The sequence below is a fragment of the Mangifera indica genome, chromosome 6 (assembly GCF_011075055.1).
Source record: "Mangifera indica cultivar Alphonso chromosome 6, CATAS_Mindica_2.1, whole genome shotgun sequence".
Lineage (NCBI taxonomy): Eukaryota > Viridiplantae > Streptophyta > Magnoliopsida > Sapindales > Anacardiaceae > Mangifera > Mangifera indica.
Window position 1 is genome coordinate 15,098,636 of NC_058142.1, and position 144,179 is coordinate 15,242,814.

At 32.8% G+C, this 144,179-nt stretch overlaps 4 protein-coding genes and 3 pseudogenes across 35 annotated transcripts; 4 read left to right on the forward strand and 3 right to left on the reverse strand.

Moving 5' to 3' along the window:
* Positions 1-316: 316 nt before the first annotated feature.
* LOC123217990 lies at positions 317-9,359 on the forward strand (annotated as a pseudogene).
* Positions 9,360-11,372: 2,013 nt separating this feature from the next.
* Positions 11,373-104,904, reverse strand: LOC123217986 (putative disease resistance RPP13-like protein 1). 24 transcript variants are annotated; one of them, XM_044639113.1, is made up of 7 exons: positions 101,556-104,904; positions 101,427-101,466; positions 101,201-101,263; positions 100,852-100,962; positions 100,527-100,616; positions 100,228-100,449; positions 99,885-100,048 (listed from the first exon to the last, which is right to left on the reverse strand). In XM_044639113.1, exon 1 carries the CDS (start codon positions 104,898-104,900, stop codon positions 101,622-101,624), a length of 3,279 nt encoding a protein of 1,092 aa, XP_044495048.1. In that variant the 5' UTR covers positions 104,901-104,904; the 3' UTR covers positions 99,885-100,048; positions 100,228-100,449; positions 100,527-100,616; positions 100,852-100,962; positions 101,201-101,263; positions 101,427-101,466; positions 101,556-101,621. The 24 variants fall into 24 exon arrangements, with proteins under 24 accessions (XP_044495057.1, XP_044495056.1, XP_044495058.1 ...); XM_044639112.1 differs by having other exon boundaries at positions 101,201-101,266; XM_044639110.1 differs by lacking the exon at positions 101,201-101,263.
* LOC123217991 (putative disease resistance RPP13-like protein 1) lies at positions 12,323-33,135 on the reverse strand. Of its 9 annotated transcripts, none has more exons than XR_006502604.1 (3): positions 28,739-28,922; positions 28,610-28,649; positions 12,323-12,442 (listed from the first exon to the last, which is right to left on the reverse strand). XR_006502604.1 is itself a non-coding variant. In XM_044639132.1 (3 exons), exons 1-3 carry the CDS (start codon positions 33,017-33,019, stop codon positions 12,424-12,426), a joined length of 1,467 nt encoding a protein of 488 aa, XP_044495067.1. In that variant the 5' UTR covers positions 33,020-33,135; the 3' UTR covers positions 12,345-12,423. The 9 variants fall into 9 exon arrangements, 4 of the variants coding, with proteins under 4 accessions (XP_044495067.1, XP_044495065.1, XP_044495066.1 ...); XR_006502607.1 differs by having other exon boundaries at positions 12,328-12,445; positions 28,739-28,924; XM_044639132.1 differs by lacking the exon at positions 28,739-28,922 and adding an exon at positions 31,612-33,135 and having other exon boundaries at positions 12,345-12,442.
* On the forward strand, positions 23,702-25,797 carry LOC123217993 (pentatricopeptide repeat-containing protein At1g30610, chloroplastic-like). The gene is made up of 3 exons (XM_044639133.1): positions 23,702-23,849; positions 24,480-24,892; positions 25,206-25,797. The coding sequence occupies exons 2-3, from the start codon at positions 24,617-24,619 to the stop codon at positions 25,278-25,280; spliced, it is 351 nt and encodes a 116-aa protein (XP_044495068.1). The 5' UTR covers positions 23,702-23,849; positions 24,480-24,616; the 3' UTR covers positions 25,281-25,797.
* On the forward strand, positions 57,163-69,470 carry LOC123219702 (annotated as a pseudogene).
* LOC123217989 lies at positions 74,501-82,034 on the reverse strand (annotated as a pseudogene).
* LOC123219703 (pentatricopeptide repeat-containing protein At1g30610, chloroplastic-like) lies at positions 88,651-97,622 on the forward strand. The gene is made up of 10 exons (XM_044641690.1): positions 88,651-89,509; positions 89,657-90,086; positions 92,048-92,239; positions 92,529-92,610; positions 92,714-92,905; positions 94,001-94,114; positions 95,369-95,459; positions 95,565-95,695; positions 96,323-96,754; positions 97,071-97,622. Exons 1-10 carry the CDS (start codon positions 88,651-88,653, stop codon positions 97,449-97,451), a joined length of 2,904 nt encoding a protein of 967 aa, XP_044497625.1. The 3' UTR covers positions 97,452-97,622.
* Positions 104,905-144,179: the final 39,275 nt, after the last annotated feature.

The following is a 144,179-nucleotide window of genomic DNA, read 5'->3' on the forward strand; positions in this document are numbered from 1 at the left end:
GTCATCATCGTTAGTTCATAAATTACGTAGTTTACGAACAGTCCATTAATTTAGAAGGAATTATTACATCAAAATATGGGGGGGAATTGTTGATATTACAACATAATCTAGGCATATTACTGATATTAAAATAAATTTGGGAAAACGAAAAATCTGACGGATGGATTTCACTGAATTGCTCTTTTACACACCAACTTACTTGTCGCTCCATAAACAGTCTAAAGAGTGGATGCTCCAATCTCTTAAACCCGAGTGAAAATTCTGAGGCAAAGCTGGAAGCTGTTGCATTTATTCCCTGTAAGTTTCTTTGGAGACCAAAGTTTGAAATTTTTGTCTGGGTAGTTTGTGTAATTTGAATTTTGTTCAGATATGTGAAAGCTAGTAAGTAGTAGTTGAAATTGACTTTAATTTAAGTGTTTTGTAGTTTAAACCGAAATGGGGTTGTTAATTATGATGAATGGCCAAATGCGTATTTCTAGTTTTGTAAAAAATGAGACTTTTACCTTAGATTATTGGTGTCAAGGGTTTCCATTATTGAAATCTTGCAAACCCCTTTTTGGTGCTCATTTGAAGAGTAAGAATCTGAAAAGGGTTAGATGTGTTGTTGTGAGGAAGAGTTGTTGTGGGAGAATTTATGCTGTGGTGAAAGAACAGTCTGATAAGAGGGTGGTTGGAAGTGAAGGTGGGGCTATTGAGAATGAGTTTGAGTTTAAGCCATCTTTTAGTGAGTATTTGAAGGCTATGGAGTCAGTTAAAAGTAACCAAGGGATGCAACAAGCTAGTAAGTTGGGTAGAGATAGAATGAGGGCTGCTTTAAAGGGAAAGTATATGTCAAAAACACTGTCTTTGGGGAGAGATGATGAAACAGTTAAATTGATGGATAAAAAAGCAATTTCAAAAGATGTTGGGTGGAAATGGTGATGGAGTAGCTCTGGGTGAAGGTGCCGATAGAGGTAAGTTTCATCATGAGGGGAACGTAATTAGAAAGACAAAGGATAAATTTAGTGGCAACAAGAGCTGGGTAGATGCGAAGGTGAAGAGGACATTGAAAGGGGAGATAGATGGTAGAAGAGGGTTGCATTATCAAAATAATACTATGGAGCCAGAGTTAAAAGACTCTTATGCTTTGAAGGGAAAGTATATGTCAAAAATAGCAGCTTTGGGGAGAGATGATGAAAAGTTTAAATTGATGGATCAGAAAGTGATTTCAGAAGATGTTAGGTGTGAAGATTTGGGTAGAAATGGTGATGGAGTAGCTCGGGGTGAAGGTGCGGACAGAGGTAAGTTTCATTGAGAGGGGAGATTAATTAGAAAGTCAAAGGATAAATTTAGTGGCAATGAGAGCTGGGTAGATGTGAAGGTGAAGAGGACATTGAAAGGAGAGACAACAGGTAGAAGATGGTCACGTTATCAAAATAATACTATAGAACCAGAGTTAAAAGACTGTTATTCTGATAAGGGTAAAAAGTTATAGAAAGCACGAGATAATCCTGTGGTATTGCTTGATGATAGTGGGAGTGCTAGTAGTGGTAATATAACAGCAGACCTAGTTCATGGCAAAATTTCCTCAGAAATGTTTGAAACAAAAGGGGAAAACTTTGAAAAGGACAAAGTTGCTGCTAGAAGCCATGTTGTGAGGAATCACATCCAAGTTCAGAAAACTACTGATGGTGAATATCGGCAGAGGAGTGAAAAATTAACTTATAGCAGAAAGTGCTTCCCTGAAAAAGATGATGACAGAAGTTGGGAGATGGAAAAAGCTGCCTTCAAGTTTGTGGAAGAAGGAAATGATTTTATGGACAAGCCAAGAGTTGCACGGGTGCATATGGAGGAGAGAATTCAGAAACTAGCAAGGCAGTATGTAAGCTAAGCACTTTTTCTTCTTTGTTATTTCATTTCTGAGGTTAATATCTCTTCATTCATTATGTGTCACCTTTTCTTGAGATGTGCAACGTATTTGATGGTTCATCAATGTGACTTATGGCATGGTTGTACCCTTTTGTTGGTGTAGATTTGTGTTCTGAATAACAATGGTAAAGTTAGCTTGTTTTTAGGTCCTATAGTAAGTCAGGTATTGGCCTTGTGCATCATGTGAACCTAGTCATCTCTATACATTTAGATTACAAAGCATATGCTTAGGCCTTTAGTGAGAAATAAAATTACTTGGCTGTTTTACCAGGGTATACATTTGGTTAAGAAAGAGGTTTGTGACCTCTTCACATTAGTCTTTTTAATGTTGTTGCCACATGCCAGCTAGAGAAGATCCTTGGGACTATAGGACTTGCATTATGAATCATATATTTATGGCTGAATAAGAAGTAATATAAGTAGATACAGAATAGGATCAAGTAAAACGGAATTGTATCGAGTCAGAAAAGTGGAGGGAGACCTATCCTTCTTGCAATTGAAGACACCGTCTTTTACTTCATAATCGGCTTTAACATCTGTGATTGAAGCCTTCAGTGCCATGAAAAAGTTGATGTTTACTCTTCAGTCTGTGCTTGGATCAATCATCTGGGTGCATAAAAAACTAATTAACTAGGGCAATATCCAACCCTTCTAGGCATCTTGAAGGAAGTACACAAATGGGGCACAGGGCACTAGAAATATGGTCTACTGGCTGGGTTCTAGCCTTGTACGTAATGTACTGGGAATCTCTTAATGTTAGATTAATAGAAAGGAATCTCTTGATGTTAGATTAATAGAAAAACAAAAGCTTCCTTTCATGTAGAGGTCCAATCTAGTGGGAATATGGTTGCATCTCTCTGTGCTATCTGCAATTGTATCATTTATGTCATACTAAATTGGGATCAAAGTTTACGGTCCAAGAAATCTCCACTCTATCCTTGTAACTGGTTTCTGCAGGTTACTTAAAACTGCATCAAAAGGAATCCATGTCACATTTATGTCAATCCTGAGATTGGCATGAAATTATGGGCTAATTAGTAAGAGTATAAATGAATTTGCTACTAATACTGTACTATGTTTTAAGAAGCAAATTACTCTTTGATGAATCAGAATGTCATAGAATTCTTGTTACATTTACTATTCTAAAATGTCAACAAATGTTACATAGAAAGCATTAAAGCCCTAGTAGTAAGGATACAATACCTCACTGAATGAATGTACATGAAACCTCAGTTGAAAATTTTTCTTGTAATTTATCTTTCTTTGCCTTTGTGTGATTTACCTTTGTTGACATTTCTTTTCAATTGCAAATTTAACAAATTACTGTTGCCATTTGATGCGTACCTGGGCAGAGCCTCACTTCAGCCAAGTCACCTCCAAACAATATCTCACAACAACTCAAGCACACGTCAACAAGCAATACACAACAATGGTTTTTCCAGCAAATAAGCAGAAACATGTATCAATGGAAGGAATGGAAAATATGTATTGTATTGACTGATATTCAATAAAGTTACATAATCATTTCTCAATACAATGACTATTTCCCAGCTAATACATATGGCAAATTACAGATTCCAGAACTTGAACTAACTTCTCAAAAACTCACAAAAAACACAAAAGTACAGTAGTGGCTCAACTGTCCATGCTCAGCTTCCAAGAGGCTGGCACTCTCCCTTCAGTCTTCCTGTTTCTTTCCCATACCCCCTTGCTCTCACACCTGCTCCCCTTTTTCTCTTTTTCCTCAGCTAATCCTTTCTTCTTTTCCCGGAATGTTGTGCCACGTATCCCTTTCTCCTGTCGCTTACTTATTAGTAAAGTAATGGTCATTTGATCACCCTGTTTGCTGCCAAGTGTTTTCTTCTTTTTATTTTCTCTTTTCCTGCAAGAGATATAAACATTAGTCCTAACACTATTTAAGCTAAATTATTGTTTGACAGGTTAAATGGTGCAGATATTGATGTGCCTGAGTGGATGTTCTCTAAGATGATGCGGAGTGCGAGGATCAGATTTTCAGATCATTCTATATTGAGGGTTATCCAGATATTGGGTAAATTGGGAAACCGGAGGCGGGTTCTACGAGTAATTGAGTGGCTGCAGATGTGAGAATGCTGCAAATCCCACAGGCTCAAGTAATGATGTTTTCCTATCTTCTTTCTTCTGCTCAATTTTAAAAGTACAGGTTTAGTCTGCATTATAAACTCAGGTTTTTGGGTCTATATGGTCTTGCTGTGCTAAGTTGTCAGAATTTTGAAAGAAGTTAGATCTCACGTTGGAAACTTCTGCCTAAGAACAATTCTTTGATTTTTCACCATCAGTCCTAACTGATATTCATTGTATATTGCCTGACACTCTTTAATTAATTCAGAAATTTATGATCATTTTGTAAAAACATTTTTTCACTATATTTCCTCTTGGTAGATTCATTTAAACGACTGCAATTAATGTACTTGGAAAGGCAAGGAGACCTGTGGAGGCATTCAATGTATTTCATGCAATGCAGGTAATGCCTGTTAATTGTTTGTATGTGGCGCGCACCTTCTCAGGAATCTCTGTAACAAAGAATGAAAGCTTTACCAACCCATTTAGTCTTTTCTTCTTTGCAGCAACAAATGTCCTCATATCTAGACTTGGTGGCTTATCACAGCATTGCTGTCACTCTGGGACAGGCTGGGCATGTTAGGGAACTTTTTGATGTGATAGATACCATGCGATCTCTTCCCAAGAAAAAGTTCAGAACTGGAATACATGAGGGATGGGACCCACAACCGGAACCTGATATTGTTGTCTATAATGCGGTGAGTAATAATTAGACAGCCATTTCTAATCCTGTTGGCGATATAGTGGACTCTAACAATTGTACATGTTATTTTATGACCCATCTTCATGATTGATGATGGTCTCACTCGATCAAATCTCAATTAATTTGGTTTTCTTAAGTTTTTTCCATGTTGATGTCAGCATTGTTCTACACAACTTGTGAATGTATAAGATAAATATCACAGTTATTTAGGAAATTGTTAAACCTGCCAACTGATAATATTATTTTAATGTTTGACAATACCAATTGCATAATATTATCAATCTAATCTGAAGGGTTAGGTTGAGTGGTTTTTAACAAAGGATTCAGACATTCAATTCCTTGTGATATCATATCCCACATGGTCCATAACTACCAAGGTTGTAGCAGTTTATTTGATGAACTCATAAGAATGATAGGAGAATCTCTGGATAATAGGAAAAAGGAAAGACAATAGAATAATATATGTTTCTTGTCAATGATGAAATAATCATTTTGCACTCTTCAGATGTCAAATCTGAATCAATTTGGATTCTGAAAGTTTTTCTACATAGATACTGAGTTGATTTTATGAAAATAGGAAGTGAATGTGATAATATTTCGTAATTGTTAAACCTGCATATTAATAATTCGGACATTATAGTTTATGACATGATAAGCCTCTTCTCAAAAACTGCTGGATGAAAAGGTTCTTTCTTTGCTACACTTTTCTTGACTTGAAGCATCAAAAGTAAAGCTTGTTAACTTTACCATGCATATTAGAGATCAATATCCGAGGAAATTTTTTGCAATGCTAGTTTGGGATTGGTTTTGTGCTCACTTGTCCCTAAAAGAAATCTATGGGGGACCTAAACTAAGCTGATATAATTGACATATTATAGAAATAGTGCTTGCATGTTTATTATATCAGTCATTGCTGCTGTTCCTCCTCATTGACTATTGATTGCATTATCAAGGATGGTTCTTTGCCTTGATAGTTGAAATGCTTATTCAAAGAGATGCAGATTGTAGTATTTCTATTTGGATACTCAGGTATACTATATGTGAAAACTTTTAACATAATTCTGAGATGTATATGTCTTGTGTCTTTCAAGGTCTTAAATGCTTGTGTCAAGCGGAAAAGCTGGAAGGAGCATTTTGGGTTTTGCAGCAAATAAAAGAAAAAGGTCAGAAGCCTTCTGCTTCAACATATGGACTCGTTATGGAGGTAATAGTCTTCAAGTGTCTCTCTAACTGCTGTTGTTTTATTATCTCTTATTTATTCAGGCAGTTATATGCTCCAGTAATAGTTTAATGTATATGTTACATTGCAGTGAATGCAAGCAGGTAATTAAGTGTTTTTTTATTTTTATATTTTCAACATGGAAATACAAATCCTTTTATGATCTTCATTCTTCATTTTTTGTTTAGAAAATTGCAATATAACTTATTTGAGTAATTTTCTTTTTTCAAGATGTAAAATGTAAGAATGTAACAGGAAGGAAAATTTTAGAGCCATTGTTTATTATTTGCTTGCAACCAAAGCTCAAAATTTTTGAATCATGCTTACATTCATTATCCTAGCTAAAAGGTCTTTCACGTCACTTCAGCTGTGTTGCGATATAGTCTTTGTTGAAATATATGCTTGTTTATTATCAGACTTTCACTTTTGTATGTTCACAAATTGATATTTTCTGTTGGAATTTTATTCATGAAGTTTTTCTGATTTACAAATATGTATCCAACCTTGCAGTTAATAAAGAATTAGGAATTTTGAACATTAATGAGAAGAGAAAAAGAGATTTTAGGTTTGAGATGTGATTGTGTTTCAAAACAATGTGGGCAAATAACAAGTAATAATCTTCCTATAATTCTTGGACAATTATTGTTATTTTTTCCTTCAAACCTCTTATTATAATGTTTCTTGGCGCATATTATTTGGTGATATAATCATGGATCATGATATATTTAATTATAAGAGCTGGACCATCTCATATTCAACTAAAACAAAAAATTAAAACACAAAAACATCATAAACTAAACTATTTCATTCATCAAAAGATTACAAAAATAAACCAAATAATTTGAAGAATTCGAGGAGTTTGGGGCTTCCCATTTTTCAGTCATTTGAGGAGCCAAAGACCTCCTTGAATCAGCTAAGATTGGCTGTCAAATAACAAAACCCTAATATTTTTCCTCCCCCTCTTTTGAAACCTAAAGAGCATATTTATAATTGAGACTTACCATTGGATTGAGGACAAGTGTCCTAATCCTTACAGTATTTAATTGTGAATCATGCAATATGTTTCCACTGAACTGCTACACCTGTCAAGTAATCTTTTTGTGAAGTTTTGTTTCATAGTAGTAACATAATTTGAGGAACCGATCATAGGTTAGCTTGGTTTTCTTCAGCTTTAGTCATTTCAATTGTGTCAATCATCAGGAAAATGTGACAATTTATATCCAACAATATTTTTGCATAAGCAGGTGATGTTGGCATGTGGCAAGTACAACTTGGTGCATGAATTTTTCAAGAAAGTGCAGAAGTCTTTTATTCCAAATGCTTTAGTATATAAAGGTATTTCAGCGATCTAACCTGTTTCTGCATGCTGTTATGTGCAATTTCTTTTCACAAATGACTGTCTTTTATATGCAGTTCTTGTGAATATTCTTTGGAGAGAAGGTAAAATAGATGAGGCTGTTTTGGCTGTTCAAGACATGGAAAGACAAGGAATTGTGGGCTCAGCTGCTCTTTATTATGACCTTGCAAGATGTCTTTGTAGTGCCGGAAGGTGCCAAGAAGCACTAATGCAGGTAGATATGTCATATGCTACTCTGTTTGTTGTATGTTTTTCTTTATTGCCTTTTATTGTCTCATTATATAGCTTTTTGACTTTGATAACTTCAATATGAATTCATGGATATAATATTCGATTAGTGGGTAAACGTTGAAAGAACTCACACTCAAGAAATATTGGTAATAAAGGCAGACTGCCTAAGTCATAAGATATGAATTAGTAATCAAGGTAGATCCGGGTCATTCTTTCACTATTCCAGCTATTCTCATGCAAAAGTTTGACATGGATTTACCATTATTCCAATAAGATTTCTTACTTGTCATGGATTTTTTTGCCACTAAGCCAATAATTTGACTTTGCCAGAAAAGTTTTTACTATGAAAAGGACTTCAGAATACCGGATACGAAGTTTATGATTCCTGTATCATCACTAAGCAAAGCCCAAATGTTTTGCTACTTCTAATACATAAAATGCTTAGTAGATGGTTAAGGTTTCTATCTTTCTATCATGTGTAAGACTATATCTCTCTGGTTTATTATATTACAACTAAATAAGATTACAACATGTGGTTGATCTGTTGACCTTTCAACGGAAATGTAGACACTTTTATTTTATTTTTTGACATGGTTCATTCCTTCTATAGATAGAGAAGATATGTAAGGTGGCAAACAAGCCTTTGGTGGTAACTTATACTGGATTAATTCAAGCTTGTTTGGACTCTGGGAACATTGAAAATGCTGCTGAGATATTCAACCAAATGAAGGATTTCTGCTCTCTGAATCTTGTTACTTGCAACATAATGCTGAAAGCTTATCTGGAAAATGGTTTCTTTCAGGAAGCAAAGAAGCTCTTCCAGCAGATGTCTGAAGATAGCAGCCATTATAGCCGGGAAACTGATAACAGGGGTCTAGTGGTACCGGATATCTACACGTTCAACACCATGTTAGATGCATGCATTGTGGAGAAGAGATGGGATGAGCTTGAACATGTATTTAAAAAAATGCTGCAGCATGGATTCCATTTCAATGCAAAACGCCATGTCCGAAAGAAATTGGATGCTTCAAGAGCTGGAAGGGTATAGTCTGAGTTCTTCTCATAAAATTAATTTCATTTCAAGTGCTTATTTATATACCTGCTGCAATGGGTTTCACAGACCGATACGCCATACTTAGACACCATTCGACTAAGTCATGTAGAGCCATTCAGACGAATGTCTCCAAATTTGTGATATAATTGTCTTGATGGCATCTGTTGTTGTTGATTTCTGTAATTATAATACAATTCAGAAAATTTCTTTATTCTGGATTGCGAGTTTTCTTTTTTTTTTTAAAATCATTTTTGCCCTCCATAGAAGCTATGAAATCACTGTTTCTTGTTATTTCTGCTGACAGGTAGAGCTACTGGAAACAACTTGGAAGCACCTTGCACAGGTGAACCGGGTACCCCCATCTCCTCTCATCAAAGAGCGGTTTTGAATCTTTGTCGAGAAAGAAGACTACATTTCTGCTCTTGTATAACCAGTCATCCAGTTAGTGATCTACTAGAGTTTTCCAAGATTGCATGGATGAATTTATTCAAGGAAAATTCTCAAGGTTTGAAGGACAATACTCTTGTTCACTTAATACACAAGGCAAGTATCGGAACCACTGGAATTGATTCAATAAATTCAGTTTTGCATAATCTTATATCATCCTGTAAAGAATTTTTGAGGACTCACACCAGAGCTCCTAAAATTATAGGTAGACAAACTCTTAATGCAGGTGCCTGAAACATGGAAATATATATATATATATATATGTAACAATAAAGCATGAATTGATGTCACCTTATCAAGTGATTTAATAATTCATTAACATGTACATTCATTGAAACGAGACAAGTTTTAGATATTGAAATAATATTGTAATTACTGTACATAACCTTGTTTTGTGTATGATCATTTACTATATTGATTTGACACACTCTCTAATTCGTTCATGAGTGACAAGTCTTAAAAGATAAAACTAATTAACTTCAAGCATTTAGATTATGATATATAATATCAAAGCAAGAAAAGTCCAAACTTTTGGTAGTGAGAAGCTGAACCAGAAGTAAACTTCCATCCAAAATAAGAATCCTCTGTCATTTGCTTCCACATAATTGGACTGCAAGATGCCCGCAATGAGACCATCACCAGATCCTCTTATATGGGGATAAACTTCACTTGCAGGTTAGGAAGCACAAAAATGCACACCATGTGCATTTCTGAGTTTTCAAAGCACCCCAAAATTGGTATGAAATGTTTTGAGAAAAATAAAAAAATTTGAAACACATTTTAGGAAAAGAAATTATTTTCTTTGTTTTTTAATCAATTTCATGTTTACTCTTTTCAATTTCAAGCTTTAACTCTGATTTCATTTCCTCTCCTCTTCGGCATATGAAGCCTCCCTCCTCTCCAATGTATTTAAACTCATCTCCTATCTATTTCCAACTTTTCTAACTATCGGTGAATGCGTGAAAAATCAATTTTATTAAGATATATACTGTTTATTTGGTTGTTGGTTAATACACCAAGTTTGTTGAGTGTACACCTTATTGTAGCTAAAAAGTTATTGTATTTTTTCTATTTTTTAAAGAAATATAGGCAGTTGTATTTTTTTTAAATAAAATTTGGTATTTATTTATAAGAAATATTGGTGTTTGTATTTTTTTTTAATAAGAAAATCTTATATATCTTTTTTATATTATATTTTCCAAAATTTTTTCCTATAATTTGAGAAAATAAGTTTCAGTATTTTCGTTTCCATGTTTCTTTCCCATGCTACGTAGCTTGCAAGACATTTACTTGAATCACATTTGGAGAACTAGTTACAATGCGTGTCATGCCTCAATGCTTTCAACACCATTAAAACGGTAATAACTCAATACCAAACCAATTGGATACTATTTATCTTGTTGATAACATTAATTGTTCACCTTTCCATTGATAGAGTGTTCACCTCGTCAATAACACTCCGGTGTCACTATGCATCAATTCAAATGAGTTCAAATTTGAGCTCGAGTTAGATATTATGGATTTGATCGGAGCTCAAGCCACTCACAGATTTGATTTAGTTTAGAACAAATCCACCCCTTACACTTAAGATGTTCTCACAACCATTTATAATCATTATGAATCCTCATAATTCATGCATGTGGCCAGATGTTTTACACCATCGTGTCATGTGGGTCTATTACAATCTTGGTGTATGATCTTAATTTGCTTAATGTATCTGTAGTATAGGGATGAGAATTTGTTTGACATTGCAATGCAGGTGACACAGTATAGATGCTTTATTAGCTTCATTTACGAAGATTAATTGAGTTAGCTTGCATCAATTTCTTTTCTGTAAATCATGTTGTCTGAGTTGTATGTTCTTGTGAAAAATGAAATCTTTAGTTGTTGATTGGTCAAATTGAGACTATTTTGTAAACTTAAACACTTTCTTCTCCTGTGCCTTCCTAATTTTTGTTTGCAAAGGGAAGGTTCTCAATAGCTGAAGTGTGATCTGAATGCAGAGCATAACCTTTTATGAATACTTCATGTAAACTCATTCTAGTTATTGATACACTAGACCTTGAAGTTTCTGATGGTCATAGTTCTACAAATTTTGTTTAATTCTTGCATCTCTACTAGATTTTTTTTTTTTCAAAAAATTAAGTTAGATTGATTATTTGAAGGGGATGATATGAACAGATCAATTTTCTTTGGATACAGAAACTGCTTCTGTTGTGGTGCCTATGGAAGTCTGTGATATGGTTTTGGTTGCTCGGCTTAGATTGATTAACGGAAATTTGTCTCTCACTTCACTCTCAAACAAAGTCATGAAAACACAAATTAAGTGCAGAAAGTAAAGAAGACAGAAGGATTTTTACATGGTTCAGCTAAGATATATCTTAGCCTACATCCATGGGACCATGTCCGGCTCAAATCAAATCACTAAGCTAAAACTCAATTGTCAGTTACAAAGTTAAAATTAAACACATAATGGAAAACTTTCTTCTGACTAAATTACTTTTTAAACTCACTTACTTTCAGAAGCTAATACCCATGTTTGAAGTACATCGAATATCTTGTTCAAGTTATTCAAGCTCCTCTTGAACTTTAAGCTGAAATCCTTTCATTTGTTGGTTTTGAATTTCCTTCAAGTACCAACCATAAAGTTGTATCCCACGATATGAACAACCTAACAAACCTGCAAGAGAAAGAGTAGAAAATTAGAGAACAAAAACGCAAAACAAGTTACCCAAAATAACAAATGACCTAAGCACAAAAAAAGCTCACTCAAATTTAAGTAGGAGACAAGTTGCATATTTAGGTCAAGAAGAACTCAAATGAATGCTTGTATATAATTTCAACAATACACCTAGACAACAAATAACAATTTTGAATAAAGATAAAGAAGATGAAAGTTGCACGTAAATGGAAAATCAACATCCAGATGATCACACAAAATGCAATCATGTCCACACATGTAGCATAATAATTGTGTTCACATCAAAACAAGATGTGAACAACAAAAGTTCATAGCTTGTCAAATTCTTACAGCCTACATATGCCGCTCTGTTGCCACAATTTTCAGCCTTCAAATTCCTGCTATCATCACAATACGATTATGGTGCAATGGTGTGACAATAAGATTTACATATCCAGGAAGCCCTCTCTGAAATTTTGGAATTTTTGAACCATAATCACTTTCAATCCACCCCAACGACAAAATGGACCTAAAAGAAACCCAAATCTGGTAACCAAAGATTTTGAAAGATTAATAACTGCAAAATATTGGAATTTGAATTGAAAACTTTCTTCAATTACCTTTCTATGCAGAAAAATAAAAAAAGCTGAAAAATCCTTTTAAGGTAAAAACATGAGCGAACATTTAGTATCCTAATAGACTACTCCTCCAACTTTGAATTCAATCAACGCTTCACTTGCTTCCTGCTATAGAAAACATAAAATTTAGGCAGAGCACTTGTTCCAAGAGACTAAACATGATCTTATCTATTTGGATATATATATATATATATATATATATCCATAATTACACATTATATGTATTAAAATCATTATTATTGAAGTTAATTTTTTAATAAATACAAGATGCTCAAACTACCTGCCCACTGTGGTTGTCTCCTTGATGTGACGATGATCATCTGGCAAGTTAAAATAAGAGTAACTTAACTTAAGACACAGGATATAAAATACATTGTCAATATAAAAAGCTATGGATAAAATCACACACTTTAAATTGGTCTTCAATTCTCCCTCCTTTGAATTGAAGACCAATTTTTCATCAATTTCAACTCTAGGGATGTGAGCAATCTTTGAGCAATACTTCCCTTTACCTCTCCTCCAATGTTTTTTTATCAATGGACATCTGCTAATATCTAATTCCAGAAGTGAGGATGGCAGGCTTGTGAGGGATTTGAGCTTTGGGCAATTGAAAATATCCAAGGTTTGAAGAGAAGTAAGATTTCTCAGGCATGGAACTGATTTGAGCTTTGGGCAATCGAGAATCCACAAATCTTCAAGGGTGTAGTGGCTTCCAAAACCTGGAATTGATTTGATCTTTGGGCAATTGCTAATACTGAAGCTTTTAAGTGATACAAGGCTTCCTAGGTCTGAAATTGAGTTGACATTTGAATTTTGAATTTCCAATCTCTTAAGAGAGGTGAGTGTGCCCAAGTCTGAAATTGATCTAAATGGTGCCAAATTAGAAATGGTCAAATCTTGAAGAGAAAGAGGCATTCGTTGTTCCTCTGATAGAATCAACTCCAAATCTTCAAATCCACTTATCCGAAGTGTTTTAAGAGTGGTGAGTTTGTGCAATCCCCATTTAATTAGTGCCTTACTCATTTCGACATCTCCAATGATATGAAGATAGGTTAGGCTAGTTAGAATACCTTCAATCGGCAACGACATCGAACTATTTATTATGTCTAAATCTTGAAGACTAGTAAGATTCTATATGCCGAACAAATCAAGATTTTGATAAAGAAAAAACATACTTTTAAGACATGATGTACTGTGAAATGCCTCTTCTATTGACTTCAGCCTCGGACATTCCCCAATATAGAGGGATTCAAGTTTTTTAAGTTGGCACCTGCTTCTTGACGATAATGTTGTGAGATTTATACAGTTATAAATGTCCAGTTGTTTGAGTGTGTTAGGCAGCAATCCTTGTGATGATAGATGCGTGAGAGATTCACAACTTCTAATCTCTAAGGACTCAAGAAGAGTAGAACTGATACCTTCCAAATGTTGTAATTTCTTACAACTTGATATCTCCAGCTGTTTTAGTGACCAAGGCAGAGTGTTTCTGGCAATGAATAATAAAGAATCACATTGCCAAATTGCCAACCTTTCTATGTTGTTTTGCTTCAATCTTTTCGGTAAAGATTTTAGAGTCTTGCAATTGATAATATCAAGATCACCCAAATTAGGAGGGAAGATGGTGTTTAGAAATGAAATACTACAACTTTTTATACTTAAGCTTTTAACATAGGTGAGGCTATGACTCCATTTTATTGGCTTCTCTACACAATTGAAATTTTGACTCAACCAATTTTCATCCTCTAAATCTGCAATATTTTGAAGAAATTCAGACTTGAAGGATATGATCTCATCAGTAGAACTACTAGTAGGCACCACTTCCTTACACTCATTGATTCTGAAACTAACGAGCTTTGGAAAACTTGAGAATGAAACCATCAACTTTGCACACTTCTCAATCACAAGTTTTTCTAGTGAAGGAAGATGATCATGCAATTCTACGGTAAGTTCAGGACATTTAATAATTGAAACCTCACGAAGTTTAGGAAATCTCTCAACCTTCTCATTTTCCCCTTTTGTGTCCCAATATCGACATTTTTGCAAATCCTGAAAACAAAGAATCTCTAATGAATTGAAAGGACTTTGCATGTCTATTCTTTCCAATTTTGGCATCCCTATGATGTTTAACTCTTTAAGTGAGCTCAATAGGCTTTGAGAAGGCAAGCTTGTGCAATTTTTACAATTTTCTAAGTTGAGGACCATCAATTTAGAGAGTGATGATGAAGTGCTTAACCAAGATGAAAATTCTAAACCACCATAGGATCTAATTGTTAGTTCTTCTAGATGGCTATGAGGTTTCAACATCTCAAGAACATATTTTTCTTCTCCCTCTTCTCGTGGGACACCAAATTGAGACTCCCACTCTAATGACAACACTTTTAAATCATTTTTGTTGTTTAATATAAACCCACCTATTTGCTTTGCATTCTGTAATTTTGAAATGCAAAGCTCACCTTTAAGAAAATTTAAGCTCTTCAAATCTTCTAAATTGGAACTCGATTCTTTGCCCACTATAAAATGAGATAACATTCGGAGATTTTTCAATTCCTTCATTCCGGATGGCATTTCTTTCAATGAATTCCGACCACTTATATCAAGATGATATAAATTGGTCAAATATCTCATGTTAGAAGGTAACTTCTTGAGACAAGAACAGTGTTTTAATAGCAAAGTTTGCAAGTTCAATAAAGAGCATGTTGATTCAGACAAACATTTAATCCCAGTGTGAGAAAAGTTTAGATACCTTAGATGTATCAAATCTCCAATTGAATCAGGTAAGTGAGTGATGTTGTACCAATCAAAAGACAATACTCTCAACTTCTTTAATTTTGGCAACAAATCAAAAATAACCTTAGCACTTATAAATCGTTCACCATAAAAGGAAGACCTCATGAATAATGGCAAGAATGTTCTTAGACTCCTAAGTTTCTCCAAGCCTCTAAATCTCTCTTCTCCCTCTCTTCGACAAGGAATATAAGAAAAATGGCGAATCCTTTCAATACATTCCGGTAGCCTGATAAGGGCTTGCTTGGAATGTAAATTGAATTCTTTAGAAACAGATTCAGCTAGATTATGAACAAGATCATGCATTACATATGTAGAATCATAATTACTTGATTTTTGAAAAAATGACCTTGAACATAAATCACGAAAATATTGACCTGTCTTATCCAGTTGCTCATCAGTTGGTTGAACGATACCTTCTGCCATCCACAAAAGTACAAGTTCCTCCTCCTTAAACTCATAGTCTTCGGGAAAAATCGCACAGTAAGCAAAACAACTTTTTAAATGAGCAGGGAGATAAAGATAACTTAACTTTAATACAGGAAGAACATCATTTTCATATGAATTCCATATTTTGCTGTCCAGTAATTTTTCCCAAGTATCAGTCGACTCAAAGAATAGGAGACCACCGAGGGTCTTTACTGCCAGAGGCAGGCCACTACACCTTTCAACGACCTTTTCATAAATTGTCTCTGTAATTTGATCCGTATCAGCAGCTGTACCAGGTGCTAGTGCATGCTCCTGAAACAAGGATTTACAAGCTTCATTGGATAAAAGCGGTAAATGATAAGTACTATCCGAGCATCTTATTGTTTTCGCAACACTTTCATTGCGTGTTGTGACGATCATCGTGCTTCCGGGTGCACCAGCTTTGAAAGGAGACGTTAGCTCTTCCCAGTCGCTGTATTTCTTCACCTCCCAAACATCGTCTAATACAATCAAGAATTTCTTCCCACTTACTGCCTTTTGCAGTTCAACTTGCACTCTATTTAAATCACTTGGAGTGGAGGACGTGGAGTCTTTTAATGACTGAAGGAGACTCTCTGAGATAGTTAAAATATCGAAATTGGTTGAAACACAGACCCAAGCCTTTTCCTCAAACTTGAAGCCTTCCGGTTCCTTGTGATTGTACACGTCTCGAGCAATTGTAGTCTTGCCAATCCCTCCCATGCCGACTATGGCTATCACTCGAAAGTTGTTACCACAAGGTGGATCACTTTTCACCATCGCAACTAGTTTGGCTTTATCTTCAGCTCTGCCATAAACAAATTTTTCAGGTGCCACGCTTGAAGTTTCCTTTGGTCTTTGCGGTGTGATATTACTTGAAGTTACTACAGGAAGGTCTTTCATCAATAATCTTTGCTGGTGGAGTTGTTCCAACCGATTATTGATCTTTTTGATCTTGGAGCCAATTTTAACATTGAACAAGGGGCCAGGAAAATTAGCGCAGAGGAACCTCGATCCGTTGCTAGAGCTTGCCTGCTATTCTACCTTGAGTCTGAATCTCAAAGCTTCATAGGCAAACTCATCCAGCAGGTCTTCTGCATCATAAGCCCAGTGTTGAAGATTGACAAGCCACTTTTTTAAGGCCGGATCCATCAGTTGTATGTCTTCTGCACGGTCAAGCAGAGCTTTATTAATCATTTCCAACTTTGTATTGAGCTCATCTAGCTCTGAATCTAACCCTCCAACAAGTTGCCTGGCAAATCCCCGCACCTCATCAGACACCAATATATCAAACAACCACTCGAAGAGTTGAGAGACAAGGGGCTCAACCAAAAATTCCATGGAAGAAAGGAATTAGGATTATTAGAACAAGAGAGTTACAGATGAAAATGAACGCAATTAGCCAAGAGAAATTGGTTACTTTTACCTAGTAGAGCTGAAAAACTGAACGTGTGGGAACCAGTCAAATAATTAAATTTATTTTCAACAAGTTTGGTAGGAGAACACATTTCATTGCCGTGTGAAGAGCACACGAGATATTTAATTATTCATCTTTTCTCATAGATAAATGATATCTAATATCTCTCTCAGATTCATAACTCCACCCACCAAATAAAAAAAAGTCTGTTAACTCGATTATAATCCCAATCTCAAATCTTTTGCTTTTTAGAACTTTACTAGACCAATTAGGATTACCTCCCTTATTATTTTATTTTATTTTTACTCTATTCTTCTATAAATATTGAATATCATTTTCATTATTTTGTGATCAATTCTTTCTCCAACGGATATAATTAAGTATTTTTATAAATAAAATAACATATTCATTGCATCATCTTATTTTCAACACTAAAGCACACTACATCAAATATTTAATTTAAAGACAAAATATTTAGAGATGATTTTAATTTTATCTTATAATTTTACTTTTAGAGATAAAATTTTTATTTTATCCCATAATAATTATTTTAGGGTTAAACTTAAATTTTATTTTTAAGAACATTTTTAGTTTCATTCTAAAATGATAATTTTATGGACAATTTTATTTTTGTCTCACAATGTATGATTTATTCTTAGAAACAATTTTAGTTTCATCCCAGAATGATAATTTTAGTAGATAAAATTTTAATTTCATCCCCAAAACTTAGGATTCATTTTTAGGGATATTTTTAGTTTCATCTTGTATTATAATTTTAGGGTTTTGTGCTAAAAAACTTAAAATTTACTTTTGGTGACAATTTTAATTTCATCCCAAAATGATAATTTTAGAGAGATTTTTTTTTTGGCTCAAAATGATAATTTTAGGAAACAAAATTTTAATTTTGTCCCCAAAAACTTAGAATTCATTTTTAAAGACATTTTTAGTTTTGTCTTAAAATGATAATTTTATGGACAATTTCATTTTTGTCTTAGAATGATAATTTTACTTAAATTTTCTTTCTAAAGACATTTTTAGTTTCATCCCAGAATAATATTTTTAGTAGCGACTTTAGTTTTATTCCAAAATGGTAAATAAATGATTTTATTATGATTTAATATTGTCCCAAATTGATCATTTAGGGGATGAAACTTTAATTTCATCCAACAAAATTTAACATTTATATTTAGGGATGATTTAGTTTTGTTTTGGAATGAACATTTTAGCGCTAATTTCATCCACCAAAATTAAGGTTGAAAATAAAAATCCCTTATTAATGGATGAGTAGATATTTGGGTTTTCAAAAGTTAATAAAAGTCACTTTGAATTTTCATTATACCTTGGGTGGAAATAAGTCTTGTGGCCAAAAACAAAAGATTAAGATTAAAAGGAAGATGAAGACCCACTTTTGGAGTCCACACGCCATGTGATTGTGGAGTCCACACGGTTTCCATTGATACATATCATTGCCATGTAGACTCCACAACCACATGGCGTGTGACTCCAAAACTAGATCTTCATCGTCATCTTCATCTTAATCTTAATCTTTTGTTTTTTTATCAAATAGCTTATTCGTGTTCTTTAACTAAAAAATTATAGTGAAATTCCAAAACTCTCAAAAATCTAATTTAAACATTTAGTTTATATATTTATTAATTAGTCTCGTATTTAAAGTTAGAAAATAAAAAATAAGATTTGAAACTTATACTTTATTTACATTTCTAGTGGTAATTAAAGTGTATATATAAAGTGATATGTTAACATATGATTAGATGATTTAAATGTTTATTGTAAAAATTCTCTTTTGAACAGATAATTGTATTACATAATTAGAGAAGGGGTCAAACAATTTATTCCCACCCAAGGTTTGTTAAATTCCCAAATTAGTATTCGTTAAGTATTAAAAACTCAAACTCTCACATGTGGATTGTTAAAATTAATTGAATCAGTTAGCTCTACGGGTAAAATAGTCATTTAACTAATATATTAAAATAATAAAAATATATCTCATTTCCTCTATGGTTTAGAAAACTAATAATTTCCCTTAGGATTAAGTTTTGAAAAATCACATTTTCCCCTTAGGGTTTCATTTTCAACCTACTTTTCTCTAGTGACTGGAATTCGGCTATGGCCTCTCTTTTTCGCTGCCTAACTCCATTCGATCATGTTTCCTATCACCATCTTCGTCTCTAGACAAAAAAGAATCATTTTTAAGAGCTTGAGATTTTGAATGGGGACCATCAATCAATCTAATCAATTAGTGTCGAAGAGAGACCAAAACTCAAACCACCAAGATAGATGTTCACGCCAACAAAGAGGGTCAGACGTTGTACAAGAACCAAGAGAAAAGCATGGCACAAAATTGGAGAGATAAAAGGCACAATAATGACGAGATAGTAGGAAGTCATATCATGAAGGCATTGGAAGGGAGCTCAAGCGCTAGATAGAAAGAGAGGTTAACGTTGGCTGAATCTCAGGTAGAGAATGACACTAGAGATAGAGATCACCAAAAAACGATAAGGAAACTGAACTAGATCGAGGGCAAACTGAAAATTCTAGAAGGTTATGGGGTGACGCAAAAAAGAAAAAAAGAAAAGGGGGTCAGTTGTAAAATTGCAAAACTACAAATAGAAAACCTTAAACTCTTGAGGGGAAAATTGCAGGTTTTCAAACTTGAAAAAAATTAGGTTTTTTTAGGGGGAATTATTAGTTTTTAAAGTTTAAGGGGGAAATGAGATAAAATTTTAAAACTAGCAGATTTTGTTAACTTTATCGATTGACAGATAGGTATTTCAGTTTTTGAAAATTTTTTTTGTTAACCTGGGACTTTGCCCGTCTTTGTTGGATTGGTAAACCTAGGATATAGTAATCGAACCCATAATTATTATACTAAATAAATCAAAATTTCACAAGCATGGTAGAGACTCAAACCCAAACCTTCATCTTGTAAGTTTTAATACTCTACTGGTTTTACTAACTCTTAGAGTCCATTTTTTGAAAGTTAGTAAGTAAGAATTTGGAAAAAGAATAAACCTTGGATGTGAATAAGTCATTTGGCTTTAGAGAAAGAGGAATAAGTTTTCTCTTAGAGCTTAGCCTTCTTTTTCAATAGTGTCCCTTTTTCTTAAGGATCATAATTGTGATTAAGCATAAACTTCATATAATTAATATCAGAACATCACAACTAATGAAAGACTTGTTGTATTGATTATCAACTAAGTTAAGGGATCCAGATCTTTAATTACAATCGTATTATCAAATTATAATATTTTTTATTATTAATATGTATTATGATATTTTAAACTATCCTCCCAAAAGATTCTTCACACTAGAAATGAAAATAAATTAAATTAAATAAAAAAATGTAATGACAGAGAAAAAGTAATAGTAAAATAGACACTTGCATAATTGTGCCCCAAATTCAAAAGTCTTTGTATGAGCATTGACCTAATTACAAGAAAAGAATTACTCTATTACTTAATAACATATTAAATTGTTTTTATGTAAAATATTATTTTTGAGAAATAAAGGTGTATTCGAATCGAGCTAGCTTAAACTTGAAAAAGTCTGAAATAAACTCAACTTAGGTGAGTTTGAGCCTAAAGGTTTTCTATTGTCAAGCTCGAGTTAGTGTAGTGTTCAACAAACTAAGCTCACAAATTTGAAAAAAATTTGATTCAAATACATTAAAACAACATCATTTTGATTTATATCTATCTATTATAACAATATCGTTTTAATTTGTATTTATTACAACAATATCTTTTTGACTAATGTGTATCAAAATAATATTGTTTTAATCGATTTTGGCTTGACTTGATAATGTGAACCAAACTCAAATTCAACTTCTCTCAAGTTGAGCTCAACTTGAATTGGTTCAAAATAAATTTGCTGAGTTTTACGCTAAGTTGAACTCATACTGACTCAACTTTAAGCTTAGATCGGCTTGAACTTGAGCTCCTAACAAGAAGTCAACACCAACATGGGCAAACCATATAAATGAGAGAGATGTCTTTGGCGAATTGATCATGCCTACCTTCAATATACAATGTGACAACTTACCTTATAATTATTTGCAAATCAATTCTTATTATAGAGGCCAAAAGACTTACTCCCACCCAAAGTTTAGTGTATTCTCAAATTCTTATCCGTAAAATTTTAAAAACTTAAATATTAATATTTTTGTTAAAATTCTCAGCTAGGGTTAAGGGTAAAAATATTGAAAAAACTAAAATTTTTCATATCCCCCCCTTAATTTAAAAATCTAGAAATTTTTCCTCAACCAAATTTGAACCCCCTAGGGTTTGTATTTTTTCCAATGCTTCTCCAATGATCGAAGTGTGCCTTCACCCATCTTCCATCAATGGACAATTTGATCGCTTCCATCAATGTCTCACTTTGTCACTCTCGGACGATGACTGGATTATGCTCAGTTCATCACCAACAAGATCTGTGGAAAGATTGGTGGGAAGGCCAACTCCGGTTGCCAGAGAAGACACTAAAAAAAATGCAAGGTCTATGGGGGAAATAAATACTTTTTCAAACTTTGAATAAAGGAAATTGTTAGATTTCTAAACTAAATAGGAAATGTGATAAAAATTTAGTTTTTTAAATATTTTTAACTAAATAACATTTTTACCCTTAACCCTGACTAAAAATTTTAATATAATGATAAGTATTGGGGTTTTTAAAATTTTACGAATAAGAGTCTAAGAATAAACAATACCTTAAGTAGGAATAAATCTTTTGACCTATTATAAAATCATGTTAAAGAGGGCAGGTAACAGTGACATGAAACCCATTGAAAAAATAAAATACAATAAAATTATTTGAATTTTATTTATATATTTTTATAAGGAAATAAAACTATGTTTATGCTTTTTTATGATTTATTAGGTCCTAATCGGACTTAAATACAGATTTTGTACACATAATTATTTTATTTATCAATAAGGCTAAAGGACTTGTTCCCTCCCAAAGTTTGATGTATTAGCAGAATCTGTTAGAAAAAAGGGTATACAAGTAAATTTATGTGCTTAAAAGTTGAGCTGCTGAAAAAGAGCAAAAAAAAAGTCAAAAAGTGTTTGTTTTTTAAGGAAACTGGCATGCAATTAATGTGGGTGCCTGGAAACAGGAAAATATTGTACGTAATCCGTTTTGGTTGCGACACTTGGCAACTAAGAGGTCTTTTTTGACGCATTATTAAGGTAGTTTAAGCCAATAGAATTTTGACACATGAAGGGTTTTTTAGTCATTTCGTGAGAATTAATATAAATCTTTTTTATATATTTTTTTTTGTTTTTTAACTTATTAAGCCAATAGAATTTTGACACATGAAGGGTCTTCAATCATTTAATTGAGCGATCGTTCTTGTGTAAGTGCAAGCGAAAATGGGCGAAGGGACGTTCGTCATATATTTATGAAGAAAAGAAGCACAAAAGATTGGAATGAGAGATTATGCAATAATGATTTTAAAATCGGATCGAATTAGTTGGCTTAATCAGTTAAATCGAAAATTGACTCTAAGTTCAGTTTGATTAATATAAAAAATTGGTTTTACTATTAACTTGATTAAACCCTATTAAAAATTAGATTTGACTGGATGACAGGTCAAAACTAAGTTTGACTTTTGAATTGTTTTAAATTTTAATTATTTTTTATTATTTTTATTATTCTCTGATTGAACTAGTCGAACCATGAATCAGTGAGACAACCAGTTCGATCACTAGTGCAATTTTAAAAACATTGTTATGCAAACTCATGATGGAATGGTGGAAAGGCATTAGTGAGGTCTCGTGGAATGGCTCAACCATATGGTCTGGAGGGAAGCAATAGCCGCAACTAGAGTTAGATTCAAATCGAGCTAGTTTAGGCTCAAAAGCTAACTCGGTTTAATTCGGTCTAATTCAAATTTATTTACTTCGAATATGAACTTTGTATAGTTATCAATATCTTACAATATGATACAATACAGATGAAAAATAATATGTATCATGATATATATTATAACTGATACGATATAATGAATATATCGTACACTACAATAAATGTATCATACGATACGATACATATTATCAATATGAATCGATATACTTTTTAGAGAAAATGATAATGTAGTAGGAGTGTATATGAAATTTTTTAAATTTTCAAAGGTGTTTGTGATGTTTTTCAAAATGATGATATGTTAATTATATTTTTTTACTATTTTATTGATATTTTTATTATTTTATTTCTTAAAAGTTGTATCATACAATATAATACTTGATATATAATATGTAAAATTAAGTTTTTGATATACAATTCAACAACCATAGAACCGAGTTTAAATTAAGAGGTTTAGCTCATTTTAAACGAATTCAAATTAAACTATTTTTTATTCTAATTAAACTCGAATCGGCCATATAATACTATAGAGTTTCCATAATTCTTTTGTGAAAATTTTTTTTGTCGGATCCTCTGTGTGAACATTCTCTTAGGTCCACATGTGTGTGAACTTATGCGAGAACATGCCAGTCGCTAAAGAGTGTGAACTTGAAGATTTCCTAGTCAATAAGTTGGTAGGTCTTCTTATTGCTCTATTGTAACTTTTACATGAGCTTCAAACTAGTGGGGGCATATTGGTCCTTTTCTCTCATTTATGAAAGACTTACATAACATAAGAATCTTCTTTTGAGAAATTTCCATATTTTGAATATGGGAATATTGAGTTTTTGGCTGATTTAGGGAGGTGTCCAACGCCTCAAATGGCAAGAAAATGGGAGGCTCCGAACGCCTCGAACTGGAATTGTGGATTCAGCTGCTCTTTATTATGACCTTGCAAGATGTCTTTGTAGTGCTGGAAGGTGCCAAGAAGCACTAATGCAGGTAGATATGTCATATGCTACTCTGTTTGTTATACATTTTTCTTTATTGCCTTTTATTGTCTCATTATATAGCTTTTTGACTTTGATAACTTCAATATGAATTCATGGATATAATATTCGATTAGTGGGTACAAGTTGAAAGAACTCACACTAAAGAAATGTTGGTAATAAAGGCAGACTGCCTAGGTCATAAGATATGAATTGGTAATCAAGGTAGATCTGGGTCATTCTTTCACTATTCCAGCTATTCTCATGCAATAGTTTGACATGGATTTACAATTATTCCAATAAGATTTCTTACTTGTCATGGATTTTTTTGCCACTACGCCAATAATTTGACTTTGCCAGAAAAGTTTTTACTATGAAAAGGACTTCAGAATATACCAAGTTTATGATTCCTGTATCATCACTAAGAAAAGCCCAAATGTTTTCCTACTTCTAGTACATAAAAAGCTTAGTAGATGTTTAAGGTTTCTATCTTTCTATCATGTGTAAGACTATATCTCTCTGGTTTATTATATTACAACTAAATAAGATTACATGTGGCTGATCTGTTGACCTTACAATGGAAATGTAGACACTTTTATTTATTTATTTATTTATTTATTCACTTGGTTCTTTCCTTCTATAGATAGAGAAGATATGTACGGTGGCAAACAAGCCTTTGGTGGTAACTTATACTGGATTAATTCAAGCTTGTTTGGACTCTGGGAACATTGAAAATGCTGCTGAGATATTCAACCAAATGAAGGATTTCCTTGCAAAATAATGCTGAAAGCTTATCTGGAAAATGGTTTCTTTGAGGAAGCAAAGAAGCTCTTCCAGCAGATGTCTGAAGATAGCAGCCATCATAGCCGGGAAACTGATAACAGGGATCTACTGGTACCAGATGTCTACACATTCAACACCATGTTAGGTGCATGCATTGTGGAGAAGAGATGGGATGACCTTGAGCATGTATATAAAACAATGCTGCAGCATGGATTCCATTTCAATGCAAAACGCCGTGTCCGAATGATATTGGATGCTTCAAGAGCTGGAAGGGTATATTCTGAGTTCTCTTAAAATTAATTTCATTTTGAGTGCTTATTTATACCTGCTGCAATGGGTTTCACATGCCGATATGCCATACTTAAGACACCATTTGACTAAGTCATGTAGAGCCATTGAGATGAATGTCTCCAAATTTGTGATATAATTGTCTTGATGGCATCTGTTGTTGTTGATTTCTGTAATTATAATACAATTCAGAAAATTTCTTTATTCTGGATTGCGAGTTTTCTGTTTTTTTTTAAAAATCATTTTTGCCCTCCATAGAAGCTATTAAATCACTGTTTCTTGCTATTTCTGCTGACAGGTAGAGCTACTGGAAACAACTTGGAAGCACCTTGCACAGGCGAACCAGGTACCCCCACCTCCTCTCATCAAGTAAACTTCCATCTAAAATAAGAATCCTCTGTCATTTGCTTCCACATAATTGGACTGCAAGATGCCCGCAATGAGACCATCACCAAATCCTCTTATATGGGGATAAACTTCACCTGCAGGTTAGGAAGCACAAAAATGCACCCCATGTGCATTTCTAAGTCTTTGAAGCACCCCAAAATTGGTATGAAATGTTTCGAGGAAAATTAAAAAAATTTGAAACACATTTTATAAAAAGAAATTATTTTTTTTATTTTTTAATCTATTTCATGTTTACTCTCAATTTCAAACCTTAACTCTGATTTCATTTCCTCTTCTCTTCGGCATATGAAGCTTCCCTCCTCTCCAGCGCGTTTAAACTCATCTCCTATCTATTTCCAACTTTGCCAACTATCAGTGAATATTTGAAAAATTGGTTTTATCAGGATATATACTGTTTATTTGGTTGTTGGTTAATACGCCAAGTTTGTTGAGTGTATACCTTACTGTAACTAAAAAGTTATTGTATTTTTTCTATTTTTTAAAGAAATATAGGTGGTTGTATTTTTTTTTTTTAAATAAAAGTTGGAATTTATTTATAAGAAATATAGGTGTTTGTATTTTTTTATAAGAAAATCTTATATATATATTTTTTATATTACATTTTCCAACATTTTTTTTCCTATATTTTGAGAAAATATGTTTAAGTATTTTTGTTTCTACGTTTCTTTCCCATCCTATGTTGCTTGTAAGACATTTACCTGAATCACGTTTGGAGAACTGGTTACAAAGCTTGTCATGCCTCAATGCTTTCAACACCATTAAAATGGTAATGACTCACTAACAAACGAACCAAATACTATTTATCTTATTGATAATATTAATTGTTTACCTTTTCATTAATAGAGTGTTTACCTCGCCAATAACACTCAAGTGTTACTGTACATCAATTCAAATGAATTCAACCTTGAGTTCGAGTTAGATATTATGGATTCGATCTAAGCTCAAGCCACCCGTAGGTTTGATTCAGTTTAGATCAAATCCACCCCCTACACATAAGATGTTCTTACAACTATTTGTAATCATTATGAATCCTCATAATTCATGTATATGACCAGATGTTTTACACCATCGTGTCATGTGGGTCTATTACATTCTTGGTGCATGATCTTAATTTGCTTAATGTATGTGTAGTATAGGGATGAGAATTTGTTTGACAATGCAATACAGGTGGCACAGTATAGATGTTTTATTAGCTTCATTTACGAAGATTAATTGAGTTAGCTTGCACCAATTTCTTTTATGTAAATCATGTTGTTTGAGTAGTATGTTCCTGTGAAAAATGAAATCTGTAGCTGTGGATTGGTCAAATTGGGATTATTTTGTAAATATAAGTACTTTTTTCTCCTGTGTGATCTGAATGCAGAGCATAACTTTTTATGAATACCTCTGCTGTATTCTCAATAGCTGAAGTTTCTGGGGGTCATAATTCTACAAATTTTGTTTAATTCTTGCATCTTTACGGTATTCTTATTATTCAACAATGCCTTGAAACTCCAAACAATCATTCTTCACAAGAGTGTATACATTTGAAAAGGAGAATATGAACAGATCCATTTTCTTTGGATAAAAAAACTGCTTTTGTTGTGGTGCCTACGGAAGTCTGATATGGTTTTGGTTGTTCAGCTTAGATAGTAAGGGAAATTCGTCTCTCACTTCACTCAAACAAAGTCATCGAAACACAAATTAAGTGCAGAAAGTAAAGAAGACAGGAGGAATTTTACATGGTTCAGCTAAGATATATCTTAGCCTACATCCATGGGACCATGTCCGGCACAAATCAAATCACTAAACTAAAATTCAATTGTCAATTACAAAGTTGAAATCAAGCGCATAATGCAAAAGACTTACTTTTTACTACATTACTTTTTAAACTCACTTACTTTCAGGTGTTAATACCCATATCTGAAATACATTGAGTATCTTGTTCAGGTTGTTCAAACTCCTCTTGAACTTCAAGTTGAAATCCTTTCATTTGTTGGTCTTGAACTTCCTTCAAGTACCTATCATAGAGTCATATCCTACTATATGAACAATCTAGCAAACCTATAAGAGAAATAGTAGAAATTTAGAGAACAAAAATGCAAAACAAGCTATCCAAAATATTAAATGACCTAAACACAAGAGAAACTTTCTCAAATTTAAGTAGGAGACAAGTTGCATATTCAAATAAGGAAGAACTCAAATAAACGCTTGTATATAATTTCAACAATACACCTAGACAACAAATAACAATTTTGAATAAAGATAAAGAAGATGAAAGTTGCACTTAAATGGAAAATCAACATCCAGATGATCACACAAATGCAATCATGTCCACGCATATAGCATAATAATTGTGTGCACATCAAAACAAGATGTGAACAACAAAAGTTCATAGTTTGTCAAATTCTTACAGCCTACGTATGCCGCTCTGTTGCCACAATTTTTCAGCCTTCAAATTCCTGCTATCATCACAATACGTTCATGGTGCAATGGTGTGACAATAAGATTTACATATCCAGGAAGCCCTCTCTGAAATTTTGGAATTTTTGAACCATAATCACTTTCAATCCACCCCAACGACAAAATGGAACCATCACTCTATGAAGGAATTTAAGCAAATATATGTATTAATAATTGCAAAATATTGGAATTTGAATTGAAAACTTTCTTCAATTACCTTTTTATGCAGAAAAAAAAAAAAAAAAGCTGAAAAGTCCTTTGAGGTAAAAACATGAGCGAACTTCTGCCTCCAATTGTTTCTCCATCTCAATGGAGGATATTTAACAAATCTAAATCATAGAAAAATGAAAATTTCAAAACTCATGCTGAAAAGAACTCCAACATGATCTTATCTATTTGGATATATATATCCATAATTGCACATTATGTGTTAAAATCATTATTATTGAAGTTAATTTTTTAAAACCAAGGTGCTATGGACCTGTATTGTATTATATTATTCACGTAAGAGAAAATAAAGATTGATTCAATAGATATGATGCAAAGATTGATTCAATAATAAAGATTGATCCTTAAGAGAAAATAAATCTTTATTATTGTATTATATTATATTATTTACGTAAGAGAAAATAAAGATTGATCCTAATAGACTACTCCTCCAACTTTGAATTCAATCAACGCTTCACTTGCTTCCTGCTATAGAAAACATAAAATTCAGGCAGAGCACTTGTTCCAAGAGACTAAACATGATCTTATCTATTTGGATATATATATCCATAATTGCACATTATATGTATTAAAATCATTATTGTTGAAGTTAATTTTTTAATAAATACAAGATGCTCAAACTACCTGCCCACTGTGGTTGTCTCCTTGATGTGATGATGATCATCTGACAAGTTAAAATAAGAGTGACTTAACTTAAGACACAGGATATAAAATACGTTGTCAATATAAAAAACTATGGATGAAACCACATACCTTGAATTGAATGAAACAGAGATGATTATCTGACTTCATGCTTCGATTACAATTAATTCAAACCAATTCCTACTCCTTTGAATTGAAGACGATTTTCCTATCGATTACAACTCTAGGGATGTGAGCAATCTTTGAGCAATACTTCCCCTTACCTCTCCTCCATTGTTTTTTTATCAATGGACATTTGTCAATTTCTAATTCCGAAAGTGAGGATGGCGAGCTTGTGAGGGATTTGAGCTTTGGGCACTCGGAAATCAACAAGGTTTGAAGAGAAGTAAGATTTCTCAGGCATGGAACTGATTTGATCTTTGGGCAATCAAAAATCGCCAAGGTTTGAAGAGAAGTAAGATTTCTCAGGCAAGCAACTGATTTGAGCTCTGGGCAATTGGAAATCCACAATTTTTCAAGGGTGTAGTGGCTTCCAAAATCTGGAATTGATTTGATCTTTGGGCATTTCCTAATCGTAAAGCTTTTAAGTGATACAAGGCTTCCTAGGTCTGAAATTGAGTTGAGATTTGAATTTTCAATTTTCAAACTCTTAAGAGAGGTGAGTGTGCCCAAGTCTGAAATAGATCCGAACGGTGCCAAATTAGAGATGATCAAATCTTCGAGAGAAACGGGCATTCGTTGGTCCTCTAATAGAATCAACTCCGGATCTTCAAATCCACTTATCCAAAGTCTTTTAAGAGAGGTGAGTTTATGCAATCCCCATCTAATCAGTGTCTTACTCATTTCGACATCTTCAATGATTTTGAGAAAGGTTAGACTAGTTGGAATACCTTCAATCGGCAACGACATCGAAATATTTCTTATATATAAGTCTTGAAGATTAGTAAGATTTTGTATGCCGAACAAATCAAGATTTTGAAGACCATTTAAATTCATACTTTTAAGACAGGATCTATTTTGAAATACCTCTTCTATTGACTTCAGCCTTGGACAATGCCAAATATTGAGGACTTCAAGTTTTTTATGTACGCACCTGCTTCTTAAAGATAATGTTGTCAGATTTATACAGTCTCCAACGACCAAGCTTTTGAGTGTGTTAGACAACAATCCTTGTGACGATAGATGCGTGAGAGATTCACAACTTTCAATCTCTAAGGACTCAAGAAGAGTAGAATTGATACCTTCCAAATGTTGTAATTTCTTACAGCTTTCTATCTGAAGTTGTTTTAGTGACCAAGGTAGAGTGTTTCTGGCAATGGATAATAAAGAATCACACTCCCAAATTGTCAACCTTTCTATGTGGGTTTGCTTCAATCTTTTTGGTAAAGATTTTAAAGCCTCGCAATTTTCAATCCAAAGATCAATCAAATTAGGAAGAAAGATAGCGTTTAGAAATGAAATACTACAATTTCTTACGCTTAAGCTTTTAACATAGGTGAGGCTATGACTCCATTTTATCGGCTTCTCAACACAATTGACATTTTGACTCAACCAATTTTCATACTCTAAATCTACAATATTTGGAAGAGATTCAGACTTAAAGGACATGATCTCATCAGTAGAACTACTAGTAGGCACCACTTCCTTACACTCATCAATTGTGAAACTAGCGAGCTTTGGAAAACTTGAGAATGAAACCATCCACTTTGTACACTTCTTAATCGCAAGTTCTTCCAATAAAGGAAGATGATCATGCAATTCTACAGTAAGTTCAGGACATTCAATAATCGAGAGCTTACGAAGTTTAGGGAATCTTTCAACATTCTCATTTTCCCTTTTCGTGTCCCAATGTCGACATTTTTGCAAATCCTGAAAACAAAGAATCTCCAATGAATTGAAAGGACTTTGCATGTCTATTCTTTCCAGTTTCGGCATCCCTATGATTTTTAACTCTTTAAGTGAGCTCAACAGGCTTTGAGAAGGCAAACTTGTGCAATTTTTACAATTTTCTAAGCTAAGGACCGTCAATTTAGAGAGTGATGATAAACTGTTTAACCAAGATGGAAATTCTGCACCACCATAGGAGCTAATTGTTAGTTCTTCTAGATGGCTATGAGGTTTCAACATCTCAAGAACATCTTTTTCTTCTCCCCCGTTTCGTGGGACATCAAATTGAGACCCCCACTTTAATGACAACACTTTTAAATCTCTTTTGTTGTTTAATATAAACACACCTGTTTGCTTTGCATTCTCTAATTTTGAAATGCAAAGCTCACCTTTAAGAAATTTTAAGCTCTCCAAATCTTCTAAATTGGAACTCGATCCTTTGCCCACTATAAAATTAGATAACATTTGGAGATTTTTCAATTCCTTTATTTTGGATGGCATTTCTTCCAATGAATTCCAACCACTTATATCAAGATGATATAGATTGGTCAAATATCTCATGTTAGAAGGTAACTTCATGAGATAAAAACATTTTTTTAAAAGCAAAGTTTGCAAGTTCAATAAAGAGCATGTTGATTCAGGCAAACATTTAATCTTAGTGTAAGAAAAGTTTAGATACCTTAGATGCATCAAATCTCCAATTGAATCAGGTAAATGAGTGATATAGTAGTGTTCAAAAGACAATACTCTCAATTTCTTTAATTGTGGCAACAAATCAAAAATAACCTTAGCACTTATAAATTGTTCATCGCAATAGGAAGACCTCATAAATAGTGGCAAGAATGTTCTTAGACTCCTAAGTTTCTCCAAGCCTCTAAATCTCTCTTCTCCATCTTTTAAACAAAGAATATAAGAAAAATGGCGAATCCTTTCAATACATTCCGGTAGCTTGATAAGGGCTTACTCGGAACTTAAATTGAATTCTTTAGAAACAGATTCAGCTAGATTATGAACAAGGTCATGCATTACATATGTAGAATCATAATTACTTGATTTTTGAAAAAGTGACCTTGAACATAAATCACGAAAATACTGACCTGTCTTATCTAGTTGCTCATCAGTTGGTTGAACGATACCTTCTGCCATCCACAAAAGTACAAGTTCCTCCTCCTTAAACTCATAGTCTTCTGGAAAAATCGCACAATAAGCGAAACATCTTTTTAAATGGCGAGGGAGATAAAGATAACTTAACTTTAATACAGGAAGAACATCATTTTCATATGAATTCCATATTTTGCTGTCCAGTAATTTTTCCCAAGTATCAGTCGACTCAAAGAATAGGAGACCACCGAGGGTCTTTGCTGCCAGAGGCAGGCCACTACACCTTTCAGCGACCTTTTCATAAATTGTCTCTGTAATTTGACCTGTATAAGCAGTCCTACCAGTTGCAAGTGCATGCTCCTGAAACAAGGATTTACAAGCTTCATTGGATAAAAGCGGTAAATGATAAGTACTATCCGAGCATCTTATTGTTATTGCAACATTTTCATGGCGTGTTGTGACGATCATCGTGCTTCCGGGTGCACCAGCTTTGAAAGGAGACGTTAGCTTTTCCCAGTAGCTGTATTTCTTCACCTCCCAAACATCGTCTAATACTATCAAGAATTTTTTCCCACTCACTGCCTTTTGCAGTTCAACTTGCACTCCATTTAAATCACTTGGAATGGAGAACGTGGAGCCTTTTAATGACCCAAGGAGACTCTTTGAGATAGTTAAAATATCGAAATTGGTTGAAACACAGACCCAAGCCTTTTCCTCAAACTTGAAGCCTTCCGGTTCCTTGTGATTGTACACGTCTCGAGCAATTGTAGTCTTGCCGATCCCTCCCATGCCGACTATGGCTATCACTCGAAAGTTGTTACCACAAGGTAGATCGCTTTTCACCATCGCAACTAGTTTAGCTTTATCTTCATCTCTGCCATGAACAAATTTTTCAGGTGGCACGCTTGAAGTTTCCTCTGGTCTTTGCGGTGTGACATTACTCGGTGTTACTCCACAAAGCTCTTGCATAACTGATCTTTGCTGGCGGAGTTGTTCCAACCTATTATTGATCTTTTTGATCTTGGAGCCAATTTTAACATTGAACAAGGGGCCAGGAAAATTAGCACAGAGGAACCTCGATCCGTTGCTAGAGCTTGCCCGCTGTTCTACCGTGAGTCTGCGTCTCAAAGCTTCATAGGCAAACTCATCCAGCACGTCTTCTGCGTCATAAGCCCAGTGTTGAAGATCGTCAAGCCACTCTTTTAAGTCCCCATCCGTCAGTTGTACGTCTTCTGCACGGTCTAGCAGATTTTTAATCATTCTCAACTTTTTTTTGAGCTCTTCTAACTCTGAATCTACCCCTCCAACAAGTTGCCTGGCAAATCCCCGCACCTCATCAGACAACAATATATGAAACAACCTCTCGAAGAGTTGAGAGACAAGGGGCTCAACCAAAAATTCCATGGAAGAAAGGAATTAGGATTATCAGAACAAGAGAATTACAGATGAATATGAGCGCAATTAGCCAAGAGAAATTGGTTACTTTTATCTAGTAGAGCTGAAAAACTGAACTCAAGATACGAGAAAGAACATGTGGGAACCAGTCAAATAATTAATTTACTTTCAACAAGTTAGGTAGGAGGATGTGGAATTCAACCATTGATAAATTAATAAAGAAAACCAGCTAGACCTCTCACTTCCTGTGTCTTAGAGTTCAATTTTTCAGCATTTTCAGAGAAAAGTAACCAATGTCTCTTGGCCAATTGCGCTCATATTTATTCCTAATTCTCCTGCTGTAGTAATCCTAATTCCTTTCTTTTCGTTTTCATTTTTCAATTTTATCAGTGAATCAAGTTGAAACATGAATAAATTTTTCTTGTTTATTTTGAAACATAAGTAATTATGATCATGAATAATTTTATATCAATTAAATGATATAGATAATGTCTTGTTCCATTGATAGTACTCATATTAATATGATTAATTATTGTATTATAATTTTATCTTTGAATTATTTTACTTTTTTAAAATTAAAAGGTCATGCAAAGAAGTTTTGATATTTAGGGGCTTACAAGATAATTAATTATTCATCTTTTACTTTGTTAATTTGATCTTAATCCCAATTTCAATCTTTTACTTTCTAGGACTTTATTAGACCAATTAGGATTGTCTCCCTTATTATTTTATTTTTACTCTATTCTTCTATAAATATTGAATATCATTATCATTATTTTGTGATCAATTCTTTCTCCAACGTACATAATTAAGTATTTTTATAAATAAAATAACATATTCATTGCATCATCTTATTTTCAACAAGAAAGTACACTACATCAAATATTTAATGTAAAGGCAAAATTTTCCTATTAAAAAGATCAAATTTTCAAATATGTCTATTAAAGGGATTAAACTTTTATTTTTTATTAAAAAGACAAAACTTTTACTATTTTCTATGGAAGATAAAAAACTAATTACTTTATTTTTAAACAAACAATCCTAACTGTGTTTGTTTGGTAAAATCAATGGAAATTATTGAAAATTTGTCCTTTCTATAAAAAGAATATAAAAGTTTCACTTCTTTAATTAAAGAAAAAAAGTTCAATCCTTTTGACTAAAAAAAAAAATCAAATTTGGTCTCTTCTATAAAAAAATTTTACAATACAATAATAATGGAAGTTGTGTGAACTCTAACACCATATAGTGAACATTAGTTAATATTTCAATTACAATAAAACTATGTGTATAAATTTGAATACAAATAATGATATATCCTCATAAAATTAAGTAATTTTGAATTAAAAATAAAATATCATACAATCATTTGGTAATATATCATTATTTGTACTCAAATTTATATTCATCAGTTCTATTCATAATGCTACTCTCACAATTAAAATTGATTAATTAATTAATGGATGTCATATTTATATGCATAATTTTGCTTTAAAATAAAACGTAAGCGACCTAATATGGTTGAACATTATATTTTATATATATATATATATATATATATATATATATATATATAAATTAATTAAGGCTAAATGACTGTTTTGACCCCATGTTTGATGCATTAATAATTTCATCAGTTAACTTTTAAAAATTTTAAAGTTAATAAAATTTAATAAAAAAATAGTAAAATAAATTTAAATGTAAAACTTCTTTTTAAACGTATAAAAAAGTTGTTTATTTTTACCAAACCTGCCAAATTTGGGCAGCTGAAAATTGTTATAATGCTCGGCGGAAAATGAAATAGTTAAGGTCAAAGGAGTTATTTCCACCCAGAGTTTCATGTTTTCTTACAATTTTACTTGTTAAGTTTCTTAAAATTTTATTTATTAAATTTTGAAAACCTAAAATTTTACCTATTAGCAGTTTAAATTGACGAAAATAGCTAGTGGGAAGGGTAATAAAGGAAAACCGCTTCTTTGCTTCTTCTTTGTAAAACGCTTTTCGTTTATTAAAATGAAGCATTTAATATTCCTTTTAATAAACATTAGTTTATTAAAATGAAGCAAAAAAGGAAGGCTTTTTTACATTATTTCGTTTTTCCATGACACGTGGCATGATGTTTTACATCCTGCGATATTTTGGTGCGTTGAGCAAAATGAATTGGCAAGTCATGGGAGGAACGTTGGCGTGAAAGATGACATCTTCGTACAAATTAATTAATTTTTTATGATATAAATTTTAATTTTTATACTTATAAATTTAATTTATATCAAAGCATAAGTTAAATATCGAGTGTAATATTTAAAATTTTTTTTTTAATATAAATAAAAATATATTCAATCAAAAAATTGATTAAATTAAGGGAAAATGACTATTTCCCATCATTTTCTAAGTCTATCTCAAACTGATATTCACGAGAGATGAAAAACCTTTTCTCCCACCTATGACCAAACTGTTATCTAATTTCTCAGTTAGAGACAGGGGCAAAATCGATATTTTACTGTTTATATTAAAAAATTATAAAATTTATCATTTTTCACCCTCCTTAGTTTTAGAAACTAACATTTCATCTTTAACCAAAGTTTTTAAACTTTGAAAACTAACATTTTCACCCCCAAACCTAGGGTTTCCATATTTTTCAAAACGCAGCCGTCCCCCATAACTTCAAAAATAGCAATTTCACCCCCATTCTTCAACTTCATCTTCCGACATCTTCTCCGGCATCGTCATCAGCCTCCTCCTTCTCTTGATACGACGACGGTGGTGCGATGAAGAGATCTTCATCTCCTTGTCGCACGGTGCAACGAAGAGGTCTCTTCGTCGCATGATGTGACGAAGAGACAATGATCTCTTCGTCACTCCACCCAAACGACGAAGGATGACACTTCGTCGTCTTTCGTCGTGTCGTCCTAACGCCACAATGAAGGACGATGAAGCGTCATCCTTCGTTTGTTCTTCTAGATCTGGACGACGCCTCGTCATCCAGATCTGGATGATGAAGGATCATCCTTCGTCGTCTTTTGTAGTCAGAGATGCAAGATCGGTGGAATGCGTCGGCCGTCGGTGGTAGCCAAAGAAGGAAGCAAACCCTAGGGGTAAAATTAAACTTTTTAAACTTTGAAGATGGGTTGAGTTGTTAATTTTTAAAACCTGAAGAGGGGAAATAATGAAATTTTAAAGTTTTAAAGTTTTAAACAATAAAATATCGATTTTGCCCCTGTCCCTAACTGAGAAATTAGATGACAATTTGGTTATGGGTGGGAGAAAGGGTTTTTCATCTTTTATAGATATAGGTTTGAGATACGCTTACAAAATGGGTGGGAAACAGTCCTTTTCCCAATTTTTTATTCCTAAAGTTGTGAAACGATTGGTGAACTGTTTACAATGACGGCTAAGGCGATAACTGCAAAAACACAAACAACATTATTTAATGGCATTAAATTATTTAATTAGAGCATATCTAGTTAGTTTATATTGAATTATTTAATTAATACATTAAATTAATAATTTAAATTTAAAGGTTTTTTAGTCATTTATCTGAAAATGGTAAAATGGTTAATTAAATTAAAAGATATTTTGATCATTTTACCGGATATAAGATAAAACAGTCATTTAAATCTTATATCAAGAGAAAGTGTTTGAGTTAATGATTGAAGGGAAGGGTGAGATTTCTAATTTTAAAAATTTATATTTATACATAATTTATGTACAAATTCAAATTTATGTTCATACATGAATTACTAATATCATCCTATATTGACAAAGTAATCATTTCAACCATTAACAATTAATGGATGAGATGAGAGGTCTCTATTCTTAATTCCTTTCATGAAGAATAATTTTCATTTAAGAATCAAGTTAATCATTGGAAACAAATACATTAATTATATGATTAATAATTTGTAAACCCTAATTAATGCACACAAAACTCTAATAAAAAGTAATATTTCCTAAATAAAATCTGATTTTAATTATACTGACCTTTTCCTTTGGCTTCACCGTCACCTTCCATAGAGAGAGACGGAGAAGGAGGGAGAATAATTGCACAAAGCATGCAACTTGATACAAATGTGGAAGGGGCCACATTGTCTTTGCAATTTTGGTTTTAAATTGCGTCTGACTCATTCAGTCAGTCAGTCAGTCAGTCAGTAAGTTCTCTCCAATCTCTCCCCATGTGAATCCCACCAACCCTGACAAATAATTTCTCTTTTATATTTCCCATTAATTCATATTTTATTTATTTATTATTTTATGGTAATTATTTCAATCCCAATTAATTATCTAAAATCACATGTTAATAGTAGTTTTCATTATTTGATTATATTTAATTATAAAATTTCTGATTAAATATTATTTTATTTTTAATTTAAAATTATTTAATTATATGATAATATATATTCAAATTATATATAAAAAATATATACATATAGTTTTATTGATTTAAAAAAATTTGTTCAACTTAATCTAATATATTAATATTTCATTTTAATGTCCATAAATTAAACTGATTAAGAGGCGTCATGAGAATTTCCAAACGTAAATTTTCCGTAACTTGTTTAGCACGAGTTTTGACTAATTGGAGCAGCTCCAATTCATCATATATAGATTTCTTGATTCTATAATAAATATGTTAGAATTTACATTAAACGTAAATGGGTAATTAATTAAAAATATTTGAAATTGATTACTATGACAGAGTTTATATATATATATATATATATATATGATCAAAAGATTATAACTGGACGAAATCATCTATTTTTATAAAATTTCTTTGACCATGTCAAAACTCACATACATCTCACAAATAGAGCATTTTATCTCACATGCCAACTTTTTGCTGTCAAATTTGACTTTTTTTTTTAATTTGTCATAAAAAAATATGAAAAAATGTTCATAAATCATTTATGATGTAGAGATTTAGGAGAAACCATAAATGTAACGTTTCAAGCTTTCCAGTTCTAATAATTTTTTTTCTTTTGCAAAAATGAATGAAATGATTTTGCTTTTGCCGAGTTTTGTGAATGATTTTATGATTGAATGCGGTTAAAATCAATTAACAGTGAAGTTGGGAATGAAAACAATTAACAGTGAACTTGTATAATTAATCTCATCTATGTTTAGGATTCACCCTGTATTGACACTAAATTGCTAGAGACTTAGAGCATCCCCCATAATTACTAATATCATAACCATGAATCAAGTTTTTGAGTGACGGATCAAACTATATTAAAAAAATCATGTATATAACTTTATTTTTATGTTTATTTTGTATGTTATTGTGGATATCAGAGTATATTATCAAATCCTCGATAATATCACTCACATGTGAATGTCCTCATAAATAATATATGATTATAAAAATAATTTTTAAATTTTGAAAACACTAAAACTATAATATCTTTTTTTTTAATAGGGCTACCCTACTTTGGCAACAGCCGTCGCAAGCCCTTTGTCTACGGTCTATCAGGCTCATAAAAAGTATACTGAAAGGTAGTATGTTGGAAGCAATTGATTTGAAAATAGTCCCCCATGGTGGCTTAGGTGGTAAAGAGTGTGACTCCGAGCTGGAGAGTTTAGATTTAGGGAAATTTTAAAAAATGGCCAAAATGCCCTCCCATTAAGCAAAAATGCCCAAAATCACTATTTCCAAGCCAAAATGCCCAAAATCACTATTCTCAAACAAAAAATGCCTATGACTTTTTTTAAAATACCAAAATTACCCTTCCCCTTATATTTATATAACTCTCCTCACTCACTATGGGGTTAAATGTAATTTTAGATAAATATAGGGGGTTTTTGGATATTTTACATTGTAAAGGCATTTTGATATTTATTTATTTATTTCAAACTTTTTCTAAAATGTCAAAATTACCCATCCCCTCATTTATATAACTCTCCTTACTCACTATAGGGGTTAAATGTAATTTTAGATAAATATAGGGGGTTTTTGGATATTTTACATTGTAAAGGCATTTTGATATTTATTTATTTATTTCAAACTTTTTCTAAAATGTCAAAATTACCCTTCCCCTCATTTATATAAACCCTCCTCACTCATTTTATTTACACACACTTTTCATATCACTCAAACACTCACTCTCACTTTCATTTTTTTTCAACATCAATTAGTAAGGATTCGTTCGGACGAAAGAAGTTCGTATTTTTGAATTCAATTCGAAAAAATACTATTTATCGAAAAAAGATATTTATGCCAATCTTAGCATAAAATTTAATTTTATTTGTTAAGTCTAGTTTTTATGTCATAATATGGGGGTTAAATACAATGTTTGACAAGTATGGGGGGTTAAAGAATTTAAGGTAAATATGGGGGGTTTTTGGATATTTTACATTGTAAAGGCATTTTCATATTTATTTATTTATTTCATTACTTTTTCTAAAATATCAAAATTACCCTTCCCCTCATCTATATAAACCCTTCTCACTCATTTTATTTACACACACTTCTCATATCACTCAAACACTCACTCTCACTTTCATTTTTTTTTCAACATCAATTAGTAAGGATTCGTTCAGACAAAAGAAGTTCGTATTTCTGAATTCGACTCAAAAAAATACTATTCATCGAAAAAAGGTATTTATGCCAATCATAGCCTAAAACTTAATTTTATTTGTTAAGTCTAGTTTTTATGTCATAATATGGGGGTTAAATGCAATGTTTGACAATATTATTTAAAAAATGAAATCAAATACGATACATATCCATATATAACCACAAAGAAAGTATATCATACACATATGCACATACAATAAATATATACATCTAAACATAAAAATAACGATAAATATACATCCGTGAGCTACTTGATACAATGAAAATACAACTGCGTCACTAATCGTCGACGCATAGTGATAGACGACTCTCGGGGAAAAACGTAGCTCCGTGACAACGCCAAACACTCAAAAAATCGTAACATAAACACGCCACAGTCATCGGAGCCCAATCCTTGCTGAGGGACATCCGACGCTCGATGCAAAGTGAGGGGATCACGTCGTGGAGTCCTTCCAGAAGCTGTCCAAAAACTCATCGCCTCTAATAACGCGGGAATAAAGGTCATGTACGGTCGCATGCGCTGCTCCAAAGTCCCTATATTCCCTGAATATGAAACCTCTGAATTGTATACCGTAATAGATCACTCACGGAAATCTATAACTCCGACGACCCAATGTGCGTTCTCGAAGTTTATAGGGATGAAAACCTTTAAACAATGAGATATTTTAGTTACTTATCATTGTCGTTAATCAATTGAATGTAATAGACATATATATAAACTCTACCTGATCGACCATCCCCCATGGTTTGTACAACAATCCCGGGGTGTACACTACATCAACCATCCTCGTGAAGAGCCCCGAAAACTCAAACTCGTCAATCGGTGTGGTCTGCCAACTCTTCCAGGCCATCTCAATATGGCCTCCAAAGAATGTGTGGGCAGTCGTCCATCGCTGTGAGATAGTCGACTGGTGATCGTCCTGCTGCCGACGTAATAAAGCCAAAAAAGAATCCACATGCTAAAATGATATAAACAAGTTCACGTGTTAGTTATTAATAAATATATCTAGCTATTTACCAAATTATATAGTATAGACAACTCACATCGTCGGTCAACCACTCGCGTAACTCTACAACAAGCCTCCAGAAGCTGTCCTTCGACTTCGATCCTATGAAGTACACATCATGTGTGTCAGAAGCCGCAGCTCTGGTATACCATGTGAGGAAAGATTCCTCACGGTCTGGCGCAGAGGATGGAATTGTCCTGAGTTATCGTTTCGCCCTCCCTCTGAGTGGATTTGTATACGGGGTGCGAACCAGTGGACCCTTCCAGACGATCCGACCACGTGCTGTACGAACCAACTGCATGTTACAAAAAAATATTAATTCCTTATTTCATTCAACAAAAACATACACATTATTCGATTTATGTTACCTTCTCTATGTATGCTGGAGGAGGTTTAACTGGAGAATCCTGAGAAGCGATCAAGTCAACAACGCGTGCTCCATCGACAGACTGCATAATTATATATTAAAACATCTTAGTGACATATATTTATCAATTATATTTATTTAGTAATTATAATTGACAAACCTCAATGTGAACGGTCTCAAAAACATCCTCTTGGAAGTTCTCCTCCTGTGAACTAATATCCACAAGCTTTTTGGTCGAGCTCGGGATATCAACAAGTAACCAGAGTCGCTCGTCCTAAAAAAGAGACAAAACATCATTTTAAAAAATATATAATATTAAAGACAAATTGATCAATGATATTTCTTAAATCCCCATAACCTGAACTTCCGGGGAAGGTGTTCGGAGATAACCCTCGATCGATGATATGTCAATGTCGAGTCCCTATATGCATCAAAAGGAAAAAATGGTTAATGATATTTAATATAAAATATCATATGAACAATAATTTTCATGCCTCCAGTGGACGATCTAAAGCGATAGGAGATCCGATTGGTAAACCCTCCTCATGACGAAGACCCTATACAAATATATACCATGAATTAATCGATAACAAAATAGTATTAAAAATTAAGTTATAATGATAAGTGACATACCTCATATCGGATCGGTGAAGTCACCGAAGGGTCAACCGGTGTCCCATCCTGTCGACTACCCTAAGATAATAGTAACATTAAATCTATTCAGTGACATTTTATATATAACGATATTGTAATATAATAACAACATTGGGGCATTAAATATAAATTTGAAATTATATACGTACCTCATGTGACTGATAGGATGGTATTGCGGTATCAATGGGGGAGGTCGTCCCAATAACGTCGTCCCTCTCCTGTACGAATGTAATAATAGTTGTCAGAATAATTACACTGTAGACATTTTATATAAGTAATAAATTAGAAGTAGTTTTACAACCTCAGCGACGGGGGCTGGATATGTACGCGTGACGATGTCCTCCAAACGAGTCATACGATCCTCTAATCGAGTCATCTAGGAAGAAATATCGTCACGTAATCGAGACATCTGAGAAGAGATATCGTCACGAAAACTCGATATCTCACGTAAAATCGTAGCACCCCAGTGCGCTAATGTAGCATCTGATGTAGAAATACGGGGTGATACGAATGGGGGACACTGCTCGTGGGCATGATAGGTAGTGCGGTCCTCCACTCCAGGGTGCTCCTCCACGCTAGGGTGGTCCTCCACTGTAGGATGGTCTGTTGTCCGTGGGCTATGAACAACAGGGGAACATATAGGCTGCTCCATAACAGGAGGCTAAATAGGCTCCTCATATGTCTCAGAAGTCTCGACGGGTACATCTGAAGGTCCTGAGGATGGATAAGCCCTGTCTCTAGTCACGATCAGAACCGAAGAAGATGAGGAGGAATCAACATCGGGTGAACCAGTGTACTCACGAATCTCAGCGTACCACGGTAAACCCTCCTTGATCAATGATGGACGAAGAGGGAATGTGACATCCTCCTAATGATGAAGATATATAAGTCAAAATAATTGTAACACATAATGAATTAATCGACTTATTAATTAAATAGTACATACCGGATCACCAGTAAAAATACGACCGATATGAGTCCAACCAGGGACGTCTCGCGTACGCCACCTAAACATCCGTGGGGACGAATAGGGATGGACAAGGTCAATCCAATCGTATAACGTCTCTAGAGTCTCATATATCCAGTACTGTAATACATTCATTTACGATGTAAATAAATCAATTTATATTTTTGTCAATTAATAAATATAAATAATAATATAAAACTTACCTGAAATGCGAAAGGAAATCCGTAAAGGTCGTATTTATGGATTTCAGGCATTCATCCGGAACATACTCTCTCACTCGCCTGTGACATAGAATCGTATGTCATCTGCCACACAGCAATGCCCTAGGGGTAGGAATTGAACCCGTCCAAATGATCAACTAACTGAAAGTAATCCGTAGACACCTTCTTTCGTTGATCATTCCCCAACAAAACAATGTGAAGAATATACAACAAGGCCATCTTAACAGCGTCAATATCGTCATCCCCCCATGGCTTTGACAAGAAAACACGCTCTAAGTCGTGATAGTGCACCGTCGAAAAACCTCGAAAGTATGTATCCCTGATCCTACGACCGGATAAGCGAGGTATATAGGAAGAAACATCAGTCCGTCGACTAAACAAAAGACCTGTCACCAGCGCAAACTCAAACGGGCTAAATCTCACATCAATCCCACTAACCCTAAACCAAAACTCGTCTCTGGCAGAAGGTCAATATAGCTATCGGAGTAGAAAAGCATGAACCAACATCCCGGAGAATTTGGTTTCGGGTAAACGAAGGAGATCCCGAAACATGTCCTCTCAAATAGTCGTAGCTGATCTGCGGTCAATGTAGAAGTAACCCGAGATAATGCGGCACGTTGTGCACGACATATCGTATCTGCCCGGAAGTGTCTGGACTCGTCGGGGAATCGCAGCTCACTGTCAACCCGTCTCCTTTTGCGAGAAATATCCTGTAACAATATAAAAAACTTGTTAGACATTCATAAAAACAAATATGTAAACAAATGTATTCGTGGGAAAACATAAAAAGATGAAAAATACCAAATAATCAAAAAGGAAATGACAAAACTTAAAAAACAAGAATTAAGTGTCTGTTAACAATGAAATTCGAATAAATGAAATTAAAATTCGAATTCTACACGTTCAACTACCCTACAATGTTAAGAAACGAAAAATCGATAGAAAATCTATCAAATACGAGTCGATATAGCCAAAAAAGGTGAAATTCAGAAAAATTGTAATGAAATTTGATTTCTATAGAATGTTAACAATCGAAAAATCGACGATAAATAAGAAAATATGAGTTGATATATCCAGAAAAACTGAAAATCGAATTCTAAAAGTTGAAAAACCCTAGAATGGCAACAATAAAAAAATCCTTCAGAAATTTGAAAAATACTAGCCAAAATCTCGCAAAACGATGAAATTCGAAAAAACGGAACTGAAATTCGAATTCTAAAAGTTGAAAAATCCTAAAATGGAAACAATCGAAAAATCTTTCAAAAAGTTATAATATATGAGTCGAAATCTCGTAAAACGGTGAAATTTGAAAAAACGGAAATAGAATTCGAGTTCTAAAAGTTGAAAAACCCTAGAATGGTAGCAATTAAAAATTCCTTCGAAAATCTAAAAAATACGAGTTGAAATCTCGTAAAACGATAAAATTCGAAAAAGAAAACTGAAAATCGAATTCTAAAAGTTGAAATACCCTAGAATGACAACAATTAAAAAATCCTTCAGAAATCTAAAAAATACGAGTTAAAATCTCATAAAACGGGAAAATTTGAAAAAACGAAACTAAAATTCGAATTCTAAAAGTTGAAAAACCCTAAAGTGGCAACAATAAAAAAATCCTTCAAAAATCTAAAAGATATGAGTCAGAATCTCGTAAAACGGTGAAATTCGAAAAAACGGAAATGAAATTCGAATTCTAAAAGTTGAAAAACCCTAGAATGACAACAATTGAAAAATCCTTCGAAAATCTAAAAAATACGAGTTGAAATCTCGTAAAACGGGAAAATTCGAAAAAATGAAACTAAAATTTGAATTCTAAAAGTTGAAAAACCCTAGAGTGGCAACAATCGAAAAATCTTTCAAAAATCTGAAAAATATGAGTCAGAATCTCGTAAAACGGTGAAATTCAAAAAAACGGTAATGGAATTCGAATTCTAAAAGTTGAAAAACCTTAGAATGGCAACAATCAAAAAATCCTTCGAAAATCTGGAAAATACGAGTCGAAATCTCAGAAAACAGTGAAATTCGAAAAAACGAAATTGAAATTCGAATTCTAAAATTTGAAAAACCCTAGAATAGCAACAATCGAAAAATCCTTCGAAAATTTGAAAAATACTAGTCAAAATCTCGCAAAACGGTGAAATTCGAAAAAATGGAACTGAAATTCAAATTCTAAAAGTTGAAAAATCCTAGAACGGCAACAATCGAAAAATCCATCAAAAAGCTAGAATATATGAGTCGAAATTTCGTAAAACGGTGAAATTCAAAAAAATGGAAATGAATTCGAGTTCTAAAAGTTGAAAAACCCTAGAATGACAACAATCGAAAATTCCTTCGAAAATCTAAAAAATACGAGTCGAAATCTCGTAAAACGGTAAAATTCGAAAAAGGAAACTGAAAATCGAATTCTAAAAGTTGAAAAACGCTAGATTGGGAACAATCAAAAAATCCTTCGAAAATTTGAATAATAAGAGTCAAAATCTCGCAAAATGATGAAATTCGAAAAGACGGAACTGAAATTCGAATTCTAAAACTTGAAAAACCCTAAAACAGACAAAACGGATATAAAATTCGAAAACTACATGATTAGAAACCCTAGATAAGAAAATTCTCAATTTACTCCCTCATGAAAACTCCTATTCTAAACAGATCCACTGTTATATGACAAATATCAGAAAACCCGCTTTGTTCTAAGGAATCTACACGGCGTCCCAATATTTTAAAAAAGCTAATTTACACCCCTAAAAAAGCCAATCACTGCTGAACGTGGGATGAACGCACTTGACGTGGGAAATATTGTTCCCACGTCGGACTGCCGCACTCTTCGGCAGCCATTTTCTGCCAAAATTTGGTTGTTTTGGCCTCCAATTTCCACATAAAACAAATCTACACGTTGTATAACATAAAACCCCTCAATCAATTCAACCAAAACAACCAAGAATCGAAATATTTTAAGCATTGTTCAACATCGAAACCCTAAAATTTCAAGGCGCAAAATCTCAATCAAATCTCAATAATATGAGCAATAACTTGATTCAAATAATATTACGGGAGATATATTAACCTTATTTGCCATTTGCGAATGCCGGAAAGCAAGAAAATTGGCGGAAATATGCTCGGCCGTGAGATGAACATGGTGCCGTGAAAAGTTTTGATTTTTCTTTGAAATGCACAGTAAAATCGCGAAATTTACAGTGGGAAATAAGTCATTTGGCTGTGTTTATATAAGGGGCATTTTCGTTATTTCGCCAAACTCACATTGACGTGACAAATTGCAAAAAAACCCGACGTGGGCTAAGGATCTCCCACGACGCCCAATACTTTAAAAAAGCTAATTTACCCCCCAAAAAAACGGTCAAAGTCTTCTGAACGTGGGATGCACCTGCTTGACGTGGGAAACACTATTCCCACGTCGGACTGCCGATCTCTTCGGCAGCCATTTTCGACCACATTTTGGTCGTTTCGGCCTCCGATTTTTACGAAAATCAAATCTACACGTTGTATAACACAAAAGCCCTCAATCAATTCAACGAAAACAACCAAGAATCAAAACATTTTAAGCATTATTCAAACCGTAAACCCTAAAATTTCAAACCCAAAAATCTCAATCAAATCTCAATAATATGAGCAATAACTTGATCCAAACAAGATCACGAGAGATATACTAATCTTCTTTGCCATTTTCGGTTACCGGAAAGCAAGAAAATTGGCCGAAATGACGTTCGCCGTGGGATTGCCGTAGGAGGTGGGGTTTTCTTTGAATTACACAGTGAAAATTTGCTGTGTTTATATATGGAGGCAGTTTCGTCATTTCACAAAACCTGGGCATTTTTGCTTAAACCTGAATTTTTTGGGCAATTTTGCTTAGACCCCTTTAATTTTGCCTATTTTTAATAATTTCCCTTAGATTTAAGTCCTCGGTGGCATGGTTCTGCCCAGATTCTTCATTATAAAGGAAAAAATTCAATTGAAAATGGTACACACATGAAAGTCTATGAATTGAAATGAAAGAGTAATATAAATGGGTTTTAAAAGATAAAATTATGTGTACATATTTTTAATATATATTTTATGTATGTAGATGATGTGTCATCACATAAATGAATGATTTTAGATTAAAAATAAAGTAATATCCAATCATATGGTGATACATTTCTGTGTATTCAAATTGTATAATAAAAGTGTGCACATATAATATTACTAAAAAAAATGAATTGAAAATAGTAGGCACATGAAAGTCTATAAATTGAAATGAAAAAGTAATATAAACAGGTAGAGCTGGATTCAAAGAAGACTTAGTTCAACATCAGTTCATCTGATTTAACTTTAAAATCAAAAAATTCAGATCAAATTTAACGAGTGGATACTGTCTAAATGGGTAGAGTTAGATTTGAATTAGTTTAGTGCGAACAAGACTCAAGTTCAAAATCAGTTTGTTTGATTTAAATTCAGATCAAATTATTTCTTGCATTCAAATGGAGTACTCCAACTATGAATTCAATCAACAGTCCACTTGCTGCGTGCTCTAGAAAACATAATATTGAGGGAGAGCACTTCATTCACTTATAAAATTGAAAAAAGAAAACAAGAAGAAAATACAGAACATGAATAAGTTTACTCTAAATCAGGGTTTTAATCTATCAACTTGTATCTCACTGAAAAAATTGCAAAATTAATCATAAAATTCAGTGACAGTAAATTTTTTAAAGAATAAAAAATTAAAAGGTATTTTATTGAATTTTAAAAAAAAAATACCACAATATATGCTTAAATGACCTGACCAAAGTGGCACTGTGCATGTCTCTACTTGATAATCATCTGACGTGTAAACGTAAGAGTAACATTATCTTCCAAGTATTCGTTCGTTTGGCATGCAGGCCTTCTCTGAGATGCTGCTTTCCTGCAACATTTACCTTCTCGGCAACTGATTCAATTTTGTATAAATTAAATAAGACCAATCTGCCCTAATCCACAATATTTATGCATAAATTATAAAATATTGCCTTAAAACTTTAGAATTATAAGAATACTTGAAACGTTTTGCAATTCAAAAATTTGAGCTTTAAGCTGAAATCCTTTCGTCTGCTGGTCCTGAAGTCTTGAACTCCATTCAAGGACCAACCATAGAATCGTTTGAAAGAGAAAGAGTAGAAAACCAGAGAACAAAAAACGCAGAACAAGCCAAACAAAATAACAAGCACAAAAAAAGCTCACTCAAATTTCAGTCCATGCATAAAAGATTCAAGAACAGCCTACATTTACTGCTCTGTTGCCACAGCCCTCTCTGAAAAAGGTTCAAGAACAGGATAGCTTTTCGTCTCCAGAAGTTCAAGAGATGTGACACTGGAGATTTTTGCACTCTCTGATTCTGCAGAAAAGACGTGAGCTTTCATGTTACAGAGGTCTCATAACTCCTCAAGAACTGCTTCTTACATAAAAGATTAATTCTTAATGGAACTTAAGCGAACATATGTTTCAGTAATTGCAAATTTTGGATTTCCTTAATTACATTTTTATGCTAAAAAATCCTTTGAGATTAAAACTCCGAATCTTTGAATCCACTTATTGAAAGTCTTTGAGAGAGGTGGGTTTGTGCAACCCGATCTAAGTAGTGTCTTACACTACAAAAAAATAGTCTTTAGCAACGGAAATAGCAAGAGGATGGATATCTGGCTGTGATAAATACTATTTTAATGATTTTAACAATTAATTATTTATTCCCTCATTGAAATAAAATAAAATAACTTTTAACAATGGACTTGTAAATTTCTCACTAAAAAACTGGCAAACGTATCGTTATTGGTAGGGTTGGACTCAAATCGAGTTAGTTCAATCTTATAAATTGATTCAATTCGATTTGATTATATTTAAATTTGTTTAACTCAAATTTAAGTTGAGCTCAAACCCCAAGTTTATTTCAAACAATCGAGCTGAACTCAAACTAAAAGGAGTTTAACTTGGTTCAACTCAAGAGTTAGAAGATGGCTTGATTCTGTTCAAATTTTGTTTATGACTCGATTCAAGTTATATCAAGTAATTCTCAAAACAATATTGTTTTATCCATGATTGGAAAAACAATGTCATTTTTTAATGAACTACGGAGTAAAACCACAAATTTAAATCACAGATTCGAGCTATGAACTCAAGTCAAACATGAATCGAACCATTTTTATTTGAATTAAACTCGATCTATTTTAATTTTGGGTCAATGATCTAGAGCCAAACTCAAATCATATTATTTTGCTTTATAAACAAACTTGAACTAGGAGATGTTCAGGTTTAGCTTGGTTCATACCTTATGTTATTGGTTTATGCTTCAAAACGATGTCGTTTGGTACTGCTCTGAACATCATCTATTTTGATTTAAAATTAAAAAAAATAAAAATAAAGTGTGAATACAAAAACAAAATATCATTTTCAAGGTCCATAACATTTCTCCAATCAACTATCCAGTTTCCACTTTCCAGCTCCAATCCAGTCTCTCCCAACCCAAAGCATTATATTGAAAGAATCGGAAATCATGATTATTTCCCGAAATCATTCCCTGCAATCCTCAGATTTCCTTTCAAGATGTTGATTGCGAAGAATATTTGCAATGACTAGTTTACAATCCAAAAGATATTATTTCTCGTTATCTACCTTATTTCCTTATTATTATTATTTTTAAACCTTTGTAATGAGTATAGTCTGTATGTTCATATTCTTGTATATATATTGTACTATTCTCATGGAAACAGATACAAAGAAAAAAATATATATATCATTCTTTTCATTTTTTTTAATAGTATTAGAGCAGTGTTAAACTATTTCGACAAGGAAACTGTTTAATCGTAGCTGCAAAGAATTATGGCATCCACGAGCAAGGTCGGAAAAGCTCCCCATGATCAATTGAGCAATTCAGATAGGCCAAGAGATCAACTAGTCACGCATTTGCTCAAGGGAACCAACTATTCAACATGGAGAAGAGTTGTTACGAATGCACCCATATCTAGGCAGAAGATGGTCTTCGTTGATGGAAGGCTTCCTAAACTAGTGAAAGGAGATCTAGATGAGGAAGACTAGATTATCCTTAATTCCATGGTGATGTCTTGGATACTTAATTCCTTGAATGGAGCACTACATGACAATGTCATATATCATGATACAGCTCAAGCAAAATGGACAGAATTGGAAGAAAGATTTTCTCAAAGTAGTTGTCAAAGGATTCAAGAAATTAAGAGAGAATTGAGCAATACCCGACAAAGAGACATGAGCATCTCTGCATATTATACAAAGATGAAGAATTTATGGGAGCACTTAGGCTCTTTTTCTAAGCCTCACAAGGTTGAATGCAAGGGGTGCACACGCAGTGTAGCTACAAAAGAAAACGAGGAAGAAAGGCTTATTCATTTAGGATTGAACGAGACATATGACATCATTAGATCGAACCTTCTTTGCAAGGACCCTCTACCAAGTCTTCCGAATGCCTATTCGCTTCTACATTTCACAACCAAAAAGGTGAAGATCAAGGAAAAAGGCTTAAATGTGACCACTGTCAAAAGATTGGACACGTAAAAGAAAATTGTTTCAAGTTGGTGGGTTATCCACCTAATTGGCAAGGAAAGAAGAAAGAAAAGCATGTAACTAATGCAGTCGCAATAGAGGAGAAGGAGTTAGTTCACATGACCTTCTCACAAGAACAATAAATTCAACTTTTGGCTTTATTAGCAAAAGAAAATAATGTAAACTTCATTGGTAACTCTAAAACTAAATGGATTCTTGATAGTGGTGAATTCGATCATATAGTTTGTGATGCATCATATCAATCTCATACAAAATTGGTTTTTCCTGTTAAAGTAACTTTGCCAAATGGACATAAATTTAAAGTACATTTAGTTGGGGATGCAGATATAACTAAAGTAATAACTCTAAAAGATGCTTTATGTTTGTTGGGAAGAAAGCAATCAAACTAACAAGACCAAAATCAAACTTTCACCTTCTTCATTAAACTATGTAGCAACAAATTATCAACCAAAATATAATTGCTCAAATAAACCAATCCATTATATCCAAAATAATGGTACACAATTTTTAGTCTACGGATGGGTGCACAATCCTCTAAATCAACAAAACATGCAATAACACAACTGCAAAAAAATTAAAAAAATATCATAGAAAACCTTGTAAGCCTATATCTCACGTTACACGCATAAAGAACAAATCTCCACCATCCAAATTATATCACCATACATGCCTAAAATGTTGTCGAAATTTGAAAGCAATCCAACGATAAACAAAATAGAAAAAGAAGTTTTTCTAAGAATTGTTTAAATAGAACTGCAACACATAATCAACCATGTTTCAACATAGATAATAGGTTACTTGAAAAACAAAATGTGATCTCCACTGTTAGAATAAAGAACAATAAGTCTTCTACCAACAACTAAAAATCAGAGTAATTCAATGGTGAAATTAAAAAACTAGGAAAATCTCTTATAAACGCCCACTGAAGATCCAAAACAGTGTTTTTCTCTTTTTTTTCTCTCATATTTTCAGATTTTTGTCTGTTATGAATATATATATGTCTACTGAACTTTATTTTGCTCTAATTTATGAATATAGTGGGTTAGACTTTTAACACGAAACAAATGGGGTTTTCTCCATATAGAAAGAGATCCAAAAGCCCAACCATGTTTACCAAATTTTAATTGCAATTTAATCTTTGTTGGTAAACTAACAAAGGATTTGAATTGTTCGGTTTTATTTCTACCCAATAAGTGTGTGATACAAGACCTTGCAACCAGTAAAATTGTAGGAGAAGGAATCCTCAAGGAAGGGTTTTATCATTTAAATAAGGAGGCCTAAGTTAGTGTAGCAAAAACTACTCAAAAAGCTGAACTTTTCCATCGAAGATTAGGAGATATTTCTTTTTCAAAAATGCAAGCTTCTTTTGATATTTTTGTTTCAACTAAATAATTAGGGCTTTGTAATGTGTGTCACCAGGCAAAACAATGTCAAACTAAGTTTCTAATTAGTAATAACCAAGTTAAAGAAAATTTTGAACTTATTCATATTGATATATGGGATCCATAACATACGCAAACACATGATGGTTATTCTTTTTTTTTTAATGCTTGTTAATGATTTTTCAAGGGCAACGTGGGTATATCTCATGAAGAATAGGGCTAAAGCACCAACATTGTTTAGACACTTTGTAAAATGATCCAAACTTGGTTTGAAAAACAAGTGAAAGTCATTAGATTAGATAATACCACAAAACTAGTTCTAAGTAATTTTAGAAAATTTGTCCTCAGTGAAGGAATACTACACCAAACATCATGTCTGCACACTCCATAACAATATGAGGTAGTTGAAAGAAAACACAAACACCTCCTTGAGGTCACATGAGCCCTGAAGTTTCAATCCAACGTACCACTTTAGGTAAGTATATTCTAACTGCTACTTTCCTAATAAATTTGATGCCCACACCAAAACTTGAGGGGAAATCACCACATGAAGTGTTATATAATTAATAAAAAACCCTTATATGATTATCTAAGAGTTTTTGGTTGCCTTTGCTACACATATAACAAACCCAAGCCATTAGATAAATTCAAACCTAGAGGGTATTGTTGTTCCTTTTTGAGGTACATCCTAGGAAAGAAAGGATACAAAGTGCTTGAGATACAAACTAAAAGGATCACTAAGTCTCAAGGTGTAGTGTTCTATGAAGACTTGTTTCCATTTACACACAACACACAAGAAGACGATAACAAGAGCACAACTATCCTTCCTCAATTCAAATTTAGTTCTACCTTGGCAATCCTTCAAAAGAGATATTCAATTCTATACACTTGGCAACTGACATATGATTTAGTTCTAGCTTAAGGGCGGCTATTGAAAGAATTGGACATCATGATTCTTTCTTGAAATCATTCCCTACAATCCTCATGTTTCCTTTCAAGATGTTGATTGTGAAGAATATTTGCAATGGGTTGTTTACAATCCAAAAGATATTTATTTCTCTTTATCAATCATATTTCCTTATTTGGTTTTCTTCACTATTGTAATGATTATAGTTTGTATTTTCATATTCTTGTTGCCCAAAAAAAATATATATATAGAGAAAAAGAAGAGAAATTTTCTACATACTTTATTCATCAACTAAAAGCCTTTAAATAGATTGTACAGTAAAATTTGGTAACTAGAAAATAGACACTAAGGGGGTGTTTGGTTCCAATTTTTTAAGATTAACTTAGTAATTTATCTTTTATTCTCTTGTTTGGTTTGTCAATAATAAAATATTACAGTAATCTTATATTACCAATGCTAACGTGACATGTAATATAGGTGCTTCACTTTAGGTATTTAAGGATTATCAAGGTAATCTTGATTTTATTATAATTATATTATTATTTATTAATTTTTTGAGACAAAAATAAACTTACTTTTAATTAATATGATAAATAATATAAAAAATATTTAAAAATAATTATATTCAAGGGCATTTAAGTAAAATAATTTATTAGTAATCTTTTATTACCTTTAACAAAACACAATAATTATTTATAACTACTAAATTTTATCAAACATAGTAATAATTTATACCCAGTAATCTTCTAAGTAATTTCTCTTCAGGGTAAGCTTTCTATTTTGATAATAAAACTTTACCCAAACCAAACGCCCCCTAAAATGAATATGGACAAGAATTTAGGAACAACTAATCAACTACTTTAAACAAACTTAAATAGCCGTTAATCCACTACTGTAAACAAACCCAAATAACCACTAACCTACTATTTTAAACATGGAGAAGTGGTTTGCAAATATTTTAGGATCATTAAAACACATAAAAATAACTTCCTAAAAACTAGGACACACTACCCACTTTATTAGCATACACTACAAACTTTATCGAGATCCACTACACACCTACTAGTTATGAAATTATTATCCAATAATCCCTCCCCTAAACTAATGTTATAAACATTAGTTTAATTCAACATAACAAACCCTCCTTTAAATTGAAATTTCTGTTAGGATAACTTTAAGTAACTTCCTAAGTTTTTGAAATGCATCCAGCTTAAAGGCCTTCGTAAATATGTTAGCAACTTGATCTTCACTTTTGCGATAGACAATATCAATAATTTCTTTACTTTTGAGATCTCATAACAAGTGAAATCTTACATCAATATCTTTGTTTCTCTAATACAAAACAAAATTCTTTAATAGTTTTATAGCTGAGTTGTTCTCACAATGTATGAGAAGAGTAATACTATGTGTAGAACTTTTTTATATAACTTTGTGCACAAATAGCAATAAGTCACCTATGTGATTGGATAGTTAAAAATTAAAGATAAGCCAACACCCATTTACAAGGTAACACATCGTTGTTTGTGCACAAAGTTTTATTGATATGAGAATAGGTCCTTCTTGCTTGAAATGAACCTCCTTAAGGATATTTCATAGCCAAATTACTTGAGAAGCATGTGCTGCTACAACTACAAATTTGACTTTTGTGGTTGACAAATTAGCTATCGGTTGTTTCTTGGAAAACCATAAAACAACTCCTGATCCTAACATAAAAACATAACCTAAAGTGTTTTTTCTGTTAGTTGGATCTCCAGCATAGTCACTATCTGTAAAACCAAATAAATTTGATTTTTCATCTTTCTTGTAAAACAACCCATAATCATCTGTACCATGTAAATATCTAAGAATTCTTTTTGTAGCTACAAGGCGCATTTCCTTTAGACATTCCATGTATCTATTTATGGGACTTACTACATACATGATATTAGGTCGTGTTGCAATAAGATACATCAAGGTTCCCATAATTTGCTTGTAAAAAGTGTTGTCCACCTTTCTTCCTTCTGAATCTTTCAAAAGTTTCAGACCAAACTTAGTTGGTGTAGAGACAAAATTACAATTCTTCATCTAAAACCTGTCTAAAGTCTCCTGAACTTATTTCTTTTGGAAAATAAAAATTTGAGCATAAATGATTATACAACTAGAACAATTTGGAAATGATTTTGTTCTTAGAAAAGTGAAACTAAGAAAAAGAAAAAAATGAAAAATAATATAACAGTAGATAAAAACCTTTAAGGTGTACGAATTTGTGGAGTTTCATGATTTATTTTCTAGTGTGAGTGCAACTAATGACTATGTGATTAGAAGTGATAGATCAAACCTGATGCAGAAATGCATTTGTGTGCAAAAAGCAATCATGGCATGCTAGAACTTCATTAGTCGCAAATGCATGGACATTATTTAATGATTAATGTTCACAATATTTCCTGATTTACACTGTGAACGTGGAGAACATGTGAGGAAATTTTAGGGATTTCTGGGTGTAAAAAAATCTTCATGTTTATGCACTGTAGCGTTTATGTCAAAGTTGTATTTTGTATCTTCTAATGTATTGTATTGTTTTCATTTTTTACGGTGCTTTGATTTATTAGTAAACTTGATTTGTACCTTATAGAAATTTGAGGTGGGATAAACTGCAGGATGTCATTCCTCCAGAGATTGGTGAACTTAATAAACTGACTCATCTGTGAGCACTTTTTCATTTTTGTAGGGTTTAAAAATATACTCTCTCCCTCCCTTTTCGTTTTGTGTTGACTCATCTATCTATTTGCATTTGTGTGAATCTGGAACTAAATTTTGAAATGCCTTCAGGCCTCTGAGCTTCAATAATTTAAGGGTAAAATTCTTAAAGAGCTTCACTGCCCGTTCAATTGGGGTTATTCCACCAGAGATGGGGACCTCACAAAACCTTAATTAGACATTTGTCATCTTCTACTTTTCTTTGTTGTAGTTCTCTATTAGAATGTTTCTAGTGTATGTCATTCTTGCTCCGTGTATATAGTTATTATCTAGTCTACATTTCGGCTACTTTCAATTTATTTGCTAGCTGAAAAATATCTTTACGTTTTTAGGGATGTTTTAGCAATCATTTAGGGACTGATCTGATTTGATGGAAGCTTTCCAGTATTATGCAACTTGTAGGAAAATTGATTGTTTCAAATCATTTACATCACATAGTTACAGGTTGAATCAAACTGCCATAATTATTCCTAATATGTAGCTACTTGAATTATAAATATTTAATTGGAGGAGTTACTATACAACTAGCAAACTTGACTTTTCTGGAAATTCTGCAAGTAGAACTATCTTGTGCATGCTATAGCTTAGGATACTTTTTCCTATAACTTTTATTTATTTATTCCAATGTCATGGAATCTATTTAATTTGTCACTTGTATCTTCACATGTATTTATCGTACAAGAAAATAGTTGGAGTAATACCATCAACACTTGTTAAATAAAACATTTATTTTCCCATTGGTTTGATTTTGATTGGATCCGATTCATATATTTTCTTATTCGGTCTAATGTTGATTTGATTTAATTTTGATTGATTTGATTTTGATTTGATATGATACTGATTTAATGTATATTATTTTCTTTTCATAGGATTAGGATTCCTTTTTCATTTACATTGTAATATTATAAATTATACAATATTTCAACAATAATATTTATTCAATTTATAAGCCAACACATAATTCTTTACGGTATTAGAATGGTTAATATCCTCTTGTACCCTTCAATTTTGATTTTTTTTCTCCCTCCTAACTTCATATTTTTCAAGTTTGAAAAGTGGTTCTCCCCTTTCTCAACATAGGGTTTCATCTTCTCATCTTTTTTTGCTTTGTAGCCACCCTCCTAGGGTTTTGTAAAATTTTAGCTTTACCCCCTTTTAGTTTTCAATTTGCAAACTCCTTTTTGGTGCCTACTTCCTTCATCTCTAGCATCATCTTTTGCCTAAGACCATTTTGTCATTAGTCTTGCTTCCTCTCCAATGCTCAAGCTCCATTCTAATGCCCTCATGAACATAACCCCCCTAAAGACGTCTTCGTTGTGCCCTTTGTTTCACGTGTTTTCGGATTGTGTTCAAGCACAATGTCTATGTTCTTTTCTCTAATGACAATATGTCTCTTTATCATTCACATTTCAGGTCTCTTTGTTGGTTGTTTTTGGTTTGCCAAACCTACATTCTTTGCTCATTTTTGGTTCGTTGGTCTCTTTGTCATCCATGTTTCAACTCTTTTTTGGCAATGCTTCGACCATTCACTAGTTCTCTCAATGGCTAACTCAAAGATGACTTCGATTTTAGTACCTCCTGGTAGTCTTCACCCTGGTTTCTCTCTGTCAACAATGTTTCTCTACACAACAAATTGTGGCCTTCTAATGGTTGCGAACTCCTCTTCTTTTTCGGTCATCTCTTTAGCAAAATTTAGTTAGGTGTCGTTAGGTTTACAAGATCAAACGTCGTGTTGATAAGTTTGTTGAGTGGTAAAAAACTTGTTTGGTTGCCACAAGTTGGTATGGATTTTGCTGAAACATTCAATCCTGTCATCAAGTATACTACTATCCATACAATTCTTGCTCTCCCCACCATGTATGACTGGCCACTATGTCAACTTAATGTCAAGAATGTCTTTCTTCAAGGGTATCTTACTAAAAAAGTATTCATGGAGCAACTTCTCGGTTTCATAGACCTTGGTCAACTATCTCATGTTTGTCATCTTATTATAGCTATATATATGGCCTTAAATAGGTGTCTCGAGCATCGTGCCATTAGATGTACTTTTTTTTACTTCATTATGGGCTTGCCAGCAGTCGGTCTGATCCCTCATTGTTCATTCATCGTACATCCACTCAGTTGTGATTTGACTTGTTTATGTGAATGATTTGATTGTTATTGGTTCTGATGCATCAACTATTACAGATTGTGTTTCTACCTTACGCTCTATCTTTGCTTGTTGAGATTTGGGTGCCCTCGGTTTCTTCCTTGGTATGTAAGTCATTAGAAAGTCTGCCACTGTACATCTATCTCAACATTGCTACATGGTATATATGCTTCAACACTTCCAACTTGACTCATGCGCTTCTTATGCTACTTCTTTTTTTAGTTCCAAGATGATGTTCTATTTCTAGATGTTACATTCTATTGAAGCATGGTTGATGACCTTTAGTGTCTTACTCTTACTCGATCTAATATTACCTTTGCTATGAATCAGGTTACTCAACGACTATCTATTCCTACTTATAGAGACAGACATGTAGTTAAACGCAATATTCGGTATATTAAGTGCACCTTGCTTCATGGTCTCACATTTCATTGTGACTTTAGTCTTCATCTCCTTTCCTATTCAAATGCTAACTAGGTTGTTGATGTTTTAACCCGACACTTTATCATTGGTAGCTGTGTTTTTCTTAACTGCAACCTTGTTTGTTGAACTACTAAGAAACATGCTATTTTATTTTACTATAGTGTAGAGTTGGAGTATTGCGCCCTCACACATGTGATTATTGATGTTCGGTGGCTTAGTTACCTTTTACGGGAGCTCAAGATTCCTTTACACTCATCTCTATTTATGCTTTGTGATAATTAGTTTACTCTGCACATGATTATCAATCATTTGTTTCATGCTCACACTTGGCATATTGACAACAATCTGAATTTCATTTATGAGTTGGATGCTTGTAAGGCTATTCCATTTCGACATTTTCCTATAATCTCTCAACTTGTAGATATATTGACCAAAGGTTTGTCTCGTAAGTTCTTTCCCTCTTTGTGTCTTTTATTGTGGCTCTGTGAGCTTCCGCTGCAATTGCTGGAGAGTGTTATATAAAACATTTATTTTTCCCATTTGGTCTAACTTTGATTGAATCTGATTCATATATTTTCCCATTTGGTATGATTTTGATTTGATTTGATTTTGATTGATCTGATTTGATCCGATTTTGTGTATATTATTTTTTTTTATTTTGTAGGATTAGAATTTTTTTCCAGATGACATTATAAGTACTATAAATTGCATAATATTTCGTCAATAATATTTCATTCACGTTATAACCCAACTCATAATTCTTTGACACTTGCCCACATTCCTAGATTAACATACTTATATTAGTTTCATATTCAAGTTTGGACTTCTTATCTTGTTTTCTTTATAGAATATGGTTCAGAAACTAGATTAAATTATCTTTAGTTCTTCCTTGAAATAAATTCCTGTTAATGTGTGTGTATGATAGATTACATTTTCCAGAATTAAGTGTTGGATATATTTTTCCTCTTTCTATATTTGCTTTTTCATCATTTGAAAGATTGGCACTTTCGTACCATGATTATACGGTAATTGCTCCCTGAATAATGGCAGCCAAACTTAAGTGTTTATGGTGGCTACCCACATTTGTCAAAACTTAATCCTTGTTAGGCATCATGCTTTCTATTGAAATCCCTTGCCGTTCACATCCCTTAAAACTCAATTCTTATTAGGAATCATGCTTACCGGTTGTTTTTCCTTATTTATCATTTCAAATAGTTATATGGAACGCTTTATTGTTTCAGCTGCTTGGGATATGATAAGAGGATTGAAGAACTTAACCGCAAGGTTTATACACCATTTGACATTAATAATCATATAGTGCACGCACATCCATTGCACTAAAGCAAGCAAAAAATATTTGAACAATTTTATGTGAACTGATTAACATTATTATTCAAATTTATGCAGATGACACGACTTCAAAGTGAACTTGAAGAGTTGGAACAGGAACAAAAGTTACAATTGTCTGAAGTAGAAGCACCGGATGCCATAAAAGAGGAAAGAAAGCTGTAAATAGTATGCTCTACAAGTTATTTTAATTCTTTTTTATGTAAAAGATTGTTGTGGCAACAGGTGTATATACTGATTTGTCCCAAAGTTGATTACGATAGTAGCAGAGACAGGTCCTCCTAACAAAGTCAAGGATTTTGAAGGTGGCCATCTTTTTTATTGCAAATAGCTGAGTTAGAATCAATCTTAATTGTAGTTCAATTTTTTGTAGCAACTTCTTGACGTAGAGCATGGTGTGCCTTTGGATGCTTTCTTGAAGAGTGCACTTATTGATTTATACTTGAGTGCAGCGATGTGAAAAGAGCATCCAAGATTTTTAACCTGAGCTCCACAAGTGATGTTGCAATGTGCACAACAATACTTTCTGGCTTTGTACTTAATGGGATGAACAGTGATGCTTTAAAGAAATTTAGGTTTTTAATTCGTGAAAAAAAGAGTCCAAATGCTGTAACCCTAGCAAGTATATTACCAGCAATAGCTGATTTGGGTGCTCTGAAATTGGGAAAGGAATTACATGGTAACATCCTGAAGAACGAGCTTGATAGGAAATGCCAAGTAGGAAGTGCAATTGCAGACATGTATGTAAAGTGTGGAAGACTGGATCTTGATCATAAAATTTTTGGAGGAATGTTAGAAAAGGATGTTATTTGTTGGAATTCAATGATCACAAGTTGTTCCCAGAATGGCAGACCGGAGAAGGCTATTGACCTTTTTCGTCAAATGTGTTTGGAAGGAATGAAATATGACCATGTGAGCATATCAGTTGCTCTTTCTGCTTGTGCAAACTTACCTGCACTGCATTTTGGGAAAGAAATTCATGGTTTCATGATTAAAGGTTCTTGCCGTTCTAATCTCTTCGTTGTTGGTGCATTGATAGACATGTATGCTAAATGTGGAAAGTTGGATTTTTCCTGTGCTGTGTTTGACATGATGCAGGGGAAGAATGAAGTGGCATGGAATAGCATCATTGCTGCTCATGAAAGCCATGGACGCCTTAAGGAATCTCTTGCTCTTTTCCGTGAAATGTTGGAAAATAAAATTCAGCCTGACCATGTCACCTTTCTGGCGATAATCTCTGCTTGTGCTCATGTTGGCCAAGTTGATGATGGAATATGGTATCTATTGCATGACCCAAGAATATGTTATCCCTGCTCATCTGAAGCATTATGCATGCATAGTAGATTTGTTTGGGCGTGCAGGTTGTTTGGATAAAGCATTCGAAACTATAAATAGTATGCCATTTTCACCAGATGCAGGTCTATGTAGCACGGAAACGGAAACGGAGAAACGTGGAAACGCGGAAACGGAAACATGGAAACGCATTTTTTAAAAAATATAGGAAACGAAAATGTAGGAAAACTTATAAATATGAAAAATATAAGAGTTTTTTTATAAATACTAAATTTTTATAATAAAAATACTTAAATTTGTATAATATAAAAATAAATAATAAAAAAATAATGAAGAAAAAAAATACTATAAAATAGAATCATAAAATCTAGTATAAATTGTTCTTAAGTAAACACATGTAGATATTTAAGAAAAAAACAACAATACACACTAATCTATATGATATGTCAGAAAAGAGATGAGTAACACATTAAAAAGTAGAGAGAAGATGAATTCAATATGAGATTTAAAGACTTTTTCGGTTTGAAAATATAAAAAATATGTGTTTAATCGATTTCATGATTTTTCTTCTAAAATAAACGTGTTTCAAAATTTTTCAAAAATTTTGAAATGACCCGAAACGTTTCCTACAAGTTTTGGAGAGTTTCAGAAACGGAAACGTTTCCAAAACGTGGAAACACATCCTATTGTAAGTTTCCGTGCTACTTAGATGCAGGTGAATGGGAATATTGCTTGAAGCATGTCGGGTCCATGGCAATGTTGAGCTAGCTGAATTAGCTTCAAAACATCTTTCTGATTCGAACTCGCAAAACTATGGCTACTATGTGTTGCTTTCAAATATACATGCTGATGTTGGACAGTGGGGAAATGTGCTTAAGATTAGACACATGATGAAAGAAAGAGTTGAAAAGGTTCTAGGTATAGCTAGATTGAGTTTAACAATACAATTCATATGTTCGTCACTGCCGATGAAAGTCACCCTAAGTCTGCTCAGATCTATAAATTGTCGAAGAATCTTCTTACTAAAATGAGAAAAGAGGGTTATGTTCCTCAAGCCTATCTTCCATTGCATCCACAAACCTTGAAGTTGTGATTACTGGGGAATGACCACTTCTTCTCCTCTTCTGGTCACCAAAGTAATGTTTTTCCTTAAAATTGAGGTACTGCACATCCATCTAGGCAAACCATATTTTTTTCATTTATAAACTTGTAAATTCTATGTTCAACTATAATATTATGTTGAAAATATATATAAATTCCGTTCAAATTCTTTTATCTCAGCAAACATGACATCTGGTCCTATTAATAGAAAGTTAACCTTTAGGAACATGACAAGAACTACCAAAAATTGATAACAACTGAGATCACATGTAATGGGATTTTTCAAGCCAAGTTAGATGATGGATTCAACTTAAACAAAATTTCTGAGTATATAAGAATAATTGTGCTGTCAATAATTAGATTAAAAGTGAATTTGAGGTGAGTTGAGCCAAACCCAAACAATGGCCAATTGGAGCTTGGCTCGAATTTAGAATGGCTAATTTGAGCTTGAGCTAAATTTGCTTGATTTGGTGAATAATAATGCTAGAGAAGGTGAACATTAATGCCAAAGAAGGAGAAAATTCATTAGAGGAGAAAAAAAAAATCGTTGGTGAGGTGAGATCCGACACAAGTGTCAATTCCAAGCTAAGCTTAAGCTCAACTAGATAAAAATCTTTCAGCTCAAGTTTGATTCATGTGAGCCAAATTGTAAGCTGAGTCTAAGATAGCTTGGTTCGAATCTACTCCTAAGTTAAATACTCGGGTTGATAATCTTGACTCAAACAAATCTAAGGAAAATAAGAAGTAATTTAGTAAACTAAGTTTTTGGTTCAAAGTTCAACTTAAGTTGACAAAGGTGATTAGATTCCTTCAAGGATTAGATGAAAACTTCTAGTGAATCATACAAACATTCATGCGCCTAAACTCTTTCCTCTTAAACTTAATCTAATACTTTACAGAACAGAGATGTTTGAAGTCAATAGAAAAACATTTAATTTTGCCAACTGAATTATTGAACAACTTACTTGGGGGCCGGATTAAATTAGAAGAACAATAAGCATTTGTAACACATTTTGAATCTGATGCTTGAGCTTATGCACGATAACTTCACTCATTCTTAACTGAGCTTTCTTCAGGAATCTTTGTGCATATTTCTTCTGGCATTTCATTCGCTGTGTGATGAATTTAATTATTGCAGTAAGAAATAAATAATTGTTGGTTTGTTGGCATTACTTCTGCATCTTCCTGTTGTTAACATATCTTGAGCTATAATAATTGTTTGTGATTCGATTTGTATGGACATAAATGCATATTCTGAGACACCATGCTGGATCTTTTTTCATATTTCTCATTTCTATATAGTAAATTCTAAAGATTCATTGAGAACATCAGCTTTAAAATGTGGTGTGTAAGGCAGAGGTGTCAAATGAGTTGAATTGACCTAATACGGTGACACACCACTCATTAGTGTCATTATCTCTACACACTACATGAAACAATACACCATTTAGGCCATGTTGGTTAGGATATAACTCTTAATTTTATCAACATGCTTCCGTCAATCTAGTCATACTGCATGCATCAACCCTAGTTTAGAAAGAAAAACTAAAACCAACAGAAAATCACTCAAAATCCTAGCATGGTTCGCCCACAAATCACATCTTAAACAATAGAAAGCAATACAACACAAACCTAATTTGTAGAGATGAGTAGGTTTGAGTATCTTAATAAAAAAAAAACAAAGAACTAGAACTAGAATCAATCGATTTCTAGAAATAGGAATCAGGTCAGGTAATCGATCAGGTATCTTAAATATATTGTCATATCTAGTTCTCAAGTTGGTTTTGATTCTTTGTGGATGGAATTAGAATTGGCTAATTCTACAAAAATTGGAACTAAAACCTATTTAGTGTTGGTTGATTCCAAGTAGAAATTGAAATTGAAAGTCTAGTACCAAACAATTTTGGTTCCAAGCGGGTCTTTTACTCACCCCTACTAGTTTGCATCTTGGACTAGACCAACACAAAACTCTCTAGATATGAAAAATTATGAAAAACTTTCTTTCACCAATCTATACAAACGAAGCAAGTTGTATGTGAATAATGGAAGAAAAACTTGGTCCCCATGAAAGCTCAAGTCTTTCTCTATCACTTCTTTGTTGAGAAAATTGTTGAAAATAAAACTGGTAATGGCCCCTAAAAAATCTTGGTCTTGGTATAATTAAAGCCAAGTTGTGGCCGCAAAAAGATGTCTCTAAAGCAAGTAACACCTGCTTGGGAAAATCAGGTCTTATCTTGAAATGGGATTTTCATCATGTAATCAACCATAACAGTGGTATTAATGATTGATTAATGAATCAAAATTTGTTCTTTGATTGAGATTTTCTTAATTAGCTAGCTAGCGTGAATGGAAATCATGGTGTTGATGGTGACACGTAAATTATTTGGCACTATTGTTACACCAAAACATACTTGAATGTGGTGTTTTAAACCTTGAAATTGTGTCCATCACTCCAATCCGTCCAATTAAGACTTAGTGGTTAATTTTTTCTAAATTAAGCATATCATAATATATTATATATATATTCAATTGGATAAGTATATATAATATTATTGTTCTCCTAAATTACTTGTGTTATCTGATTACTTGATGCTCATACAAATTGGCCGGGAAATTAACCAAGTAAATTAGAGAACACTTAACCTTTGTGTACGAAGAGTTGATTGGTAAACCTAAGGCTAGATTCAAATCAAATCAAATTGAGTTCAATTCGATTTGTATAGAACTGAGCTTGAGCTCGAGCTTGCTTCAAATAAACTTGAGTTCAGCTTATTTTAAAAGAGCAAAACTTGAGCTCAAATTAAATTTTTAACTAACTCGTTATTAAAATATTTCATCTTTCGATTACATTGTAATATTATAAATTGTACAATATTTCATCAATAATATTTATTCAATTTATTAGCCAACACATAATTCTTTATGGTATTAGAATGGTTAATATCTCCTGTACCCTTCAATTTGGATTTTTTTTCTCCTTCCTAACTTCATATTTTTCAAGTTTGAAAAGTGGTGCTCCCCTTTCTCAACATAGGGTTTCATCTTCTCATCTTTTTCTCCTTTGTAGCCACCCTTCTAGGGTTTTGTAAAATTTTAGCTTTACCCCTTTTTAGTTTTCAATTTGCAAACTCCTTTTCGATGCCTACTTCCTCCATCTCTAGCATCATCTTTTGCCTAAGACCATCTTGTCATTAGTCGTGCTTCCTCTCCAATGCTCAAGCTCCATTTCAATGCCCTCATGAACACAACCCCCCCAAAGATGTTATCGCTGTGCCCTTTGTTTCACGTGTTTTTGCATTGTGTTCAAGCACAATGTCTATGTTCTTTTCTCTAACGACAATATCTCTCTTTGTCATTCACATTTTGGGTCTCTTTGTTGGTTGTTTTTGGTTTGTCAAACCTGCATTCTTTACTCATTTTTGGTTTGTTGGTCTCTTTGTCATCCATGTTTCAACTCATTTTTGGCAAAGCTTCGACCATTCACTAGTTCTCTCAATGGTTGACTCAAAGACGACTTCAATTTTAGTACCTTCTGGTAGTCTTCCCCCTAGTTTCTCTCTATCAACAATCTTTGTCTACACCACAAATCGTGGCCTTCCAATGGTTGCTAACTTCTCTTCTTTTTTTGTCATCTCCTTAGCAAAATTTAGTCAGGTGTAGTTAGGTTTACAAGATCAAACGTCATGTCGATAAGTTTGTTGAGTGGTAAAAGGCTTGTTTGGTTGCCACAAGTTTTCACCAATAAGTTGGTATGGATTTTGTTGAAACATTCAATCCTGTTGTCAAGTGGACTACTATCTATACAATTCTTACTCTCCCCACCATGTATGACTGGCCACTATGTCAACTTAATGTCAAGAATATCTTTCTTCAAAGGTATCTCACTAAAGAAGTATTCATGGAGCAACTTTTCGATTTCATAGACCTTGGTCAACCATCTCATGTTTGTCATCTTATTATAGCTATATATATGGCCTTAAATAGGTGTCTTGAGCATGGTGCCATTAGATGTATTTTTTTTTACTTCACTATAGGTTTATCAATAGACGATCTGATCCCTTATTGTTCATTCACCGTACATCCAGCTCAGTTGTGATTCGACTTGTTTATGTGAGTGATTTGATTGTTATTGGTTCTGATGCATCAACTATTACAGATTGTGTTTCTACCTTATGCCCTATCTTTGCTTGTTGAGATTTGGGTGCCCTCGGTTTCTTCCATGGTATGTAAGTCATTAGAAAGTTTGCCACTTTACATCTGTCTTAACATTGCTACATGGTATATATGCTTCAACACTTCCAACTTGACTCATGCGCTCCTTGTGCTACTTCTTTTGTTAGTTCCAAGATGATTTTCTATTTCTAGATGTTACATTCTATTGAAGCATGGTTGATGGCCTTTAGTGTCTTACTCTCTCCCGAACTAATATCACCTTTGTTGTGAATCAGGTTGCTCAGTAACTATCTGTTCCTACTTATAGAGATAGACATGTAGTTAAACGCAATATTCGGTATATTAAGTGCACCTTGCTTCGTGGTCTCACATTTCATTGTGACTTTAGTCTTCATCTCCTTTCCTATTCAAATGCTAATTGGGTTGTTGATGTTTCATCCCGACACTCTATCACTAGTAGTTGTGTTTTTCTTAACTGCAACCTTGTTTGTTGAACTGCTAAGAAACATACTATTATGTTTTGCTTTACTATAAAGTTGGAGTATCGTGCCCTCACACATGTGATTGTTGATATTCGGTGGTTTAGTTACCTTTTACAAGAGCTCAAGATTCCTCTACACTCATCTCCATTTATGCTTTGTGATAATTAGTCTACTCTGCACATGATTATCAATCATTTGTTTCATGCTCACACTCGGCATATTGACAACATTTTGCATTTCATTTTTGAGTTGGATGCTTGAAAGGCTATTCTACTTCGACATTTTCCTATAATCTCTTAGCTTGTAGATATATTTACCAAAGGTTTGTCTCGTATACTTTGACATTTTCCTATAATCTCTCAGATATATTTATCAAAGGTTTGTCTCGTAAGTGCTTTCCCTCTTTGTGTCTTTTATTGTGGTTCAGTGAGCTTCCGCTATAATTGCGGGAGAGTGTTATATAAAACATTTATTTTTCCTATTTGGTCTGACTCTGATTAAATCTAATTCATATATTTTGTTATTTGGTATGATTCTGATTTGATTTGATTTTGATTGATCTGATTTGATCTGATTTTGTGCATATTATTTTTCCGATTTTGTAGGATTATAATTTTTTTTTTTCAGATTACATTATAAGTACTATAAATTATATAATATTTCGTCAATAATATTTCATTCACGTTATAACCCAACTCATAATTCTTTGACACTTGCACGCATTCCTAGATTAACATACTTATATTAGTTTCATATTCAAGTTTGGACTTCTTGTCTTTTTTTCTTTATAGAATATGGTTCAGAAACTAGATTAAATTATCTTTAGTTCTTCCTTGAAATAAATTCCTGTTGATGTGTGTGTATGATAGATTACATTTTCCAGAATTAAGTGTTGGATATATTTTTCCTCTTTCTATATTTGCTTTTTCATCATTTGGAAGATTGGTACTTTCGTACCATGATTATACGGTAACTGCTCCCTGAATAATGGCAGCCAACCTTAGTGTTTATGGTGGCTACCCACATTTGTCAAAACTTAATCCTTGTTAGGCATCATGCTTTCTATTGAAATCCCTTGCCGTTCACATCCCTCAAAACTCAATTCTTATTAGGAGTCATGCTTACCGGTTGTTTTTCCTTATTTATCATTTCAAATATTTATATGGAACACTTTATTGTTTCAGCTGCTTGGGATATGATAAGAGGATTGAAGAACTTAACCACAAGGTTTATACACCACTTGACATTAATAATCATATAGTGCACGCACATCCATTGCACTAAAGCAAGCAAAAAATATTTGAACAATTTTATGTGAAATAATTAACATTATTATTCAAATTTATGCAGATGACACGACTTCAAAGTGAACTTGAAGAGTTGGAACAGGAACATAAGCGACAATTGTCTGAAGTAGAAGCACCGGATGCCATAAAAGAGGAAAGAAAGCTGTAAATAGTATGTTCTACAAGTTATTTTAATTCTTTTTTATGTAAAAGATTGTTGTGGCAACAGGTGTATATACTGATTTGTCCCGAAGTTGATTACGATAGTATCAGAGACAGGTCCTCCTAACAAAGTCAAGGATTTTGAAGGTGGCCATCTTTTTTATTGTAAATAGCAGAGTTAGAATCAATCTTAATTGTAGTTCAATTTTTTATGGCAACTTCTTGACGTAGAGCATGGTGTGCCTTTGGATGCTTTCTTGAAGAGTGCACTTACTGATTTATCCTTAAGTGCAGCGATGTGAAAATGGCATGCAAGATTTTTAACCTGAGCTCCACAAGTGATGTTGCAACGTGCACAGCAATGCTTTCTGGCTTTGTACTTAATGGGATGAACACTGATGCTTTAAAGAAATTTAGGTTTTTAATTCATGAAAAAAAGAGTCCAAATGCTGTAACCCTAGCAAGTATATTACCAGCAATGGCTGGTTTGGCTGCTCTGAAATTGGGAAAGGAATTACATGGTAACATCCTGAAGAATGGGCTTGATAGGAAATGCCAAGTAGGAAGTGCAATTGCAGACATGTATGCAAAGTGTGGAAGACTGGATCTTGATCATAAAATTTTTGGAGGAAAGTTAGAAAAGGATGTTATTTGTTGGAATTCAATGATCACAACTTGTTCCCAGAATGGCAGACCAGAGAAGGCTATTGACGTTTTTGGTCAGATGTGTTTGGAAGGAATGAAATATGACCATGTGAGCATATCAGCTGCTCTTTCTGCTTGTGCAAACTTACCTGCACTGCATTTTGGGATAGAAATTCATGGTTTCATGATCAAAGGTTCTTGCCGTTCTGATCTCTTCGTTGAGGGTGCATTGATAGACATGTATGGTAAATGTGGAAAGTTGGATTTTTCCTGTGCTGTGTTTGACATGATGCGGGGGAAGAATGAAATGGCATGGAATAGCATCATTGCTGCTTATGGAAGCCATGGATGCCTTAAGGAATCTCTTGCTCTTTTCCGTGAAATGTTGGAAAATAAAATTCAGCCTGACCATGTCACCTTTCTCGCGATAATCTCTGCTTGTGCTCATGCTAGCCAAGTTGATGATGGAATATGGTATCCATTGCATGACCCAAGAATATGCTATTCTAGCTCATCTAGAACATTATGCATGCATGGTAGATTTGTTTGGGCGTGTAGGTCGTTTGGATAAAGCATTTGAAACTATAAAGAGTATGCCATTTTCACCAGATGCAGGTGTATGGGAATATTGCTTGGAGCATGTCGGGTCCATGGCAATGTCGAGCTAGCTGAATTAGCTTCAAAACATCTTTCTGATTTGAACCCGCAAAACTTTGGCTACTATGTGTTGCTTTCAAATATTCATGTTGATGTCAGACAGTGGGGAAATGTGCTTAAGACATATGATGAAAGAAAGAGTTGAAAAGGTTCTAGGGTATAGCTGAATTGAGTTTAACAGTACAACCCATATGTTCGTCACTGCCGATGAAAGTCACCCTGAGTTTGCTCAGATTTATAAATTGCTGAAGAATCTTCTTACTGAAATGAGAAAAGAGGGTTATGTTCCTCAACCCTATCTTCCAATGCATCCACAAACCTTGAAGTTGTGATTACTGGGGAATGACCACTTCTTCTCCTCTTCTGGTCACCAAAGTAATGTTTTTCCTTCAAATTGAGGTACTGCACATCCATCTAGGCAAACCATATTTTTTTCATTTATAAACTTGTAAATTCTATGTTCAACTATAATATTATGTTGAAAATATATATAAATTCTCTTCAGATTCTTTTATCTCAGCAAACATGAGATCTGGTCCTATTAATAGAAATTAACCTTTAGGAACATGAAAAGAACTATCAAAAATTGATAACAACTGAGATCACATGTAATGGGATTTTTCAAGCCAAGTTAGATAATGGATTCAACTTAAACAAAATTTCTAAGTATATAAGAATAATTATGTTGTTAATAATTAGATTAAAAGTGAATTTGAGCTAAGCAGAGCCAAACCCAAACAATGGCCAGTTCGAGTTTGGCTCGAATCTAGAATGGCTAATTTGAGCTTGAGCTCAATTTGCTTGATTTGGTGAATAATAATACTAGAAAAGGTGAACATTAATGCCAAAGAAGAAGAAAAATCATTGGAGAAGAAAAAAAAATTATTGGTGAGGCGAGATCCGACACAAGTGTCAATTCCAAGCTGAGCTCAAGCTCAACCAGATGAAAGTTCTTCGGTTCGAGTTTGATTCATGTGAGCCAAATCGTAAGCCAACCAGCTTGATTTGAATATACTCTTAAGTTAAATACAAGGGTTAATAATCTTGACCCAAACAAATCTAAGGAAAATAAGAGGAAATTTAGTAAACTAAGTGTTTGGTTCAAAGTTCAACTTAAGTTGACATAGGTGATTAGATTCCTTAAAGCATTAGATGAAAAATTCTAGTGAATGATACAAACATTCATGCACCTAAACTCTTACCTCTTAAACTTATTCTAATGCTTTACAGAACAGAGTTGTTTGAAGTCAATAGAAAAACATTTAATATTGCCAAATGAATTATTGAACAACTTTCTTGGCTGCTGGATTAAATTAGAAGAACAATAAGCATTTGTAACACATGTTGAATCTGATACTTGGAGCTTACGTACGATAACCTCACTCATTCTTAATTGAGCTTTCTTCAGGGATCTTTGTGCATATTTCTTCTGGCATTTCATTCGCTGTGTGATGAATTTGATTATTGCAGTAAGAAATAAATAATTGTTGGTTTGCTGGCATTACTTCTGCATCTTCCTGTTGTTAACATATCTTGAGCTATAATACTTGTTTGTGATTCGATTTGTATGGACATAAATACATATTCCGAGACACTATGCTGAATCTTTTTTGCATTTCTCATTTCTATATAATAAATTCTAAAGATTCGTTGAGAAAGTCAGCTTTAAAATGTGGTGTGTAAGGTTGAGGTGTCAAATGGGTTGAATTGACCTAATACGATGACGCACCACTCATCGGTGTCATTATCTCTACACACTACATGAAACAATACATCATTTAGGCCATGTTGGTTGGGATATAACTCTTAATTTTATCAACATGCTTGCATCGACCTTGTCGTACTGCATGCATCAACCCTAGTTTAGAAAGAAAAACTAAAAGCAATAGAAAATCACTCAAAATCCTAACGTGGTTCACCCACAAATCACATCTTAAATAATAGAAAACAATACGACACAAACTTAATTTGTACAGATGAGTAGGTTTGAGTATCTTAATAAAAAAAACAAAGAACTAAAACTGGAATTGATCGATTTCTAGAAATAGGAAGAAAGTTGGATAATCAATCAGGTATCTTAAACATATTGTCATATCTAGTTGATTCTTTGTGGATGGAATCAGAATTGGCTAATTTTACAAAAATTGGAACTAAAACCTATTTAGTGTTGCTCGATTCCAAGTAGAAATTGAAATTGGAAGTCTAGTAGCAAACAATTTTGATTCCAAGTGGGTCTTTTACTCACCCCTACTAGTTTGCATCTTGGACTAGACCAACCCAGAACTCTCTAGATATGAAAAATTACGAAAAATCTTTCTTTCACCAATCTATGCAAACGAAGCAAGTTGTATGTGAATATTGGAAGAAAAACTTGGTCCCCATGAAAGCTCAAGTCTTTCTCTATCACTTCTTTGTTGAGAAAATTGTTGAAAATGAAACTGACAATGGCCCTTAAAAGGTTTGGTCTTGGTATAATTAAAGCCAAGTTGTGGCTGCAAAAAGATGTCTCTAAAGCAAGTAACACCTGCTTGGGAAAATCAGGTCTTATCTTGAAATGGGATTTTCATCATGTAATCAATCATAACAGTGGTGTTAATGATTGATTACTAAATCAAAATTTTGTTCTTTGATTGAGATTTTCTTAATTAGCTAGCTAGCATAAATGGAAATCATGGTGTTGATGGTGACACATAAATTATTTGGCACTATTGTTATACCAAAACATACTTGAATGTGGTGTTTTTAACCTTGAAATGGTGTCTGTCACTCCAATTTGTCCAATTAAGATTTAGTGGTCAATTTATTCTAAATTAATTATATCATAATATATCATCTAAATATTTAATTGGATAAGTATGTATAATATAATTGTTCTACTAAATTAATTGTGTTATCTGATTACTTAATGCTCATACAAATTGACCCTGAAATTAACCAAGTAAATTAAAGAACACTTAACCTTTGTGTACGAAGAGATGATTGGTGAACCTAGGGCTGGATTCAAGATAGGTCAAGTCGAGCTCAAGGTCAGCTCGATTTGTAAAGAACTGAACTTGAGTTCAAGCTCGTTTTAAATAAGCTCGAGCTTGACTCGTTTCAAAAGAGTAAAACTTAAGCTCAAATCTAGCTTTTTAACTAACTCGTTATTAAAATAATGTCGCTTTAATATATATTGATCAAAATAATATCGTGTATCAAAATTTTTAACTCATAATTTTTACGAGTTAGAAACTCTAAACTCAAATTAAAAAATATTAAACTTTTAAACTTAAATTTAAGTTTAAACTTATTTGAATTTAACTTATTTTAAACTTATTTAAATTAAATTTGAACTCAAATTCGATTCAAAGCTAACCCCAGGTAAACCAAATTGAGAACTCTTCAGAATATTTTTGGGCGTGGAAGATACACCTATCACACTATCCTTTTACTGCATGTACATCTCAACAAGGAAAAGTAAGATGCTCATGACACGACTTACAAAAATGAAAAATATAAATATATAGTTAATATTTGATGGATTGACCCCTTAAAAAGATTTATAAAGCCAGAACTCAGGGGTTTGGACCATGCTATGAACCTTTTTGACAAATCGGCATAGCTCATAATTTCATGAATCTTGGTCTGGTAAGGCTTATGGGCCCCAAGGTTGCACCAAATAAGATATAATATGGCCCGATTTGGTTTACAGACATGTCTCTTCCCAACAGTATTTTGAAAACAGAGTAAATTTATCAGTTTAACCAATTAAACTAAAAATTAATTTTAAATCTAGTCTAGTTAATATTAAAATATAGTTTACTTATTAATTCTGTCAAACTTAATTAAAATTAGTGAATCAAATAAATAGGTTAAAATCAGTAAAACCAAGTTAGACAAAATTAAGAGTATTTTTAAAAATTTTAATTATTTTTGAATAATTTGAATAATTTATATTAGATTAGATGAATTTCTAAAGGTCTATAAGAAAAACATAAGTTCAAAAATAAAATGAAAAAAAATATCTCATAACCATTGAAATGTTTTCTACAGACAATAATTTGTAAAATTATATTTTTTTTTATACCATGAGATAAAGATATTTTTTTAATCTAATTATTTTATTAAAGTAAGGTGAACAATTGTCACTACTTAGAAATGATATGTTCTAATAATTATAGGTTTGGATATTTAATTTATTTTTAATAAATTTTTAAACAAAATAGATTGACAATATGATATTATTTAAAAAATTCATTATAATTTAATAATAAATTGAACCAATTGAAGTAAGACAACTAATTCAATCACTGTTTCGATTTTAAAAATATCATTTCCCAATTAACTTGTGTTTTTCTTTTTGGTATTTAATTGGTTTTTTTTTGTTTTTTTATTTATTTATTTTAATTATTAACACATAACAAATCTTCCTTTGATCCAAAAACACAGCATTGTAGTCAACACAAGCCCAAACACTAATGTTTTGATATTTGGACTTTGCTGACCGTGGATTAATTTGAAAATTCTATTAGAATAACAAAAATATCCTTCTAAATAAAATAATAATTATAAATGTATTACACAATTCAGTTGGGCCAATTTGAGTAATTCATCCTAGGGTCAAAGCATATATGATGACATCCACATGACAAGTATAACAACTTTTGGGATTTGAATTCTTAAACAAATTAGGTTTTTTATTAAATCTCATTCGTATTTTATATATAACGATGGTAAGCAAAATTATTTTAAATACTATTTTTAATATTAATTCAAACATTAACCCAATTCAAGTTGACTACATCTATGGGAATGAAAATATTACTTTTAGATTGCCCTTTTTGTGAGCAATCACAATTACAAAAACATTTTTACAAAGTGGTCAGAAAGTCATGATGGGCATAACGTAACCCTCAAATATCATAGTTATATTTATTGTAATCCTATATACCAAAAATTACTCTGTATTGGACATAAGCATTATTAGACGAATTACACAAATTTGTACTATTCTAAGTGAATGATTTTGATTTCTAATTTCCTTTTTTCATTTGATTTGTTTTCTGACAACATAACTGTCACACTTATGACATTTACAGATCAAAGTAATGTTTTCATGTCAAAAAAACTGGTATCTATAACAAAACCCCTTTGCATGATACCTAATTTGATATCATTTGTATATATGAAACTTACTGAGATAACAAGCCAAAATATTTTTCATGAATAAAACTATATGTACAAACAAATTATATGAATTTATCTATATTAACGTGATAATATATAATTAAGTGATATAATTATTTGTTTTTTCTCTCACCTCAAATTTACCCAATCATGTGTTATCACATCAATTTGTATAGATAAATAATAAGATTTATTTGTATACGTAGTATTACTTATTTTTCATCCACTATCTCTTATTTACTTTTTGTTAAAATGGTGAGCAATATTGCCAAGTTCCTCAAATGCATGCATAGTTTCTGCATCAAATCCTCTTGCAAACTACATCAAAAATTGAAGAAATCAATCAATCATTCTTCTTCATGATCAACCAAAAACCATATTTTTCTAAAACATTTAAGACTGTTCATGATCTATCAACAGTAGACTTATATCACTTAAGATTGTTCAATTTTACAAATTTCTGAAACATTTTACAAAAGTTTTTATATATTTATGTGGAGTCAGAAGCATCAAGTTATTTATGCAACAAACCTGATGAATTCTGAAAGCAAATCTTACCCCTTGACGAAGCATATAGTCCATTGCAGGATCCTTTTCCAATCTAGTCTTTGACTGAAGTTCTATAGCAACCCTCTTCATATATTTCTTAGCCAACTTGACTGAGCCAAACTTTATCTGAATTTAGGAAGTGCTCAATGATAAATGGACTAAATTCTTCGGAATTACAAGTAAATATTTTCTCTAGCCTACGCTGACTATCCCAAAATTTCATCCAGATATCTGGTTTTACCTTGCTAATGATTCCATTGTCAAGCATCCAATCTGTAGGAATTTTGAACTCCTTGCAATTTTGCACAGGGGATTCTCTCATCCGGAGAAGGTTGTAAACAGTTTTGTCCATCCTGACAGTAGAAATCAGAAACAATTATGAACAAGAGAGATTTAATAGAGTAAAATAATTTTTGGAGAGCCGATCCATTTGCCCAGAGAAAATTGATCTTACTTCTCAGACAAGGCAACCATTTTCTTTAGTGCCATATCACAAGGCACTCTTGGATCATCCTTGTAATAAGACACTTCAGTTTCTAGTTTCTTGAGATCTCTATACCTGAAAGCTGCCTCGCACAATGTGTCAGCTTTCTTTTCTAGCCGATCAAAGTGCTTTAGAACTGCCTTTTCATCCACCTATTGGTAATATGCAAACATGATTATCAGGGACAGTAAAGATTTGGCTGTTCTTTCTTATGGTAATATATTTTCTAGGATACAATTAGAATCTCCTATTACTCAGAATAGAATCAAAGTTATTCCTAATCAGGACATCAGCTATTGCAATGAGTACACGAGAATCATTATAATTTGCTGACAAAGTTCAATAAATTGAAGTGCTTACTAGTAGGAGTTCAATCAACTTACAAGGAAGCAAAGTTCATCGTCAAGCCACTTCACAAATGCCACAATATCTTCAATATTCTAATAAATTGCCTTGTTCACCTCCCTTATTAATGACTTCACAAATTCTCCTTGTGTGGCAACATCAACCTTTACCTACACATAACAAATGACAATGACAATATATAAGGATTGCGAGCAATGCCAAAACTCGAAGAGTTTTAAACAAATTTATTGTAATAATTGTTTATACTATAACATAAACGGATAAGAAGACAAGAAAAGAGCATTTGGCCTCATAATAACAATTTGAATTTCCATCCAACTTTCTATGAGACTTCATGATCCCAAAGCCTTTTGCCCCTACCTATTCAGATATCAAACTGCATATAAGATTCAGGAGCTCAACCAAATTATCCAAGTAAAGTTCAAAATTATATGATATAGTTAATGATGTCATATTAACAATGCATAAATACTTACTACAAGCAAATGAGAGGACCGGTTTTCAATTTCACCAACCATGTTGTCTCGAACATTTGCTACATCCGAGGCCTTAGAGATGCCTTTGATAGGTACCTGTGTTAATATTTCTCCAATAGTTGCTCCTCCCTTCTACGCAGATCACCCAACAACCAATATCAAATTCCCTAACTCCACAAACACAACCCATAATTGAAATGCACTAAATATGAATGTGAATGGAACAGAGCAAGACACTGGTAATATTCATTCAAATTCAGGAAAATTACAAAAGTTAACATATTACATGTGATTTCCACATTTCAACCAAAAGATTACAACCCAAAAGCAAAACTAAGAATAAACAGCAATTATACAGTAAATACTTAAATGCACTATTCACTTTAGGCTTCCGAGAGGCCTACACTCTCCCTACATTCCTTCTATCTTGCGTCCCATACCTTCTACTGGTCCTGCAGTTGCCTTTTCTCCCTTTTCCTCTGTTGCCAACTGCTTTCCTGCCAAGCCTGTGCCAAGTTACTTTTCTTCTCCAAATTGACCGTGTAATAAAATAATTGCTGACTATTTTACTTGCTCCAATCCCTTGCTGCCATCTGTTCTGTTTGCTTTTTTTACTTCTTTCCTATAAGAAAAATATATGAGTCTTAACATTTCCCCTCCCATCCAGAGACACCTTGTCCTCAAAGTGTGATTGGGGAAAAAGATACTCAAGGTTGTTGCATGATTCCCAAGTCCTCTTGTAATTCGACAACCCTTTCCACTTAGTAAGCAATTCAAGATCACTATGGGAGGTATACTTGTATTCTGATACACCTTCAAGCTACTCCTCTAGCAAGTCTTCCTTCAAGCCTTCAGGTAGCTGCTTAATTTTTGTATCCCTTAATTTTAAGATCAATTTGTCACTCGTATCTACTTCCTCATACTTCCCTTCCACACATATAATGACATTCTTTATATGCAGAGAATTTTCAAACTCACCCTTTATAACACACGCATGATTAGTTACACCATTTCTATAGGCAATTGAATCGACACAAACAAATAATACCACAATAGGTGCTTCAACATTAATTCCAATTCCTTTCATTCTCATTGCATCAAACCATTCAACAATATCTCTATGCCACTTATATCAGGGATAATTTGTAAGGAATGAAAGCCCCGTCTCAAGGTTTGGCTCCAATGCGTCTATTAGCATTTTCTGAATCATCTCAAAAACACCATTAAGAGAACAATTCAATGCAAAACCAAAAAAATCATAGCATTCCGCGAAATAAACTTCTTTACTTGCGTATTGTCAAATGTCCTATGATGATGATTAATCCGTTCCATTTTCACACAGATACCAATCAATTCATTCACAATATGAACATTATTTTGAAAATCCATTAATAGAACATAATTATAAACAACTAAAAATTCTTCTAATGATTTAAATTTTGTACCTCTGTTGGCCCATTCGTTATATTGAAGACATAGGCCATGTTTTTGTTTGAGTTCAAGTTCAACATTAGTCATCGATCGAAATCCATTTTCATCCCAAGGCGTTGAGCTGTCGCTTTCCATTTTCATGTTTGGCACCAATAAAGGAGTCAATCTACTCATTAGTGACTTCTATCCCATCACCCTCATGTTTTTAGTTGGGGAGCTCTTGTAAAAAATAACATATTCTTCCATGGTAATTTCCTTTTACTTGCGTAACCAGATAGGTTTTTGCTTATTAGTCAACCACCCCTTATGAGGTATCTCCTTAACCTTCTTCTTATTTGATTTGGCCTCTTTCTTCTCGTCAACTTCTTTAATAGCACTTTACTCCGTTTCGTTTACCTTTTCAAGCTCTGGAGACTCAGAGTTTGTGAACACTTCATTTGCAGTCTTAACCTTGACAGATTTTCCATCACTATATCTATCAGAATACTTTTCGTTGGTCCTATGAATCTCAACTTTATCAATGTTCACTCCATTTTCTTTGAGAAAGGATAAACAACTATCAAGCTTGTCATCTGTCGGCCAGTAATGCCCATTATTTGTAAAGACTAACTTCAAAATTCCAAGGTCTGCCTTAAACCTTAGAACATCTATAATGACTTCTCTTGCTAAGAAACTTGAATGATAGAACATTCCTTTCTTCTTCTCACTAACATAAAATTTCTTTGAGGTGCTCATAACAAAAATCCACCATAACTCTTTAGCTACGACAGCAGAATTAGCCAACTTTCATCATGTGCGAAAACTTCTGTAAACTTTCTGAAGCTTCATAGTTATCGCCTCACTTGACCGAGAAAAGGAGTTCAGCGACGCATCAAACATTCCACTCACAAACTTGTCAAAAAACTCAAAACTCGAAGGAGAATAGAGGTCAGCAGTGGAAATGTTGAGGTAAGAGAAAGAAGACTTCAATTGGCGATCAAAGTTTGACAAAGCTTGCGTATCCACAACCTCCATTGATAAAGCAAAATGACTCCGTGTATGAAAGAAAGAGATGGCTTTGTCCTTGTCTGAGGCATCAAAAGAGTTATTGATCAAGCTCAACCATTGGTTGACCTCTGCCTGGAAAGTGAAGGTTTCAACAACGTCCAACACTTTTGATTTGGTACCAAGGATAAACTTTTGGTGCCAAATTAGATAATTGCAAAGGTTTGGCCTCTCACATTCAATAGCTTGTTCACCTCAATAGCCTACAATAATGAAATGGCTAGAGTTGAGATCGAGAAAGAGGCTATTAGGAATTGTAAATTGAATTGGGTTTGGGGAATATGTTGTATTAGGGCTAGTGGAGCTTTTAGCAATAAGGTTAACCCAACTAGGTTTTGAGTGGAATATTTTCTGGGTTTTGGGTTTTTGAATTTGAGTTTTGTAAAATAAGATTTTAGGCTGGAATGTAGGTTTTTTAAAAATGAAATAGGTGTTGGGCTTGTTGATAAGTGATTGGAAATGGGGTGGGTGAATGCAAAAGGGTTATTTGGGCCTGGGTCATATATTTTGGTTGGGTTAGTGGAAAGGTTAATAAAAAGTTGGGTTGGATATTGAGCCAATATTTGGTTTATGTTGGCTGGGTCTGATTTATGGGATATGATTTTTGGATGGAGTCGAGTCTCTGGATTGGGTAGCAAGTGGGTAGGGTTATTTCCTTTAACTTTTTCCCTTGTCTCCTTCCACCATCCGTTTTCTTGCAACTTCTCATCTCTTTCTTCAATAAACTGCACCGCCTCCAATTCTATGTATTTCTCACCGGATTTTATTGATTCAATAACATATTTTTCTATTTGTGCGCCAAACATAGTCATTCTACTCTTTTTATCATCGAAATTTTCAATCTTTATTTTTGTTTCCTTTCTTTTTGTTTCTCTATCAAACACAATTAGAATGCCTTCATCATCTGGATCATCCTTTTCTACTACAAGAATAGCCCATGACTTGCATTTACAGTCATGGTTCGACTCCTATTTGCCATCACAACCAGGACAAACTCTGTTAGCCCTCAGTTCTCAGATTTCCCACTGGGTTAGTCACCGAACGATCCACCAACACCCACCATCTTTGATAAAGTCGATTTTTTCCATCCTCAGAATCGGTGCTCTGATACCAAGTGATAGGTACTTGTGTCAATATTTCTCCAATTGTTGCTCCTCCCTTCTACGCAGATCACCCAACAACCTATATCAAATTCCCTAACTCCATAAACACAACCCACAATTGAAATGCACTAAATATGAATGTGAATAGAATAGAGCAAGTCACTGGTAATATTCATTCAAATTCAGGAAAATTACAAAAGTTAACATATTACATGTGATTTCCACATTTCAACCAAGAGATTACAACCCAAAAGCAAAACTAAGAACAAACAACAATTATACAGCAAATACTTAAATGCACTATTCACGTCAGGCTTCCGAGAGGCCTGCATTCTCCCTACATTCCTTCTGTCTTGCGTCCCATACCTTCTACTGGTCCTATAGTTGCCTTTTTTCCCTTTTCCTCTGTTGCCAACTGCTTTCCTGCCAAGCCTATGCCAAGTTACTTTTCTTCTCCAAATTGACCTTACAATAAAATAATTGCTAATTGTTCTACTTGCTCTAATCCCTTGCTACCACATGTTCTGTTTCATTTTTTTACTTCTTTCCTATAAGAAAAATATGTATGAGTCTTAATAGCCTCCATTTGAGGAGTCTTTTCTAAAATCTCTCTTTATAAGTGAGTGGTAAAATTCAACTACTTATGAAGCTCTCTGCACCACCTCAATAGTACTCCTCATTGAGAACTTTGGAGGAGGTGACAGAGGAGGCAAAGGTAAAGGCAGTGAAGGTAGAGAAATTTGAGCTGAACCTTCCTCTTTAAGTCCACTGGATATAGAACAAGAAAGCCTTGGAGGGGGATTAAGTACACGCAAATCTCTTTTCTTGATATTATTCACTTGTAAGCAGTTTTCAAAAAGTTGTAGGGATCTTTGAAATATACCAAGATCATACTTTTGAGAAGCTAGTAAATCTTTTTCCCTTTTCATGTCTTTTGTATACATAAAGCCATCAGATTGTTTTCTCATACTTAGAGTCAACTCTTCTGCACTGCATTTTGATCCACTTATAGAGTGTCTTCTTCTAGGACTTCTTTCTTCCTCTAATTGGACCAAAGTTTTATCTAAAAAATTATCAGGGCAGTCTAAGCTTGGTACTTCCTTACCAAAATTAGGTCATTTCTTCAACTTTTAAATCAAATTTAGCCTCTTGCCAACACTATATTCCAAGCATTTATTGTTTTGAGAAGGCTAAAAACTAACAATTTCACACATACTCTCAGCTGAATTAGGGCCTAATGTTTTTTCTATTGAACCCGAATTACACAACTTATCCTTTAAACATGAATTGACCCACCTAAGGTATCCAAGCTCTTCAACCTCATTTAATCTACTCATTTGTAGACTTTTAAGTTGTTTACACAAATCTTCATTTGTGTGCTTTAGTAAAGATGACTTTATCTTGATCTTCACAATGATGTCACTCTAAATGACCATCATAACTGCAAACCAAGTAAATGAAACAAAAAAAATCAAACAACACAACTCTCTACAATTAATAATTTTAGTAATTAAGATAATGCAACGTGAAATTCAATAAACAATCAGTTAGTCCCATTATATACCTCAAAAGCTTTAGCAAGAGAAGTTAGTTGAGACTTCATAGAAGAGAGTTTGCAAGCAAGATTCCTCTTCTGCATCTGCAACTCTTTATTCAATCTTCTCAACTCAACCACTTCTATCCTCAAATTCTTTGAACTTGATCTTACCATCAGATTTTCTCCCTCATTTTTCCCAACAATCAAACTCAATTGCTCAGCTAAACTTGTTTTCTCTTTTTCCAACAATCTAACTCTCTGAACAAGCTCATCAGCCTCAATTTTCTTCACTTCTAGCTCTCTCTCAATCTCCAAAATCTTTGGAATCCTTTTCAACTCTAACAACTCTGTCTGCAATTTAAACTCTCTTTCTCTTTAGATTCTTGAAACAAGGTCCTCAAACTATCTAACTCAAGAAATAAGTCACGTGACCCTGAAGATTGTCTCCTGTGACTTTAATATAAATATGGATGAATTTGAGCTGGGTTCACCGAGCAAGAAAAGTCTCTTATTAACAATCTTTTTACTCGCAATGAAACAATTAAGCCCTTTTGGCTGCTGACATCCGAGTTTGATAAAAGAAGCTTCTTGCTCACAACAATTGTGTTTTGCAATTTAGTTTTCTTATCAGTTGTGAACCTTTTAACTATGTTTGACCCCTATGAAGCCCGAGGTTTCGAATGATTAACACCTCTATTTTTGCCACTTTGAAGCTTATTGGAGCTTGGTTTTGGTTAGTAAACTTTACCATTTTGGTTTGATTTTGATTTTCCTCTCTCATTTTGAAGAAAGTACATAAACTTCAAACTCAGAATTCCCTAAAACTGCAAGAACAAAAATAACTCGACTAAAACAAAAACCCAGAAACAAAAAAGAATTTTTCAAAAATCTAAAAAATAGAAAATCTATAAAAGCTCAAGCTTGAGTACAAAATTACACAAATTTCAAACTCAAAACTATCTAAAACAATAAGAAAAATCTAAACAAACTCGCCTGAAACAAAAAAAAACCCGAAACAAAAAGAGATTCTCCAAAAATCTGAAAGAGAAGCTCAAACTTTAAAAGCTCAATCTTCAATACAGAATTACTCAAATTTCTAACTTAAAATTATCTAAAACTGCAAGAAAAATAAAAACAAACTCACCTAACACAAAAAACCTAGAAACAAAATATGATTGTCCAACAATCTGAAACAGAAACTTAAACTGTAAAACCTTCAGGTTGATTACCTTTATTAAACCTATCAAAACATACTCTCCGAAATGGTAACTCAAGCCATGGGAAATTTAGCTTTCGTACGGAGAAAAGGGAGAAAACCTATCAAGGAAATTGTATTTGAAATTTGAAGTTGAAATGGTGAAGGGGAATGCTTCTATAACATGGCATAGAGTCATGAAAGCTCAAATTTTAAGAAGAAGAGAGAACGAGGGATTTGCCAGAAAAATGGGAAACAACCTTTTTCTTCATTAATATTTTTCAATAAAATTTGAATTTTTGAATTTGAATGGGAAACTGAGAGAGCCTAGGGCTAATACCACAGATTTAAAAATTGGATCGAACCGGTTGATTCATCCAGTCGGACCGTGAATTGGAATGTAGACGGATACTGTAGAAAACATAATGGTTTTAAGTTTGAAATTGGATTAGACCGTGGTCGAACCTTCCGTTCGTATCTGAACCGTGGTCAAACCTCTGATTTACATCTGAACCGTGGTCCAACTCAATTTGCTAGGTTCCTAGTTCAAGGTTTCATATAAAATAACCCTTTAATGTTTTTTCTTCTTCCTTGCTCCAAACGCAAAGGGAGAGTTGCTGTAGGTGACAATTTACTTTACTGCTCAGAAATTCAAAGTCCGTTCACTGATCTTTTGTCGACGATGGTTTATAAACGTTTGTCGACGACGGTTTATAGACATTTGTTGATGACAACAATGACGACGCCAAGGGTGTTCGTTTCAATCGCAAGCTCACAATTCACACAGATAAAAAACCCAATTCGCAGTGAAAAGAAAAGGTATATAGACATAGAAAGAGAGAGTACCTTCTGTGAAAATTTTGAAATAGAATTATATGGCGTCAGAGAAGAAGTTTAATTGGTAACAAGTCTTAGAGTGGAAGTGATGGTCTAATCACATTAATTTTGATAGAATTCTCAAAAACCTTAACTTTACCGGTTTAACCTTTTAAATTAACGACAATTACAACAATAACCGTGGATTGAAAAACCTAATTATATAATATATAAAAATATACATATTTATTTGCGTAATATAAAATTTAGTATGTAAAATACATATAATTAGATATAATTTTTTATAGTTTATTATATAAAACTAGAATTTCGGTCGAACTGGTTAATCCAAATGGTCTGAGTGATCCGATCAGAACTAATATCCAAAACGATTTTTACTTTGGTCTGGTTTTAAAAACCTTAGCTAATACAACGGTCGGGTTCTATATTATGGAGTCCCACAAGTTTTCCCTCCATTAAGAAAGTTTATTATAAAAGTCATTTAGTTAAATAAGATTAAAGATTATTTTGATTATTTTTTTATTAATTAAATTATTTTGTTTGATTTATAAGTAATAAAAGATTTTAGTAATATTTATTATCAATTATGATGTAACATATAATATAAAAGGTATTAAAAGATTAATAAGATAATCTTGATTTTATTATAACTATATCCTTATTTGTTTATTTTTTGGTCAAATAACTATTTCTCACCCAAGGTTTGGTGCAAACTCACTTTTTCACTTGATAACTTTAAAAAATCCAAATACATATCTTTTAGTTCAATTTTATTGTTACTGTTAGGGGTAGAATTTTTATTTAATAAAAATATTTTAAAAACTATAAATTCATCACATTTTACCCCACCAGCTTTAAAAACTAACAATTTTATCCCACTTTCCCCCACCTAAGGTTTGAAAAATCAACATTTCCCTCCTAGGGTTTTTGCTGTAATTGTTGGCTGCTGGAGATGACAGCGACGATGGCATTCTCCCTCCTTCCCAGCATTTCTCTTAACTACCACCTATTTTCGACCATCATCAGTCGTCATCAGCCAACTCATGAAGAGACTCAAATCTAGGTTTCTTTGTTGAGCAATAAAAAGATCTCGGTCTCTTCGTCGTATGATGATGCAATGAAGAGACAGAGATCTGGGTCTCTTCGTGTGTTAGCCAGTGATGACCAATGATGGTAAAAAATGGACGGTGGCTGAGTGATAAGTAGAGAAGAGGAGAGAATATCGTTGTTACTGTCGTCTCTGATCATTGACGGCTACTACAAAAGCCTTAAGGGAGAAATTTTGATTTTTTAAACTTTGGGTAGGGAAAGGTGGGGTGAAATTATTAGTTTTTAATTCTGGTGGGGTAAAATGTAAGTTTTTAAACTCGGTGGGGTAAAATGTGATATATTTATATTTTTAATATTTTTATTAAATAACAATTTTATCCCTAACAATAACAGTGAAATTTAACAGAATGGTAAATATTTAGATTTTCAAAAATTATTGGATAGAAAAATGAGTTTGCATCAAACCTTGGGTGGGAAATAGTCTTTTAACTTAATTTAGAAAAAATTAGGGCTAGACTCAAACAGAGCTTGTTTGAGCTCGAGCTCGACTGAAACAAGCCCAAAACGAGCTAGCCTTATATGAGTTTGGTCGAGCTCGAGCTACTTGTCAAATTTTCCAATTAAAATTTTTGATACAAAACAATGTTGTTTTAACCAATATATATTAAAACGAGTCGAGTTCGAGTTTGACTTCCATGAGCTCAAACTTGAGCTCAACTATATGTAAATCGAGCTGAGCTCAAGCTCAGCTCAGCTCGAATCTAGCCGTAGAAAAAATACTCTTATTTTCAATTAATATAATAAATAATATAAAAATATTTTAAAATAATTATATCTAAGGGTATTTAAATAAAATAATATATTAATATTTTTTTATTATCTCTAAGCAAAAGCAACAATTATTTATACTTATCAATTTTTAGTAATTTTTATTAAATATAGTAATAATTTATACTAAGTAATCTTCAAAGTAATCTTCTAATTTTGATAATAAAATATTTCCCAAACCAAATGTCTCTTAAATGTGTTTTTTTTTTTAATTTAAGTCTAATTCGGTTAAAATTTTTAAAATGATATATTAATGTTAATTTTTTTAAATAAAACTAATACTAATTACTTTGATAAATTTAGAAAGGCCAAAAGACTTATTCCCACTTAAGATTTAGTATATTTTCGAATTTTCACCTGTGAAGTTTTAAAAACTAAAATACTTATCTGTTTGTTAAATTTTGCAGTTAGTGTCAGAAATAAAATCGTTATTTATGGATTTTATTTAAAGAAAAAAATTTATTCCCTTTGTCCACCTTAGTTTTGAAAACTAACAATTTTTTCCTAACTTAGTTTTAAAAAGTTAAATTTTCACTCCAACCATCTAGGGTTTCCATATTTTAAGGTTAATGCTAGCCCCCTCAAAGTTTAAATATTACACTTATACCCCTAAAAAATGCATTCTCCATTTCCAATGACTATTTTTTTCAATGATTCTCGCCAACACATCCACTGGCACCCTTTCTTTCTCCCTAGTGGTTTCTCAGATTAAAAACCACCTGTCATCTGATCAAAATTGTCAGATGATGCTGCATAGATTTGTGTGATGAATCTGTGCGTTGACCAATGCATAGATCAACCAACAAACATCACACGAATCTGTTTGTCATCTGACCATTTGTGCGTCAGCCTACACATAGATCCATTGCACAAATCTGTGCAACGAATCACATGAATTTGAGTGATGTTGTTTGATTAGTTCGATTGGACAATGGGTGGTTTCCATGCCAAGAAACTACCAAGAAGGGAAAACAGGTGCTAATGGATGCGTTAGAGTGAATCGCTAAGAAGAATAGTTAGGGTAAGTGTAATTTTTGAACTTTGACGAGGGTAGCTGTTAACGTTAAAATATAAAAGCCCTAGATAGTGAGAGTAAAAAAATAACTTTTTATAACTAAGTTAGAGGAAATTGTTTGTTTTTAAAACTAAGATGAGAGAATGGAATAAATCTTTCATTTTTAAAATAAAATCTATAAATGGTGATTCTTTCTTTGACATTAATTGCAAATTTAACAGATAGATGTGCATTTGAATTTTTAAAGCGTTATGGGTAAGATTTTGAATATACATCAAACTTTGAGTGGGAATAAATCTTTTAGCCATTTATAAATTATAATACAATTTTGGCACAAATGTCTTTTTAGAGTTGTTATGTTAGATTTTTTCCTAGTAAAAATAGAAAAGTGCCACAAACCAACTAAAGAAACATCTAACCGTTTCATAGAGAATGACTAATAATGCTAACAACATTTAGACATGTCAATTATCCATTAGATGATTCAAAATATGGGGTTAAAAAATAACAAGAGCAAACTTGATAGTTTCAGAAGTTTTCATGATCTCCAACATAACTCTTTCATATATTATTTTCACAAGAAAACCTTTAATCGCTATCTCTTATTTTACGAGATAACAATTATCTCCTACTAGTACAAGATGATACAATGAATTGATTTTCTTAAATATCTAAATGCAATGTAATTGTATAAGATTCTAACCATGCATTTGGTTCAAGTCTTTTATTGAAAAAATTAAAAATTACAACAAATATAAATTGTTTGAAAGAGTATTAGGTATTTAATTATGACAATATTTGATAAATATGACATATATAAATAAATATTATATTTAATTTACAGTAACAAAATAATACTGATATATTATTTAACTTAAAGTTCTTTAAAAAATTATTGATTGAGTATTATTTATGATTAAACTAACATATTTTATACAAAGTATCTATTTTGAGTATATTCTAAAGTATTATCTATATTAATTATATATTAGGATCCTTTCATATTTATACAATTTGAAATTAATTAATACAATTATTTTATCAAATTATCATCTTATTGTTAATATATTTTTTCCAAAGTATTTGTGAAAGAGCAATACTATGTGTATCCATTTTAGGTATATAATTATGTATGTACTTATATGTGTCATTACATGATTGATTGTTATTTTATTTTTAATTCAAAATTATTCAATCATGTGATAACACATATAAGTATGTATATATTTGTGTATCCAAATTGGGTATACATAGTTTTATTGTTTGTGAAATTACTTATTATTTCAATTGAAAATCAGACATTTTTGTCCTAAAATTTTTCATGAATAAAGAGCAATGGTATGTGTACCTATTTTTGGTACACAATTCATGTACACAGTGATGTATCATTATGTAATTAGATGATTTTAAAACATGTGACATCATATGATACATAAATATTCAATCACATTATAACACCTTATCTATGTACACAAATTGTGTATCAAAAATAGGTACACATAGTTTTATTGATGAATAAAAGATAAAATTATAATAAAATTAAGAGCAATGCTATGTGTACCCATTTTTGGTATACAATGATGTGTCATCATGTAATTAGGTGATTTTAAAATATGTGTTATCATATGATAAAGAAACATTCAATCACATGATAACACATCATCTATGTACACAAATTGTGTACCAAAAATGGGTATATATAATTTTATTATAAAATTAATATTATTTGGTAATCTTTTACTAATTAAGCTGGAATAATAATTAGATTACTCGTATAATTATTCACATTCTTTTATCATATAAGAGTAATACTATATATATACGTTTTGAGTAAACAAAATATATACACAGATAATATGTTATCATATAATTAAATTCAATTATATGAGAATATATTATTTATATATTTATTTTATATATTCAAAATATATACACATAATTTTATTCATCTTATATGTATAAGATAATGCAAAGATAAAGGATATTAAATAAGTCAACAAGAAATGTTTTGGTAAAATTTTATAAGTTGTAACCCCCATCGTCGTTAGTTCATAAATTGCGTAGTTTACGAACAGTCCATTAATTTAGAAGGAATTATTACATCCAAAATATCGGGGAGAATTGTTGATATTACAACATAATCTAGGCGTACTGCTGATATTAAAATTCATTTGGGAAAACGAAAAATCTGACGGATGGATATCACTGAATTGCTCTCTCACACACACCAACTTACTTGTCCCTCAATAAACAGTCTAAAGAGTGGCTGCTCCAATCTCGTAAACCCGAGTGAAAATTCTGAGGCAAAGTTGGAAGCTGTTGCATTTATTCCCTGTAAATTTCTTTGGGGACCAAAGTTTGAAATTTTTGTCGGGGTAGTTTGTGTAATTTGAATTTTGTTCAGATATGTGAAAGCTAGTAAGTAGTAGTTGAAATTGACTTTAATTTGAGTGTTTTGTAGTTTAAACCGAAATGGGGTTGTTAATTATGATGAATGGCCAAATGGGTATTTCTAGTTCTGTAAAAAATGAGACTTTTACTTTAGATTATTGGTGTCAAGGGTTTCCATTATTGAAATCTTGCAAACCCCTTTTTGGTGCTCATTTGAAGAGTAAGAATGTGAAAAGGGTTAGATGTGTTGTTGTGAGGAAGAGTTGTTGTGGGAGAATTTATGTTGTGGTGAAAGAACAGTCTGATAAGAGGGTGGTTGGAAGTGAAGGTGGGGCTATTGAGAATGAGTTTGAGTTTAAGCCGTCTTTTAGTGAGTATTTGAAGGCTATGGAGTCAGTTAAAAGTAACCAAGGGATGCAACAAGCTAGTAAGTTGGGTAGAGATAGAATGAGGGATGTTTTAAAGGGAAAGTATATGTCAAAAACAGCGTGTTTAGGGAGAGATGATGAAACAGTTAAATTGATGGATAAAAAAGTGATTTCAAAAGATGTTGGGTGTGAAGGGTTGGGTGGAAATGGTGATGGAGTAGCTCTGGGTGAAGGTGCTGATAGAGGTAAGTTTCATTGTGAGGGGAACCTAATTAGAAAGACAAGGGATAAATTTAGTGGCAACAAGAGCTGGGTAGATGCGAAGGTGAAGAGGACATTGAAAGGGGAGATAGATGGTAGAAGAGGGTTGCATTATCAAAATAATACTATAGAGCCAGAGTTAAAAGACTCTTATGCTTTGAAGGGAAAGTATATGTCAAAAATAGCATCTTTGGGGAGAGATGATGAAAAGTTTAAATTGATGGATGAGAAAGTGATTTCGGAAGATGTCAGGTGTGAAGAGTTGGATAGAAATGGTGATGGAGTAGCTCGGGGTGAAGGTGCGGACAAAGGTAAGTTTCATTGAGAGGGGAGATTAATTAGAAAGTCAAAGGATAAATTTAGTGGTAATGAGAGTTGGGTAGATGTGAAGGTGAAGAGGACATTGATAGGAGAGACAGTAGGTAGAAGATGGTCGCGTTATCAAAATAATATTGTAGAACCAGAGTTAAAAGACTCTTATTCTGATAAGGGTAAAAAGTTACAGAAAGCACGAGATAATCCTGTGGTATTGCTCGATGATAATGGGAGTGCTAGTAGTGGTAATATAACAGCAGGCCTAGTTCATGACAAAATTTCCTCAGAAATGTTTGAAACAAAAGGGGAAAACTTTGAAAAGGACAAAGTTGCTGCTAGAAGCCATGTTGTGAGGAATCACATCCAAGTTCAGAAAACTACTGATGGTAAATATCAGCAGAGGAGTGAAAAATTAACTTATAGCAGAAACTGCTTCCCTGAAAAAGATGATGAAAGAAGTTGGGAGATGGAAAGAGCTGCCTTCAAGTTTGTGGAAGAAGGAAATGATTTTATGGGCAAGCCAAGAGTTGCACGGGTGGATATGGAGGAGAGAATTCAGAAACTAGCAAGGCAGTATGTAATCTAAGCACTTTTTCTTCTTTGTTATTTCATTTCTGAGGTTAATATCTCTTCATTCATTATGCGTCGCCTTTTCTTGAGATGTGCAACGTATTTGACGGTTCATCAATGTGACTTATGGCGTGGTTGTACCCTTTTGTTGGTGTAGGTTTGTGTTCTGAATAACAATGGTACAGTTAGCCTTTTTTTAGGTCCTATAGTAAGTCAGGTATTGGCCTTGTGCATCATGTGAACCTAGTCATCTCTATACGTTTAGATTACAAAGCATATGCTTAGGCCTTTAGTGAGAAATAAAATTACTTGGCCGTTTTACCAGGGTATACATCTGGTTAAGAAAGAAGTTTGTGACCTCTTCACATTAGTCTTTTTAATGTTGTTGCCACATGCCAGCTAGAGAACATCTGTGGGACTGCAGGACTTGCATTATGAATCATATGTTTATGGCTGAATAAGAAGTAATATAAGTAGATACAGAATAGGATCAAGTAGAATGGAATTGTATCGAGTCAGAAAAGTGGAGGGAGACCTATCCTTCTTGCAATTGAAGACACCGTCTTTTACTTCATAATCAGCTTTAACATCTGTGATTGAAGCCTTCAGTGCCATGAAAAATTTGATGTTTACTCTTCACTCCGTACTTGGATCAATCATCTGGGTGCATAAAAAACTAATTAACTAGGGCAATATCCAACCCTTCCAGGCATCTTGAAGGAAGTACACAAATGGGGCACAGGGCGTTAGAAATATGGTCTACTGGCTGGGTTCTAGCCTTGTATGTAATGTACTGGGAATCTCTTAATGTTAGATTAATAGAAAAACAAAAGCTTCCTTTCATGTAGAAGTCCAATGTAGTGGGAATATGGTTGCATTTCTCTGTGGTATCTGCAATTGTATCATTTATGTCATACTAAATTGGGATCAAAGTTTATGGTCCAAGAAATCTCCACTCTATCCTTGTAACTGGTCTCTGCTGGTTACTTAAAACTGCATTAAAAGGAATCCATGTCACATTTATGTCAATCCTGAGATTGGCATGAAATTATGGGCTAATTAGTAAGAGTATAAATGAATTTGCGACTAATACTGTACTATGTTTTAAGAAGCAAATTACTGTTTGAGGAATCAGAATGTCATACAATTCATGTTACATTTACTATTCTAAAATGTCAACAAATGTTACATAGAAAGCTTTAAAACACTAGTAGAAAAGATACAATACCTCACTGAATGAATGTACATGAAACCTCAGTTGAAATTTTTTCTTGTAATTTATCTTTCTTTGCCCTTGTGTGATTTACATTTGTTGATATTTCTTTTCAATTGCAAATTTAACAAATTACTGTTGCTATTTGATGCGTACCTGGGCAGAGCCTCACTTCAGCCGAGTCACCTCCAAACAATATCTCACAACAACTCAAGCACACGTCAACAAGCAATACACAACAGTGGTTTTTCCAGCAAATAAGCAGAAACATGTATCAATGGAAGAAATGGAAAATATGATTATATTGACTGATATTCAATAAAGTTACATAATCATTTCTCAATACAATGACTATTTCCCAGCTAATACATATGGCAAATTACAGATTCCAGAACTTGAACTAACTTCTCAAAAACTCACAAAAAACACAAAAGTACAGTAGTGGCTCAACTGTGCATGCTCATCTTCCAAGAGGCTGGCACTCTCCCTTCAATCTTCCTGTTTCTTTCCCATAACCCCTTGCTCTCGCACCTGCTCCCCTTTTTCTCTTTTTCCTCAGCTAATCCTTTCTTCTTTTCCCCTAATGTTGTGCCACGTATTCCTTTCTCCTGCTGCTGACTTATTAGTAAAGTAATGGCCATTTGATCACCCAGTTTGCTGCCAAGTGTTCTCTTCTTTTTATTTTTTGTTTTCCTGCGAGAGATATAAACATTAGTCCTAACACTATTTAAGCTAAATTATTGTTTGACAGGTTAAATGGTGCAGATATTGATGTGCCTGAGTGGATGTTCTCTAAGATGATGCGGAGTGCGAGGATCAGATTTTCAGATCATTCTATATTGAGGGTTATCCAGATATTGGGTAAATTGGGAAACTGGAGGCGGGTTCTACAAGTAATTGAGTGGCTGCAGATGCGAGAACGCTACAAATCCCACAGGCTCAAGTAATGATGTTTTCCTATCTTCTTTCTTCTGCTCAATTTTAAAAGTACAGGTTTAGTCTGCATTATAAACTCAGGTTTTTGGGTCTATATGGTCTTGCTGTGCTAAGTTGTCAGAATTTTGAAAGAAGTTAGATCTCACGTTGGAAACTTCTGCCTAAGAACAATTCTTTGATTTTTCACCATCAGTCCTAACTAATATTCATTGTATATTGCCTGACACTCTTTAATTAATTGAGAAATTCATGATCATTTTGTAAAAACATTTTTTCACTATATTTCCTCTTGGTAGATTCATTTACACGACTGCAATTAATGTACTTGGAAAGGCAAGGAGACCTGCGGAGGCACTCAATGTATTTCATGCAATGCAGGTAATGCCTGTTAATTGTTTGTATGTGGCGTGCACCTTCTCAGGAATCTCTGTAACAAAGAATGAAAGCTTTACCAACCCATTTAGTCTTTTCTTCTTTGCAGCAACAAATGTCCTCATATTTAGACTTGGTGGCTTATCACAGCATTGCTGTCACTCTGGGACAGGCTGGGCATGTTAGGGAACTTTTTGATGTGATAGATACCATGCGATCTCTTCCCAAGAAAAAGTTCAGAACTGGAATACTTGAGGGATGGGACCCACAACCGGAACCTGATATTGTTGTCTACAATGCGGTGAGTAATAATCAGACAACCATTTCTAATCCTGTTGGCGAGATAGTGGGCTCTAACAACTGTACATGTTATTTTATGACCCATCTTCATGATTGATGACGGTCTCACTCGATCAAATCTCAATTAATTTGGTTTCCTTAAGTTTTTTCCATGTTGATGCCAGCATTGTTCTATACAACTTGTGAATGTATAAGATAAATATCACAGCTATTTAGGAAATTGTTAAACCTGCCAACTGATAATATTATTTTAATGTTTGACAATACCAATTGCATAATATTATCAATCTGATCTGAAGGGTTAGGTTGAGTGGTTTTTAATGAAGGATTCAGACATTCAATTCCCTGTGATATCACATCCCACATAGTCCATAACTACCAAGGTTGTAGCAATTTATTTGATGAAGTCATAAGAATGATAGGAGAATCTCTGGATAATAGGAAAAAGGAAAGACAATGGAATAATATATGTTTTTTGTCAATGATGAAATAATCATTTTGCACTCTTCAGATGTCAAATCTGAATCAATTTGGATTCTGAAAGTTTTTCTACATAGATACTGAGTTGATTTTATGAAAATAGGAAGTGCATGTGATAATATTTCATAATTGTTAAACCTGCATATTAATAATTCGAACATTATAGTTTATGACATGACAAGCCTCTTCTCAAAAAATGCTGGATGAAAAGGTTCTTTCTTTGCTACAATTTTCTTGACTTGAAGCATCAAAAGTAAAGCTTGTTAACTTTACCATGCATATTAGAGATCAATATCCGAGGAAATTTTTTGCAATGCTAGTTTGGGATTGGTTTTGTGCTCACTTGTCCCTGAAAGAAATCTATGGGGGACCTAAACTAAGCTGATATAATTTACATATTATAGAAATAGTGCTTGCATGTTTATTATATCAGTCATTGCTGCTGTTCCTCTCATTGACTATTGATTGCATTATCAAGGATGGTTCTTTGCCTTGATAGTTGAAATGCTTATTCAAAGAGATGCAGATTGTAGTATTTCTGTTTGGATACTCAGGTATACTATATGTGAAAACTTTTAATGTAATTCTGAGATGTATATGTCTTGTGTCTTTCAAGGTCTTAAATGCTTGTGTCAAGCGGAAAAGCTGGGAAGGAGCATTTTGGGTTTTGCAGCAAATAAAAGAAAAAGGTCAGAAGCCTTCTTCTTCAACATATGGACTTGTTATGGAGGTAATAGTCTTCAAGTGTCTCTCTAACTGCTGTTGTTTTATTATCTCTTATTTGTTTAGGCAGTTATATGCTCCAGTAATAGTTAAATGTATATGTTACATTGGAGTGAATACAAGCAGGTAATTAAGTGTTTTTTTATTTTTATATTTTCAACATGGAAATACAAATCCTTTTATGATCTTCATCCTTCATTTTTTGTTTAGAAAATTGCAATATAACTTATTTGAGTAATTTTCTTTTTTGAAGATGTAAAATGTAAGAATGTAACAGGAAGGAAAATTTTAGAGCCATTGTTTATTATTTGTTTACAACCAAAGCTCAAAATTTTTCAATCATGCTTACATTCATTATCCTAGCTAAAAGGTCCTTCTCGTCACTTCAGCTGTGTTGCGATATAGTCTTTGTTGAAATATATGCTTGTTTATTATCAGACTTTCACTTTTGTATGTTCACAAATTGATATTTTCTGTTGGAATTTTACTTATGAAGTTTTTCTGATTTACAAATATGTATCCAACCTTGCAGTTGAGAAAGAATTAGGGATTTTGAACATTAATGAGAAGAGAAAAAGAGATTTTAGGTTTGAGATGTGATTGTGTTTCAAAACAATGTGGGCAAATAACAAGTAATAATCTTCCTATAATTCTTGGACAATTATTGTTATTTTTTCCTTCAAACCTCTTATTATAATGTTTCTTGGCGCATATTATTTGGTGATATAATCATGGATCATGATATATTTAATTATAAGGGCTGGACCATCTCATATTCAACTAAAACAAAAAATTAAAACACAAAAACATAATAAACTAAACTATTTTATTAATCATTACAAAGATAAACCAAATAATTTGAAGAGTTCGAGGAGTTTGGGGCTTCCTATTTTTTGGTCATTCGAGGCGCCGAAAACCTCCTTGAATCAGCCAAGATTGGCTGCCAAATAACAAAACCCTAGTATTTTTCCTCCCCCTCTTTTGAAACCTAAAGAACATATTTATAATGGAGACTTACCATTGGATTGAGGACAAGTGTCCTAATCCTTACAGTATTTAATTGTGAATCATGCAATATGTTTCCACTGAACTGCTACACCTGTCAAGTAATCTTTTTGTGAAGTTTTGTTTCATAGTAGTAACATAATTTGAGGAACCGATCATAGGTTAGCTTGGTTTTCTTCAGCTTTAGTCATTTCAATTGTGTCAATCATCAGGAAAATGTGACAATTTATATCCAACAGTATTTTTGCATAAGCAGGTGATGTTGGCATGTGGCAAGTACAACTTGGTGCATGAATTTTTCAAGAAAGTGCTGGAGTCTTTTATTCCAAATGCTTTAGTATATAAAGGTATTTCGGTGATCTAACCTGTTTCTGCATGCTGTTATGTGCAATTTCTTTTCACAAATGACTGTCTGTTATATGCATTTCTTGTGAATACTCTTTGGAGAGAAGGTAAAATAGATGAGGCTGTTTTGGCTGTTCAAGACATGGAAAGACAAGGAATTGTGGGCTCAGCTGCTCTTTATTATGACCTTGCAAGATGTCTTTGTAGTGCTGGAAGGTGCCAAGAAGCACTAATGCAGGTAGATATGTCATATGCTACTCTGTTTATTATACGTTTTTCTTTATTGCCTTTTATTGTCTCATTATATAGCTTTTTGACTTTGATAACTTCAATATGAATTCATGGATATAATATTCGATTAGTGGGTACAAGTTGAAAGAACTCACACTCAAGAAATGTTGGTAATAAAGGCAGACTGCCTAAGTCATAAGATATGAATTAGTAATCAAGGTAGATCCGGGTCATTCTTTCACTATTCCAGCTATTCTCATGCAAAAGTTTGACATGGATTTACTATTATTCCAATAAGATTTCTTACTTGTCATGGATTTTTTTGCCACTACGCCAATACTTTGACTTTGCCAGAAAAGTTTTTGCTATGAAAAGGACTTCAGAATACCGGATACCAAGTTTATGATTCCTGTATCATCACTAAGCAAAGCCCAAATGTTTTGCTACTTCTAATACATAAAATGCTTAGTAGATGGTTAAGGTTTCTATCTTTCTATCATGTGTAAGACTATATCTCTCTGGTTTATTATATTACAACTAAATAAGATTACAACATGTGGTTGATCTGTTGACCTTACAATGGAAATGTAGACACTTTTATTTTATTTTTTGACTTGGTTCATTCCTTCTATAGATAGAGAAGATATGTAAGGTGGCAAACAAGCCTTTGGTGGTGACTTATACTGGATTAATTCAAGCTTGTTTGGACTCTGGGAACATTGAAAATGCTGCTGAGATATTCAACCAAATGAAGGATTTCTGCTCTCTGAATCTTGTTACTTGCAACATAATGCTGAAAGTTTATCTGGAAAATGGTTTCTTTGAGGAAGCAAAGAAGCTCTTCCAGCAGATGTCTGAAGATAGCAGCCATTGTAGCCGGGAAACTGATAACAGGGGTCTAGTGGTACCAGATATCTACACATTCAACACCATGTTAGATGCATGCATTGTGGAGAAGAGATGCGATGAGCTTGAACATGTATTTAAAAAAATGCTGCAGCATGGATTCCATTTCAATGCAAAACGCCATGTCCGAATGATATTGGATGCTTCAAGAGCTGGAAGGGTATAGTCTGAGTTCTTCTCTTAAAATTAATTTCATTTCGAGTGCTTATTTATATACCTGCTGCAATGGGTTTCACAGACCGATATGCCATACTTAGACACCATTCGACTAAGTCATGTAGAGCCATTCAGACGAATGTCTCCAAATTTGTGATATAATTGTCTTGATGACATCTATTGTTGTTGATTTCTGTAATTATAATACAATTCAGAAAATTTCTTTATTCTGGATTGCGAGTTTTCTTTTTTTTTTTAAGATCATTTTTGCCCTCCATAGAAGCTATGAAATCACTGTTTCTTGCTATTTCTGCTGACAGGTAGAGCTACTGGAAACAACTTGGAAGCACCTTGCGCAGGTGAACCGGGCACCCCCACCTTCTCTCATCAAAGAGCGGTTTCGAATCTTTGTCAAGAAAGAAGACTACATTTCTGCTCTTTCTTGTATAACCAGTCATCCAGTTAGTGATCTGCCAGAGTTTTCCAAGATTGCATGCATGAATTTATTCAAGGAAATTTCTCGAGGTTTGAAGGACGATACTCTTGTTCACTTAATACACAAGGCAAGTATCCGAACCACTGGAATTGATTCAACGAATTCAGTTTTGCATAATCTTATATCATCCTGTAAAGAATTTTTGAGGACTCACAGCAGAGCTCCTAAAATAATAGGTAGACAAACTCTTAATGCAGGTGCCTGAAACATGGAAAAATGTGTATATATATATATATATATATATATATATATATATATATAAAACAATAAAGCATGAATTGTCACCTTATCAAGTGATTTAATAATTCATTAACATGTACATTCATTGAAACGAGACAAGTTGTAGATATTGAAATAATATTGTAACTACTGTACATAACCTTGTTTTGTGTGTGATCATTTACTATATTGATTCGACACACTCTCTAATTCGTTCATGAGTGACAAGTCTTAAAAGATAAAACTAATTAACTTCAAGCATTTTGATTATGATATATAACATCAAAGCAAGAGAAGTCCATACTGTTGGTAGGGAGAAGCTGAACCAGAAGTAAACTTCCATCCAAAATAAGAATCCTCTGTTATTTGCTTCCACATAATTGGACTGCAAGATGCCCGCAATGAGACTATCACCAAATCCTCTTATATGGGGATAAACTTCACTTGCAGGTTAGGAAGCACAAAATTGGTATGAAATGTTTCGAGAAAAATAAAAAAATTTGAAACACATTTTAGGAAAAGAAATTATTTTTTTTGTTTTTTAATCGATTTCATGTTTACTCTCCTCAATTTCGAACCTTAACTCTGATTTCATTTCCTCTCCTCTCCGGCATATGAAGCTTCTCTCCTCTCCAGCATGTTTAAACTCATCTCCTATCTATTTCCAACTTTTCTAACTATCGATGAATGCGTGAAAAATCGGTTTTATTAAGATATATACTGTTTATTTGGTTGTTAGTTAATACACCAAGTTTGTTGAGTGTACACCTTATTGTAGCTAAAAAGTTATTGTATTTTTTCTATTTTTTAAAGAAATATAGGGGGTTGTATTTTTTTTAAACAAAATTTGGTATTTATTTATAAGAAATATAGGTGTTTGCATTTTTTTTTAAAGAAAATCTTATATATATTTTTTTATATTATATTTTCCAACATTTTTTCCTATATTTTGAGAAAATAAGTTCCAGTATTTTCGTTTCCATGTTTCTTTCCCATGCTACGTAGCTTGCAGGACATTTACTTGAATCACATTTGGAGAACTAGTTGCAAAGCATGTCATGCCTCAATGCTTTCAACACCATTAAAACGGTAATGACTCAACAACAAACCAATCAGATACTATTTATCTTGTTGATAACATTAATTGTTCACATTTCCGTTGATAGAGTGTTCACCTCGTCAATAACACTTCTGTGTCACTATGCATCAATTCAAATGAATTCAAATTTGAGCTTGAGTTAGATATTATGAATTTGATCCGAGCTCGAGCCACTCACAGGTTTGATTTAATTTAGATCAAATCCACCCCCTACACTTAAGATGTTCTCACAACTATTTATAATCATTATGAATCCTCATAATTCATGTATGTGGCCAGATGTTTTACACCATCGTGTCATGTGGGTTTATTACACTCTTGGTGTATGATCTTTATTTGCTTAATGTATGTGTAGTATAGGGATGAGAATTTGTTTGACATTGCAATACAGGTGACACAGTATAGATGTTTTATTAGCTTCATTTACGAAGGTTAATTGAGTTAGCTTGCATCAATTTCTTTTCTGTAAATCATGTTGTCTGAGTTGTATGTTCTTGTGAAAAATGAAATCTTTAGTTGTCGATTGGTCAAATTGGGATTATTTTGTAAACTTAAATACTTTCTTCTCCTGTGCCTTCCTTATTTTTGTTTGCATAGGGAAGGTTCTCAATAGCTGAAGTGTGATCTGGATGCAGAGCATAACTTTTTTATGAATACTTCATGTAAACTCATTCAAGTTGCTGATACACTAGACCTTGAAGTTTCTGATGGTCATAGTTCTACAAATTTTGTTTAATTCTTGCATCTCTACTAGATTGTTTTTTTTTTTTTAAATTAAGTTAGATTGATTATTTGAAGAGGATAATATGAACAGATCAATTTTCTTTGGATACAGAAACTGCTTCTGTTGTGGTGCCTATGGAAGTCTGTGACATGGTTTTGGTTGTTCAGCTTAGACTGATTAAGGGAAATTTGTCTCTCACTTCACTCTCAAACAAAGTCATCAAAACACAAATTAAGTGCAGAAAGTAGAGAAGATAGGAGGATTTTTACATGGTTCAGCTGAGATATATCTCAGCCTACATCCATGGGACCATGTCCGGCTCAAATCAAATCACTAAGCTAAAATTCAATTGTCAGTTACAAAAATGAAATCAAACACATAATGCAAAGACTTACTTTTTACTAAATTACTTTTTAAAGTCACTTACTTTCAGTTGCTAAAACCTATATCTGAAATACATCGAGTATCTTGTTCAGGTTATTCGAACTCCTCTTGAACTTTAACTTGAAATTCTTTCATTTGTTGGTCTTGAACTTTCTTCGAGTACCAATCACAGAGTCGTATCTCACTATATGAACAATCTAGCAAACCTGTAAAAGAAAGAGTAGAAAATTAGAGAACAAAAACACAAAACAAGCTACCCAAAATAACAAATGACCTAAGCACAAAAAAACTCACTCAAATTTAAGTAGGACACAAGTTGCATATTTAGGTCACAAAAAACTCAAATGAACGCATGTATATAATTTCAACAATACACCTGGACAACAAATAATAATTTTGAATACAGATAAAGAAGATGAAAGTTGCACTTAAATGGAAAATCAACATCCAGATGATCACACAAATGCAATCATGTCCACGCATATAGCATAATAATTGTGTGCACATCAAAACAAGATGTGAATAACAAAAGTTCATAGTTTGCCAAATTCTTACAGCCTACATATGCCGCTCTGTTGCAACAATTTTTCAGCCTTCAAATTCCTGCTATCATCACAATACGCTTCTGGTGCAATGGTGTGACAATAAGATTTACATATCCAGGAAGCCCTCTCTGAAATTTTGGAATTTTTGAACCATAATCACTTTCAATCCACCCCAACAACAAAATGGACCGATCATCCTAAAAGAAACCCAAATCTGGTAACCAAAGACATCCTAAAGGAATTTAAGCGAATATATGTATTAATAATTGCAAAATATTGGAATTTGAATTGAAAACTTTCTTCAATTACCTTTTTATGCAGAAAAAAAAAAGCTGAAAAATCCTTCGAGGTAAAAACATGAGCGAACTTCTGCCTCCAATTGTTTCTCCATCTCAATACCTTTTTACCTTAAAGGAATTTCAAATCAAAAATTGAATCTGCCTCTCTCTCTCTCTCTCTCTCTCTCTATATATATATATATATATATAGTTTATGTAGGAACTTTAGCAGATATATGTTTCAATAATTGCAAATATTGGAATTTGAATTGAGATCTTTCTTCAAGTACATATTGTCATCAAAATTGTAGAATAACAACATATAATTTATTGAAAATTATGTTATGATGACAAACCTGGATCTGAATTAGACAATTCTCTTTTCGAGTCTTCATTTTGAGATACAAAATTGTTCGAATTTCTGCCTCCAGTTGTTTCTTCATCTCAATGGTGGATACGTAACAAATCTAAATAATAGAAAAATGAAAATATCAAAACTCATGCTAAAAAGAACTCCAACATGATCTTATCTCTTTGGATATATATATATATATCCATAATTACACATTATGTGTTAAAATCATTATTATTGAAGTTAATTTTTTAAAATCATTATATTATTCACGGAAGAGAAAATATAATGAATCCGCCTTTCTTAAAACTATAATGAAGAATATATATATATAGCTAAGCAAATAAGTTCACCTTAGTTGACAGATGCTAATGGACTACTCCAACTTTGAATTCAATCAACGCTTCACTTGCTTCCTGCTATAGAAAACATAAAATTCAGGCAGAGCACTTGTTCCAAGAGACTAAACATGATCTTATCTATTTGGATATATGTATATATCCATAATTACACATTACATGTATTAAAATCATTATTATTGAAGTTCATTTTTTAATAAATACAAGATGCTCAAACTACCTGCCCACTGTGGTTGTCTCCTTGATGTGATGATGATCATCTGGCAAGTTAAAATAAGAGTAACTTAACTTAAGACACAGGATATAAAATACATTGTCAATATAAAAAGCTATGGATAAAACCACACACCTTGAATTGAATGAAATAGAGATGATTATCTGACTTCATGCTTCGATTACAATTAATTCAAAGCAATTATTCCTCCTTTGAATTGAAGACGGATTTAAAATCGATTTGAACTCTAGGGATGTGAGCAATCTTTGAGCAATACTTCCCTTTACCTCTCCTCCAATGTTTTATTATCAATGGACATCTGCGAATTTCTAATTCCAGAAGTGAGGGTGGAGGGCTTGTGAGGGATTTGAGCTTTGGGCAATCGAAAATCCACAAGGTCTGAAGGGAAGTAAGATTTCTCAGGCATGAAACTGATTTGAGCTTTGGGCAATCAAAAATCCTCAAGGTTTGAAGAGAAGTAAGATTTCCCGGGCATGCAACTGAATCGAGCTCTGGGCATTGATAAATATTAAATTTTTCAAGGGTGTTGTGGCTTCCAAAACCTGGAATTGATTTCATCTTTGGGCAGTTCCAAATACTGAAGCTCTTAAGTGATACAAGGCTTTGTAGGTCTGGAATTGAGTTGAGATTTGAATTCGGAATTTCCAAGCTCTTAAGAGAGGTGAGTGTGCCCAAGTCTGAAATAGATCTGAATGGTGCCAAAGTAGAGATGACCAAATCTTCAAGAGAAGGGGGCATTCGTTGGTCCTCTGATAGAATCAACTCTGGATCTTCAAATCCACTTATTGAAAGTGCTTTAAGAGAGGTGAGTTTGTGCAATCCCCATCTAATTGGTGTCTTACTCATTTCAACATCTCCAATGATATCAAGAGAGGTTAGGCTAGTTGGAATGCCTTCAATTGGCAATGAAATCGAACTTTGCCTTATCCATAAGTTTTGAAGACTAGTAAGATTTTGTTTGCCAAACAAATCAAGGTTTTGAAGACCATATAAATTCAGACTTTTAAGACATGAACTATTGTGACATGCCTCTTCTGGTGACTTTAGCCATGGACAATTCCAAATATAGAGGAATTCAAGTTTTTTATGTACGCACCAGCTTCTTGATGATAATGTTGTGAGATTTATACAGTTTCTAATGACCAACCGTTTGAGTGTGTTAGGTAGTAATCCTTGTGATGATAGATGCGTGAGTGATTCGCAACTTTCAATCTCTAAGGACTCAAGAAGAGTAGAACTGATGCCATCCAAATGTTTCAATTTCTTACACCTTGATATCTGAAGCTTTTTTAGTGACCAAGGCAAAGTGTTTCTGGTAATGAATAATAAAGCATCACACTGCCAAATTGTCAACCTTTCTATATTGTTTTGCTTCAATCTTTTCGGTAAAGATTTTAAAGCCTCACAATTTGTAATCCAAAGATCCCTCAAATTAGGAAAGATGGCATTTAGAAATGAAATACTACAACTTCTTATACTTGAGCTTTTAACAAAGGTGAGGCTATGACTCCATTTTATCGGCTTCTCAACACAGTTGACATTTTGACTCAACCAATTTTCATCCTCTAAATCTGCAATATTTGGAAGAGATTCAGATTGAAAGGACATGGTCTCATCAGTAGAACCACTAGTAGGCACCACTTCCTTACACTCATCAATTGTGAAACTAGTGAGTTTTGGAAAACTTGATAATGAAACCATCCACTTTGCACACTTCTTAATCACAAGTTCTTCCAGTGAAGGAAGATGATCATGCAATTCTACAGTAAGTTTAGGACATTCAATAATTGAGAGCTTACGAAGTTTTGGGAATCTTTCAACATTCTTATTTTCCCCTTTTGTGTCCCAATATCGACATTTTGGCAAATCCTCAAAATAAAGAATCTCCAATGAATTGAAAAAACTGAGCATGTCTATTCTTTCTAGTTTTAGCATCCCTAAGATTTTTAACTCTTTAAGTGAGCTCAGTAGGCTTTGAGAAGGCAAGTTTGTGCAATTTTCACAATTTTCTAAGCTAAGGACCGCCAATTTAGAGAGCAATGACGAAGTGCTTAACCAAGATGGAAATTCTGAACCACCATAGGATCTAATTGTTAGTTCTTCTAGATTGTTATGAGGTTCCAACATCAGAAGAACATCTTTTTCTTTTCTCTCTTTTCGTGAGCCACCAAATTGAGACTCCCACTCTAATGACAACATTTTTAAATCTTTTTTGTTGTTTAATATAAGCCCACCTATTTGCTTTACATTCTCTAATTTTGAAATGCAAAGCTTACCTTCAAGAAAATTCAAGCTCTTCAAATCTTCTAAATTGGAACTTGATTCTTTGCCCACTATAAAATTAGATAACATTTGGAGATTTTTCAATTCTTTCATGTTGGATGGCATTTCTTTCAATAAATTCCGACCACTTATATCAAGATGATATAAATTGGTCAAATATCTCAAGTTACAAGGCAACTTCATAAGACAAGAACATTCTCTTAATAGCAAAGTTTGCAAGTTCAATAAAGAGCATGATGATTCAGGCAAACATTTGATCCTAGTGTAAGAAAAGTTCAGATACCTTAGATGCATCAAATCTCCAATTGAATCAGGTGAATGAGTAATGTAGTATCGTTCAAAAGACAATACTCTCAACTTCTTTAATTGTGGCAACAAATCAAAAATAACCTTAGCACTTATAAATTGTTCACTATAATAGGACGACCTCATGAACAGCGGCAAGAATGTTCTTAGACGCCGAAGTTTTTCCAAGCCTTTGAATCTCTCTTCTCCCTCTATTCCACAAGGAATATAAGAAAAATGACGAATCCTTTCAATACATTCCGGTAGCTTGATAATGGCTTGCTCAGAACTTAAATTAAACTCTTTAGAAACAGATTCAGCTAGATTATGAACAAGGTCATGCATTATATATGTAGAATCATAATTGCTTGATTTTTGAAAAAGTGACCTTGAACATAAATCATGAAAATACTGACCTGTATCTTGTAGTTGCTCATCAGTTGGTTGAACGATTCCTTCTGCCATCCACAAAAGCACAAGTTCCTCTTCCTTATATTCATAGTCTTCCAGAAAAATCGCGCAATAAGCAAAACATCTTTTTAAATGAGAAGGGAGATAAAGGTAACTTAACTTCAATACTGGGAGAATATCATTTTCTTTATATGAATTCCATATTTTGCTGTCCAATATTTTTTCCCATGTATCAATCGATTTAGAGTATAGGAGACCACCGAGGGTCTTTGCTGCCAGAGGCAGGCCACGACACCTTTCAACGACCTTTTCATAAATTGTCTCTGTAATTTGATCTGCATTAGCAGCCGTACCATTTGCAAGTGCATGCTCCTGAAACAAGGATTTGCAAGCTTCATTGGATAAAAGCGGTAAATGATAAGTACTATCCGGGCATCTTATTGTTTTTGCAACATTTTCATGGCGTGTTGTGACTATCATCGTGCTTCCGGGTGCACCAGCTTTGAAAGGAGACGTTAGCCTTTCCCAGTCGCTGTATTTCACCTCCCAAACATCGTCTAATACTATCAAGAATTTTTTTCCCACTTACTGCCTTTTGCAGTTCAACTTGCACTCCATTTAAATCACTTGGAATGGAGGACGTGGAGTTTTTTAATGACTGAAGGAGACTCTTTGAGATAGTTAATGTATCGAAATTGGTTGAAACACAGACCCAAGCTTTTTCCTCAAACTTGAAGCCTTCCGATTCCTTGTGATAGTACACCTCTCGAGCAATTGTCGTCTTGCCGATCCCTCCCATGCCGACTATGGCAATCACTCGAAAGTTGTTACCACATGGTAGATCGCTTTTCACCATCGCAACTAGTTTGTCTTTATCTTCAGTTCTGCCATGAACAAATTTTTCAGGTGGCACGCTTGAAGTTTCCTCCGGTCTTTGCGGTGTGACATTACTTGATGTTACTCCAGGAAGGTCTTGGATCAATATTCTTTTCTGGCGGAGTTGTTCCAACCGATAATTGATCTTTTTGATCTTGGAGCCAATTTTAACATTGAACAAGGGGCCAGGAAAATTAGTAGGGAGGAACTCGATCCGTTGCGAGAGCTTGCCTGCTGTTCTACCTTGAGTCTGCGTCGCAAAGCTTCATAGGCAAACTCATCCAGCACGTCTTCTGTATCATAAGCCCAGTGTTGAAGATTGACAAGCCACTCTTTTGAGGCCCCATCCGACAGTTGTATGTCTTTTGCACTGTCAAGCAGATCTTTAATCATTCCCAACTTTGTTTTGAGCTCATCCAGCTCTGAATCTACCCCTCCAACAAGTTGCCTGGCAAATCCCCGCACCTCATCAGACCCCAATACATGAGACAACCTCTCGAAGAGTTGAGAGACAAGGGGGTCAATCAAAAATGCCATGGAAGAAAGGAATTAGGATTATTACAATAGGAGAATTACAGATGAATATGAGCGCAATTAGCCAAGAGAAATTGGTTACTTTTCTCTAGTAGAGCTGAAAAGCTGAACTCAACATACAAGAAGTGAGAGGTATAGCTGGCTAAAATATTTTAGAACGAACACGTGGGAACTAGTCAAGTAATTAATTTATCCTCTCTGTATTAATGGAAGCCATGTGGACTCCACAATCACATGGCGTGTAGACTCCAAAAGTGGGAATAAGTAATTTAGCCTTTGTTTTTTTGTGACTTTTCCTAATACCAATGAAAGCCGTGGCTTTCCTTATTGATATATCAATGGTTGAATTCCACATCCTCCCACCTAAAATATTTTAGAGTTCAATTTTTCAGCACTATCAGAGAAAAGCAACCAATTTCTCTTGGCAAATTGCACTCATATTTATTCATAATTCTCTTGTTGTAGTAATCCTAATTCCATTCTTTTCATTGTCATCTTCGTTGAAACATAAATGAATTTTTCTTGTTTATTTTGAAACATAAGTAATTATGATCATAAACAATTTTATGTCAATTAAATAAATTATTGTAATCATGATTAGTTAACATGATAAATTATTGTATTATCATTTTATCTTTAAATTATTTTGCTTTCTTAAAATAAAGACTACATAAAATTAAAATATTAATTATCCAAAAATTAAAAGGTCATACAAAGTAGTTTTGATATTTAGGAGCTTTCAAAATATTTAATTATTCGTCTTTTATCATATATTAATGATGTATAACACATATATATCCAACATCTCTCTTAAATTCACAACTCCACTCACCAAATAAAATGAAACTCAAACCTCTTATTTTAACTTGATCTTTTGCTTTTTAGGACTTCACTAGACCAACTAGTATTACCTTCCTTATTATTTTATTTTATTTTACTTTTACTCTATTCTTCTATAAATATTGAGTATCGTTATCATTATTTTGTGATCAATTCTTTCTCCATCGTATATAATTAAGTATTTTTATAAATAAAATAACATATTCATTGCATCATCTTATTTTCAACACTAAAGTATACCACATCAAATAGTTAATTTAAAGACAAAATATTTAGAGATGATTTTAATTTTATCCTATAATATTATTTTTAGAGATACAATTTTCATTTTATCCCATAATAATTATTTTAGGGTTAAACTTTTATTTTTAAGAACATTTTTAATTTTATTCCAAAATGAAAATTTTTGGGACAATTTTATTTTTGTCCCACAATATAGGATTTATTTTTAGGAACAATTTTAGCTTCATTCCAAAATGATAATTTTAATGGACGAAATTTTAATTTCATCCCCCAAAAGTTAGGATTCATTTTTAGGGATATTTTTAATTTCATCCCAAATTATAATTTTAGAGTTTCATCCTAAAAAACTTAGGATTTACTTTTTGTGACAATTTGAATTTCATCCCAAAATGATAATTTTAGGGGACGAAATTTTAATTTTGCCCCCGAAAAACTAGGATTCATTTTTAGAGACATTTTACTTTTGTCTTAGAATGATAATTTTAGAGAGGATTTTATTTTTATCCCAGAACAATAATTTCACTTATATTTTCCTTTTAAATATATTTTTAGTTTCATCCCATAATGGTAATTTTAGTGACAATTTTATTTTTATTCCAAAATGGTAAATAAATGATTTTATTATGATTTCAATATTGCCCCAAAATTGATCATTTAGAGGACAAAACTTTAATTTGGTCGAACAAAATTTAACATCTATATTTAGGGATGATTTTAGTTTTGCTTTGGAATGAACATTTTAGTGGATGAAATACTAATTTCATCCACCAAAGTTAAGACTAATTTGAGTTCAACTCAAATGAAAATGATTTGGTTTGAGTTTGACTCAAATTTATAATTTGAATTTGTGCCTCAAATTCATTATTTAAATTCATAACTTATTAACAAAACGACGTTATTTTATTTAATAATGGACAAGACAATATCATTATAACAATTATTTAACATAATTTAAATCAAGTTACAAGTCAAGTTTGAACTGAATTGACCATCCACTTGGCTCACGAGTCAAATTGAATCAAACTCTCTCTAGTTTAAGTTCGGTTTAGTTCTAACAATGAGTCAAATCTCTGAGTTCAACTTTAATTTGAATTCAAACTAAACAAATTTTTTTATGAGTAATTAATCCAAGGTTTCACAGGAGTTGTAGAGATTTGAACCAAATTTTTAACCTAAAAATTTTAATACTCCACCAATTTTATTAACTCTTAGTGTTTAAATAAATTTGAATCACACTAAACCCCGCAAAATAACAATTTTAATTTGGCCATAAATATATGTGTGTGTGTGTGTGTATACATTTTTAAATGGAGCTTGATTTTGGATAAAATTGTATTATGTATGCCAATAATATCGATAAATATTGAGGCAAAATTGGCAAATCCTTACTCGTCGCTATTTTTTTTAATGAGGAATCTCATCCAAATCAGATCATCTTTTTTGGATCAAACCAACCACACCGAGCAAGTGAAACCACCAACCCTACATGATGTGAATCTCATAGATGAACTATGAGATCCTACAAGCAAGAAAGCTAGGAAACTAGAAACGTTGATGGCCATATCATTTCCCATGTGTTTGATGGTTGCCACATCATTTATCATGTTATCATTGACTACCACGTCATGCTTCTTACCTTTAGTTTGTGTCTTCAATGTTTTCAATATTATCCATCCTACCACCACAACCACTAAACATGTAAATCAAATAGCTACTCATCATCATCTAAACACACTCAATTAAAATCCAAATAAACACCAAACTAAAACCACAAACACGACTCAAGAATAGAGAGGAAAAAAAAAAAGAGAAGAAAGATTCAATCATCTCTTCCAATGCCTATCATGCTCAAGTGTGTCTAGCTTCCACATGCTTCAACTTCTTCAGCTATTTTGCAATCTAAAGTTTCGTCTTCTTTAGTTTCTTCCATCTCTGCTCACCAGAGATTGTCAGATTCCAAAGTTTTAAGGTCATTCTATAGTTCATGTTATGGTTTGTCACTAATTTTCTTGTTTTCATGCACTATTTTCATTTGACTTGAAATTTCATTTTCCATCTAATGTCATTTGATCCAAAATTTGTCTAATTAATTTTTGATTCTTTGTTTCAACATTGAGGCAACTCAACCTTTTACTTTCTTTGCTAAGCAATTAATCAACCTAGTATCCGACTTGATTAGGGAATTCAAAATTATGGGGCTTAGTCTACCTATGATGGGTTGACTAGACCTATGCCCAATATATTTATGTGAATTGACCATATTACCCATGGTAGTTACAAGTTATTACAAAGCTACGCATTGGTGGTTTTTGGAAGTTGGAGGCAATTATTCTTATTTAAAATAACTCTAAAACTATCACAACTAATCTTACATAGTTTTTATGCAAACCAAAACAAAACTTTTCTTCTCTACTTTTTGTACTTTTGTACTCTACCATTATAGAACTTTAAGAACACAAAATCACAATACACAATAGGGGAAAACTAGTGTTATGGAAATACACAGCAAACTCAAATCATTAACGTATTGGCATTGTCATCAAATTGGACTGCTCATTAATAAAGGCAAATGAGGTTAAGATCGAGGCTGCCTTTATTTATCTACTGAATTCAAACAATTATGTAGTGAAAAAAGAATAGTGAGACAACTAACGATTTCAAGAACTCTATAACAAAATGGTGTAGTGGAAGGAAGAAATCAAACTTTGTTAGAAATGGTTAGGTTTATGATAGTGCAAGTAAATTTTCCAATTTCTTTCTAGGAAGATGCATTATTAACTGCATATATGTACTTAACCATGCATCCACTAAGTCAATTACTTTCTCTCCTTATGAGTTATGGATAAGTAGAAAACCTGATTTGAATCTATTATGACCTTAGGGGTTACCAGTATATATCTATAACTCTTTCCATAAATTTGGAAAATTGGGATTGAGAGGAAAGAAATGTGTCTTTATAAGATACCTTAAACACTCCAAAGGATACGTGTTCATTAGGGAGGACTTTGAAGGAAGAGTGACTGAAATAGAATCTAAAGATATGACATTCATAGAAGAGAATTTTCCTAGTAGGAATGATATCAATAAAAATCTTCATCTCTATGAGACGGAATAGGAATGAGAAAAAGGTACGTCTCAACAACCATTACTTGAGTCTCAAGAGACAACTCTTTTACTTTTTCTAGATAGTAAGAGTAATGAGAAATTACCCCATCCATCTTAACTAAGTAGGAGCAATGAGATTGAACTCCAACCTACTTTGGATAGTGGGAGTGAAGATCATCAATTGCGTTGGAGTGGACGTCTAAAAATGCACAAACAACATTTTGAAATTGAAAATGAAGTTTTTATAACTGTTTCTCAAGAAGACGAAAAACCCAAAAATATCAAAGAAACTCTATCATCCTCTGATAAGGAAAGATGGTAAGAAGCATTAGATAAAGAAATGAAATTTATGAAAATTAACCAAGTTTGGAGTTTGGTAGACTTACCATTGGGTTGAAAAGCCATTGGAAAGAAATAGATTCTCAAAATAAAACACAAGGTAAATGACTGAATAGATAGATATAAAGTTCATCTTATGATAAAAGGTTATACCCAATAAGAAAGTATAGATTACGAAGAAACCTTTTCGCTTGTTGTAAGATTTACTTTTATCTGTGTAATTCTAGTTATAGTGACACATTTAGATTTAGAATTGTATTATATGAATGTCAAGACAACTTTCTTTAATGGAGAACTTGATGAAGAGATTTACATAGAACCACCTGTAGGTTTCATAGCAAAAGGCCAAGAGCGTAAAATATGCAAGCTCCAAAGATCAATATATGGCCTAAAACAGTCATTGATACAATAGTACTTAAAATTTCATAAGGCCATAATGCCTTATGATTTTAAGATATTAGAATAAGACTACTATGTCTATGTAAAAATGTCTGATTAAAAGTTTGCAATTTTATCTCTTTATGTAGATGATGTATTACTAGTTAGTAGTAATTTGAAGTATGTGATAACTATTAAGAATTGGTCATCTATAAATTTTGAGATAAAGGATATGGGTTAAGCGGATTATATTTTAGGCATTAAAATCAAGAAAGATCATTCTAAAAAACATTTAGCTCTATCACAAGAGTGTTATATCTGAAAGATTATAGAATGATTTAATATGACAAACTACAAACAGTTAGATAATCCTATGTTAAAAGATGATTCATTGAGCCAAAAAATGTGTCCTTAGACTTAAGATGAGATAAATGAAATGTCCTTGGTACCTTATTTAAATGTAGTTGGAAGTCTTATGTATGCTATGATATGTACACGCACTGGTATACGCTTTGTTGTCAGATTGATTAGTCTATGTCAATCAACCCTGAAAAGGAACACTGGAAGATTGTCAAAAGGATACTAAGATATCTAAAAGGTGTTATGGATTATTGTCTATGCTAATAAGGATAAGATTTATGCATTGTCGACTATCTAGATGTTGACTAGGGTACTAATATATACTGACACAATCAACTTTTGGATATGCTTTCTTACTCCAAACGACATCATATTTTGGAGTAGTAGACATGCATAGCCTTATTCGTAATGGAGGTTGAATTTGTAGCATATTCAACAATTATGTAAAAGCTATTTGGTTAAGAAGATTTTGCATGAATTTGGGTATATAAGATGAGGTCATCAGTCTAATAATTGTCCATTGTGATAATCAAGTTGCGATAACCTTTATAAAATATCCTAAATTTCATAATAAAACCAAACATATCAATATTAGATACAACTTTGTCAAAAACATCATTTCGAAGAAAGAAGTGAATGTGCAATATGTTTTTACCTGTCACATGGTTGTTGATCCTTTAACCAAATTGACTCCAAGATAGGTATATCTTGCACATGTTAAATCTCTTGGATTGTGTAGATTATAATTAATGAATTGTTGAGCACATATTATACTTGTAACACAACTATGAAAATTGTGGAATTCAAGTTTATGTTGTTTTATTAGCATATCTAAATTCTCAATGTTTTACTATATACACATCATTTCTTTTGAAAGTTCAACAAGAATATAATGTCACACAAGTTTGAGATTGACTCACTTACAAAACAATTATCTTTGATGCTAAAAAAACATACAAAGATTAGACATATTTCTTAAGAATGACAACGTTGAGAAAGCACACACAGAGGAAAAGAGCTACTCAAGAAACAAATTATTAATAAACATGTCACCTTAATGATTAATCAAGATGAGGTCATCAATAGATAAATTTAACAATGATTGGTTTGGATTCCTCATATCCAAATAACTTATGAATGCAATATATGAGTTCTTAATAAATAGAAATAGGCCAAAGGACTATTTTCCACCTAAGGTATGTTGCAATCTCAAGTTTCCACCCTTTAACTATGGAAACACCAAACACCTACCCATAAGCAGTTAAAATTAACGATGGTAAAGGTAAAATCGTCATTTTCTCTATAATATTAAAAAATAAATTAAAATAGAATCTATTTTTGCCCTCCTAAACTTTAAAAACAAAAATTTTCCCCCAACCTAAATTTTAAAAAATGGCAGTTTCACCCTAGGGTTTCGTTTTGAAATCTCTGGTGACATCTCTGGCTCCATTGCCGATGGTCTCTCCCTTCCGAAGCATTCTCTCCTTCTGGCGATCCCTTTCCTCCCATTTGGACGCCAATCAGATGTCCAAATGGGAGGAAAGGGATCGTTAGAAGGAGAGGATGCTTCGGGAGGGAGAGGCCATCGACAATGGAGCCGGAGATTTTAAAACAAAACCTTAGGGTGAAACTGCCATTTTTTAAAACTTAGGCTGGGGGAAAATTTTTGTTTTTAAAGTTTAGGGGGGCAAAAAGAGATAAAATTTACAGGCGTTAGGGTTCTGTTAAATTTAACCGGCCATGGGTGGGTGTTTGGTGTTTCCATAGTTAAAGGGTGGAAACTTGAGATTGCAGCATACCTTGGGTGGGAAATAGTCCTTTGGCCATAGAAATACTTGAAAGTTTGGTGAGATGTTTAAATGCTTAAGTTAGGCATTGAGTGTAGCAACTAAACTAAGATTTTTACAATGTTGATGTAATGACGTTTGTGGAAGATATGCATTATAGCACTTGTTTCATACCATGTGTGCATAAGTAAGTTGACCAATTGAATCTCTGCTCCCTCATTATATGAGACTATATGAGAATTACCTCATTTTGATACTCTTAGACTCTTTACTGTTATTTAATGTTTACTCTTAGTGTTTGTTGTCTTAACTTGGTACCTATGGTCATGCATGATTCAGTCTATTGAACATGACTAGAAAAATAATTAAGTTTAAATTGAAAATTTCAAGTAAAAGAGGAAGACTTATATATATTACGTGTGTCCATTGGCATGTCAATCTTGTCACTCATATGAGAGAATAGACTTGATCATGAATACATAGGAATATACTACAATAATAATTTAGGGATTAAATAAAGCTAATGTTATTTAGTAAGTCTAGGGTATTGCAAGACTAATACTTTATTATAATTTTATTTGGGTTGAAGCGACTTTTTTATTCCTAACAAATACATAGTAAATTAGCTCTCAAGTGCAAGTTACTCGTAAGATCGCACAACACATTTGCTAGTATGAAATGTACTGTTGTGAGAGAATTTTGTGTATAAATTATGGTACAGATCACCCATCATGTGTGAGTGGGAGATATTGGGGTTAGTTCATCCATGTTGGGTTGACCTAACCTATGCCCAATATATTTATGCGAATTAACCATAATACCTATGATAGTTGCCCATTGATAGTTATTGGAAGTTGAAGGCAGTTATTCTGATTTAAAATAACTCCAAAATTGTCGCAACTGATCTCACATAATTTTTATGCAAACCAAAACAGAACTTTTCTTCTCCTCTTTGTACTTATGTACTTTACCATTACATAACTTTAAGAACATAGAATCATAGTGCACAATAGGGGCAAGCTAGTGCTATGAAAACACACAATAGACTTGAAACACACAATATGGAAACACACAATAGACCTTGAACTAAGAGAATACATGAACAAAATTGGATGATGGGTCGCATTTTGGATTTTTAAAACGTTGCAGGTGGGAGATGAGAATGCACTAAACCTTGAGTGGGAACAAGTCTTTTGGCCTTTGACAAATGCAAGATGTTGAAACTACCTGACCAAATTGCCACTATGATTGTCTCCTTGATGATCCTCAGGCAAGTTAAATAAAAGTAACTTAAGACACAGGATAAAACTTACTTGTCAATATAAAAACTATGGACATAATGACAAACTTGAGTCTTTTTTATCTGGCCATTATTGATTTTTTTTTAATCTTGGAGCCAATTTTAACATTGAACAAGGGCCAGAAAAATTAGAAGGGAGGAACCTCAATCCGTTGCAAGAGCTTGCCTACTATTCTAACTTGAGTTTGCGTCACAAAGCCACTCTTTTAAGGCCCCATCTGTCGGTTTCATGTCTTCTACACGGTCAAGCAGATTTTTCAATCATTCTCAACTTTGTTTTGAGCACTTCTAGCTCTGAATCTACCACTCTAGTAAGTTGCCTGACAAAGCCTCGCACCTCATCAGACCCCAATATTTGAAACAACCTCTCGAAGAGATCAAGGTTCCTCCTTGCTAATTTTCCCAGCCCCTTGTTCATTGTTAAAATTGGATATAACCCTTTGGTAACGCATATTTTATGACAATTTGATCTTTCATCAAAATTAACTTTTTTGAATGAATTTTTTTAATTTTTAGAACAAAAATTTTTGTCATCTTTTATAAAGTTTGTTGTAATATATTAGTTGTAGACATAATGTGGGAACCGGCTATCTTTTTGTATTTAATGATCATGGGGAACATGCTGAGTGGATGTCTATCAACTTTGTTGGTGTGTCTATCCCCTAAAGCGAAAGAGGTGATGAGGCAAATGCAACCATTAAACAAAGTAATTAAGACAATAAAAAATTAATGCATAGTTGGTGCAGCAGTTGAAAGGCTTTACCTTTGTAAGCAAATATCATAATCAACATTATTGTGCTTTAGAATATTCAATCATGCACATAGCAATAGCACTTACAAAAGACTTATTCCCACCAATATTGTGCTTTAGAATATTCGAAGACTTGTTGCTTATGGATGTTGGTTCTTCCTGTCTGCATGTTAGAATATTCGAAGCTTTTCTAGTGCTGTGATTTTAATCTGTCATTATATGTTCTATTATTGCTGGCTTGGATGGAATATTTTCGTTTGTTGGTTGTTGTGACTCTTATCCTCCAAGTTGTTTTTGATTTTTCAGTCTGATCAAAGGCTCATAAACTTACAGAGGCTTTTAATGTAATTTAGTTCAAATATTTAACCTATAATACAAATTTCTATTGATAATTTATTGTTAATTATATTGTCCAAACTTTAATTTTAATATAAGGGGTAATTTAGTCATTACACTAAAAGGGTACACCAACACTAAAAAGAGTAAAATTAATAATTTATATAATTAAATAGGCAAAATTAATCATTTAAACCAAATTAATAAATCAGGGTGTTTTAATCATTATTTTAAAAAGGGTAAGCTAATCATTTAAACCTTAAACTAATAGAATGTATTGATAGAACTGAATGATGGATGATATTATTTAAGACTTTGTGAAAACTCGCTCTTTGTACGGTGGAAAACTCCACTGTAAATACTCCTAATTCATTTTGAATAATACACAATCATTTCATCCTTTTCTTTCATCTTTTGTTTCGTCACTCAAGAAAAGCAACTCATTTATTTCATCTTTCATTTCTTCTGTTCTTAATTTATAATTTATAACAAAAATTTAATTTATATATTATTTTCCTAGGATCATATTTGTAAATTCACCAGAAACAACAATTTTAATTATTTAAAATTCAAAATTTTCATATTAATATATTATCAAAAGTATACTATGAAATCTTTGTCTTGAGATAAGGTTGGATCCAATGTAATTGTGTTTACATTAAATCTAATTTGAGATTGAATAATATCAATTTAAAACTAATCATTTGAAATTTCAATTCAGTTTAAAAATAATTTAATTTTATATTTAATTTAAATCAAATTAAATTTTAATATGACTTGAAGTCAAGTAATTCTATCCATGTTCCCCCAATGTCTAGTAATATTTTTATTTTTATTTTTTTCTCATTGAAGTATCCAATTTTGCCTTGCAATTCAATAGTGACACGTTCTCTAAACCTTTGACACATAAAAGCATGTTGGCCCATTTGATGTCTCTAGGTCTCCTCGTAAGCTTTTCAATTTGTGTGTCGATTCTAACTTAAATATAGATTATATGGGAAATTATTGTGAATGAATTATTAAGTAAAATTAATATGTATAAATGATTATTACGTATAATTGACATTAATAAAACAACACATAAATATTATTTTATTTAAATATTCTTGAAAGATTACTTGTATAAATTAATATTATGTATAGTTAAACTAACAAGTCTAATATTAAAGTATTTGTATTATGTATTTTTAAAATAGTCCCTATGTTAATAATATATTAATTTTTTTTTTCAAATTGCCTTATTACGAAATTAATTAATTAAACTATTTTTTCGAGTTCACATTTTATTATGAATATATTTTTTCTAAAATGTCCTTTATGTTTTGTTTTTCCGGCAAGTAAAATGTTCTCTAAGAATGCATTTAATTTAGATAATATTTTATAATAAAAAATAAAATATTAGCTTGAAAATAAATTACTTAGAAGATTATTGAGTTTGAATTATTACTAAATTTGATAAAATTTACTATACATTGATAGATACAAAAAATTATTGTATTTGAATAGAGGTAATAAAATAATTCTAAGATATTATTTTATTTAAATGCCCTTAGGTATAATTATTTTAAGATATTTTTTATATTACTTGTTATATTAATTGAAAATGATGTTATTATTATTTTTAAAAAATCAATAAATAAATATATAATTGCAATAAAATTAAGGTTGTCTTTATAATATTTTAATACCTGAGGTGGAGTTGCTAATAAGATTACCTTTTATATTATATATTATATCACCGTTGATAATAGAAAATTATTGAAATATTTTATTACTTGACAAATCAAACAAAATAATAAAAGTAATAAATGACAGATTACTAGAATTTAACTCCCCAACCAACCCCCCCCCCCCCCCCCCCCCCCCCAAGTTCATGAAAAACTATTTGTTTCGAAAATTTAATTAATATGAATACAATTGTAATAAAATTAATATTAGCTTACTAATATTTAATAATTAAGGTAATAATCAGATTATTCATTTATTACTTATCAAGTCAACAGAAGATTATTATAATATTTTATTATCAAACAAAATTATATATTATTGGGCACTGCCAAATGCCTTTAGGCGTGTCTTCTTGTGTTATTACACAACTATCAATTTCTCTTGTCTTGTAAATACTATATGGGAAATTGAAACTTTTGCCATTAAATGGACCCACCTATACAAAATTATCACATTTTTCAAATATTAAATATTTATACCACAAAGATAGTATAATACCTAAACTCTCTTTGTCTTCAACCTTATAAACACAAGGGAGGGAGAGTCGACCTTTTAATACTAAAAAACATTTATCTTTCAAAAATCTTATAGGAAAATCATCCTAATCTAGGTCAGTGTTGATTAATACCTCCTATGTTATGTATTTTTTTTGTTTAACAATTGAAAACTAAAGAATATATGATAGATAAAGTAGGTGGTTTATAGGAAATATAATTTAAGCTAATATTCAATGTTGTTATATGTAAGTTAAAATAGTTAGAGTACTGATAGTTCAACTAGAAAAATAAAAAGTGATTATGTGGAATGAGTTGGCGATGATTTGTTAACATTTGGATCAAAATATACCTAAAAAACTGATTGGTGACCTCACCAACAGTAGGCAAAATCGCTAAGGGTAGATGATCTTGCCAACCCATTCTTTCAGAACCGTGAATTCCCAATTAGTTATCCAAGGTTATTTGCTTTACATTGTAGGTTTCGTTTAAGCAAAAAAGAGAAAAAAGAAGCCACATTTAAGATTTGTTATGAAGGACAATTGATTATAGGTGGTGAAAATGTAATGAGATATATCGATAGGAATGAGAAACCAATTTGCATTGACACAAGTTCAAATAATTTGCATGTTTAACTTTTTTTTTTGAATTTTGTCCATGTTTTATTGTATTAATTTCAGATAGTTTATTTTCAAGTTTTTGTTAGTATGGGATCACAATGTCTTAAAAAGAAAAGGTTATCATCTTCTCTATAACAAAGCCACTTGTTCTGCATTGGCCCATCCAAAGATTTTTGGTTGAGCTGGTGCAAAAAAGTGGCTTGGTTACTTAATTGTGAAGTGTGTAATAAGTTGTACAATTAAGAGTGCAATTAAGTGGTTTGGATTATCATTGTTTATTTTGTGTACATAATTTAACTTTAATTGAATGCTTTCTTAATTTTTTTGTTACGAGTTATTTTTATGTTCTATTGAATATTAATATGTTTTCTTAATTTGACTCAAGTACAAGATCACATATACGTCTACATTGATTGAGCTTTGTTACAGACAATGGTGTTAATGCCCTTTCAGCACAACTTCATTGCACACTTCACAAACGGTATGAGGTCATATTTCTGGTGAAGTGTGGTTGTGATGATGGTATACAAGTCGCTGAAATCATTTTCATTTAATAAATTTTACATTTTCACTCATAGTCATTATATATGTATAACATTTACTTAATTAATCTGATTGTTATAACCTTGTATGAGTGGATATTATAAGGTGTGATAGTAACCTTATATAATTGGATATTAAACAAATATATATATTATATTTGACATAATTTTTTAATTATCAATTATGTAAACAAACTGTACAAAACTGGACCATGCACACTTCTAAAAGAGTTTTTAAAATTAAATATAAGAGTAAAACAAGTATTACATTAGAATCTTAGCTATATCTTATTATTCGTATAATTCATAAAATGTTAGTTAATATTTAATAAAATTGGGTTATTTTAATTATTTTTCCTTCTTATTTTATATCCAAAAAAATTAAAAAAATTTATAAAGACTTACCAACATTAATCTCCTCGTTTATATGATTACAAATGATTAATATTACATGTACTATTATATGGTATCAAAAGATATTAACAACTTATGTATTATTATGTAAATGAGATTATTTATTTATTTTATTTAATCTCTAATTCAATAATTATACCATTATATGATAACATATCAATCAGTTAAAATTTGTTTATACTCATCCATTAGGACATGTGGTATTACTCATAACAAAAACCTTTCAAAATTCTTCAAATAACATAAATCTCCTACACTTAAGTTAGCGATAAAACTATGAATATTAACAATGATTACTAATTTATATACTAACGATGATGTACAATCATCTATTCATTGTTAATGATTTTATAATATGGATAAAATAATATCCAATTAAATAATTACATGTTATTATTACTCACAAATTAATACTTAAATGATGACATAACATTGTTATTATAAAAATTAATACTCACATGACGATATATTATTGCTAGTACAAAAATTAGGTAGTTCATTAACAATTTGTTAATTTTTTAAGGATTTTTTTACTTCCAAAACACCCCAGGGGGTGGGGTTGATTATACGTCATAAACTAAGGGTATTATCGTCAATACATAAATTACCGGTAATTCATTGTTAGTTGCTTAGTTATTTATGGATTTATTACTTCCAAAACACCAGGGGGGTGTTGATAGTACATCATAACCTAGGGGTATTAATGATATTAAAATTAACTTCGGAAAACGAAAAATCTGCTGGATTTATATCACAGAATTATTTTCGCAAACCAACGTACTTGCCACTCAATAAACAGTCTAAAGAGTGGCTGCTCTAATCCTTTCAAACCCGAGTGAAATTCTGAGACAAAGCTGGAAGTTGTGGATTTCATTCCCTGTAAGTTTCTTTAGAGGCAAAAGTTTTAAATTTTTGTTGGGGTAGTTTGTGTGATTTGAATTTTGTTCAAATATGTGAAAGCTAGTAGGTAGTAGTTGAAATTGACTTTAATTTGAGTGTTTTGTAGTTTAAGCCAAAATGGGGTTGTTAAATTTGACGAATGGCCAAATGGGTATTTCTAGTTTTGGAAAAAATGAGACTTTTACTTTAGATTATAGGTGTCAAGGCTTTCCCTCATTGAATTCTTGTGAAACCCCTTTTTGGTGCTGGTTTGAAGAGTAAGAATGTGAAGAGAGTTAGAAGTGTTTTTGTAGGAGAATTTATGCTGTGGTTAAAGAAGAGTCTGATAAAAAGGTGGTTAGAAGTGAAACTGGGGTTATTGAGGATGAGTTTGAGTTTAAGCCGTCTTTCAGTGAGTATTTGAAGGCTATGGAGTCGGTTAAAAGTGACCATGGGATGCAACAAGCTAGTAATTTGGGTTGAGATAGAATGAGAGATGCTTTGAAGGGATAGTCTATGTCAAGAACAATGTCTTTGGGGAAAGATGATGAAAATGTTAAATTGATGGATGAAAAGGTTATTTTTGAGGATGTCGGGCATGAAGAGTTAGGTGGAAATAGTGGTGGAGTAGCTCGGGGTGTAAGTTTCATTGTGAGGGGAGATAATTAGAAAATCAAAGGATATATTTAGTGGAAATAAGAGCTCGGTAGATGTGAAGGCGAAGAGGACATCGAAAGGGGAGACAGAAGGTAGAAGATGGTTGCGTTATCACATTCATATACCTTAGAAGCTTTAGCAAGAGAAGTTAATTAAGACTCAGTGGAAGAGAGTTTGCAAGCAAGATGCCTTTTCTGCATCTACAACTCTTTGTTCAATCTTCTCAACTCCACAACTTCCATCTCCAAATTCTTTGAACAAGATTCCACCATCAAAATTTCACCCTCATTTTTCTCAACAATCAAACTCAATTGCCCAGCTAGACTTGTATTCTCTGTTTCCAACAATCTAACTCTCAGAACAAACTTATCAGCCTCACTTTTCTTCACTTCAAGCTTTCTCAATCTCCAAAATCTTTGGACTCCTTTTTATCTCTAACAACTCTACTGGTAATTTAAACTCTTTCTCTTTAGATTCTTGAAGCAAGTTCCTCAAACTATCCAACTCAAGAAACAAATCACGTGACCCTGAAGATCGTCTCCTATGAGTTTGATATGAATGTTGATGAATTTGAGCTAGGTTCACCAAGCAAGACAAGTCTCCAATTAACAATCTTTTTACTCGCAACGAAACAATTTAGCCCTTTTGGCTAGTGACATCCGAGTTGGATAAAGAAAGCTTCTTGTTCACAACATTTGTGCTTTGCAATAACTATGTTTGACACCTGTAATATTTGTTTAAAAACTATAAGGGCAGTAGTGTAATTAGAGCTTAAGGATGCATGGGTCTTTTCATTTATAAGTGAGGGCAGTTTGGTAAACTTGTTGGGCATGCACTTTGTTGACCTAAGTATATAAGCATATATTTGGCTGACTGAAGCAGTGGAGAAAAGAGTGAATATTGAGAGAAGTGAGGCGTGAGCTGCTGGTTTTCTTTTCTCTGTTCTTGTGTGTCTTGTGCGTCTTGGGCTGCTGTGTGGCTGTGTTTGCTCTCTGAGTTCGATGTGCGGTCTCTCTACGGTGAAGTCAGGTGCTCTTTGACTTTGTATTGCCGTGTATTTTGCTTGTATATTGTTTTGATGTACAGTGAGAGATCCGTGTGTTTGTATATTGTAAATCGAACTTGATATTAGTGGATTTGACTAGAGGAACAACTCTGCCTTGGATGTAGGATTTCGTTTACGAGATCCAAACCAAGTAAATCGTGTTATTCTATTTTTTCCTGTTTTTCGCATTTATATTGTTCGGATCGAATTATCTTTGGGTTCGGAAATATAAATCTATAACAAGTGGTATCAGAGCCACAAAAGATCTTTCCGATCTGTGATCTTGTGACCTATTTTTGTTTCTTTTCCGTTTATATTCGGCTGCTTGTGTATATCTTGAGGCGTGTCTGGTTTTCATGCTTTGCAATATATTTTGGTGAAATATATGTGTTGTGTTTCTTGATATATGTGAATATTTTCGGAAAGATTGTGTTCTTGTTGTGAGTACTTTGCTTTCTTGGTACTGCTGTATTTTCTTTTGGTACTTGTAGGATTAAAGAAACTAAAAGAAAAAGAAAAAGAACATAATGGGGTCAACAAGGTTGGAAATAGAACAGTTTAATGGAAAAAATGATTTTAATATTTGAAGGAAAAAGATGAGGGCTGTTTTGGTGTATCAAAGGTGTGCAAAGGCTTTGGAAGGTATAGATTCCTTACCTTCTAATATGACAGAATCTCAGAAGGCTGAGGTACTTGAAACTGCTTATAGCTTGCTTATTTTACATCTATCTGATAATGTTTTAAGACAAGTTGATGATGTTAGTACTGCTGCAAAATTATGGTTGAAGCTTGAATCTCTTTACATGACTAAATCTTTGACTAATAAAATATATTTGAAAGAGCAACTGTTTGGTTTTAAAATGGATCCAGGAAAGTCTTTAGAAGAAAATTTAGATGAGTTCAATAAAATTACTATTAATTTGGCTAATATAGAAGAGAAAATTTCTGATGAAAATCAAGCCATTATTATTTTGAACTCACTGCCTGAAACTTTTAAAGATGTAAAAGCTGCTATTAAATATGGTAGAGAGTCTCTTTCTTTAAAAGATGTCTTAGGGGCTCTTAAGTCAAAAGATTTAGAAATGAAGATAGAAAAGAAAACCATAGGTGAAGGCTTGCAAGTAAGAGGCAGAACTGAAAAGAAATTTCAAGAAAAAGATAAAAGATTTAATAGATCTAAATCTAGGCCAAAAAGAGTTTGTTGGAATTGTCATAAAGAAGGCCACATGAAAAGAAACTGCCCTGAAAGAAAGAAACTGAATTTTCCTACAAATAATGAAAAACATGAGTCTGTAAATCTACTTGATGGCTATGACAGTGCTAAAGTTTTAGTTTTAACTGAGGGGTTGTCTAGGGAAGAATGGGTTTTAGATTCAGGATGCACCTATCACATGACACTTAGAAAAGACTGGTTTATAGATCTAAAACAGATAAATGGGGGAAAAGTCTTAATGGGTAATGATGATGCATGTGAGGTAATAGGTATAGGTGCTATTAAACTAAAACTTGCTGATGGTTCTATTAAAATTCTCAATGATGTTAGATTAGTTCCTAAATTGAGAAGAAACCTAATATCTTTAGGTTTGTTAGATTCCAATGGTTATTCTTATAAATCTGAAAAATGTGTGCTTAAAATAATGAAAGGAGCTTTAGTAGTAATGAGAGCTAAATTGATAAATGGGTTATACATTTTAGAGGGAACAGCTGTTAGTGACTCAATGTCTTCTAAACCTGATAAGGTGGATGAAACTATTTTGTGGCATAAAAAGCTAGGACACATTAGTTTCTTGGGTTTGCAAGAACTTGGTAAACAAAACTTGATTAATTCTAACAGAATTTCAGCATTAGAGTTTTGTGAGAATTGTGTTTTAGGGAAGTCACAAAGATTGAGGTTTGCAGCTGCTACTCATAGATCAAAGAACATTCTTGATTATGTGCATTCAGATCTGTGGGGTTCTCCTCAGGTACCTAGTTCTCTGTCTAATGCTCATTATTTTTTAACCTTTGTGGATGATTTTTCAAGAAGAGTTTGGGTTTATTTTTTAAAAACTAAAGATCAAGCTTTTGAGTTTTTTAAAGAATGGAAACCTCTTGTGGAAAATCAAACAAATAAGAAACTAAAAGTTTTAAGAACAGATAATGGTCTTGAATTTTGTAACAAACAGTTTACTGATTTTTGTAAACAATTTGGAATCTTGAGACATAAAACCTGTGCAGACACTCCTCAGCAGAATGGTCTTGCTGAGAGAATGAATAAGACTATTCTGAACAAAGTAAGATGCATGTTAGCTGACTCAGGATTGAGTAAGAAATTCTGGGCTGAAGCAGTTGCTCCTGCTTGTTATTTGATTAATAGATCACCCTCTTCTGCTATTAATTTTAAGACTCCTATTGAATTGTGGTCTGGTAAACCACCAAATTTAAATCACTTGAGACCTTTTGGATGCCTTGCCTATATCCATGTGAAACAGGGTAAACTGAACCCTAGAGCCTTAAAGGCTGCCTTCTTAGGATACCCTACAGGGACTAAGGGTTATAAAGTTTGGTTAATTGATGAATTAAAATGTGTGGTTAGCAGGGATGTTGTGTTTAATGAATTTGCTTTTTATAAAGATCTGTTTATCTCTAACCAATTTCAGTCTAAACAGGTTCATATTGAGGTGGAGAATTCTGACTTGAGAAATTCAGCTAGTGTTGAGTCAAGTGATGGACCTGGTTTAGGCTCAGATCCAATTCATGCTTCAAAGTATGAAGATAGGGGTTTGAACCAGCAACCATCACAGAGTCAGAGTCAAAGTAGTTTAGACAGTGATTTTTCTGATTATCAATTGGCTAGAGATAGGACTAGAAGAGCTATTAAACTGCCATCTAAATATGTTCATGCAGATCTTATATCATATGCATTTAATATAGGTGATTGCATTGAAGTGAATGATCCTTTAAATTTCAAACAAGCCTATATGAGTAAACACAAAAAGGAATGGTTAAATGCCATGCAAGCTGAAATTGATTCTCTGCATAAAAATAACACATGGATTCTTGTTAAAAGACCTGAAAATAAAAGGATTATAGGTTGTAAATGGGTTTTTAAAAGAAAACCTGCTGCTCCAAGCTTTGAAAATGGAAGGTTTAAGGCTAGAGTTGTTGCAAAGGGTTTTTCCCAAGTAGAAGGCATTGACTATCATGAGATTTTTTCACCTGTTGTTAAACATATATCAATAAGACTTATTTTATCTGTTATGGTGTTATTTGATTTAGAACTTGAACAGCTAGATGTTACTATTGCCTTCCTTCATGGTAATCTAGAAGAGCAGATTTATATGAAGCAACCAGAGGGTTTTGAGAAACCTGGATCTGAAGATATGGTTTGCTTACTAAAAAGGTCATTATATGGCCTAAAACAGTCACCAAGACAATGGTATAAAAGGTTTGATGACTATATGCTCTCCATTGGCTTTTCTAGAAGTGAATTTGATAATTGTGTTTACTTTTGTAAAACTGAAACAGACAGTTATGTTTACTTGTTGATATATGTGGATGATATGTTTATTGTTTCAAAGAAAATAAGTGATTTAACTAGGTTGAAAAAATTGTTAAAAGATGAATTTGAAATAAAAGATTTAGGACATGCAAAAAGAATCTTAGGAATGGATATTAATAGAGATAGAATTAAAGGTATTTTAACTTTGTCTCAATCTGAATATGTTAAAAAGGTTCTTGAATTGTATGGTATACATGATGTTAAATCTGTGAATACTCCTATAGGTGCTCATTTCAAATTGATGTTTGTTTTGCATGATTTACCTACTGATGAATCTGAATATATGAAAAAGATTCCTTATGCAAATGTGGTAGGTAGCTTAATGTATGCTATGATAGGATCCAGGCCTGATATTGCTTATGCAATTAGTTTGGTGAGTAGGTTTATAGGAAAACCTTGTAAAGCATATTGGAATGCTGTGAAATGGGTATTAAGATACTTGAAATGGTCATGTGATTTTGGTCTTGTATATACTGCATCTGATACTAACAGTTTACATGTTAAAGGATATTGTGATTCAGATTATGCTGTAGATTTAGACAAGAGGAGGTCTCTAAATGGCTATATTTTCACATTTGGTGATAATGTGATAAGCTAGAAGAGTTGTCTTCAACATATTGTTGCTTTGTCTACAACAGAAGCTGAATATGTTGCATTGACAGAGGCTACAAAAGAAGCTTTGTGGCTGAAAGGTATAACAGAAGAGTTGGGACTGCATTGTGGTATTCCTGTGATCTATTGTGACTCACAAAGTGCAATACATCTGTCTAAAAATAGTGTTTTTCATGAGAGAACAAAGCATATAGATGTTAGGTTGCATTTTATAAGAGAAATTTTGTCTAGAGGTCAGGTAATTCTGGAGAAAATTGCTTTAGAGGTGAATCCTGCTGATATTTTGACAAAGGTGGTTCCAATAAATAAGTTTAAGAGTGCCTTAGACTTATTGCAAATTGGAAAGTTGTGAGTCTGTCTTGCAGAGGTGTTTTTTGGCTAGTTAAATTCATGTTTGAGTCTTGTAGTTTTCAAACAAGGTGGAGTTTGTAATATTTGTTTAAAAACTATAAGGGCAGTAGCGTAATTAGAGCTTAAGGATGCATGGGTCTTTTCATTTATAAGTGAGGGCAATTTGGTAAACTTGCTGGGCATGCACTTTGTTGACCTAAGTATATAAGCATATATTTGGCCGACTGAAGCAGTGGAGAAAAGAGTGAATATTGAGAGAAGTGAGGCGTGAGCTGCTGGTTTTCTTTTCTCTGTTCTTGTGCGTCTTGTGCGTCTTGGGCTGCTGTGTGGCTATGTTTGCTCTCTGAGTTCGATGTGCGGTCTCTCTACAGTGAAGTCAGGTGCTCTTTGACTTTGTATTGCCGTGTATTTTGCTTGTATATTGTTTTGATATATAGTGAGAGATCCGTGTGTTTGTATATTGTAAATCGAACTTGATATTAGTGGATTTGACTAGAGGAACACCTCTGCCTTGGATGTAGGATTTCGTTTACGAGATTCGAACCAAGTAAATCGTGTTATTCTATTTTTTCCTGTTTTTCGCATTTATATTGTTCGGATTGGATTATCTTTGGGTTCGGAAATATAAATCTATAACAACACCCATGAAGATCGACGTTTTGAATGATTAACACCTCCGTTTTTGCCACTTTGAAGCTAAGTTTTGATCAGCGAACTTCACCGTTTTGGTTTGATTTTGATTTTCCTCTCTCATTTTGAAGAAAGTACACAAATTTCAAACTCAAAATTGCCTAAAATTGCAAGAACAAAAAACATTTTTCAACAATCTAAAACAGAAACTCAAACTATAAAAACTCAACTTCGGTACAGAATTACACATATTTCAAACTCAAAACTATCTAAAACTGCAAGAATAATCCAAACAAACTCGCCTGAAACAAAAAAAAAAAAGAAAGAAAGAGGGATCCTCCAATAATCTGAAGCAGAAACTCAAACAATAAAACCTTCAAGTTGATTAACTTTGTTGAACCCACAAAAACGTACGCTCTGAAAAAGCAACTCAAGCCATGAGAAATTGAGCTTTCGTACGGAAGAAAGGAAGAGAGCCCATAAAATAAATTGCATTTGAAATTTGAAATTGAAACGGTTAAGGGGAAAGCTCAAATTTTGAGAAGAAGAGAGAGCGAGAGATTTGCTAGAAGAGTGGGAAGCAACATTTTGCTTTATTAATTCGAATTTTTGAACTTTTGAATTTGAACAGGAAACTGAGAGAGCCAGAGGCCAATGCAACGGTTGAGAGTTTTTTCTTTGTTAAGAAAATAAAAATTTACTATAAATATGATTTTTTTTTCAAATTTAAATCTAATTCGGGTTAAATTTTTTAAAATGATATATTAATATTAATTTTTTTATAAAAACTAATATTAATTAGTTTTATCAATTTTGTTAAATCTTAATATTTTGATGATAATAAAAACGTAAGTTTAATTTGTTAACATATCCAAAGAATACATGAAAGTATTACAAAATAGACAAAGTATGAAATATGCAAATAAATTTGAAACAAGAAAATATTGATTGTACCTCTCCCATGAGGAAGTTGTGTGTTAATTGTTCAGTATTTTGAAAATAAAAAAGACTTGAAAAGAGTAAAGGTCCAATCGTGTCATCCATCTTGAGTGAAGTTGTCCAATCATAACACAAATTAAACATTTTCAACTCATTCATTTAATGTCCCAGCCATGACAAATAGGTCTTAGCTATGACCATGAAGTATTTTCAACATGTCATGTGTCATGCATTTAATGTTGCATGATAAATATGTCTTAGCCATGACTATTAAATATTTTTAAGTCACATGCATTAAATGTCCGAGTTGGGACACTTGAAAAATGTCCCATCTAAAAACCTTCTGGTTGTGACACAAAATTCAATCAAATTGTGACACATGTATAATCTTCCTAACTGTGCAATTTTTCAAAACTTTCTAGTCATGCCCCTCTTAAAATCAAACTTGTACTTTAATCATACGCAAACCAACATATACATGTTTAAGCTTCTATATTTTATCTATTAAACATAGAAATGTAAAAGATGCCAGTGACACAAATCTATTGCCCTTGCTGAGTATATTTAAAGTTATTCGTTGCAACATTGATCGAAGCGGTTTTCTTTGCCAAAGTTTTTAGATGATTCTCAACGGCAACGCAATCCTAACAGAAAGCAACTTACTCTATAAATTGTTTTCGGATTAAAGAGAAAAAAGTTAGAAATTCTACAAAGTGTAAAAGAAAAACAAAAATAAAAATTACTCTGATTTCTCTCTGTCACTCTCACTAAGCTTCCATTTTTTATTCATTGAGAGTTCTGTGCACTCAACTTGTAGTTACAGCCTTATAAAGGCATTAATACTTTTGTCCCTTTGTAATTAAACATTATGGGTGCAATCTCATATCAACTAGTATAGTGGGCATAATCCCGAATACACTATTTGTGGAAAAGTTTTCAAGAGATAGTAGAACTCCAAGGTGTTTTGCTTGGAGAAGTGAACATAAGAGGCTTGCAAGAGAAAATTTCGAACCACTCTAATTGAGCATTTGTACAGCTCAAACTCTTTAAAATTTTGTCTATTGTTATTGTTATTTATTGTTGTTGTTGTTGTTGTTGATATTGTTATTTATTACTATTGTCATTTATTTCTAGTGTAAAAATTTATTACTGTTATGCTTCTGTGAAATCGTAATCTATTTGTTAATTTATTGTTGTTGTTGCTATTGTATGTTCTATAAAGTTTACTCTAAAATTTATTAAAGTATATCCTTTAATTTTTTGTTAAGAAATTATTCACCCCTTCCCCCTCCTCTTCCCCACCACCCCAGCTCTTCTAGTTGCATATTAGTTATTGCAAGAATGTTTAATAATTCGTATCAAAGCATGGACCCTAGTTTTATTAAAATCTAACAATTTTAGATAAACGGTCTTTTTTCTTAATGGCTAATACACTTACTCCTATTTTTACTGAAAGGCAATGCACCACTAGGTCTCCATTTTTTTGTAGAACAAATTATACTTAATGAAAAATCAGAGTGAGGCGTCATATTAAGTCTATTAACTTTAAATTATGGAGAATTATTGAACATAATGAATTAGTGCCAATAGAACCTAAGACTAATGAACAGAAAAATGAAATGGATTTTAATGATTAGGATGAAAAAATGTTGAGCTTAAATGCTACAGTTATTAACATTTTGTTTTGTGTTCTTGACGGTACAAAATTTAATAGGGTATCTGCTTGTGAATATGCTAAAGAAGTTTGGACCATACTCTAAACCACACATAAAGGAACAAGTCAAGTTAAAGAATCAAAGATAGAGCTTCTCTTCCAGGAATACGAGTTATTCGAAATGAAGTATGGAGAAAACATAACCAACATGTACAAGCGATTCTCCAACTTAGTGAGTGATCTCAAAGGGCTTAAAAAAATTTTGAAAAGATCGAATTGGTACAGAAGATTTTGAGATCATTACCGGATTTGTGGACCGTAAAGGTAATAACCATTGAAGAGTCCATGGATCTAAGCAAAATAGGAATTGATGAGCCCATAGGAAGTCTTCTTACCTATGAAATGAGATGAAAACCAAAGGAAGAATAAATTAAGGCTAAAAGAGATATTGCATTGAAGGTTATGGATGAAAAGGAAGTGGAAGGAAATTTTTCCATGGATGAAGATTATGTGAGTCTCTTAACTAGAAAGTTTACCAAATTTCTATCAAGATCAAAGAGGAACAAAGGAAAGGGGTTTTCTAGACAAAGAGGAACAAATGAAGATGGCAAAAAGAGCAACAATAAGATAATATGTTATGAATGCAAGAAACTAAGCCATATTCACCAAGATTGTCCTCTGAGAAAGAAGAAGAAGGATAAGAAGGAGAAGAGATTCAAGAAGAAAGTGTTTGTTATCGCTTAGAGTGGAAGCGATGACTCAAGTGATGAAAATGAGTTGGAGGAAGAAAAGGCCAACATATGTTTCATGGCCAAGAGTGATTCAAAGAATGAGGTAAATGATTCAGACTCACACTATTTGCATAAATTACAAGATGCATTTGAAACCTTGATGGATAAGTATGAAAACATAGAAGCAAAATATAAATCATTAAAGAAACAATTAATTTGCATTAAAAATGAACATGATATACTTCTACATGATCATGATAAGTTGACTAAGAAGTATGATGTTGTTAGAAATGACAAGGATTCATGGCTAAAAGAATTAACATGTATGAAAGAGGAACATGAAGAATTAAAGAAAAAGGTATCTAGTTCAAAAGAATTATTCGAAAAAATTTAAAATAGACACTAAAAGGTTAGATGAGATGCTTGCATCTCAAAGAAATGGTCTTAATAAAGAAGGACTAAGTAGCACTTTTTCAAACATAAATAAGCTTTTAAAGAAACCTTATGGATTACATATGAAATGCAAATTTTGTTCATTCATTGAGTATACTATTAAACATGGTCTAATTAGGAATGATAAACTTTTTAAAGTAAAGAAGGTTTAGGTTCCTAAAGGGACATTTAAAACAAACGTTATTGGATCCAAAACTATTTGGACCAAAAAGTAAATAGATGAATTTATCTTGTAGGCTTGCTTACAATCTTCCTTAAAGTTCTCTAGTCGATGGTACTTAGATAGTGGATGCTCAAGACATATGATGGGAGATAAGAGTCTATTCTCTTCTTTGAAAGCTAAAGATGAAGGTAATGTCAATTTTAGAGATAACTCCAAAGAAAAAGTAATTGGCATTAGCATCATAGGTAACTCTTCTTTTTCAATAACTGATGCTCTACTTGTTGAAGGTCTTAAGCATAATTTAATTAGTATAAGTCAATTGTGTGACAGGATCTTCAAAATTAGTTTTTATTCTTTATGTTGTGAAATTGTTGATGCTAGCACAAATACAATTGCATTCATTGGCCATAGGCATTCAAATGTGTATATTATAGACTTGTATGACATTGCATTTAGAGATCTATATCTCATGTCAACCAAGGAGGAGGACATGTGACTATGATATAAAATATTAGGGTATGCAAGTATTAATGTTCTTCAAAAGCTTTCAAAAAGAAATTAGTAAAAGGTTTATCAAAAATGATCATGTGTGTGATACTTGCATAGAAGGTAAACAAATAAGAATTTGCTTTAAGTTTAAAAATTGTGTTTCAACTTCAAGACCCTTTCTCTTTCTCTGTCTCTCTTTCTCTATGTATAGGTAAGGTTTGGCAAATAAGATTTGAATAATTATAACAAGCTAAGTAATAAATTCCCCACATGAAAAGTTGGGAATTGATCAAGGAATCGTGCTAATTAAGACTTGCTTGCTTAGATACTTAGAATTTAGTTCTATTAACCTTTAATTATATACATAATTAAGAATATTTAACCTAAAATAAACAAAGAAACTCACCAACTTGACCTTTCATGTCCTTATTCTATCCTTGGTCTCTTTCTCCAATCAATAAAAAATTAATCACTTGGATTCTCAAACCCTAATTGGCTTTAAGCTTGAGTTTCACAAACCTGAAACGCTTTCCCACGTTCTTGCATGACAACAAAACAAATGTCAACTAGGATTCTCTGACCATTTCTCTACCTTCCAATCTCAGTTTCTCTAATTTTCCCGACCATTTTTCTATAATAAAATTTGCCCATCTGCCATGTGCAGCAATAATTTAGTTTACTCTTCCTATTATTTTATGGGAAATTTTAAAAAATGGCTAAAATGCCCTCCCATTAAGCAAAAATACCCAAAATCACTATTTCCAAGCCAAAATGCCCAAAATCACTGTTTCAAAAAAAAACGCCTATGACTTTTTTTAATACCAAAATTACCCTTCCCCTCATATTTATATAACTCTTCCACTTACTATGGGGGTTTAATGTAATTTTAGATAAATATGAGGGGTTTTTGGATATTTTACATTATAAAGGCATTTTGATATTTATTTATTTATTTCAAACTTTTTCTAAAATGTCAAAATTACCCTTCCCTTCATTTATATAACTCTCCTCACTCACTGTGGGGGTTAAAATAATTTTAGATAAATATGGAGGGTTTTTGGATATTTTACATTATAAAGGCATTTTCATATTTATTTATTTATTTCAAACTTTTTCTAAAATATCAAAATTACCCTTCCCCTCATCTATATAAACCCTCCTCACTCATTTTATTTACACACACTTCTCATATCACTCAAACACTCACTCTCACTTTCATTTTTTTTCAACATCAATTAGTAGGGATTCGTTCGGACTAAAGAAGTTCGTATTTCTGAATTCGACTCGAAAAATACTATTCATCAAAAAAAGTATTTATGTCAATCTTAGCCTAAAACTTAATTTTATTTGTTAAGTCTAGTTTTTATATCATAATATGAGGGTTAAATGCAATGTTTGACAAGTATGGGGGGTTAAATGTAATTTAGGATAAATATGGGTTTTTTTTGGATATTTTACATTGTAAAGGCATTTTCATATTTATTTATTTATTTCATTACTTTTTCTAAAATGTCAAAATTACCCTTCCCCTCATCTATATAAACCCTCCTCACTCATTTTATTTACACACACTTCTCATATCACTCAAACACTCACTCTCACTTTCATTTTTTTTTCAACATCAATTAGTAGGGATTCGTTCGGACTAAAGAAGTTCGTATTTTTGAATTCGATTTGAAAAAATACTATTCATCAAAAAAAGGTATTTATGTCAATCTTAGCCTAAAACTTCATTTTATTTGTTAAGTCTAGTTTTGATGTCATAATATGGGGGTTAAATACAATCTTTGGCAAGTATGGGGGGTTAAATGTAATTTAGGATAAATACGGGGGGGTTTGGATATTTTACATTGTTATGGGGGTTTTAGATATTTTACAATATATACAGGATTTATATAACATGTTAAAAATAGATAGGTATTGATTTGACACAAGACAACATACAAGGGTGTTAAATAAAGAAAGAGATAATTGAGGGGTCAAATGAAATGTTATTAAAATTAGGGCACATTTTCATATTAAACATTGTAGGCGCATTATAATTGAAATTATAGGTTTTTTCAAGTTTCACCGCTTTAGGATATATCAATGCACATTTTTCAGATTTATGAAGAATTTTTCGATTGTTGTCATACTAGGGTATTTCAACTTTTAGATTCCGAATTTCAGTTTTGTTATTTCGAATTTCATCGCTTTAGGATATATCGATTCGTATTTTTCATATTTCTGAAGAATTTTTTGATTGTTGTCATTCTATGGTATTTCAACTTTTAGGATTCAAATTTCAATTCTGTTTTTTTGAATTTCATCGTTTTATGATATATCCACTAGTATTTTTCAGATTTCTGAAGAAATTTTTTTATTATTGACATTTTAAAGTATTTCAAAGTATAGAATTTGAATATCTATTTCAAAGTATAGATATTATAAAAACGTTTTAAATGGAACATTATAAACAGATAGATGCATTTTGATATAAGATAACATACGAAAGTGTTATATAAATTGTTAAATAATTATAGGGGGATAAATAAAATATTAGAAAAATATGAGGAGTTTTTTTTAATTATTAATAATTGTACGACTGATTTACATAGTTATTATTGATTTTTTTATTATAAATGAATAATTATTTTCAAAAACTTGTCATTGCAGGATTGATAATTAAAATGGATGGTTATGCATCGGTTCGTTACCAGGGAGAATAGATTCAAGGTCGCAACAACACAATGAAATATGTTGGGGGAGCCAAACAATTGATTAAAATCCCTTATGGAACAACATTCGAGGGATTTATTGAGCTTTTGACGGAGTCTTACAGTATTGATCCAATGAAAAACTACATTCAAGTATCAATGAAGCCAAGAAAAATTGAGCTCGACTGCCCCATCCAGATCCAAAATGATGAAGATGTCCAGGGTCTTCTTGATATGTCCTAGTACTTTCAGGAATGTATTCTTGTTTTTGTTACATGTACCCCAATTGAAGGGCAGAAGGAAGAAGATGAAGATGAAGATGAAGATGAAAAAGAAAGTAGTTGGGTCAAAAAAGAATACGATTTGGAAAAGTTGATTGATTTCAGTAATGACCCGTTGTATATTGCAAACTCATGGGCTCATGGAGAAAAAGATATAGTTCCCTATTGGGGTGACTTTGATGGAAATGATATGCCCGACATTCCTTCAGAAGATGTAGAGCCTGAGTATATGGCATCAGTTACCGAGGGTATGGATAGTTTGCAGCTTGAAGATCCTATTTTAGGTGGTGGAAATTATTCTGGGCCATTTTTTGACAATGTCCCTACTGATCCATTTAGGTGGCTTCCTGATTTTCCTCCACAGCTATCAGCATCATCAGGTGGTTCCAGATCGATCCGAGAGGAGCATGGTGTCAAGATAAGGGATATTTTTCATAATAAAGTCCAATTGAAAGACGTTGTGAAGCAATTCGCCTTACTGAAAGGATTTCAATTTGGTGTCAAAAAGTCTGACAAGAAACGGTGGGAAATTAAGTGCACGGTCGATAATTGTAAGTGGTATATACATGCAACCAAGTCCACTGTCGGTGATGTGTGGGGGATCAACTCTATGAATCCTACCCACACATGTTTAATTGATCAAATCCTGCCACATCACAGACAAGCTGAGGCCCGAGCTTTAGGTCAATTAATGAGATCAAAGTTTGTGATGATTGATCGAATTTATCGGCCTAAAGAAATAATTGTAGACATTGCCGACCGATATAAAATTGATATTTCCTACTCACAGGCTTGGCGCGCAAGAAATTGGGCTATCAATTCATTGTGGGGTTCACTGGAGGAATCTTTTATGTTGTTACCAGATTATTGCTACAATTTACAACGTACTAATCCGGGCACCGTTACTGCTATTGAAACAGATGATGAGCATCGATTTACAAATTTTTTCATGGCGTTAGGATGTTCCGTTCGTGCGTTTAGTCAATATCTTCACCCCGTTATTTGCATTGACGCTGCTTTCCTTAAAGGTCGATATCTGGGGCATTTATTTATTGCGGTGGCTCTTGATGGTAATAATCAAATATACCCTATTGGTTTCGGTGTCGGCAAAAAAGAAGATCACGACGTGGTGTTGGTTTCTTATGAGAATTAAAGAATGCATCCCTGACCTCTCTGAGCTTGCAATAATCTCCGATCGACATCATGCTATCTACTCGGCAATGGCTAAAGTCTTTCCAGATGTCCACCATGGATGCTGTTGTCATCACCTTCTGTGTAACATGCGGGCAAAGTATAAACGGGACTCAAAGGTATATTGTAAACAAGTAATTAAATTTATAACAGTTTATCATTTTTAAACATTTTGCTTACAATGAGTTTTCATATTTTTTTCCCTCTTACAGGTCGCGGGTGCATATTGGAAAGCCGCTAAATCATACACAGAGTCTGAATTTGATTCGATGATGCAATCCATTGACTCAATGAACCCCCAAGCTAGAGCTTATCTACGGGATGTCGGCTTTCACCGTTGGAGTAGAGCATACTTTCCAGGACATCGATACAACATCATGACCACAAATATTGCTGAGTCATTTAATGCCCTTGTCAGACATGCACGGGGCCTACCTATAACCATGCTCTTGGAGTTTATTCGTGGTACAATGCAACGATGGTTTTACGAGAGGAGAACCCATGCAAGTAAGTATCAAATCGATATTAATTAAAAGTTGTCTCATATACTTTTTTCCACTTTGTTAATCATATTACCAAATGTGTTCTTAATATTTTTTCTGAATTACAGGTGAATGTCATAACTTCCTCACCCCTTGGGCGGAAGATAAGATCAGTAATCGTCTTTCAAAGTCTGCAAGTTTGGATGTTCGACCGATTACACCTACTCGGTATCAGGTTGTTGGATTTGGTGGATTCATGGGTATTGTGGACTTTGGTGACATGTCTTGCACGTGTAGAAAGTTTCAGCTTTCACGTATTTCGTGCAAGCATGCCATTGTCGTTGCACGACATATGAGACTCACGAATGTGCACGCATGGGTTCATCCATTCTTCCGCACTGACATTTACCGTGTAATATATCAAGAACCGATCAATCCTCTTAGAAATCAATGTGATTGGTTACACTCACCAGAAGACGGAGTTATATTGCCCCCTGTCCTCGATAGTCGTCGTCCAGGTCGTCCATCAAACAGAAATCGACGTCCATCACAAGGAGAAATTGTTACACCGAGGATTTGCAGTCGTTGCCATGAATCGGGGCATACACGAACCCAATGTAAATCGCCAGCACCGGTCCCGAGCTCCGCCCCGCAGCGTTCATCTACAAAAGGCAAAGGAACGAGATCTTGACATGCTTATACTCAATTTTGTTTGTTATATGATTCTTCATTGTTGTACTTCAGTTTTATGTAACCGATGTATTTTTATTATTGTTTCAAACGTGTAATTGTATTGTCATTTGATGTAATAAATTTAGTGTTTCGTATGAGTTATTTCAGTATTACTTTATTTCCTCTAATTGTTTCAAGTGTGTAAATGTTTGAGTAATCATATGTTTTTATTGTTTTTTCATGACAAGATTATTTAAAAAATGAAATCAAATACGATACATATCCATATATAACCACAAATAAAGTATATCATACACATATGCACATACAATAAATATATACATCTAAACATAGGAATAACGATAAATATACACCGAAGCCCAATCCCTGCTGAGGGACATCCGACGCTCGATGTAAAGTGAAGGGATCACGTCGTTCCAATCCCTGCTGAGGGACATCGTAACAGAAGTGTCTGGACTCGTCGGGGATTCGCAGCTCGCTGTCAACCCGTCTTCTTTTGTGAGAAATATCCTGAAACAATGTAAAAAATTCGTTAGACATGCGTAAAAACAAATATGTAAACAAATGTATACGTGGAAAAAACATAAAAAGATGAAAAATACCAAATAATCAAAAAGGAAATGACAAAACTTAAAAAACAAGATTTAACTGCCTGATAACAGTGAAATTCGAAAAAATGAAACTGAAATTCGAATTATACATGTTCAACTACCCTAGAATGTTAAGAAACGAAAAATCGATCGAAAATCTAGAAAATAGGAGACGATATAGCCAAAAAAGGTGAAATTCGGAAAAACTGCAATTAAATTTGATTTCTATAAGTTGAAATACTATAGAAGGTTAACAATCGAAAAATCGGCCGAAAATAAGAAAATATGAGTTGATATATCCTGAAATGGTGAAATTCGAAAAAACAGAATTGAAATTCGAATTCTAAAAGTTGAAAAACCGTAGAATGGTAACAAACGAAAAATCCTTCAAAAATCTGAAAAATACGAGTCGATATCTCGTAAAACGGTAAAATTTAAAAAAACGAAATTAAAATTTGAATTCTAAAAGTTGAAAAACCCTAGAATGGAAACAATCGAAAAATCCTTCGGAAATCTGAAAAATACGAGTCGATATCTCGTAAAACGGTGAAATTCGAAAAAACAGAATTAAAATTCGAATTCTAAAAGTTGAAAAACCCTAGAATGGCAACAATCAAACAATTCTTCATAAATCTGAAAAATATAAGTCGATATCTCGTAAAACGGTGAAATTCGAAAAAACGAAATTGAAATTCGAATTCTAAAAGTTGAAAAACCCTAGAATGGCAACAATCGAAAAATCTTTCAGAAATCTGAAAAATACGAGTCGATATCTCGTAAAACGATGAAATCTGAAAAAATGAAACTGAAATTCGAATTCTAAAAGTTGAAAAACCCTAGAATGGCAACAATTAAAAAATCCTTCGAAAATTGAAAAATACGAGTCGATATCTCGTAAAACGATGAAATTCGAAAAAACAGAATTGAAATTCGAATTCTAAAAGTTGAAAAACCCTAGAATAGCAACAAACAAAAAACCCTTCAGAAATCTGAAAAATACGAGTAGATATCTCGTAAAACGGTGAAATCCAAAAAAACTGAACTGAAATTCGAATTCTAAAAGTTTAAAAACCCTAGAATGACAACAATCGAAAAATCCTTCAGAAATCTAAAAAATACGAGTCGATATCTCGTAAAACGGTAAAATCTGAAAAAACGGAACTGAGATTCGAATTCTAAAAGTTGAAAAACCCTAGAATGGGAACAAACGAAAAATCCTTCAGAAATCTGAAAAATACGAGTCGATATCTCGTAAAACGCTCACATCTGAAAAAACTGAATTGAAATTTGAATTCTAAATGTTGAAAAACTCTAAAATAGCAACAAATGAAAAACCCTTCAGAAATCTGAAAAATACGAGTCGATATCTCGTAAAACGATGAAATTCGAAAAAACGGAATTGAAATTCGAATTCTAAAAGTTGAAAAACCCTAGAATAGCAACAAACGAAAAACCCTTCGGAAATCTGAAAAATACGAGTAGATATCTCGTAAAACGGTGAAATCCAAAAAAACTGAACTGAAATTCGAATTCTAAAAGTTTAAAAACCCTAGAATGACAACAATCGAAAAATCCTTCGAAAATCTAAAAAATACGAGTCGATATCTCGTAAAACGGTAAAATCCGAAAAAACGGAACTGAAATTCAAATTCTAAAAGTTGAAAAACCCTATAATGGGAACAAACGAAAAATCCTTCAGAAATCTGAAAAATACGAATCGATATCTCGTAAAACGCTCACATCTGAAAAAACTGAATTGAAATTCGAATTCTAAATGTTGAAAAACTCTAAAATAGCAACAAACGAAAAACCCTTCGGAAATCTGAAAAATACGAGTCGATATCTCGTAAAACGGTGAAATACGAAAAAACGGAACTGAAATTCGATTTCTAAAAATTGAAAAACCCTAGAATGCTAACAAACGAAAAATCCTTCGGAAATCTGAAAAATACGAGTCGATATCTCGTAAAACGGTGAAATCCAAAAAAATGGAACTGAAATTTGAATTCTAAAAGTTGAAATACGCTAGAATGACAACAATCAAAAAATCCTTCGGAAATCTGAAAAATACGAGTCGATATCTCGTAAAACGGTGAAATTCGAAAAAACGGAACTGAAATTCGAATTCTAAAAGTTGAAAAACCATAGAACAAAAAAAACGGATATAAAATTCGAAAACTACCCTATCAGAAACCCTAGATAAGAAAATCTCAATTTACCCCCTCATGAAAATTCCTTTTCTAAAAGGTCACTGTTATATGGAAAATTTTCGAAAAACCCGCTTTGTTCTAAGGAAACCCCCCGGCTTCCCAATATTTTAAAAAAGCTAAGTTACACCCCCAAAATTTGCTGAACGTGAGCGAACGCACTTGACTTGGGAAACACTGTTCCCACGTCGGACTGCCGATCACTTCGGCAGCCATTTTTGGCCAAAATTTGGTTGTTTTGGCCTCCGATTTTTATATAAATCAAATCTACACGTTGTATAACATAAAACCCCTCAATCAATTCAACCAAAACAACCAAGAATCAAAACATTTTAAGCATTGTTCAAGATCGAAACCCTAAAATTTAAACCGCAAAATCTCAATCAAATCTCAATAATATGCGCAATAATTTGATTCAAATAAGATTACGGGAGATATACTAACCTTCTTTGCCATTTGTGGATGCCGAAAAGCAAGAAAATCGCCGGAATCTGGTCGAACGTGGGATGAACGTGGTGGCTGCGTTTAACGTGAGTTTTGGCTGTGTTTAACGTGGGAAATAAGAAAATATTGGCTGTGTTTATATACAAGGGCTGTTTCGTAATTTCGCCAAACTCACGTTTATGTGACAAATTTCAAAAAAACCCGGCGTGGGCTAAGGACTTTCCCACGACACCCCAATGCTTTAAAAACGGTCATTTACCCCCCCTAAAATCTGCTGAACGTGGGATGAAGTGCTTGACGTGGGAAACACTGTTCCCATGTCGGACTGCCGATCACTTCGGCAGCCAATTTCTCCAAAATTTTGTTGTTTCGGCCTCCGATTTTCACATAAATCAAATCTACACGTTGTATAACATAAAACCCCTCAATCAATTCAACCAAAACAACTAAGAATCAAAACATTTTAAGCATTGTTCAAATCGAAACCCTAAAATTTCAAACCGCAAATTCTCAATCAAATCTCAATAATATGAGCAATAACTTGATTCAAACAAGATTACGGGAGATATACTAATCTTATTTGTCATTTCCGGTTGCCGGAAACCAAGAAAATTGGTGGAAATCTGGATGAACGTGGGAGAGTTGGAAATTTTGAATTTTCTTTGAATTTGAACAGTAACATTAACGTGGGAAGTAACGAAATTTGCTGAGTTTATATATGGGGGCAGTTTCGTCATTTCATAAAACCTGGGCATTTTTGCTTAAACCTTAATATCTTGGGCAATTTCACTTAGACCCCCCTAATTTTGACTAATTTTTAAAATTTCCCTTATTTTATTTACTCCATTAATCAATCCACCCTTGTCTTGTTCATCAGAAAGCCAGCCTTGGCCTTCCAGTCTCGCCGGTGACGATTGCAGATGCAGCCTTCATTTATTAAGAAATTTTGATGGAGTTTAATATTCCGTAAGTCTCTCCTGTGACAACGCCGTTGATTTGCACGCCAGACACTTGCCTCGCCCTCTTACGTCGCCAAACGTCAGAGTTCCACCGGCCACCTCACCAGTCACCTCCATCACCTTTGTCTACTTGCACGGCTAGGATTCGTTTGCCACCTGTATATTTTGTCATTCATATCATCATCAGCACATTCTGATGCCATAAACGAGGTCAATGTGGGGGCCCAATTTAAAAAATTTTACCTATAATTTATATAATATTAAATTTTATAGTTATCCCAGTTACCTTAATCATCTCTTTTATGATTATTAAATTACAATAAAAATTTCTAAGTGAAGACGTCATGCAATTGTTAATGGTTTTGTATTATATAATAAATTTTGAATTTCAAAACTTTCGTTTTTCAATATTAAACAAAACTTAACTTTGTTGCTATTTAACAACCTCAAGAGGATAAATCATAACACCATGGTAGGAAACAAATTACATAGGGAAAAAAAATAACATGGTTAGTTTTCTTGCACCTAAGAAAATTCTTTGCATTGTTGTGGACAATGTCGAATTATTCGCCAATTCTTGTGTGCATGTTAGAGGCCTTTAAAAATTTGTATTTAGTTGATTATTAAATATAGTAGATGTTTTTTTCTCGTTACCAATTTATATATATAATTTAGAGTATTACATAAGATAAAATATAATAATAATAATAGACTTATAAGAAAATTTGTATGAGTTTATTACGAGTATATATGAATATTTAAGGTGATAAATTGAGATAGGTTAGAGAAATTGATATGATACCAAAGTTTTTATGCAATTTGACTCGTTAATTGACATATTTATGTTTACAATGTTCTCATTAGTTTTTTTTTGTAGTATAAAAATAATATAATGATTCTTTAATAGTTTTTTCAAACTGGTCTGAGATGTTGTGAACGAAATAAATAATATCACCAATAGAATAAATAGTATGACCAATAAGATGACAATATCAGTGGTGGGAAATTTAAGTCAAAATCAAACTGAATATAACCCCAATCAGATAATTACTTGCTTTACAATATGTATATATATTTGTACACACATAGATGCATACATACATACATACACCATACATACATACATACATAAATACAATAATTGTAATGTTGTTAAGTTAACAACAACTTCAAAAGTTTTTTTTAAACAATAAAAGTATGTGTACTTATTTTGAGTATATCATTGATGTGTGTCATTATGTGATTGAGTGATTTTAAATTAAAATAAAGTAACTCTCAATCACAAGATAATACACATAAATATGTACTTATTTATGTAGTTACTTTAAATATATAAATAAATACATATTTGATATATGTCATCATATAATTGAGTGATTTTAAATTAAAATAAAGGAACATATAATCACATAATGATACACATAGATATGTACATATTTGTGTATTTAAAGTAGATACGCATAGTGTTATTATTTTTTAAGAGGCCAAAAGACTTATTCCCACCTAAGGTTTAGTTTATTGTCAAACTTTCATCTACTAAGTTTTGAAAATCTAAATACACACCAAATAGCTGTTAAAAATAATAAAATTCATTAAATCTAAGAGTATAATTGTCATTGAACTAGTAATATTAAAAAAATAAAATTTTATCTCATTTTTCCATTTAGTTTTAAAAATGAACAATTTTTCCCCAAACCTAAGTTTTGAAAAGTTACTTTTTTTCTCCTATAAAGGTTAACTCAAAAAGCAAAACATTTTCTAGTAAGAAAATCCACTTTAGTCACCTTCTCTGAGACCAATGACCTTCTTTCTCTTGCGCTCTCTATCACTTTCGACAATAGAGGGCTCAACGAAATCAGATGAAGGGCATCAAATCTAATTTATTGAAGAAGTGCGATTGTCGTGTGAATTGTTCAAATCGAAGTCATGTGATTGTTGAGAATTTCCACATCGCCCTTTGGCCGAATCTCGCCTGTCAAAGTGAAGACAAAACCATGGTGACTAGTGAAGCTGAGGACGAAGGGCAACTGTTGATTCTAAGACGAACACAAGCACTTTGATTCTCCGCCCCTTCATTTTTGGTTTCGACGAATAAGATTCGATGCCCTTCATCAAATTTTGTCAAATCATCTGTTGCTGAGAGTGACAATGAGCGTCTAGGAAAAAAAGTTATCAATCTTGGAAAAGATAGTTGAGCGGATTTTGTCATAAAAAAATGTGTTACTTTTTGAGTTAACTATAACAAAAAAAAAATGTAATTTTTTAAAACTTAAGTTTTGAGATAAATTATTAGTTTTTAAAATTAAGATAGAGAAATGAGATAAAATTTTATTTTTTTAATATTATTGATTAAATAATAATTATATAATAAAATCTAATAGATATAGTTAACTTTAATAGTTGATAAATAAATATTTAGATTTTTAGAATTTAATATATAAGAATACGATAATACTCTAAACCTCAGGTGGAAATAAACCTTTTGGCCTTCCAAAAACTTTCCATTTCCTTTCTATACTTCACCTGCATAATCAATTAACTAACAAAACTTCTTCCCTGGTTAATACTCTAATTAAATATTATATGCTTTGGGAACACCAAGATCTTGGCTTATGTAGCACGTGGAGGGTTCCCATGTGATCTTAATATATGAAATTAATGTTAAATGACTTTACTTCCACTGAGAACAACTTCATATTTTCTTGCTTTTGCCTTTATTTTGGGAATCCTTTTAGAGATCCCATAAGCCAGCAAATTGGCTACTTTTAGAGCATTTTGATTCAAGTTCATAGCAAGTTTAAAGACCATAGTCTTGCTTTCATATCTCTTTAATGTAATTTGTCACCAAGGAACATGGCAACAAGTTTATTAAATTCTAACTATCATTAATTGATAATGTCTTGGGATTATAATACCGGGGGACTCGGGGCTTCAATTAATGCGACAAAATTAGGCCACACAATCTAGGTTCTATCATGTAATTTATTCTATACAACATCTTCATTCTTGTGCTATTCTTACTTTAGCTATTTGTCTGAATAATAAAACTATTTATATCTAAATGTAAGTACTTAATTAAGTATTTTGATGACATATTATCATGTAATTAAATATTAATTTATTTTTAATTTAAAATCATATAATTATATAATAACATATCTTTTGAGCATTCAATTGAATACTAAAATTTAGATATACATAACATTATTTTTGTGTAAATAATTTTTTGAGTTCCTTAATTTGTTACACTATAATTCAATATGAAAAAATTGAACTAAGTACTATGCTAATAACTATAACATTGACAAAGCTAGAAATAAAATGCAAGAAGGTTAAGATTGAATGACAATGAAATGTCAAATAGAGAAAAGATGTTTTGACAAAATTTGTAGAACTTAACCCTCCTTGAACCTTGACTATCGTCC

Excerpts from the sequence above, each read along its gene's own strand:
- LOC123217993 (XM_044639133.1), top strand. The coding sequence starts at position 24,617 with ATGCTGAAAGCTTATCTGGAAAATGGTTTCTTTGAGGAAGCAAAGAAG. Across the intron at positions 24,893-25,205 it reads ATGCTTCAAGAGCTGGAAGG|GTAGAGCTACTGGAAACAAC; the intron begins GTATATTCTGAG and ends TTCTGCTGACAG.
- LOC123217991 (XM_044639130.1), bottom strand. The coding sequence starts at position 33,019 with ATGGAATTTTTGGTTGAGCCCCTTGTCTCTCAACTCTTCGAGAGGTTG. Across the intron at positions 28,650-31,611 it reads TGAGCAACTAGATAAGACAG|ATGATCATCATCACATCAAG; the intron begins GTCAGTATTTTC and ends TTAACTTGTCAG. Across the intron at positions 12,446-28,609 it reads GAGACAACCACAGTGGGCAG|CAGGAAGCAAGTGAAGCGTT; the intron begins GTAGTTTGAGCA and ends TGTTTTCTATAG.
- LOC123219703 (XM_044641690.1), top strand. The coding sequence starts at position 88,651 with ATGGGGTTGTTAATTATGATGAATGGCCAAATGGGTATTTCTAGTTCT. Across the intron at positions 90,087-92,047 it reads ATTCAGAAACTAGCAAGGCA|GTTAAATGGTGCAGATATTG; the intron begins GTATGTAATCTA and ends ATTGTTTGACAG. Across the intron at positions 92,240-92,528 it reads TACAAATCCCACAGGCTCAA|ATTCATTTACACGACTGCAA; the intron begins GTAATGATGTTT and ends TCCTCTTGGTAG.
- LOC123217986 (XM_044639122.1), bottom strand. The coding sequence starts at position 104,900 with ATGATAGTCACAACACGCCATGAAAATGTTGCAAAAACAATAAGATGC.